General features: G+C 44.8%; 1 protein-coding gene across 7 annotated transcripts; it reads right to left on the bottom strand.

The window, feature by feature from the left end:
• Window positions 1–714: 714 nt before the first annotated feature.
• LOC111846736 (myocyte-specific enhancer factor 2A-like) lies at window positions 715–87,816 on the bottom strand. Of its 7 annotated transcripts, none has more exons than XM_023817248.2 (11): window positions 87,798–87,816; window positions 79,060–79,169; window positions 52,119–52,294; window positions 45,404–45,607; window positions 20,896–20,997; window positions 20,673–20,807; window positions 19,405–19,612; window positions 9,631–9,815; window positions 5,814–5,937; window positions 5,473–5,599; window positions 715–4,552 (listed from the first exon to the last, which is right to left on the bottom strand). In XM_023817248.2, exons 3-11 carry the CDS (start codon window positions 52,170–52,172, stop codon window positions 4,219–4,221), a joined length of 1,473 nt encoding a protein of 490 aa, XP_023673016.1. In that variant the 5' UTR covers window positions 52,173–52,294; window positions 79,060–79,169; window positions 87,798–87,816; the 3' UTR covers window positions 715–4,218. The 7 variants fall into 7 exon arrangements, with proteins under 7 accessions (XP_023673016.1, XP_023673012.1, XP_023673014.1 ...); XM_023817244.2 differs by having other exon boundaries at window positions 87,667–87,807; XM_023817246.2 differs by lacking the exon at window positions 87,798–87,816 and adding an exon at window positions 87,667–87,791 and having other exon boundaries at window positions 79,060–79,166.
• Between the last annotated feature and the right edge of the window lie 52,741 nt (window positions 87,817–140,557).

Here is a 140,557-nt window from a genome sequence, read left to right on the forward strand (position 1 = left end):
TGGCGGTTCCAGATTAATGGTTCGTCCTAGAAAGATTCTTTCCATGTCAATTGATCTATTGCTTGAAACAATATACTTCTCCTACGAGAGTATGAAAAGCCAACGTTCCATTTTTGTCTTAACCCTTAAAAGTTCAAAACTTTACATCAGAGTACTGTAATAGTGCTCTTCATTCAGCTAATTCTTCATACACTCATTCCGAGTGAAGAACATGGACCAAATAAGTGTCACAATCCCTTTAATGGTGTTATAAGGCTAAGTTACTCAAGACAGGAACGCAGAAAATGATGTCAGCTAACCACCAACTACAGAATGTGGGCGTGGTGACTAACTTGTGGTAAAACAAGCATTGCAGTTAGAAATGCATACTTCTGAAACCCAGCAGGTCTTAATTTGAGATGAGTCCAAAGATCAATTCATCCCTTTACAAAGCTACACACCAGCCTTGGTGTTTAGTAGTAGAATAGTCACTTCACTTTTCCTTATTCTATTTACACCACTGTTGTGTGAGCTGGATTGATGCTGCCAACGCACACAGCAGTGTAGAGTGACATAAGAAGATTCGTCACATGACAGAGACCCCTAGTGTTTGTATTGCTGCAAACGACACATAAGCCAGTGGCCATGTCGGGCATAAACCTGCATTTTTATAACTAAAACTCCATTATAGTGAAGCATGTGTGCATTTTCCACAGAATAAAGAAGACAGTCTAATTACACAGTAAAAGCCAATATCTTTACTTTAGTGAATGCAGGATACAAATTTGTACAACAATCTCTATTGTAATATTTTAGTCATTCAATAAAAAGTTCACTAGAATATTTATTGTATAATGAAGATAAAACAACACATTCAGGGAAATAAAATGCAAGATTAACTTAAAATTCTCTGTTGATCTCGAAACATTTTGTTTCATCCATGGCAACAAAGTCCAGCTTGTGCCGCCAAACGGTCTGAGTTTCCAAACCGCAAACAGCTTCTCAAGGGAACTATCAGCTACAAACAAACACGAGATGCGCACTTCTGTTTATAAAAGCCAAAGAGCAAAGCAGTGTACTGGCGCACAGCAAAAAGTGAAGCTGTCTTCTTCTCCCCCCCCGTCATTCACATTCCACGGTTAGTGCATCTTTCGGTTTCAAAAACAGCAAACAGACCCAAGGAGTGTGTATCAGCACATATGCTTTCTTTAAATTTACTATGTATTTCTTGTGTGCACACAACATAGGAATTAAAACACTGTGGAACAGCAGAGGAGCAGCCTGAGATCAACACCAGTACTTCTTGTCCATTATTGGCTCCCAGTCGGAGGGATATATCCACGATAGCACAAAGGGTTCAGAGATTTAAAAATTTTTTTTTTATGAAAACGACACTTGTTCTTTGGAACAAGGCTGCATTTCTAAATATATAAAACTAGATATAAGCTACCTGATTCTGAAAAGAGATCTATTAAATACTTCTTTGGGTGTTATTTATTTAGATGCTGCTTCTTATTATTCATTACTCAAACTACTGTTATAAATGTTTCAGTTATTGCTGCTTTTATAATAAATGAATAGCCTTTTGACTGCATAAAATTGTAAGATATTCTTATGTTCAGCTAAAATGCATGATGCAATATGAGTTTATCACGAGGACTTTTCATGTTCGGTATTAGGCGCTGGTGAATTCCACGTTCCAGGCAGCTGTGTCACCTGTGCACTGCACTGCCTGCACTCCCCCCCCCCACCCAATAATCAGCAGAACATATGTGTTGGTTGTGCAAGGATTCAGGCCATCGGGTTAAACATGCGGAGGTAGAGATTAGTGTTGGTTGGGTGTGCGGTGATGATGACAGCTGTCATTTCTCTGTCCTTTAATGACCTTGGAGATGTTTTAAGGGTGACAGGAAACAGTCGCATTCTGTGTGATTAGGAAACGGACTCAGTCATAAGGGTGAGTATGATGAGATACAAGACAAGGGTGCACTTAACTGAGTAATGTACAATAAGCTGAAAGTGGACACCAACTGGGATACAGAGTGCATAGATCATTTTGGGCGCTATGGTTTGATTGGGTGGTGAGTGAAGTTGCCTATGCATAGGGAACACACAAGGAAATAGACAGCAAATGCAAAGGAAGGATCCTTCCGTATAGTGAATTCACGCACGCATAGAGGGGCGATCGACCCAGTTGTGAGGTCCACACAGGGCCCACTGGCTTGCTGAATAGTCCTGCAAGTTTCCCGACTCGTCACCACGGGGAGTTAAACGGTGCGAGAAGCACACGTGATGGCCACAACCGGCACCAAGCAGAGACCCCCCTTCTGATCGATCCTGTGACCTCGTATACATGATAAACATACCTAATACCCATAAATACCCATAGCATCTGCAGAGTTACAGCACAGCCCCCTCCCACGACATGTGATTAGGCTTTGGATCACTGCGAAACCAACAATGAATGAAACCTGATGGATGGAGGAATGGACGGATGCAAGAAAAGATTAAAATTCATTGAGCCAAATCACAAGAACTTGACCCAAGATTATCCAAATGTCTACAATTCACATTTGTGTGCATTTCTAATCTGTTTTTAAAGATTACATTACCTAAAAAGTGTCACTCCATGAGTATCACTGCTACACGCAAGACATATTCATCAGAAAAGTGAGTTTTTTTTTGTTTTTGTTTTTTTAACCAAGAGAGGATACCTTATATGTTAAGTTCATGTTCTATGCTTCTGTGTTCCTTGGGGAGGCTTGACCCTGGGTGTTAGAAAAGTAAAATCAGGGAATTCAGCAGCTGGATACCAGTTTTTCGGACAGGGGTTGTTCAACCAAAAGCCCCAATGCACAATCCCCGTTACTCTGGGCACTACAATCACCCTTTACAGAAAAATGCAGAAAGCCAAACCCTATGGTACAGACAGATGTTCACCGCCATTAAAGGGAAAACGACCCAGAAACTACCCTCAGAAAAAATGCTTATTTACCATATTAATTCAATTTCGAAGAAAGTACAGCATATTTAACAAAATAGTAAATATTAACCAGTGAATATTCTACTGAGTAAGGATGTCGCCTTGTAAACTTGGCGGTAAACCCACAAAAATATACTTTCTTTTCTTAAATCTGGTGAAGGTACAATACATAAGTACTTACACCAAGGTGATATATATATATATATATATTAAAGTTGCTATATACACAACAAAAAGTAAAGTTTGGCTCAATTTTGAATTTACAAACAGAACAGCAAATATTCATGGCTTCGTTTGAGGTCTTGCTTACACATTACATTGTTGTTTGTAATAAAGCAAAAATGATAATAAACAATTTCAAATTAAACTAGTTTTAGGCAGAAAATATCAATCCAAAACTAAACAAAATAACTAACGTACAGCTTTGGCTTACATAAATAATTCATTCTGGCTCTGTTCCTACACAACTAACATTGTGACCAGGCAAAAGATTTCACTGACAAAATATCCAGGGTACAAACCATTTTTTTAAGTTTACAAACTTCGGGTAAACGAATATAAATAATTTCAGTCAAATTCCCAATTATAAATTAATATATTATTCTATGTGTGTTTTTTAAACATTAATTTGTGTGTGTTCCACAAGCTTAGCCAATTCTGGCACATAGACCAGGTACAACCATTGCAAGAACAGAGAAAACGTAAATTTGTACGGTAAGACCGGTCCCGTGCCAGATCCCCCACCTGCCACTCACCTGACCCACCGCCACCGCACACATCTCTGCCCGGTTCTTCCCATTTCTAACATTGCAGGTTTCATTACGTGACATCTAGTAAAAGCGATAGGTGAGGTAACCAAACTGGACATGCGAGCTCGGTACTGGGACCACAACGCGCAGATGCACCGGCGTGAGTGCACGGTGCCACCTGGCCCAGGACTGGCCCGGTCACTAAGAGTGCCTCTGCTGCCTCACGGCTTCTTCTCTAGACGCTGCACTGCTTAAGAACGTGAGCATCGGGTGCCTGATCACTTTTGTTCGAATGCATGAGTCCATTGTGTGTTTGTTTTTGGTTGTGAAACCTACTCGGATTGTACGTGTTTTCCAACACTTTGCGTTTCGTTTGCCTTTGTTCTACTTACAAAACAAAATAAAGTTAAATAACATGATAATAACAATAATATCATAAAAAGCAGAGCTGCCCCCCTGCCCCCCATACCCCCTTCAGAGGTGGACTAGCTGGTGCTTGGAGAGATTCTATGTAACCCAGGCATCCATCCGCATGCGCTTGACGGAGGGGCTGCCCCGCTCCTCCGCCCCCACTGGCGGCCGCCCCATGCCCAGCGGGGAGTGGAAATCAGCACGTGGCGGGTCCTCGCGGTCGCTGCCGTCGTACGAGCTGCAGGATGAGCTGAGGCTGTCGACGGGCGAGCGGCCCACATCCTGGCGTGCAGACACAGGTGCCGGTGGCTGGAATCCGCCTGAGGGGGCCAGGCGCTCGCGGGGGGGAGATATGGGCTCCGACTTGATGCTGACATTTTGATTGGTGTTGATGGAGAGGCTGGAACCCTGAGTTAGGTGGCTGCTCCCCCTGCGACGAAGTACACAGTCAGGTATGGGATTGTCCCTTAGTGTCACCCCAGCAAAGTACAGCTCAAGGCAGGTATGGGACTGTCCCTTAGTGTCACCCCAGCAAAGTACAGCTCAAGGCAGGTATGGGACTGTCCCTTAGTGTCACCCCAGCAAAGTACAGCTCAAGGCAGGTATGGGACTGTCCCTTAGTGTCACCCCAGCAAAGTACAGCTCAAGGCAGGTATGGGACTGTCCCTTAGTGTCACCCCAGCAAAGTACAGCTCAAGGCAGGTATGGGACTGTCCCTTAGTGTCACCCCAGCAAAGTACAGCTCAAGGCAGGTATGGGACTGTCCCTTAGTGTCACCCCAGCAAAGTACAGCTCAAGGCAGGTATGGGACTGTCCCTTAGTGTCACCCCAGCAAAGTACAGCTCAAGGCAGGTATGGGACTGTCCCTTAGTGTCACCCCAGCAAAGTACAGCTCAAGGCAGGTATGGGACTGTCCCTTAGTGTCACCCCAGCAAAGTACAGCTCAAGGCAGGTATGGGACTGTCCCTTAGTGTCACCCCAGCAAAGTACAGCTCAAGGCAGGTACTGTATGGGACTGTCCCTTAGTGTCACCCCAGCAAAGTACAGCTCAAGACCTTAAGCACTTTCACACCACAGGAACTTCTTTCAAGAGCCAGAACCTCCTTCCGGAAACAAGGATTTTTGTTGTGTTCACACCGCAGGAACTTGGCCCTAGTTCCTCAGAGGCAGTTCCAGAACCCTTTTTAGTACCTACTCCTATGAATTTCATTTTTGCTAGTCAGAGATATCAAAAACTCTATTCTTACTAGTAAAAACTGCACTTGAAGGTATCCAGAACTTAGACTCTCCTAGTCAAATATCTATGTAACATATCTTCAAATCTTTACCTGCTGCGTGAGGGATACTTACACCAGTGAACTGAGGGCAGCCTGGCCAAGCTGGTGCTGTTGCCATGCCGACACAGAGCCCAGAGAGAGGCCCCCAGGTGAGGTGAAGCCCTGCATGGAGGAGAGCTCAGCGCTGCTCAGGGAGTACTCTGAAATGCACAGGGAGGGCACACGCGGTCACCAACAACAAGCGCAGAGTCACTCGGGGGAATCTTGCAGAGTCAGGGATTCTGACACCATAACTCAGGTGTGGGGAATCGGTTCAATGGAGGGCCAGTGTGGGTGCGGGCCTCCATGGCACAGATTCCCCACCCCTGCCATAACTAGTCAGATACGTGGTCACTAACTGCACCACTGTCTTACCACTGTAGGCAGTTGGCATGGCAGAATAGACCAGGCTCTGCGGGGGCAGGCTGGGGGTGGTGACAGACACCACCGGGGTGGCGAGCGGCTGGGTGGCCTGGGAGCTGCTTATTCTCTGGGGGTTCTGCGAAAAGGCAAAGAGCAAGCGGTCAGCTGGCTGAGGGCTGAACAGAGAGGAGCAGTGGAGCCACTGGGCGCTGGCCATGTGCAACTAGGGATTTTATATTTGGTTTAAAAGTACAAGGAGCCTTTGCCTAGCACTGTAAAAAACATGCTAATCAAAGCTTAGCAGAAGAACAGTTATAACCACTAGTAAATCTATTTACATTAATATTTGACAGCTAAATAATATATAATGATTCTGGTATTTTTGTGTCAATTGTTAAGTATGAAGACAGCCATATGATACCTATGTAAAGCACAGGACAGTTTTTATAAGACTAGTACAAAAGATGCAATTCAAAATTCCACCACTGGTAGGCGCTATGGCTCCACTGAAAAATGTTTTTGATTATAGAACCTTTCAGTGGTTTCTTTAAAAGGACAATATGTGAATTACACACAAAAAAATACAAAAACTCGCTGGCATGTAGACAAACATTTTTTAAACTTTTTTTAGCATGGCTAATCTTTCCATTATGCATAAATTTGGACTAAAGAATAAAGACCGTGCCAGTACAATTGTTAAGCTTAGCTAGAGTGAGTAGTGGTAGACGGAGAAGCAGACAGATGTGTCATTAGCCTCTGTGTCCCATGTTCTTCACTAAGAGCCCAACTGTGTTCAGCACATCTGGAGAGTTTCAAAACCCAGAGCAACAGAGTGAAAACAGCATAATCAGAGCGTGCTGCTCAAGGTTTCGGATTCAAGGTTTCCAGAAAGACGAGCTATAATGTATCACTGCACCTCGCCTGTGTAAACGAGGCGACACAGGGTACCTGGAGTTTTAACCAGCTATAACCAAAGGAAGTCTCCGCAGGCTAGTGTGTGAGCGCATGTAAGCATGTGTGTTTGGGAGTTTGTGTGACTGCAAAAATATTACTGATAGGGGCAGAGCAGTCAGGAAGTCTACCTCAGTTTGCAAAAGTATCCCCAAATAATCAATACACTTGAATTCTCATCTGAGTCGATCAATAATTAGTAGCTAACGCAGTTATTTATAATCGCAATGCAACATGAATTGGTTTCAGCAGAAATTGGGCTGGTTGCTGGATCACAGCTTTGGTTCTGCCTCTTGCCATTTCTGCCAGAGTAGGGACTCTCCCAGTAACTGGGTCTTGCCTAACAAAAAGTCCCTCAAACACACTCACCTGTGATCATTCTCCTTTGTTTAAGTTCTCCGTTATACGAGTATCCGCCCTCTAACTTGCCCTTCCGCTTAGACCTGTACGTGTGCTGACAGAAGCACATTACTACTGCTACTATTGTGGAGTTTATTTTCAGACCAATAATGTCACAAAAATGTGTCCGTGAATAAAGTCTAGCACGAGTGTCTGAATACTGCTTTGTTTTAATGTTCATTTAAGAGACAGATGTGACTTCTTGTGTTTCACCCCACTTCCTTGTAAGAGCCACGTTCAAGCTTAGCTCCACTGTAGACTGTTAGAAACAGAGGGAATTAAGCCTGTTCACTTCCTTCCTTTTCCATGCAGACGTGTGACTGCATATTGCTGCTCTTTCCACCCAGATGAAATCACTCTGTTTAGACATTTGGTGGGTGACATCATCCCAGATGAGGTCACCCTGTTCATTTTAAGAAATTGATAAAAGAAAAACAAAAGGGGAAATAAAACTTTGTGGTTATTTCAGAGGAACCCTGTTGGTGGCAGAATCTCCAGGTTGGTCCTGAAATAAAACGGCCCGTCTAGTTTATAAAATCCCAGATATTGCAGGTGGAGGAGATGATGGTTCTGCAGTATTTCTGTTTGAGCCGAGCAAGTCAGTAGGCATCAGGCCGGCCTGAGAGAGGCTCCTGCACCTGCGCAGCTCCTGCTCTCTGATCCCTGAAGGAGGTCATTTGAACCCGACAGGAAAACAAGCCTGCTTGAGGAGCAGACAGAAGCAGTGCAGGGAACGTTTGGTTTAGTGCGGCTCAACCCAGCCAACCTCCTGGCCAGCCAGTGAGCACTTGTTCCACTTTTCTCAGGTGTTTGTAGGGCTTGCTATTTCAATGAAATAACATGGTCTAGGTATTAGTCACAGTCCAAAGGTGTACATTGATTCTGCTGTAAAAATAAACGGACAGATAAACATTGAGACAAATTCAGGGCAGTGCTGCAGTGACCGGGGGTGCAGTGACTGGCGGTGGGGGGGGGTCTTGGTGACATGTGAGTGCTGATCCTGTCCCATCCATCCACCCCCTCAAGTAGATCTACATGCATGTTGAGGCCACAGACACAGCCATCGCTCGTGACAACAATCATCTCAATCTCATCCCAACAGTCAAGCAGAGAAGCTCCTTCAGGCCTCAAGCTCCAGTCCGAGCTCTAAGTTTACAGCTTTATATTTTCTATTTGTTTCCTCCAAGTGAACTCAAACATTTGCAGCCATTTTCTTCACCAGGCATACTCATCAATTCCGTCTCCTCCTCCTCTGCTCTCATCACAGAATAAAGAGAGAACACAGGAGTGTCACCGAGGTCAGGGCGTCTCCTTTTCATTCACACAGATCTGGGGGCGCTGCAGTGCGCGGGTTTGCGGCCCCTGGGCTGTGGTGACTATACCAAAGCCTACAGCGACACAGCCATGAATGAGGTTACTCGCGTTACTCTGTCAGCACTTCTGTCAACATGCTTAACAGTCAATTCAATAACGTGATCAATCCTCCAAGGCTCCCACTCACTTATAAGTCTTACCATTTACTTTAATTGAAAATATAGCCAAAGCAGGCAGGGGGTGGGCTTGGGGCTTGGGGCTCATACGTGGGGTGTGTTAGCGGGGGGGCACGTCTGGTTTTATTGGGTGTCCTATGGGGCTGTGGCTGTCCTTACACATCTCCTCTGTGTGAGCTGGGTGTGGCCAGCAACAAGACTTCACCAGTCAGACCAGAAAGATTTTCACCTGTAAGATCAGGTTAATCCTTCATGACCTAATGAGATGCTGACTGACAGCACGTATTCTGTTACATAAAATATTTTAAGTTGGCAGGTACTTCAACGAGGAAACCTACCGTAATTTATACTCAATTAGCCAACATGCACAAACACTTCGGTGACATGCTAAGCTTTGTCTCAATGCTATCATCTACAAATGTTTCCTTTCCCTGCATCTCAAGTTTAATTTTTATGACAGGCATGAATCTAAATGACATCGGCATGGTAACAGGATATTTGTTTCTGGCTCTGGGCTAGAACAGCGGTACCCAGGAAACCCAGGAAATATTTACCAAACCAGCACGGCTCCTTGCGAAAGCTAATGCTAACTCAAGAAAGCAGACGGAGGCTAACAGGCTAACATTTTCTGGTGTACGGCATCAACTCATGAAGCCTCAGGTGCTCACTGCGGTCAGAAGCATTTTGGCTTTAATTACAGTAATTAAAGAAAAGTTTCAGTTTGAGTAACTGGCTGTAAAACACCTGGGTTCTTGGAGGTATTCCAATAGACAGCCATCTCAGGACCTGCCATGAAAATGCTGTATTAGCACCAGTCACCAGGGAAGCCTTGGAGCGCTTGTTTGTTGGGGGGGAACAGCAGAGTAAAATCTGTACAGCAAATTCTGAGAAGCACAGGAGGCCAGACGTGACCCCATTCAGGATCTGTTCTGTTGGACCACGACACGTACAGCACCGCGGCCGGACTGGCCCCCGTTGGTCACACTCACCAGAGGCGGCATCATGCCCTTGCTGGTGGGGGGGATGACTACCCGCAGTTCTGGCTTGCGGTTGCTCATGCCCAAGCTGCCCCCTGGTGGGGGGGGGGACTTCGTGGGCATGGTCTTGCCCAGGCCGTTGCCGCTGGGGCTGCCCAGGAGTCCAGGGGAGCCGCGCGGGTTGACGAAGCCGTTCCCTGAGTGAACATACGAGAAGGAAGGCATCTGTCAGCTGGCTGAGGGCAGAGCAGCGGAGAGTTGCAGGCAGCCAGTACGACACGCTACACACACACACACACACACCCAACCCTGCGCTCATCTGCCAGAAGAAACACAGAAGCACTCACTGCCATACAGCTGATGTCTAAATAATTCATCTTGAAAGTGGTATCAGAGAAATAATCTGCAAAATAGTAAATTCAAGTAAGAGATGTCAGTGAGTCCTGTTAGAAATAACCAATTTTAGATTGAGATAAGAACAGTCTGCACTGCGCTGTGACGATAAACTTCTGAGACCTTGAGGAGAATTAATATTTAGAATTTTTATTATTTAGACCCTTCAATGACATTTTTCAATGTTGGTATCTCACAACAAGCACCTGAGACTCTAAGCTGGGCCCCTTTTCCCCGACAGCCAGCCAACTGGCACCCTGCGGCACAGCTTTATAGAACAAACACACACGCAGGATGCCTTCTTCATCTGCAATTCTCAGCTTTCAGCTTGCATTGTGTTTTGTATGATTAAAACTTTGAAGTCATATGCAAGGGACTGCAGTTCAGATGAACTGTGAATATTTAAATTTTACTGTACTTTTAATAAAAGCAATTATTGAAGATGCATGAATGCATGGATGAAAAAAACTTGCTCGGTGTTACTGAGATCAGTGTACTGGGTCACTTTTCAGAGAGACTGAAGCCCCTATCATTCCTTAGTGATGTCATATCCTGACAGTGTATTAAATCTTCCCATGATTCAAAAGCAGGCAGCACAGGTGCCATCATAACATCTGCAACTTGACATTGTCTGAACTTCCTACAGCAGCTTGCTATGGTACAGCGGGCAACAATACAACAATAATTCAGAAAAAAATCTATATGTGGTTACAGACAAACACAGGAATTAGTCAGAGTTTCCTGAATATAAATCAGTATCAGGATAGAAAAGTTCCAGAAAATACCTTTTAATGTGTAATATATTTCACAAAAAGACTTTACAGTCTACCCTGGCAGCAGGATTAATTAGCATTTGTATACATCTAAATAAATATATGTGTGAGTGAACAGTATTTGACTGAAGTGTGCAGATACCTCTAGTCTCCCACAAAAATTACTGGCCCATTTCCACATTTATGAGCTGCAATTTATCATAAAAAACATCCAAAAAAGGCAAACAGGCATCCGAAGGCTGCACACATTCCTAAAGACGCCAGGCAGCTGTTCAAATGCACAGAGGGCAACAACTGCAGCTCTGAGTCTATACTAATAAAATTACTCTGTAATGATACTCAGTGATGCAAGTTAAAATGGGCATAAAACAGAGCATTTGGAGTTGTTTCAGTTCCACAGAGCATAACTCGCATCCGAAACAGTTTCAGAAAAGTTTCACAGGCTTCTAACTGTTAAAGAGTAAAATCGGATGGAGTGCAAATTCAAGTGTCATCAAAAATCAGATGGCTGAAAACAGTAACAGAAAAATCAATATTTGGGATTAAATTTCAAATGCCGCACACTGGAACTTGGTAATGAAAAGTATATAATGTGCTGGGAATCAGTTTTTAGGGGAAAGTGCAGTTGGAGGTTTGGAATACACAAATAGACTTTGGACAGTAAAGTGATAAGATTTAAAACACTGTTTAGGGTTGAGTGCACTCTTGTCATTTAGCTTTACATACAAATTCCTTAAGCATAACAATATATTGGGCAGGTTAATGATTCACGGTTTTCATGCATCTGTTGAGTATCTTTGAAGTAATTATCATCCTGTTGGTCTCAGAAGATGGGAAGAAGCATATTATTATCCATTTATAAAGCTGAGATTATTACAGTAGAAAGTCAAGGGCCATTTGTCAAGGATATGACTCTTCTGCCACAGGTAAAGTACATATTAAATGTTAAGAGGAGCTGTGTTTTACACATGAATAAAAACAGAGGAGCCCGACGCCATATGCAATCTGGTCAAAACGCCACACGGCATTCCTGAACGGCGATGCATCAAATTACGAGGGGCAGACCAATGGAAGCATTTCAGTCCAAACAAACATAACGTTATGGACTAAAGGCATCTCGGGTGTATGAGGAGATGTTACCCAGGCAGGTAAGCAGCCGGAGTGTGTAGTATGAGGAGATGTTACCCAGGCAGGTAAGCTGTCGGAGTGTGTAGTATGAGGAGATGTTACCCAGGCAGGCAAGCAGCCGGAGTGTGTAGTATGAGGAGATGTTACCCAGGCAGGCAAGCAGCCGGAGTGTGTAGTATGAGGAGATGTTACCCAGGCAGGTAAGCAGCCGGAGTGTGTAGTATGAGGAGATGTTACCCAGGCAGGTAAGCAGCCGGAGTGTGTAGTATGAGGAGATGTTACCCAGGCAGGTAAGCAGCCGGAGTGTGTAGTATGAGGAGATGTTACCCAGGCAGGCAAGCAGCCGGAGTGTGTAGTATGAGGAGATGTTACCCTGGCAGGTAAGCAGTCGGAGTGTGTAGTATGAGGAGATGTTACCCTGGCAGGTAAGCAGTCGGAGTGTGTAGTATGAGGAGATGTTACCCAGGCAGGTAAGCAGCCGGAGTGTGTAGTATGAGGAGATGTTACCCAGGCAGGTAAGCAGCCGGAGTGTGTAGTATGAGGAGATGTTACCCAGGCAGGCAAGCAGCCGGAGTGTGTAGTATGAGGAGATGTTACCCAGGCAGGTAAACAGCCGGAGTGTGTAGTATGAGGAGATGTTACCCAGGCAGGCAAGCAGCCGGAGTGTGTAGTATGAGGAGATGTTACCCAGGCAGGTAAGCAGCCGGAGTGTGTAGTATGAGGAGATGTTACCCAGGCAGGCAAGCAGCCGGAGTGTGTAGTATGAGGAGATGTTACCCAGGCAGGCAAGCAGCCGGAGTGTGTAGTATGAGGAGATGTTACCCAGGCAGGTAAGCAGTCGGAGTGTGTAGTATGAGGAGATGTTACCCTGGCAGGTAAGCAGTCGGAGTGTGTAGTATGAGGAGATGTTACCCAGGCAGGCAAGCAGCCGGAGTGTGTAGTATGAGGAGATGTTACCCAGGCAGGTAAGCAGTCGGAGTGTGTAGTATGAGGAGATGTTACCCAGGCAGGTAAGCAGTCGGAGTGTGTAGTATGAGGAGATGTTACCCTGGCAGGTAAGCAGTCGGAGTGTGTAGTATGAGGAGATGTTACCCAGGCAGGCAAGCAGCCGGAGTGTGTAGTATGAGGAGATGTTACCCAGGCAGGCAAGCAGCCGGAGTGTGTAGTATGAGGAGATGTTACCCAGGCAGGTAAGCAGTCGGAGTGTGTAGTATGAGGAGATGTTACCCAGGCAGGCAAGCAGCCGGAGTGTGTAGTATGAGGAGATGTTACCCAGGCAGGTAAGCAGAGCAGTGTGTACACGGCTCTCCAGACGGAAGGCAGGCAGCCGGCACCTGGCAGAGCATCACCTCTGTTCGGGCAGGAAGCGGGGGGCCTCTGCTGCTCACAAACTCCACACAGAAGCCGCATCACAGCTGAGCTTTACCATTCAGCCGCGCAGCTGAGCGGTGTGCTCATGCCGGCGGCCATCTTTGGAAGGTCCACACCTGTCCATAGAGCAGTAAGTGTATCTCAAAGCAGCCATTGGGGACCCCCATAAAGTCCATGTTTTTGCTCCAAGAACTGTCTGACTGTGTGACAGAGACCTAAACCATAGACTATTTGGGGGTCGCTAAGGACCGGGGTGGGAAACACTGCCATGGAGGGCAATGGGTGCTCACAAGGACGTCAGAGCCAAGCAGGGAGAGGGAGGTGACGGTGGGTGGGGCTTCCCAGGAACCAGCTCTGTCACCTCCCTACAGACGGCCTGTTTTAGGCCCACCCTGAATTTCTGTTATCAACCTGAAGTAAACCATCCTCACAAGACGGTAACACTTATTGATCTTTGCACATATGAATTACAGAGTAAGACTGTTGATCAGAGTATTTCTTCTTTTTTTTTTGGTTTCTGACTGAATCCAGACCAGAGGGCTCTATGAGGATGGGCCTTCCATTAAAACACTACATTTTTAAAACAGAGTTGTAAATAATTAAAAGCCCTTTTGAAAGAGTGTTACATAATAACATGGTTTAACAACACAGACATTTTGTTCTTGTAAAACAAAAACACTCCTTCTAATAAGAAAAAAAAAGGATTTTTGCTGGAATGCATCACATCTCATCTTGGAATGATAAAACTTGGATTAAAATTCCACTATTTGGATACAGAGGGAACGTGACATATGAAAATGCCCAAAGATTTCCTTCATTTATGAGTTTTAAATGCTTTCAAATGTTTATAGCTTTAATAGTTTGACTGCTCAAAGGGGAGCTTAAGTTTGGTTTCGGCTGGCAAAGCTCAGAAATAAATGTGAGAATTGGGCACAGACAAACTGCTCAGTAGCCCCTCCAGGACCTACATCCACATTTTACTCAGAGAGCCCCTTAAAGAAAATGGATTTAATTGACCGTGCTGCTGTTCCAGACGCCCCTCTACAGCTTGGGCACATGTACAGCTCAAAGCCTGTCGTCCCAGAGCGCCCAAAATGAGCTTATTTTGGTATATAAATAGCTTTTGTAATTGCTGTTCAAGAGCTTGCGACTCTTCAATATTAATGAGCAAATGTGCTCAGCTCCCAGGCTGCTTACATAAGAGAATGCGGGAGCTTGTGCTCAGACTCCACTGCCATTCATAATGTGCGGGCGGCGGCGGGCAGCGGCGGGCGCCAGCGTCTCTGTGACGTCCACAGCGGCCGGGAAGGCAGGAGGGCCGTGCCAGATTCAGATTGGAGAGAAAGCCTTCAGCTGAGCTACTGACTGATACGGCTGGGGTTTTAGGTTGAAATTAATACACAGTCATGTGACGCTTAACAACGGGGATACGGTCTGAGAAATGCAGTGTTAGGTGATTGCGTCCTTCTGCGAACATCATAGAGTGTGCTTACACAAACCTAGATGGTGTAGCCTACTACACACCTGGGCTATATGGTGTAGCCTACTACACACCTGGGCTATATGGTGTAGCCTACTACACACCTGAGCTATATGGTGTAGCCTACTACACACCTGGGCTATATGGTGTAGCCTACTACACACCTGGGCTATATGGTGTAGCCTACTACACACCTGGGCTATATGGTGTAGCCTACTACACACCTGAGCTATATGGTGTAGCCTACTACACACCTGGGCTATATGGTGTAGCCTACTACACACCTGAGCTATATGGTGTAGCCTACTACACACCTGAGCTATATGGTGTAGCCTACTACACACCTGAGCTATATGGTGTAGCCTACTACACACCTGGGCTATATGGTGTAGCCTAAATATCAATAAAAAGTACAGAAAATACATAAACCAGCAACATACTTGTTTATTATCGTTATCAAGTATTATGTACTGTAGGTAATTGTAGGCGCTATACTTTTATATGACTGGCAGTGCAGTAGGTTTGTTTACACCAAAATCCCCACAAACACGCGAGTAATATGCTGTACTGTGACATCACCAGGCGGCAGGAATTTTTCAGCTCCATTACAATGCAATACGACCTCCGTCGGATATGCAGTCCACCGTTTACCAAACCATCCTCATGCGCCGCATTACTGGACATGCAAATTATTTCCAAAACTAAAATTTCAACCAAATCTCACCAAGAATTTTATCACTATAAAACACTTTTCTTTTAAAGTTATTGTAAACATTGTGGCCTCACAGTATCAAGACTGACATTTAGTGGATGGATGGATGGATGGATGACCGCATGGCTAGAGGAAATCAAAGTGGAGCAGAAGGACAGAGAGACAAAATCGGCAGATGGGGGCTCTGTCACGGAGGGTGCAGAGAACAGGAGGCGGCCAACAGCAGCAGCTGGGGGCTCAGTGGCTAATGCTGGGGGGGGTGTGGGGGGGTTTCAAGTCCAGCCTCTGCAGTGTGTCTGGATCTTGCATGTTCTCCCTATGTGGTGTGGATTTCCTCTCAGTATTCTTGCAAGGCTAATTAGCATTTCTCAACTGCCCATGATTTTCTGTATGTGCCCTGTGATGGACGGGTATCCTGTCCAGGGTGTACCCTGTCAACTGAGGGAAGGAAATGTCCAGATGATAATGCGGGAGAGGGAAGAGAGAGACCACACTTATGAGGAAGAGCAGAGAGAGAGACCACACATATGAGGGAGAGCAGAGAGAGAGACCACACTTATGAGGGAGAGCAGAGAGAGAGACCACACTTAAAGAAACGCTCCATTTATTTACTATACAATGTGTAGCAAGACAAAACGTCTATAGAGATTTCCCAGTTAGGCCTTTAATGTCTAGTATAAATAAAATCTGAGATAAGAACCAATCACAATGTCTGGCATAACAGAATTCTGACCTCGAAGAACCAATTAAAACATGAGGCCAGAAATGTTTTCTTCTTCTAGCACAAACATGAGCCCAGAGCTGAATGAAAAGCAGATGAGAAACAAAGATTAAAAGTCACTTCCGAGCTTCTTGCTCACAGTTTCCACGTCATCTGCAGCACTGCAGAAGATGTCACATAATTGCAGCAGCGTCGCTCTTGACTAGCTGTTTAAATATGGCAACAAGCTTTTAGGACTATATCCAACAGTCATCTGAAAACTTTTCCCTGCTAACCTGAGGTATAAATCATCCCACAGGACTTTAGCCCGATGACCTGAAGGCTAACACATATGATGATGACGTCAGTTACCGATAAGGCGGACGCATAACCTTTGGGGTGGCCTTGTGTTCCTCTGTATGAACATGTAATGGAGACATCAACAGCTGCAGCATTTCCCCCCATTGTGATGATGTCAATGCACACAAGGGTGTACCCCACCCGCTCTAAAGAAACCAGCTTCATTTTTCCCTTCAATTAACCCCACCTCAGAACTCACTAATTCCAGAGATACTGGAGATAAATGAGGCCACCTTGCCAGTGATCTTCAAAACATACTGGAAGTTATGAACATACTGTAAATATTACTACTTTGCAGCCTTGCATCTCTGAGTTTCTTTCAACTTTATGTTTTGAACTTCATGCGATTTGCCTGCTTCTTTGCTGAGAATGAGCCTCTCATTAGTAATATTTATCTTGAGTTAGGATTCTGATGTCTGGGCTTTCAGAGGATGCCCTTCTGCGGACAGGCAGACCCAAGTGCCTCCCACGCGCCACCACCAGACAATCCCGCTAAGTGCAAGTCGCCGTGACAGTCACAGCGACCCGATTCGGGAAGACGGGCACGAAGCTGTGAGGCACAGAGGAGTCCCTCTCTCAGGGCTCTCCAGCATGGGGTCTTTCAAAGGCTCCTAATGAGAAGTGGGAGCAGCAGAGCTAGCTGCCTGCACCCAGGCTGTGGGTACGGCCCATCCGAGGGGCCACCTGACCCCAACTCAGGGGCACCTCAAGGCTTCTGGAGGTAAAATTAAAACAAGGGCCCAGAAAATGACTGCTACGAATAACAGAAATATAAAAGGCAGCCATTTATTAAATGATTTTCACATATGTCTTTTACTTCCAGCCATTTTAAAATCAGAATATGTAACGACGTAATTCAAATTTTCTGATGATATTTCTAGTTAAGTCGAAATATTCTGTCAGGTACTGCTGAAAAACTGGCACTGGAAGCAAATATTTTGTAGACAATAAACAGTTTCATTATCTACTTTCAGTGAAACAGACAGATGTGCAAAGTCTGTGTCTTTGGCTTCTGCTGTGGTTAGAGATGGTGAGCCGGGAAAACCAGCAGACTGTTTCGTAAAGAAGCAGAAAACTCTACGAGTTTCACTGAGAGCAAAATGAAGAGAGAGAAAGACACTTTCCACTCTCTCATGACATTTTCCACAAGCATGAAAAGGCACAAACAAGCTGCCATTACCACAGAAAGCCAAGGCGGTCACAGCCGTCAATTACGTGCTATAGTTTGCGGTAACATCTCAGTCTTTAAGACAGCATGAATCAGCATGTGAATGCACTCGAGTTTAAAGCTAAACTTTAACTTTGTTAAAAACTGTATCGTTGAAATGAGTTCACAGGATCCAGGTGTGATGGAGACTAGTAACCACCCCCATGTTTTGACTCTCATAAGGCGTTTGTTATCTCCATTCTAAAACAGCAGGATCAAAACTATTCTTTCGAGAGCTCACCTATGACCACTGAGTCTGTATCATGTGCGCTAGACTACAGCAAACTCACTTTATGAATGGTTTGGTGGGTAACATCGTGTTCACACTGCTATTTATCAAAAGATTTAGAGAGCCTTCAGGACTGACACCCTTCTGAGGGCGCGCTCTATCCCTGCACCCTGCTGAGTGTATGCTCTACACCGATGCCCTGCTGAGTGTCCTTCTTAGGGGGCACTTTACCCCGACGCCCTTCCGAGGGCACGCTTTACCCCGACGCCCTTATGAGGGCACGCTTTACCCCGACGCCCTTCCGAGGGCACGCTTTACCCCGACGCCCTTCCGAGGGCACACTTTATCCCGACGCCCTTCCGAGGGCACGCTTTACCCTGACGCCCTTCCGAGGGCAGGCTTTACCTCGACGCCCTTCCGAGGGCACGCTTTATCCCGACGCCCTTCCGAGGGCACGCTTTATCCCGACGCCCTTCCGAGGGCACGCTTTACCCTGATGCCCTTCCGAGGGCACGCTTTATCCCGACGCCCTTCCGAGGGCACGCTTTATCCCGACGCCCTTCCGAGGGCACGCTTTACCCCGACGCCCTTCCGAGTGCACGCTTTACCCCGACGCCCTTCCGAGTGCACGCTTTACCCCGACGCCCTTCCGAGTGCACGCTTTACCCCGACGCCCTTCCGAGGGCACGCTTTACCCCGACGCCCTTATGAGTGCACGCTTTACCCCGACGCCCTTCCGAGGGCACGCTTTACCCCGACGCCCTTCCGAGGGCACGCTTTACCCCGACGCCCTTCCGAGGGCACGATTTACCCCGACGCCCTTATGAGGGCACGCTTTACCCAGACGTCCTTATGAGGGCACGATTTACCCCGACGCCCTTATGAGGGCACGATTTACCCCGACGCCCTTATGAGGGCACGATTTACCCCGACGCCCTTATGAGGGCACGATTTACCCCGACGCCCTTATGAGTGAATGCTTTACCCCGACGCCCTGTCGAGTGCACGATTTACCCCGACGCCCTTATGAGGGCACGATTTACCCCGACGCCCTTATGAGGGCACGATTTACCCCGACGCCCTTATGAGGGCACGATTTACCCCGACGCCCTTATGAGGGCTCGATTTACCCCGACGCCCTTATGAGGGCACGCTTTACCCCAAGTGCACGCTGCCTGCGGAAGCCCACCATAGAAGCTAAGCGCGTCAGACCAGCCTTGTGCACCCGTACACCTGCTCCCCTCGCAGGCCACTTTGTGGTTTTGCTCGATTATCTTGCATCCGGTAGTGGGCAGGGACGCTCGCAAAGGTGTGAAGTGTAACACTCATCTCACAAACAAACACGGCATGCGTTTCTCTTCAGAGCAAAGCCGCTGCCCGTAACTTCCACTCTGAGCACACGCTGTCACAACAAGTGAGGAGCTGACACTGACCTGCACTGCCTGTGCTGGGGGGGCGCTGGGGGCCTCCGGGGGACCCCATGTTGCGGTGCATGGAGCCTGGGGGGGGTGAGAGCATGCTGGCGTCGCCGAGAGAGGCCGGGGCCCCCAGGGTGCTGCCGGGGCTGTAGGGCAGGCCGCTGGGGCTGCTCACTGGTACGGCCACGTGCATGGAGAAGCTCTGCTGGGGCAGGGCAGCCGGCTGGAGGGTGGGGGCAGGGTGGGAGGGGAGACACGGAGGGCATCAGTGAAGGCCGGTAGCAGCCACCCAATTGGCTCCCGCCAGTCACGTGGCCGCCACCGCAAGCGGACGGGAAAACCAGGAATCTGTCAGCAATCCGACATGAGAGGGCAGCCACAGAGACAAACAGAGGCTCCATGTGAAGACGGCGGGTTTGGGACCTTTCAGCAGCAGGGAGAGATACCCGGACCGCAGCGCCTCTCACTAAACGTTGGGGGTGGGGGGGGGGGGTGTTTGTGACCTTGGGAGAGCTTCACACCAAACAGCTGCTGGCTGAAGAACAGTAAGAGTGGCGAATCGGCGACCCCCCAGGCCTGCTCTCCTCTGCAGGCCGCTCCTGAGGAATAAGCCGCACCGCACGCATGCCATGCAGGCTGGCACTCTCTGGCAGTCAGCACCGGCTGGTGTCTTTTTAGGGCCCCCGACTCCCAGCATCCTACCACCACAGTGCTGACGACCAAAGCCTGCGCCAGTGGCTCCGGAGAGGTGCAGAGCAGCCAGTTAGTGCCTTCATTAGTGCATTAATAGGGGCTATGGGGGGCGTCTGGGCTGCGGAACAGCTCAGCTTAATGTGGGACCATCATGGCTGTCGACCACAATGAGATCACGGGCTGGTTAACGCACGAGGGGACTCAGCGGCACGCAGACAGCCACTAACATTTCTGCAAGTAGATGACCACCTCAAGGGAAGAGGCGGCCATCATTTGTCGGCCAGGAGGCTGATCTTCTACAGAGGGGCAGCTCGGTATGTAACCCGAGGAGGGATGGGGTCAGTGACCAGCCGGGAGGCCCAGTGAGGTCTGAAAGACAGGCCATTCCAGCAGCGTGATCTTACCAGGGGTGGAAAGAATGAAAAACTGGCAAAAGAATTAAAGAGTGACCCATTTTAAATTGACTGGGCCTTTTCCAGATAATAGGTGTGTGTGTGTGTGTATGGGGGCAGGGGGGGGGGATGTTAGAACGAAAAAAAGGTGAAATCCTTTTTTCCACAAAACCAAGCAGAAACGTGGCAATTACTTACGATTTTATGATTTCTCATCATATTATCAAACTCCTCATTAATTTTTTTATACTTTTCTTCAGTGTGGGGGGTGAGGACATAGGAGGCGTCTGGGTCCGGGCTATCGCAGCCTCTGTGCTCTTTCTTGTTTAGCGCCTGTGGTGGACATCAACATAGAAGAGCCAATCAACACAAAGCGGGCCCGAGGGGAGACAGTACTTACAGCACAGCGCGTGAACATTACATCACTGTCTTTGCCTGAACGGTCGTCCACGAAGGGGCTGTGCCCAAAACAGTCATCGGGTTCAGGGCTGGCACAGTCACTGTGGCCCTTGTTTCTTAATTTCTGCAATAAAATTGGAGATCTCACACATACGCACATAAAGCACAGCCCAGAACTGACAGACAGCATCAGCTCTGTACATTCTGGCTTGCTTGCACCTGAAAATAAAAACACAGCTTGACAAAAAAATCATAATCTTTGTAAACACAACCTTTGCGATTTTAAATAATGACAATTTAAATGTGTATTGCTGCTAACTCGTTTACAGCTGGCCATATTAATGCATCTCAATGCAGCAAAATGTTGGGTATGAAAAGCAGAGAATATTATCTGGTCTGACGCGCCTGGAGGTAAACATTACACACAGGAATGCATTTCATAAGCGATCAAGGATCTGAAGCTCTGTCAGCGTAAGTTACGGATGATGTCACACCACGGAGCTGCTTGGCAGCAGATTCCAGACGTTTCCTTGGCCATTTTGTCCCATCTCCCATGAATATGCAGCCTCACTGCCCTTCTCTGGATAGCTGGAGAACAAGTGAAGTCTGCCTTCTCTGTACCAATGAGCTCCACGGCTGGGAACGTGACTGTGAACGTGACTCCACACTTGCATGACTTGCAATTAGTACATAAACATTTAATGTACCAGTCCATCATAGAATAGGCACATGTGCGTGAACCCAACATAATATTAGCAAGCATCCCCATTTTCTGTAGAGATTTCAGCCTAATTTCCATTGGAGAATATCTCCCTGATGATAAATGTAAGCCCATGTGGACAGTATATTTTCAGATACATACCAGTGTGCTTTGCTGTGCATTTATTTCTTCTGCGAAAACACCTTTGTGGGCTATTTCCTGTGGGCTATTTCCTGTTTACTGAAAGCTTGTCTTCACTTCAGGTCCTAACAACCCCCTTGTTTACTGTGGAACTGTGCACGTCACCTGCCAAGGTTCAGCGAAGTGGGTTGCAACTACAAATTAGAGCTCCAACCTGCCCATTATCCAAGTTGTTTGAGCGGCCGGAAGGGGGGGGAGCAGGGCTGGTAAGGGGGGCTTTGCCAAAGGCAACCCCCCCAGGGGAGCCAAGCGGTCAGGATGGAGGAGAAGGGAAGAGAGTGAGAGTCGGCAGACAAGCTCACAGAAAACAGAAGCTACAAAAGCCAAACTCCTTTCAGCAATGCCACAACACAAAGGCCGCAAATGCATGTGCATGCCGTGTTAGGACAGTGTCATTATGGGGACAGTGTGTGGCTCCACAGGTCAGGACGCAGAGTCTGTGATCAGAAGGTCAGCACAGTGGTATCAACGTCAGGTTCCGGAGCCAGGCCCTTACGGCCTACGACTGCTCCAGGGACTGTCTGTATCAGCGTCAGGCTCCGGAGCCAGGCCCTTACGGCCTACGACTGCTCCAGGGACTGTCTGTATCAGCGTCAGGCTCCGGAGCCAGGCCCTTACGGCCTACGACTGCTCCAGGGACAGTCTGTATCAGCGTCAGGCTCCTGAGCCAGGCCCTTACGGCCTACGACTGCTCCAGGGACTGTCTGTATCAGCGTCAGGCTCCGGAGCCAGGCCCTTACGGCCTACGACTGCTCCAGGGACTGTCTGTATCAGCGTCAGGCTCCTGAGCCAGGCCCTTACGGCCTACGACTGCTCCAGGGACTGTCTGTATCAGCGTCAGGCTCTGGAGCCAGGCCCTTACGGCCTACGACTGCTCCAGGGACTGTCTGTATCAGCGTCAGGCTCCGGAGCCAGGCCCTTACGGCCTACGACTGCTCCAGGGACTGTCTGTATCAGCGTCAGGCTCCGGAGCCAGGCCCTTACGGCCTACGACTTCTCCAGGGACTGTCTGTATCAGCGTCAGGCTCCTGAGCCAGGCCCTTACGGCCTACGACTGCTCCAGGGACTGTCTGTATCAGCGTCAGGCTCCGGAGCCAGGCCCTTACGGCCTACGACTGCTCCAGGGACTGTCTGTATCAGCGTCAGGCTCCTGAGCCAGGCCCTTACGGCCTACGACTGCTCCAGGGACTGTCTGTATCAGCGTCAGGCTCTGGAGCCAGGCCCTTACGGCCTACGACTGCTCCAGGGACTGTCTGTATCAGCGTCAGGCTCCGGAGCCAGGCCCTTACGGCCTACGACTGCTCCGGGGACTGTCTGTATCAGCGTCAGGCTCCGGAGCCAGGCCCTTACGGCCTACGACTGCTCCAGGGACTGTCTGCCCCGACTTTCCCTCAAAAAAAAAGAAATCACTTTGCATAAAAAATTCATCTAGTAAGGAAATGAAAGGAACGCCGCTGCTTTCTAGCACATTCAGTTCTATTTCAGTGAGAATAAGTGCAGGTATAACACACGTCGACTTCACAGTTCAAACAAGCTGCCTGATGAAATGAAGCCACATAATCCGATGATGGCAATCAGAAGGAAATATTAACTGGACTGCGGTGTACAGGCCATAGCCCCGTTACTGAGAAATCCCCATGTGATATGAATCATATGTAATGAATTCCCCCTAAAAAGTGCTCCTTTGCATTTAAAGACTGAGGGTCAGGGAGCGAGTGGAGCTCTGCTCCTCCTAAGCGCCTTGGCGACTGTGAGGTCTCCCACAGACGCTGCCTGCGGCGCCCCCTAAACGGATCAGTAAATCAGCACATGGCAAAACAGGTGTCCTTCTCTGCAGCACCTGTCAGCCGCACGCTCGCCACGTTGGCCAATCGGGCAGCACTGCGCCTCCCCTCAGCCATACAAGGAGTTGTGCGCCAGAGCCTGAAGGTCAGTGGTCGTGACCCCACCCCACACTTGCTTCCTAACAGTGATATGTCAGCACTGCTGCAGCTGGCATATCTGACAGCTTGTGCGGCCATACAGTTCTACACTGCAATATTTAGGGTTACATCCAGCCTACTGCAAACATGCTGGTATTTCCTCTGCTTTTGTGTAGACTGCCGTACGGCTGCCCTTTTAGATCGAGAAATCAAACTTACAAAGCTCGGATTTCACATTTCCTAGCAGCACTGGCAGCTGTTTTCCTAAGGAATCAAACTGCAGTAGAGGAAAACGGCAAGCGTGACGAGCATGCCTGTCAAATGCTCCCACGATGTGAAAAAAACCTGTTATTTTGATGTTATGGGGATAACTTTTTCGGCTCCCGCAAGGGGAAACTCAATTTTGTAAAAATCTGTGACTGCAATCAAAAAACTATAAATGCCAAAAGTCTTGTATTTTATTTGGTTACTTATGGTTAAGGTTAGAGCTAGGTAGGTGTTAAGGTCATCATGTTGGGATTAGAGAATCCCCCCGGGAAATAAATGGAGAGTCCCAAAAAAGATAGAATTACAAACCTGTATGTGTGTGTGCCTGTGTACTGTGTGCGTGTTTGTTTGTCAGGGGGAATGAAGAGGGTGGGGAGTGGACCTGTGGGAGGAGTAACAAGCATAATTCCATAATCTGTTAACAAGCTAACAAAGCCCAGGGAGGGTAGTGGGAGAGGAGGCATTCTCCGTTATCGCTCAGACTTACATAGCACTACTGATAGGATTTGGCTCCAACATGAAAAAGGCAGAGGATTAATCATGATTAATTAGGGACACTGTACTGTACTGTGTCTGTGTGTCTATCAGAGAGAAATGGTCACGTGACACAAACATTATTCCAGCACCTTGGCTCTAATGTACACCAGGAAGACTTGTCAAGAGTTCATCCTCCTGCTTCTACAAAAATGGCATCCTCAATCAGTCATTCTCTCCCTTACTACAGCATTGGCATCCTCAATCCATCATCCTTTCCCTTACTACAACAATAACATTCTCAGTCAATCATCTTCTCCATTACACCATCTATGACATTCACAATCAGTCATCATCTCCCTTAATACAATGACATGCTCAGTCATCCTCTCCTTTACTACAACAATGACATTATCAAGCAGTCATCCTCTCCTTTACTACAACAATGACATTATCAAGCAGTCATCCTCTCCTTTCCTACAATAACATGCTCCATCAGTCATCCTCTTCCTTACAACAACAACAACATTTTCAGTCATCCTCTCCATTACTACAATGCCATCCTTAATCAGTCATCCTCTCCGTTACTACAACAATAACATCCTGCCATCGTCTAGGGTATAAGTGTATCAACAGATATCCCCACTCAATCATCCTCTCCCTTACTACAACAATGACATCCTAACAATGACTAGTTATCCTCTTCTTACTACGGCAACATTTTAATCAGTCATCATCCCCCTTGCTACAACTGCCCCATTCATCATTTATCAACACAGGTGGGCTTCATAAGCTCCCTTTATTAACTACCCCTTATCTAAGTAGAAACACATTTTAATTGCAGAGGTTATATCATCCAAAGCATCCAAACCAGTTCTGTAGCCATTTATAAAGATCGTTATTTTACTGCACTAATTCAGATAAGTACTGGAACACCAGGACTGCTACACTCCTGTTAGCCTTTGGGTAACATCCATTCCTCAACTGCAAAACTGCTGCTTTGTGTATAACTCAGCTATGAATTCCATGAGCACAACACTGGAACAAAAAATATATACACTGAGTGACAAAAAAAATAAATAAATAAATAAATCACCCAGAAGTAATGGTTTGATTTGGATGTAATTTAGTACACGTGCAGACCAGTGATGGGTATGTAAAAAAAATTTGATTTGCAAGGAGCTGGCACGTCTAGTCACCAGATACAGAGGATGCCTCATAGACACATTACACAGCATTATCAGCATTTGATGGACTTTGATATGGGTCACATAGTGGGTTTGTATGAGGTCGGGTGGTCATATCGAGCAATTGTTTGGCATGTGGGGCATGCAGATGTCAGTCGCCCGATTTTGGAACCAGTGGGCACATGAGGGCACATACACACGTTGTGAAGGTTCCGGTCACCCAAGACAGACCACACCAAGGGAGGATCGTTGTGTTGTATGCCAAGCATTACAGAACCCCATGACATATGCGCCTGCCTTCTGGATACAGGTATTGGCTTCTCTACAACACCTCGTGTCATCCTGCACTATGTCTCGACGGCTGGCATCAGCGGGACTATGTGTTCACCATTCCATGCATAGGCTGCCATTAACACCATTGCAGAGACGGCTGCGTTTGGAGTGGTGCTGCAACCGGGAGGCATGGACTGCTGACGAGTGGCGTCGTACCATGTTGAGTGATGAATCTCGGTTCTGCATTACCACGGATGACTGTTGTGTGTGCGTATGGCAGAACCGAGGGGAGAGGACCAATCCTGCCAATGTTGTGGAGAGACACCAGTGTTACTCCTGGCATCATGGTGTGGGGAGCCATAGGGCATGACTTCAGGTCATCTCAGGTAGTGATTCGGGGGACCCTGAATGTCAGTGACATCCTGCGTCCACATGTCTTACCCCTCCTGAGACAGCACCCTGGTACAGTCTTTCAACAAGACAACACTGTTCCACACATCGTCCTATGGACTGCCTGTGTCATGTTGAGGACCTCCTATGGCCAGCCAGGTCCCCCAATTTTTCTCAAAATCGACCATGTGTGGGATCAGCTCAGATGTCAACTCAGACCCAGTGCCAATCTACAGGATCTTGATTAATCATTGTTCATATATTGCCAACTCTGTTGTCCATTTGATCTGATATTATACTCATTGTGACACAGTCACATGACCTTTCACCACATTCAGATTAATTTAATTTCCACCACTCCATCTTAACTTTTTTGTCACTGAGTGTAATTACACATTCAAACAGCTAAAGAAGTCAAAATTTCTGAAGGACACCATTACATTTGCATACTGTAAATGCAGAAAACAAGCTTTTGTTGCCTTTTAAGCTGAATGCCAAACTGACACAGATTGTCCTAGATACGGCATTACAAGGTAAAAATAGTGTACGGTCAGCATTATTGCGTAAACTGCCCACAGAGCCGGGAGAAGCACTTTCAGCCAACTGGAAGCCCTGGAAACATTCTGTACGCTGAGGAGAAGCATCATACGTCACAACAAAAGCTTTTACCCGCATTATCTATGCATGCATTCACACAGGAAGTTCCAAAGTAGCTGGCAACGAGTGCCCTCTTGGTGGAAATAAAAGTAGATATATGCAGAAAGAAGCAGGACAAGGCGTGACTGCGAAGGCTAGGATGGAGCGTGGACCGTGCTCTGCGGGGAGCCCTGCTCCTCTGGAGGAGGCGAGCACTGGGGTAGGCCCAGTGCAGGCAGAACAGGAGGCAATGTCAGGCCAGCAGCGCGTCAGGAGATGACACGGCCCAGCGGGGCAGGGAAGCAGGCACGTTTGAAATGACACACACTGTGACACCAATCAAAAGATGGGAATAATGTGTGCTGTCTCTCAGCTGCTGCCTATTCTGGAAGAAATCATGCATCATACATCTACAAACTATGATGCATAATGTAACTATAATGTGATTTGAATACTAACTAGGGTAAAAATATTTCCATCTCAAATAATAAAAAAAAAAGGCAGACACAGTTTCCTTGATCTGTGGTTATTTCATGATGGATTGGCAACCTGAGCAAGTGCCATGTCGCCCCCTATGGGGCCGGGGCTGGGCTGCCAATTACATGCTGCAGTCTATTCAGGCCCAGTCATTTAACAGGCTTATCAAGGAGCTCCTGTGAGTGGAGACAAACACCTCAGGCCGGAAATGCCGTCTGCTCTGCAGCCTTTGAGACGACAACTCATTTAGTGCAAGAGCACTGGCTCCCTGCTGGGTCATGGGCTCATACACGCTAGAGCGCAGCCGCGCTCGAATGCTAGTCACATGGGTCCCCAGCCTTCTCGCTTACAGAGAACAGGACTGTAACCACTTGATGTTCCCACCATATTATTCATGAACAGAAATGTAGAGTTCATCAGCTGTGACTCATATAATCTCTGTGCCATTTTCTCTGAAAAATCCATGTTGCTGATACTGAGACACGTCACCCTGCATATTATTGCTGATGTTCTTTAATCATGAAACTTGAATATAATAAACTTAAAACAAGTGATGCTGAATCCCATGTTCCCCTGGTGATGGCCCAGGCAAGTGTTTTGAAATTATTGTACGAAGACGCAGAAACATATGCGACAGAATATTTCCTTATCAAGAAGCAGAAGACTCAAGGAAGTGTTAATTATCCGAGGAGTGCAGAAGACGAAGAAATCGCATCGCAGCCTGCTGGTATATCCGCCGTAAAGCCATTGGGAGACAGACGGGCTTTAAAGCCAAGCCAGCCGACAGAAGATGCCACAGAGAGCCCGTCCAAACCGGTCACCTGCCAACAGCTCCACGCTGCCTTCACGAAAGAGCCAGGCAGCTGGCAGGTCGCAGGCCAGCCATATTCAGACTGATATACTAAAGATAATTGCTAGTCAATGGTGGCCTAGATTGTCACTCTGATTAATATAGCCCTTCAGCCTGCCTACTGTGAATCCATCATGCCACGGTGTGTAGCGCCCTAACCCAGCAGCTGATAAAAATATGCTTTTCTAAATGACGAGCGTGACGAAGCTGTTAGCCGGACACACTTTCAATCAGGAGCTCTGGGTATTTTCAGACACCCGCAAGCTGGGAATTTGAGCGCACAGGTGGAGAAGCCGAAGTCACCTGAATGTCACATTTCCACATCGGCATTAATGGGAGTGACTGCGAGAGAAAGGGAGGCTTCCACATGCCCCTCCATACTGCCAATGTCAAAGCTGGGTGCTGCTTGTGCTCACCATATACTCCTCCCCATGTTATGCTTTACGTGTTACGTGATGTGAAATAAAAAAACCTTAGTACAGCCAAATTAAAAGTGTTACAGTGACTGCGTGGACACAGACATAGTGGTTAAGGGACTAGACTGGGAGACAGAAAAACAGAGAGTGGAAGCCCAGGAGCAGCTGCTGCAGCTGTGATTGTGAGCCTCAGAAACATCTGACTGAAGGTGCATTAGACCAGGTATAAGTTACAGAAGGAACACCATGAAAACACAGCGAGACTGTCACGGGAGGCCAGCGATCCCGAAACCGTACGCCCACGGCCTGTCCTCGTGTGGCGCTAAAATATGTATGAGGACAATTAAGGGTTCCGCCGAGGCCAGGGAGGGCTTGGTACATCGACACCATGCTCTCATCAGTTTGCGGGCAGCCAATGGCATGGGTGTCATGTGACGCCCCCTCTCAGCACCGCCGCGCCCATGTCTCATGTGCCAGTGGGCAGGCATGGCGTGACAGCAGTGTTCTGGCCGTGATCCGACCCCGGTTCAGCCTTGAGAAAGTGGCTTGCTGCCCCAGGATGTAGACTGAGGTGGACGAGTGACAAGGAGGGACTTAAGCACGGACCCTCTCCACAGATCGGCCATTACCAATGTGGACAAGCGCCTAAATTACCAGCAATACTGCGTCTCCCACCAACAAGACATCAAGAAAATGAGACTGAACATGAGGCGCAGACAAAAAGACAAGGTCACGGAGATCGCTCCGTGCGAAAGGCATCAATTCAAAATCAAACATCAAGAATAGAAGCTCTATATAGAATATAGTTCATACCGAAATAGGTCAGCTTATGATCCAATTTAGTTGGACAATTGAAACTGAAAAACAAGACCCTTAACTCTATTGGGCATAAAAGTACTGCTTACGAGTAACTTTCAACAAGTCGGAAAAAACGCAAACAACATTAACATAAAAAACAACATATAGCCTGTCAATAAATCTATGCCTGTACATAATTAAAAATACAATTTGACCAAAAACCAAAACCCATATAATATACATCAGTGTAAATTACACACAACATTAACACATTATTTATTTTACAGGGACGTGTTATAGGATCCATGCTTACCTGCCCTAAAACATGAATTTTATGCCTGTATCCAACCATTGTGCAAAGACGGCAGGCAGGAGACCCACTGAAAGTCTGAACATTTCATTTCTTCTTATTTTCTTCTTATTTTCGACCTCAATTTAGTCATTTCCAATTCAGCTCTAAGTCGTCCGCCCACAGAATCACCCACACATTTCAGCAGTTTTATTTCAGCATTCCACAGTGAAATAACCACCAGGCAGGATAAATTGGGGTGGAACCCTTGCTGAACTCCTGGTTCTGCACACCGAACGCGCCTTGGGGAGAACATCTGAACGCGGCCTTGGGTGAGGGAATGACTGTAGGTACCTCGATTCATGAGCCCCGACTGACAGGAACTGTAAGTTGTTTCCTCCCTCCATTTGTATCATGTGAATAAAGGCCCCTCTCAGCTACAGATGGAAAACATAACTCTTGTTTAATAAAAACTGTTGCTGATCATAGATTCGTCAGTAAATAAATATAACAGAAAATAGTAGCATGCAAATCTGAGGTTAAACATGCTTCAGTGCTAGTATTCAGTTCTGATACTTTTACAGCTAAATTAAATTACAGCTTCAAATAATTCCAAGGTGCTTTTTTTTCAAAAGCACATTAGCAGTGGACTTCATACGAAAATGTCTTCTGTGTAAAACAGTTACCCGGGTCACAAAAGAATGTTAATCCAATCTGTAACAAAGGCATTTACATTTCCATTTCAAGATGTTTTTTTCTCCAAATACACAAAAAAAGACAATTAAGGACAGATCCATCTATGTCAATGACAGTGTTTGTGGTTGTTATGATTGTATCATCCCAAAGTAATTCCAAGCAGAAACATGAGAATAAACTCTAGAACAATGGATTAGTTAGTGTTGGAGAAACTGCAAAGCTTGTAGATTATTTAAATCCTGTTGTTATTGATTCAGAGTAAATTATGTTTCTCAGTTGTCATGCTGGTTTCCTTCTGGGGCCCAAGAGAGACAAAAGTGTCCATCAGAGACAGACTGGAGTCAGAGGGACATGACTGCGACTAAAAACCAGCTAAGGCTGAAGTGAAAAGGCATCAAGGAAATGTACACAGTTACCAGGAGCGGACATCAGCACCAACTGAGGTCAAATTTCATAGAAATAACAGGTCCATATGACTGGATGATGATACTGCAATGCTTTGCTGATCTGATGAAGCGCATAAGATCATTAGCATCTAGGATTGCTTTTGGCTCTTTGCATGCAAACAGCGTTACATAGCATGTGCGTCCTGTAGAGCACCCATGTTGCCGTGTCTGAGCCCTAAAGCTGGATAAATGACAAAATATAAATATATTCTGATTCCTACTGGACAAACCGGAAAAAAAATGTAAACATTACAGGCTGTATGGGAGCTGCATGGGAGCTGCATGGGAGCTGCATGGGAGCTGCATGGGAGCTTCATGGGACCTGCATGGGACCTGCATGGGACCTGCATGGGACCTGCATGGGACCTGCATGGGACCTGCATGGGACCTGCATGGGACCTGCATGGGACTTAGGTTCAGAAGCTTGATTCTCTTTACCATTCTGCCATCTGATTTGCTACAGATGACACATTAAAATCAGAATTTTTTTTTTGCCATTGCTAACTTTTAAAAATCTTATTAAAGATTTATGTAGTTGTTTTATATCTGAATTATTACTGATGACAATATTGCATGTTTATACAGTATTTTGTTTTTGTATTACTGTCTTTCTATTATTTATCTCACTTTCTGTCTTCATCCCTTGTCCTCGAAAGGTTCTTTTGTCCTTTGCCAGGCCGTCAATGTAAATAAGAAATAGTTTTAGTGAATTGTCTGGAAATATAAAGGTTAAATTAAAAAAAAGATCTGGCACAGCTGGTAATACACCCCAGCAGGAGCTCTCCAAAGCACCGTACTGGGGGTCTGCTGCAATGTCACAGCTCAGCAGAGGGTCCCCAGGCAGACCACACACTCAGACAGCAGCAGACACACATGGAGCAGGCAGGAAACACGTCCCACCACCGGGGTTTACACCTTACGGCGAGAGGTGCTCCAAACAGCTCCATTTCTCTTTGGCAGCAGATCCCACGATAATTAAAAAAACAGCAAACTGAGCTTCATTAACTTTGCCTTGTTATTTTAATAATAAATGAAGCACTGCGAGCTCACTGGAAACCCGGGCATGAAAATTTCAAAACTAATGGACCACTGTCACTATAACACATTGAGGTGCAAAGGCATCAAAAAACATCTGAGCTTTTCTGAGGTGCTCGACATTCACCCCCCCCCCAGAACCTAGAGACCACGTCCCCGAAAAACCAGATTTACACCATAGCAAAGATGGCAGCAATGTGACAAGCTGAGAATGTACCAAAAACAGGCAGGCTCACATCGAGACAGAGCCAAACTTAGACTGTACTTCTTCTATAACCTCCAAGCACAGAAAAAGTTTCTTAGTGGAAAACAACCTTTTCACAGAAAAACATGACAGGAAAAAAGAAAGAAAAGAATAAGGAACATATTACACTAAAATAAAATTAGCTGTTCTGGTTAACAAACACATATTTGTAAAGCATCCCCTCCATTATGCCTTTTAATGAGAGCTCAGCTCGAACACATAACACCAGACTCTGCTACGAATAAGCACTCGAGACAAGAATATCTCCCTCATTAGTGTCATTGAGAAGTACTGTTTACCGGACGCAGGGAGGCTGGGATGCTGTGCCTATTCTACCCCATTGAAAGGGAGCAGCTTTTAAAACGAAGAACCCAAAGTTGTGGACAAAAAGAATTTACGTCAATGAAACATGAGGTAGCTAGGTAACCAGGGAGTTTGCCGGACCGCATCCCATACACACCAAAGAGGACGGAGTTCTCGACAAGCACAAGAAGATGCATTTATTCCCATCTAACTGAATCGGCAGAGACCCAAACAGCTGATTTTTACTGCACATCTCCGCAAACACTTGTACACTTTCCGGTCTGATTGTGAAATGGATTCTTTAAAATATACAACTAAAAATAAACTGAACAATAAAAGCATTATAACAACCTCACATTTGATATGGTTTGTCATCTAACAGTATCTGGGCCTTCAATGCAAAATAAGATTATAAGGAATCCTTTCTTGCCCTGTTGCTATTTTAAGCAATGTTTTCTTTGTACTGATTGTTTACTGGTGTAGGAAACACTTGTTTCCATAGAAACCATAATACAGTAATACTGTAGACGGAAGAAATGATCAATTTAAATGTATGATTTAAAAAAAAGAACAAAAGATGAAAATGAATAAGGATATGTGTGGATAAGTTGGGTTTTACTTTGGACAGTGGGGTCTCTGAAGCAAAGAGGTGCTTGATATAATGATACAACAACATCCCCCTAAAGTGCCCATTGAACTTCACGCACACATAAGGCAAATACAAGATTTTTGTATTTTATAATAGAAGTATAAAGCCATTAAAAAAACATCATCCACTTCCACAAAAATGGGAAACATCCTCTGTAAAAGTCCTCCAGTGATACAGGCTTATACTGCATAAAGAAACAGAAACACTATTTTAATGTGCGCGACTAAAACGGCAGGACCTGAATAAGTGAGCTGTGGCACACAGAACACCAACGTGAAATCAAATCACCTCCAAGTGAAAGAAGGTATTAAATTTTATATTCATATCTAATCTATGTCACCACCAGAGAGGGCAGAGCGGAGGGGCCGTTCACTAGCATCGCTGATGGAAGTGAAACTCTTATCTCTTCTCTCTACGTAGGTTTTCTGCGGCTTTCTGCTATATCTGCTCCTTGTGTGTTTTTGTGAGTTTCGCTGTGCCTGTTGCTCTCTGTAAAGATGCTGCTGCTTTGTAAAGCTGACAGCTGTGTCTCTTCTTTGCTCACGCGCTCCATGCCCATCATGTTACTGTGCTGCGTCCACATATCCTCTGCGCAGCACCGCCGGAGACGTGGGGAATGGGGAATTCTTGCAGCGGCGAGCCCCCCCGTCAGTTGTATGCCGTCAACCCCCGCTCAGAGCTCCCAGCCGGCCCAAGGACAGTCAGTGAAGAAATAACTTGTGCAATGGCAGGATCTGTACTAACGAGATAAATTAGAGAGACTGAACGTCTCCCATCTGCGAATGAGTCTGGATCTCTGGTGACTTCCCACATTGAGGAGCTGCCAACCTTGCTCCAAACACTAAAACTATAACCTCAAAACTATAATTAGGCATCACATATATCCTTAGTCAAAGGCAACTGTCAAAGTCTTCCTGGCTTTTCCCTTTTCCAAAGATGGATTTTCTTCGGTGTGCAAATGGCAAAAACCCAGAGCTTATCACTGCCTGCCAAGGGAAGGGAAGGGGCTATTAAAGAGTCTCCCTGCCCTAGAAAGATAGCATGACTGTATCTGTTGTCAATGTATACATTTGTAGTGCTTTATTTTTAGTAGAAGCTTACGACGATGTTTTCCTCCAAACATAGATAGCACACTTGCGGTTGGGTGTTTGTTTTGATCGTGTGGACCGATAGAGCGAGGTAATCCCAGAATTGACCTTTCCTGCAGTGAAGAGCTTCACTCTCCATACAGCTACGATACATGGCCTCCATCCAGACACGTAAAGGAGCAGCGCACACACACGCCTCAGTGCACTGAACACTGTTACGTATATGCTTGCAATGTCAGCGGACGTATTATAAATGATAATAAAAAAAATCTCTCTCAGCAGATAGACAGTCAAACTGTCACGATGACAATCCTGTGAGTGGAATTTTTCCTTCTTCTCTAGGAGCAAATCCAGCTACTTCTGCTTGCAAACTTACAAAAGGTAGGATACCGTAGCTAAAAGGAGGTCTCCCATGATGCCTTCCTTGGATATACGAATGAAAAATGCCTGAACTTATTGTCACAGCTCTTCTTGTAGATATGACACCCAGACCTAAATATAATAACAATAATAATAATAATAATAATAATAATTATTATTATTATTATTATTGTTATTGTTGTTGTTGTTGTTGTTGTTATTATTATTATTGCTATTATTATTGTTATTATTATTATCGTTGTTATTATTATTATTATTATTATTGTTGTTGTTATTATTATTGTTATTATTATTATTATTATTATAGACTTTATTGATCCCTGTGGGGAAATTCTCTCTGCGTCCCCCAAATTTGCTCTCAGTAAGTGACAGCAAGCTGGCTGTCAAGGGCAGCCACCCATAGCAGCACCCAGGGGGCTGGGGGCTGAGGACCTTGCCCAGGAACCCACACGTATGCCAAGGCCAGACTCACACCGGTGTCTTCCAATCACATTCACAGAGGCGTAGCCCACTGAGTCACATGCTGTATACACTACATTCCCTACAGAAACAGCACATACCATATATTCAGCAGACAAAAACCAACGCTAAAAAAATTAAAAAAGAGAATCCCAATCAGCCATCACCCTTACAAAAGAAGTGTTTCATAGAGATGACAAAACAGACCATCAACATTGAAATGACCTCAGATAAGAAAAAAGGCAAGTATATTTCTCAACAGATCTTCATCAGATCTGAGTGTCCTAATTACCCCACCAGCCCATATTTACTTTCCAAAATTAAAAATCCCCAAAAAAGTCAAGCAACTGTTATAAGCCAGACTGCATTCTCAGACACTCATGAAGCCAGCCGTGATTATTTTCGTCTAATGAGACAAAAGTGACACTTCTATTCTTACCTGGGTCAATAATACACGGTCACAGATGGTAAGGTAAGACCCATCCCAGAGCTGGGCTGGGCTGGAACCAGGACCGGCCAAAGTGTGTCACAGAACAAGCTGCTGCAAGCATTTCAGGAAGAACAGCCATGAGCAGCTCACCCGACATCCAAACGTGACCCCAATGAAGAGAATCACTACTCAGTAAAATATTTACAAATCATTTAAAAATGACCCTCTACTGTATGTGATTATCAACAGCATCATAAAATGTCTGCCGCCAAATTTGCTGCTACTACTTTCAAATCCCGGAAAACTCAGACTGCTGATGAGAGCAAACACTTTGAATTGTAACTTATTACAAAGTATTGTGAAACATAATCATACTGAACTTGAACTAAAATATTGTATGATTTTCACAGTTTAAGAGCTGGATCAGTTAAGTACATCACCCGGATCGAGATGGCATGTGTCTTATAATCTACACCACTGGTGGGCAAGTCCAGGCATCACAGACTAGTGGATACACTGAGCTCAAAATTAAGATGCTAATTCAGCTATTAACTTGATTAATTGATTCAAATCAGAAAATTAAGTTATATGTTAAATTTCTGTAAAATAAACTTTGAGAAACAACTGAGGAATACATGTCATGATATTAAACAAATAAAAGTCAAATCATTTAACTAAACTGCACACGTTTGTTTAGATTTCAATAAGAATCAACTAATAGGAAAATTATCATAACAAAACACTAAGAAGTTTTATTTTAGACTTTAACAGAAGACTGAAGAATAACATGAAACTAAGTATATTAGTTGAGGACTTAAATTACGCAAATTAATTTGATGAACAGCTATGAACAAGGATAATTACTTAACAGATCTCAAGGTATATAATTTCCCACCCTAGACTAATACCATAAATGACCTAATTTCTCTGTGTTTTGGATAATTCTGTCTTCTAAGCACCTGTCCTGGTCATGGTCTCTGATAAGCCTATCAGCACAGGGCATAAGGCTAGGATACACCTGGATGTGATACCAGACCATGGCAAGACGCACACACACAGACACCATCATACTCTGGGCAATTTAGACATAAATTACCCTAATTGCTCATCTTCAGACTACGGAAGTGAAGCGCAGCTCCTAGAGCAAACCTGGGAGACACAGGGGAGGCTGCACAAACACACACAGAGTGAAGGTGGGATTCGAACCCCACACACCACCAGTGAGAAGCAAAAGAGCATCCGGTGTCAATGAATCAAAACATTCAATGTGAGAAAATATACAAGTGAAATAGCAATAATACCAAAATAAATTTACTACCTGGTGGAATGTGTGTCTATGCTGACTAGCATAAGATAGCCCTTTAAACCTGCGCACACCAATGAATCACACCACTCAGCCTTTCCAAAGGATGAATGAGGATTTACTGGAACAGGAGGGGAAATGGGCCCCCTGTCAGCCTAAAATCAAGTAACCAGCGTAAGCCTCCTTCCAGTTTGAATCAGGCCTTCTCCTGTCGTCTGCTCACTTTAAATACAAGCGGTGCTGCCAGTCATCCTCTCGCTAGTTGATTTGTCAGCTGGTTCACAGCCAAGGTTGGAATAGCTAGATAGGAGAGAGCTAAGCACTGCCCTGCAGATGGGGGGGGCGCCGCTGTGCAGGCGAAAAGGTGCCGGCCTGAGGCCAGCTGTCCTACCGAAAACGCTACGCACATCATTGGATTGGCTGGTGTCGTTACTGAAGAGATTACGCACCACCAAGGAAAACATCAGACTGAAGAAAGGTAACAGGCGATCACAAGAATCTATGCGTGACCATCAATGTGGCAGTCAAGCTCATTAAGACCATTCAAATCAACATCACCCAAATCTGAAAGCTGATATGTCAGCTCTTACATTACGTGTTATTCGATATAGGTCAGCTTTGCTTACTTAACCAGTGAAGCCAACTGGGTTACATGAACAATATCACAATCAAGAGACTATTCTGCATGCATGAGAAAGAACAGCCTATCAAATTTTTACATCAGCTATTATAAACTCAGACAGACTGACGGACTGAGGCTAACGGTAGGGGGGGGGGGGCACATAGAAAAGCAATAATTTAATATGGACATGAGACTTACAGTAAGAAAATTACACAAAAACAGAACCAGGGTACTGAATAAATACGGTGTTAATTGTTAAGATTAAATATGGCGGTATAGTGAGCCCCAGCAGAAGATCGGCAGGCTTGGAGGTTCGCCTGATGCGTGCAGCTATTGTGCAAATCAAATATCAGCACTGCCACTTACATTAAAGGACAGGATAATCCACTTTAATGGCAAATTACCCACCTTTCATTTTCACCCAGGTGTTAGGCTTCCTAGAATCATGTCTATCAACACTTTTAGAATACCAATTATATTCTTGAAAATTAAATCAGTTATGTTCTTGCAAAAAAAATATTTAGGAACTCCATGTCTTCCACGTTGGACTGCTGAGGGAGAGGCCTTCAGCCTTGGTGATTTAACAGGAGTACAGGCTGCTGACGAGGACCGTGGAGCTCAGCGTTACTCTCACGTTGCTGTTCTTCTCATCATTCTGACAAGTATAATTGATCAATCACGCTAATTGGCCAGTCTGAGCGGCTCGCTCATGCCGGCAGATGTCTCTAATTTGCATTCATTAAGAGAGAGAATGTCCTGATTGGCTGCATTATTTCAGTTGACATTCAGAGCCTGCCCGCCCCCCGTTTTTTATAACGCATTTTCTTTTGTGAAGTGCTCTAAACTTCTAAACTTCACTGACAATACACTGGCACGAATCATGACATTTATGACCACAAGCTGCCAAAGCACTGGAAAAAGTGGCAGTGATGCCAATTTGTTTGCTAGGGGGCAAAGGGACAGAGGTCCTTAGACCTTGGGGGGCACCGAGTGTCAGGCTCTGGACGTCTGCTGGCCTTGTTCTTCCTTTTAATCTGAACGATGTGTAGCATTGAAACTGGGCAGCACTGCAAAGGTCTGTGTTAACTGGGCGCTCAGCATATACAGTACAATCACACAGACACAGAGACACACAGAGAGACAGAGACACACACACACATACACAGACAGAGACAGACAGAGACACACAGAGACACACAGACAGAAAGACAGAAAAATTGAATGGAATGATCACAGGAAATAAAGGCCAAGAAGAGGAATGTAGGGCAGCGTGCAGCCATCCTGTGGCATATATACATGCGATCAGGCAGCTCGCCCACTACCTGCAACATGTAGAAACCCACCAGGAAGATCCCTGCATCTGAATCTGCATCTGAATCTGCATCACACTGGCAGTTTTTGTGTTACCTGTTTATTTACGTGACACCTGATTTCAGGTAAATCTAGCATGTTGTGTTTGTAGGAAAATCCCTTTCCTTTTTCTGCCAGAATAACTGAAGAACAGAACCACGCCCTAGGATACAATGTCAGAGTCATTACTGCATCAAACCCTGCCCCTTCGCCTGCTGACAGGCCACTTTGTGAGAGCGCGACAGCGGGGACAGCGACGCCATCGACGCGTCTTTGAGTGGGCTACTCACCACAAAGTCAAGGCACCTGTTTCCCCACAATTTATCAGTAAAATCTCCCTCCCTAGCTAAGAGCCCCCCGCCCCGCTAACCTCAGCCCTTCGACAGCCTGTCTACTTTAAGGCTCGCATTACAAATCCCTTACTGTACATGGGTTATGTCGGCTCACGCGTGAACACGTGGCACAACCCCAGGGCACAAGCCGAAAGCTTCAGGGAGAGCTTCAACTGATAACCACAATGGAAAATACCAGCATCTATGAATTATAAAAGGAAATGCTCACTTCTTTAAATTGGGCTCCCAACAGCTATATCCTACAAACACTTATTCATACGTACTGGAGCTCAAACCGGTTATACCAGCGTTTTTATATTAAATGAAACATGCCCTGTAACACTAATTGACAAAAAAAAGATACATTTTGGAATATACAAACTTGCTCAACTATTATTTTACAATAAAAACATACCTTGTTGTCTGTTCTCATTTGGGTTTTCTTGGAGAAAAGTACAGACGTGGATCTTTAAATTTAAAATAGCTATGTACTTGTTTTGATAGTCTAGCCGAGAGTCTGTAAAATATGCTTGTATTTCAAAACCACACGAAACAAGGACAATGCCTTATGTCATCTTTACCTGTCATTATCAATAGCTTAATTTGCCTGCATCAGGCCCCTATTTGCTTGGGATACAGGAGAGGCCTGGCAGAACCCATTTTACATGAAAAGGCCTTTAAACCTAGAGGTTGCCTTGTTTACATACTGGTCATGCTATTTGCAACTTGTGGATATGCTATTTAAATAGCATTGCAGATACAGATTTGAATAAAGAAACACCTCTGTCTTCAGAGAAATAAAAAGAGTCATTCATTTATGCAAATTCACCTGCCTCAGCATTACGCTAATTAGATACGAGGACTTTGCACAGGTTAAATGTACATATCAAAATGCTGGCAAAGATGGCAGCCATAGCATAAGGATCTGTGACAAAAGCCCATGAAGACGCAAACAAACAGGGCATTTGTGCAACAGCACACTCGGGGGGGGGGGGGAAGTTTGGTGTGAACACAAGAATTATGCAGGAATAAGGGCGTACTCACACTAGGATCGGCTGCCTTGTGCCACGTCTGAGCATGATTTCCCCCCCCCCCCACTGGTCTGGGCTCGCATTGAACTTTAACGATCCTGGCCCAAACACGCTTTCATCATCATGCAACTTTTTTGTGCTGAAGTAAACATAGGAAAAGCGCTATCGCACAGCACAATGGATTTCAAGATTAATGTCCTTATTTTGTGGCTTATTTGGAGTTGTTCTGGGTGCAATGACACATGGTACTCTAATACATTTATTGTATATGCAATGCAGCGATTTCATTTAATCGTACTGCACATATAAGACAGTCCCATATTTTACCAAATTTCTCAGGTGCTTTTGTGTGTTGCATGCAGTTGTTCCTGGGTTCTGTCGTCAGTCCAAATTTCCAGCAAACACTGCACTTCTGCCATAGATGAAAGTGATCCCTTTGCTGCAGTGCTTGCTATATGTTTGTCGCTTCCCGATCTGTACAATCTACCTAATCGGTTCCTTCTGGTCACGTTGACATACTGTGTACGTTTGCACATGGATGTGCCAGTCGTATCACTGACGTCATGTCTGAGTTCTGTGCTCACTGGATGTGTACCGTACCCGAGTATTAACTATCCGGGCCTGGGCATGGTTAAGTGTACTGCGCCCCAGCACAGTATAGAGCGATCAACACTAGTCAAACAAGCTGCACTTTGGGGGTCAGACCTGCATGTGTTCAGTTCAGACTGGCTAATAATAATAGATACTTTATTGAAATTGTCTTTACACCTCCCTCAACTTGTTCTTTGGAGAGTAAGCGATGCTCAGGGAGATGAAGGGGTTAAGGGCCTTACTCAAGGATGTGCTGAGTACCCTAGTGTGGGTACGTACACCCTTAAGTTATGATTTCCCAGGTAGAATGAGATCACTATAAATACTGACAGGAGATTTTTTTTTTTTCCTTTTGCAGTTGACATAAAATTTATTTTGAAGCACAAATACTATAATCACTGAATGCATTTCAGTTTCCTTGCTAACAAACTGAAAGGTTCTGCTCCTTAGGTCCTGGCAAAGGATTATCTGGGCCTCGAAACATATGTGGGTCTCCAGACCCAGGAAGCGTGCCCACGACCAGAACCACGTTAAGCTCATCGCTTTGCGGAGCAGCACCAGCTGACAGCCACAAGAGACTCTCCGCAATTATGCAGACGTGCTGTCCGCCCTGCCTCCCATCCGAGGCTGATTTCCCTTTATCTTCTTTTTCATTTTTTGGGATAGACAGTTAAGGCCTCAGACCACTTTAACAAGCTGCCTAACCCTGGGTCGCTTTAGGAAAATCTCCAGCTGCATGAATGAGAAAAACTGTATGATTTTCTGACTCATCACAAATGTCACAGACATTTTTTTAAGAGACTAAACAGGAAGTTTAGAGAGGATCAGATGAGATCACTCTTCCTTTTTTCTCTCTGAGGCCTGAGGGAGAAAGCATGTTCCCTCAGAATTGCCCGTCCATGGGATTCGCTCGGTGTGAGCTGGGTGATGGAGCAGGCAGGTACCTGCTCATCTTTGGAGACCAGATGGTTCGCATCACTACTTTTCATGGAAAGGTTAGAACAGCAAGAGTTACTGGCAGAGGGCTGTGGGCCCACAGCATGGGGTAGGGGGTGCACTTCACCGCCACTTAAGCAGACAGCAAAATGCAGCATCCCAGAAGAATTGGGGGGGGCACCCACACTGGCACCCAGGAGCACTGTGCTGTTGGGGGCAGCACTGGAATCTCTGCGCCGGTATTCAAAGCAGGATTAGCGACACACCAGGCCGGGCGCGCTGCCACTTCTCCAGGTGACAGAAGGGTGCAGAATGGAAAGCAGTGGGCCAACTCTGTTGGTGCCCAACTCCTGCCAGCACCCGCCACTGGGATGGGTACCCCCCCCCCCCTCCGCCAAACCTGACTGCCATGCTGGGCTATTTCTGCAGATGGTCACGAGGTCAACCAGTTCTCGCCGTGAGCACCCGGTTTAGGCCAATTTCCTAATCCGAGCCTTTTATTTTTATTTGTTTAATTTAATTTCCATTTCCATCTCCGACACACACAGATACAAACAGCACTGTTGTTCACAATACATACATACGTACATAACGTTATGCAACTAGGTACTGCTAAGTAGCGCTGATACCTGGCAGAGACCAATTTGGTTTTTAAATAAAGGCGCTCATCCAAAAACAAATAAAGTGGGAGGGGCTACAGACTGTCTGCTTCCCCATGGTTTCGCCACCCATCACAACTTTTATAGTTGCATTTTGTAAAATGCCCCCATTTTTAAGCTCTTTTTTTCCTATTCTGGTGACAACAACACACACATCATGAAGTCTGTGACAATCTGTATTTTAGGAGCGAGATCTGTCTTTAAGTCCAATTTGTAGGTAAATTTGAAGAATAATAATAAAATCAATAATAATAATAATAACAACGATTATTATTATTATCGTTTTTATCATTATTATTATTACACAGTAATGATAACAGTAGCTACATATGTTACTGTACTGAACCTGGAGTCAATGAACCGCTGAAGCTGCCCAATGTTTTCATGAGTGTCACAAAGTAGTGAGAACACTTGTTACAACAAACTGCTGTATTCTGCTCAAATTTTTTATATAACAGGCTTTATGGAAGTCTTCGTAAGAATGAGTTGTCCGTAAGCCGGATGCTCTTAACGTGGGGACTGCCTGTAATCAGCCTAACTCTCCTTCCTGAAGGAGACCATCTAAAAGCCGCGCTTTTTATATTAAAAGAGGTGTGCGCTTTAACTAGGCATTTACTGATGATACCTGTAATGTTCAGTCACAAGAACACTGACTCTGGTATGTTGTATGGCATGTTGTATCCTTGAGTACGGTTTTTAAGTTGAATTCCCTCAGTGAACACATCCAAATGTAAAAATGAATAAAACTACCAACGACAGAACAAAGGCGGTACCACGATTCCATAAGTTATAAAGAGGAAAGAGCCTGGCCGTCTGTTTAATAGAATTAATTTGCAATCCAGGCCTTTTCCATACGAGGACGGCGGGGCCCAGCTCCTGGACGAAGGACGCACCGATCCAGCGAGGAAGCTTCAGAATAAGCACTGCTACGTTAGCGTTGTAGTGTTAGTTTAGTTTTGAAAACAGCTAAGCGACAGCTCGCTCTGGGAAAACATTCATGCGGCCTTGGGGGTGTGTCTGGACACCAAATTGTTGTCTCCTCAGATAAAATTAGATACTACAGGTAAATATGATTCAATACAAGGTGAAACTGCAGATTAGCTGTTCATGGGTCTGATGTATTAATAAAAATATTTAGGTTCAACTCAAAACACAGAGCCTTTGTTTAAATCTGAATATCAGCTTTAAAAGCAAATACAGCCATATATTGTTATTTCAGAATCAGCCAGAATGTGTTTGCTTTTCATTTTAGTCAGAGAAGAGAACGAATGCCTCAGAAATGTTTCAGGGAATGCACAGAATCTCCCACTGTGCCTTCATCTCTTAGTGGCTGAAGGGCCGAAGGCAACAGAGATCAAATTAGGCTTCAAGTCCAAGGACCAATTATCAGTCAATAAATTCAGTGGATCTTGATTCTTGGTTTGAAAAGTCATGCTAAAGATTTATCTCCAATCTGGAACACTGAAAATGAATCAGAGTGCATTATTATTGTGTACCAACAACAGACTCTAGTCTCAAATAATCACAAACAATTATGCTGACTATCTCCCCTGCCCACAGATGCAAGCACTAAATTCAAGCTAATGGCACTAATTGCTGAATAGCATGGATTTTTAGAGACAAAGCCAAACTAGGCATCTGCGCATGGAGTGTGTGTGCGCGTGTGGGGGACTGATGTGGAAATTTGTTGCAGATGGCTCTAAACAAAAAAAGCACACGAGAACATCCTAAGGTTTTCATCTGAGCGTGTACCAGTTCGAGTTACGAGGCAGTGGATGTTACAAAAGAGGGACTGGAGGAAGCTGGTTTCCATGGTTTCCAGCTTGCAAGCACTACTATTACAGGAGAGCCACTAAGCCGTAGATTTAGCATTTCATCAGTTCCTGGACTGAAGCCAGAATGAAGTTATCGGTCTCTGCAGACATCAGACATGCAGTGACTAGGTGGGATCAGCGACTTGTCCTTTAGCAATTGACTGTGCCAAAAGTGCCACGTCAGATAAACAGACCCTGCAGAAACACCAAGAGGGAGGGCTGTCATGGTGATTTGAGGTGGCTCAATTGCTGCGTGCGATATTTTTCTTTCAAATTATGTAATTTTTCTTTCAAATTACATATCCCAAACTTGACAAATGCCCCCTATTTAAAAATATTTAAAAAAAAATAGGACCTACCCAAAATAAAATATGTATTACTCTTGAACCACATACACTAAATTCATAAATAAGGGCTGGTTTAAATCCTGACAGTCACAAAATGTTAATAAGACACCTGATTTCTAAAAGTGTTACTTATATGGATAAAAAGAAATACTGTAACTGTAAAATTTTGGACCCTTACGGAGGTACGGACACCGATATTAACTGGTGCTTTGTTATTCATGTAAATAAAGTGCACATTTTGACTGCTGTCCACGATAAAGTACTTTAAATATATTTCATTTTAATGGTATTATAATCAGAAAATGTCGTAAGAATGATGGAAACATTTATATTTTTTTATTATGCAATCATTATCAGACTTATTATTTTTTAAAAAACAATGTTTTATGACTTTTTACATTTTTGACCAACTTCCGGGACTGCCGGTGATAGCCTGATCACAAAAAGACAAAAAACGTGAACGATGCAGTTGTGGTGGTTGCTTGCCCCCCCCCCCCCGGTGTTTGGCTTGTCAATATCGCGGTATTGCAGTATCGCGATATTGCTCTCATTGCGAGAGTCCTAATGGGGGGGGGACACTCAATGTTCCTGCATATTCCTCCAAAATGTCTGGTGAATAACATGAACTTCAGTAAGACGGACGAGAGCTTAACCCCAGGAGACGACTTTGACTTCAAAATGCTAAACGGGGATGTTGCTTCGGAGCAACGATTCTCAGCATTATTGACGTGTCAGATGAATGGGGAAAGTGAAAAGCTTTGGCAATATCTCTGCAAAGAGAGCTCTACCCTTCCTCTCCCAAGTGTTGGCCAAGAAAAGAAGAAAATCAAGGTCTTCCATAAGATCTACATGCAGTGTGATCTATACTTGTCTACTCAGATTTGAAAGGGCATCTGTGCTGCTTCCATGTCGGACTAAGCAGCAGCGGACTCACCTCCACGATGTCAGAGTTGGTCCTGCTCTCATGTGGCTCGTTGTACTCTGTGTACTTCAGCAGTACTTTGTCCATGTCGGTGCTGGCGTACTGAAACAGCTTGTTGGAGCTGTTGAAAATGATGAGTGCTATTTCACAGTCACAGAGCACGCTCAGCTCGTAGGCCTTCTTCATCAGCCCGAACTTCCTCTTCGTGAACGTTACCTGCAAGACACGCGGCAAGAATGGAGACAAGCAGCCTCAATAACGTGTGACAACGAATTGCCGCTTTCGCGCTTGAGCAGTCATTGCCATAGAATTCTATCGAATGTCACTGAACAGGCAAAAGTGACAGTTTATTTGGAAAACTGAACGATGATTTAAACTCTGCACGTGTCTATTTTCAGCACAGGCCCTAGGGATAAACCTAAGTAGATTAACTGAAGTTAAAACAAGCTGAAAAAGTGATTAAAATGTACTTTCAACACCAATTCTCACAGCTTTGGGCTAAAGCCGCCCGCGCATGTCGACTCTAGAAGTGTGGCATTTTCCTCACCTAAAGCAGCTCTTTCTCACCCTCTGTCACGGCTGTTCCAGGCCCACCCCCCCCCCCGCCAGCCTGTCTGTGTCAGTCGCTAGCAGGCAAGGGGTCGACCCTGGGACACGCCAGAAGCTGCTTGGTAAGCGTAGCGCGTGACTGTAGCTAAATGTGATCTGGGGAGCTGCTGGTCTTGTCACCGGGACCCAGCTGCCTCTCAGACGCTGGCAGGCTCGGCATGGTCGCAGCCAAATGCATGCTTAGCACCCCTCCCTCAGCATGTCAAACACACACGCTATTCCCCACCTTCACAATGTCAAATACGCACTTAGCAGCCTGCCTATAGCACGCCAAACAGATTTGCTCCACTGTGTCTTGAGCATCCTATCTCTAGAACGTCACATACATGCACAGCAGTGTGTCTTTAGGACATCAGGAGCACCATTAGAATCCTGTCCCTGTGCTGCGAAAACAAGGGCAGCCAGTTGGGAAGAAATGTAACTGAGCCCAGTCACCTTCAACCAGAGGGCTAAGCAGCCTTTATGGAGGATCGCTGTAGCAGGCTATCTGCTTAAAATGCATTCACAGTCATTCTCATTATTCTTCTCTAAAAGAAATCATGTTTAACTCAAATGAATTATTCATAAACTGTATACTTCTGATGATGTCAAGAAATGTATAGATGTGTCTACCATACACTCACTAATATCCACAGAATGGAATTACTTCCAGTAAATGTTGCATTTCAGGTCGTTGATAATTTAATGTGTCAATATTCCACAATGGCAATTCTACTAACCTAGTTAGATGATATGTGATTAGTCACAGCCAGCACTATTAGTAATAATCTTATTTGAACTCCATTGTGTTACCTGCTAAATAGTAGCTTGTACTATCATAAAATAACCAAATACTTCAATGATTTATTTTCCCATGTCCTATAAAAAATTTAACAAAAGAAAACCATCACATTTGCTGATCCAAGGCATATTAGCTCTTCAAATATCAGCAGCAAAACATTGAAAATTAACACAATTTGTGACCTGTGCTCAACTGGCTCTCTGTATTCAATTGCGTTTTTCTTAAACGTCCCAACACAGGAACAATAGAAAACCTTAATTTATAATTCCTGGAAAAATTTACAAGCATAACATACCAGGCAGACAGACAGCATGACCAGACAGACTGACCCAGGAAGACGGTGGGTGACCATTTGATCCATCTCTAGGCTCATATACCAGCCTCAGAAGTTCCTCCAAACTTCCAAAAGCCTCATTCTCATTTCTCTCTTAAGCCTTCTTCTTCTCTCCAGAAAACACCACTGGTCCATCAGGGCCCGTGCTTCAAGACTCAGAACAATTTCTTCCCAACAGTCATAAGCATGTTAAATACATCATCCATGTGGGTGCTACACAATGGGGGCGTTTCAGGTTGCTCCCCGTTGGCTCTGTAAAGCGCTTTGTGTGTTTGAAAAGTGCTATATAAATGAAACATTCATTCATTAATTCACTTTGTTGCCCTACTTGTGTGCTAATGTATATTGTTATATTGTTACTGAAAATGTCCTCAGATTTCCACTGAAGAAATTCTTTGATTTTTGTAAAGTCCCACAGGTTCTCCGTCTAATAAGCTGTGCATCTCAATTCGGTTTATGATGTTTTCCTTGAAAGCAACGGGTGTTTGCTCCAGGTCATTTCTTGGAATTACATAGTCACCATAATTTAAACATTCTTCTGTGGTGATACTGAGCAGGTCTATCATCAGAATCAATATGCCCCAACAACAGTGAGACAGCGCAAAAAATCTGGGAGCCTCGCGGGATGCCCCTCCCTGTCGGTAAGATAATCCAGCTAGGATCTCTAAACGTAACAAACCCATATGCATCTCTCTTTTACAGATTTATGTATCCTATATTTTCCAATCCAGCTTTAATATGAGTCATCTGCAATATCACAAGCAGCCGCCCACCCAATACCACAGCCTGCAGGACTCCATCATAACTGCCTTTCAAGAAACTTCTGTCTATAAGCAACTCCCTCAGTTTATCAGAGTTTGATTCAATGCTCGGCTATTACAGATGCATAAAATATGACCTTCAGAGAGCTGCTTCTGTCTCTTACTTCTACAGTCTGCATTGTACAAGCCACACACCTGCAGACGCCCTTCGGATCTAACAGGACTGTGCACCCCCACTTCCTGCCACCAGTCTGACCATCATCTGCATCAGTTTCATTTGTTTGTTTCTTGTTTTTTTTTTTTTGTTTAATTCTTACTAGCCGTGACTGTACGTCTTCCCGTCTTCCCGGCCTCCAGCATTCTGCTATCAACAGGGAGCTGAGCCCTCCCATCACCTCAGGTCAGCCAGTCACTACAGTGTGAAACGTGCATTCCAAACCCAGCTATAGCTGCTCAAACTCTGACATCCAGCTTTCAGAAGCGAATGAAAAAGTAACAAAACTACACTGAGTTACCCATACAGCTCTTACTGCAGCACAGGGGCTCTACAGCATGAGCACTGGCAGCTCTCCCAGTAACCCAGCGCCAGAGGCTGCTCGTGCATCCACCCCCTCGCGTCCTCTCCAAGAAACCTTGAGTACACCTCCCAGAATCCAATTATACCAACTCCACCCATGGAGACTAGCACAAAATAAATGGCTCTAGCTATTGTAGCTAATAGGGTGGCCACGCTGACGACGTCTCCAGCCGCGCTTCCCACGATTTCGAGAGAAACCGCTTATGCAACGTAGCCGCTTCCCAGGTCAGCCATGCAAAACACGCAGGGCCAGTGCACGCACTGCAATAATTAAGGCTAATTTCACTGGAGAATCATCTAAAAATATTCATGGCACAGAAAGTCCATGGCAGTTTTTGCCTAAATGAGACAGGTATACGTCATTGTTAATGACTGTAATTACAGGACCCAGTATCAGCGTGATCTTGTACAGAAGCAGAGAATGCCTTCTAGGGCAATGCTGTTGTCTGGTGCCATTTTCCCGTTGACACGGACACTGGTTAGCAATTAGCATGTCAGGCCGGGTGCTCAGTGAGCTCTGCAAGGCAGGGCGCCCTTCTCGCTGCTGTACATGAACACACAGTCCTTCCCACTTTATCGGAGATGGTTTCCATGCCCCCTCCATGCTTGAATTCAGACATACCCATACACCTGAATTCTGCATGGATATGATTGATATTGAATTAGTCCTTGCTCTTGCAGGATTATAAAGCAATTCCAGAGGCACCATCATTTTAAATCTGGAAGGGAAAAAATCTAGAGACCTTAGGAAAGGATTTTGAAGTAAAACTTAGGACAATATAAGGCTGAGGAACTTTAGGTTTTAGCAAATGTAACGATGTACGGAAACACAATCTCACATGTTGACAGTCATGTCTAAAAAAAATGTTCCACAAGCCTACTCTCGTACCAAAGCCGTCCCTTGCTGTAGCTGGGTGGAGAGGACAGGGATGGGGACAGGGATGTGGACAGAGACAGGGATGTGGATTGGGATGGGGATGTGGGCGGCCCTCTGACTGAGGGCACTATCACTGTTTGCTTGTTTCTCCCTCAGCTTCTCCAAAATGAGTATGGCAGAAGCGGAAGGGAAAACCAAGGGACTCTCTGGCTCTGAGGGATATGACGTTAGCCTGCAGAAAGTACACATTAAAATAATATTCATCTGAGGCTGTAGGCCGTTTACCAACCATGACCAGCGAGTGCACAAACCCTCACCAATAAGCCAGTTTTATGAAGGGAAAATTGTAAGCTGCCCCTACAGAGAAATGACTGTGGAAATTAAGCTTGCTGTAACAATCATTCACTCACCATTAGTCTGAAATAAAACCAACATGTCACATACGTAACAGGAGACTCTGCACAGTGGTGTCATACATTATTGCATTTTTTTTGGAAACTGTTCTACAATATATTTTTAACTCACCTTGTTATAAGACACATTTATTTTCTTTACAATGGTATAATGTGTTTAATTTAAGCACAGAAAAAATACTTTTTGTATGCATGCCTTCAACGTAAAAGAATGGAGAGGTACCCGCAGTCGGCCTTTCAAACACTGTTTACAAATTTCAAAGCTGTGCCCCAGTTCTCTCATGCATATTTGAAAAGGAAGGTCAACAGCTTCATCAAAGTAAAGCTGCAAGAAGGACGACATCCCAGCACAGAGCGCCGCGATGCCACAGTATTTAATTAGCCCACTTAAAGCGATCTTTCATTTAGCGCTGCCAGTACAAAACACCTGAGGCACTGGCGTGGAGATAAAGCTTCTAATTGTCGTTAGAACGGAGAGGATATGCTAATGCCTACTCCCCTGGGCCGCCGGCGCATCCCAGAGAGCTCGTCTTGAGCTGGTCATAGACAAGCGTACCACAGCTTCTCCTAGACCATCCGCCACACGAACATCAGGGCCGGCCTTTGTTTGAGAGGAGAGCACCTCTGACAGTTAATGACTGACACAGAGGCAGGCCAGACAGCAGAGAAAAACAAATATAAAATATCCCCTCAACAGGAAGCGTGCTTCTGCTCTGCTGGCTCCAAGTTGTGACTTTGATCAAGGTGAAGATCAGAAGACGAATGTGCATAGGCAGTACAGTAAGGTTCTGAGAATTCACCATGCATGCAGTGCTTAACTCTGCATCTGTGTTCGGTTGTACCTGCGCATGTGAGCGCGTGTGGGACAACACGTGCATGTAAAATTGAAATGGACTCTTTATAGCTTGTGATACTTTTAATCTCTTTCTGTAAGACCATATAATCTTGTAATTCACACCAAATTCCTGCGAGATGTGTACTATGCACTCTTGAGTGATGTCGTTTTTTTTTTCTTTTTTCCTTTAGACTAATCCGTCTCAGTTGTCAGCCGCCACCAGCAGTCAGTCTGCACTGATGTCAGAGGTCAGTGCAGAATTGAGTAAGCGGGTTTGGATTGCATGCATGGGGCTCTCACTCACTCAGCAGGCAACCAGTGCTACGCTACACTACACTGATAATTGGCCCAACGTGCAGATTGGTTTTCTCACTTGGGGGAAAGTGCCATCTACATGGCAACAGACAGCATGAGGAATGGTGTTGGGGAGATGGTTAAGAAGTGTGGGGCATCGTTACTAATGTCACTGCAGCCTGGGGAGTGAAGATGGCTTCAATTAGCCCACAAAGTGCTAATAATATTTTGAGAAGGTGTAACTCAGCATCCTCCTAATAGAACTTAGGGTTGGACTTGAAGTGAAACTGAGTACAAAGGGACGCCATTGAAGAGCTGAAATCTACAACAAAATCCGATAATACTAAACTGGCAGTCCTTGGGTTAAGAACGTCTGACTTATGGGCAACTCGTAATTACTAACGGACAGCCATGAAACCTAGTATATTAGAAATTCAAGAAATTAAAGACTACTTAGGGGACAGAGCTGGGGACAGACCTGGGGACCACTTGCAGATACACACACATGTATAAAATTAGTGGAGAAGGATTTACAGTCTCAAAGTTACTGGTTCGTACTCCAGGAGAGCTGTTGATCCCCTGGAACTTGTTCTAGTTTAATACCAGCTGTATAAATGGCTACTGCAATAGATATAAATCATTGGACATTTGATAAGAATGGCTAAAAAGTTTCACAGTGTTACAGCAGTGTTCCACCCATGAGCAGCGCCCACCCTGGGTATATTCCAGACTGGCGGGGGCTGCAGTGACAGGTGGACCTTGGGGGCCTATTGGGAAGCCCCCAGCTGGAAGGTCCCTCAGGCCAGATGCGCTCAGACACGCTCGGGAGACACCATGCAGTCCCCCGGCCTACCAGCAGCTACTCACTCATAGTGCTGAGATTAGGGCTGCAGGGGCCAGTTCAGGGGGTCTTACCCGCCCCCCAAGGCCATCACCGGAAGCAAACAGCTCTGCAGTGTCCCACCCCCTGCCGTGCCCATCCAATGGCCAGGAAGCGTTATTCGCCATGGTAACTGAAAATGACTTCTTCCATCTGAAGGTGTTGCAGTAATACACCTCAAATGTGGTTCTATTTCAAAATATAATTCCAGCATCATAAAACGCTGAATGTGCTCTGGCACACTGACTAGAGTCACTACATACTGACTACCAACTGTATACATATACATCCATAACAGATCATAAACTTCACTCACACATAAGTTTTGAATCCACATCATGATTGTGCAGGAAGGGCGATGCCTACCTGTCGGTTCCGTTCATCCATGATCCGCGTGATCTGGATCTTCTTCCGTCCCATCTTGCCGTTCCTGTGGTCTCTGACTTCCCAGAATAAATCAGGAAAACACCAGAGCTTGCCTTCTGTCTCCCCTCTAGCACATTGTCCACCCTGCTGTGCTGTCCCGCGTCTCCTGGCCTGACCTGGAAGACAGAGGGAGGGAGCACGGTGATGTGTGTGCAGGCCAGGGGGCTCAGCTTCTGCAGCTCTGCTCCTCCTCCTTCTCCTCCCTGCAGGATCATGCTAAAGGAGGCCGTTAACCCCCTACTTCTCCTTGCTCCTCATAACCCCCGCTGCTTCCCCACCCACTACTGCTGCCCCCCACCACTCCCCCCATGGTCCTCTTCTCCCTCAGTGTCCTTGTGTTTGGTGGCTTTGCTTTTGGGTACCATTCACCCAGCTCTAGGTACCCATCGCGCTCGGCTGACCCCGCATACAATTCCCACTTCCGTCAAAGGCAATAATGACATCATCCCACTTTTAAGTCATAAACGTCCTGGCACAGAGAGAGGAGCCATGCGCGATTCACGGCACTATTCATCCAACAAAGTTACAGCCTTTCCAGTAAAACAAAGTATTCAACCAAAGTTCAAGCACTGAGAACAAAGCACAGTAAATTTAGGATAAATCCCAAAAGAGCAAGAGATACATAAAAAAAAGCAGGGCTGTGAAACAGTAATATTTCTGACCTTAAAGTGACTAGGAAACTTTGTACTGTATATACTCTATAGAATACAATACTGCAGTACTGTCTGTATGCTCTACTACAGTGGTTTCTCTTATTCATACCTTCTGTGCTGCTGTACTGCATACCTCCAGGGCTGGGGGAAGCCCCTGGGTCAGGGTGTGCCATTTGTAAATTCTCCCCATCGTTGGAAGGGTCCTCCCGCAGTCCAGGAGTAAATTGTTAGGGAAACCATTGTGCCTAGATTGTTCGTAGTGTGAGAGTGTGGGTGTAACTGTCACTGACGGTTCATGCCCTTAAACACTCTCATAAGCAGTCGCCCAGAAATCTTCAGCACCCACCCCCTACTCCACCTTGACCATTCCAGTGGGTGGCAATAAAATCTTCCAGTGAATCAATAAAATCTCCCATCACCCATCAAGAGAGACAGGGAAGCAGAAGGCCTGCAGGAGTACTATGTAAAAAGGTGCTTCCCCAGTATTTTAAATAATCTATCCACATAAGACGAGCCGAAGAGGGAAGTTTCAGCAGAGATCGACCTGGATCCAAGCCCTTTACACCGGTGCAGGAGAAGGAAATGTGGCCTTCTAGCAGAGGTCGACCCGGATCCAAGCCCTTTACACCGGTGCAGGAGAAGGAAATTTGGCCTGCTAGCAGAGATCGACCTGGATCCAAGCCAATTCCACCAGGCAGGAGAAGGAAACGTGGCCTGCTAGCAGAGATTGACCTAGATCCAAGCCGTTTACAGCAGTGCAGGAGAAGGAAACATGGCCTGCTAGCAGAGATCGACCCGGATCCAAGCCCTTTACACCAGTGCAGGAGAAGGAAACGTGGCCTGCTAGCAGAGATCGACCCGGATCCAAGCCCTTTACACCAGTGCAGGAGAAGGAAACGTAGCCTGCTAGCAGAGATCGACCCGGATCCAAGCCCTTTACACCAGTGCAGGAGAAGGAAACATGGCCTGCTAGCAGAGATCGACCTGGATCCAAGCCCTTTACATCAGTGCAGGAGAAGAAAATGTAGCCTGCTAGCAGAGATCGACCTGCATCCAAGGCCTTTACATCAGTGCAGGAGAAGGAAATGTGGCCTGCTAGCACCTTGTTCATGGTCTCCAGCTTTCTGTACCCAAGAAAATGTTTCCTCTACAGCAGCCCTATTGCTGGAACCTTCGTATTGGGTGTTGAAAATATATGGGAAGAAGAAGCAACCAAAAAACAGGACAAAGACTTATATGCTCTAGTGCGGCTGCCCAAATTGGCATCATTAAATACTGTTAAATGTCTAGTGTTAGTGTAGCAGCTAAAACTTTTGAAGTTTATGCACCACAAACTGGATGCTGTAATGATATTTTCCACTCATCAGACTATTTCTTACAAATATTACTGAGATAGACTTGCTGCCAACCTACATGCATCTATCGGCGATAGGAAACTCCGACCACACAGAACCCAAGAAGAATTTCCTGAAAACCACATTAGAACAGAGCTATGAATATGATGCGAGCTTCTTCTTCTCTGCTCCTCATCTAAAACTGACACTTTCCACCCCTGCTTAGTGCAGTATTCATCACAGTACTTTTTCACGTTATTTATCCTGAGCTAATCATTTAGTGGTATTCAGAAGGCTGCATAAACCTTTAAATAACTTCCTTACGGAGTGCAATTTGAGTCATTAGACAAGTCATCAATCTGCAAGGCATGGTTTTGCACACTAGCTGGAAAGAACACAACTGATGCTGGCAAATTCAGAGAGATCTTAAAGACAGCAGCTGACTGCCCAAAATCTGTCTCTTTTCACCCCAAAGAGGTCATGGTGAACCATGTAAAGCCTATTTGTTCTGTTCGTAAAACAAGTCTAACTTTCAATTACTCTGGGGACTCTGAGGTGGTAAGAAATGTTTCAGGCTGCTTGTTATCATAACCAACAGTGGTATTAAATACCGCATCCAGTGTTAATTTTGTTGACAAAAATTATGATAAAAAATCTGTCAACAAAGATTTTTAAATGACAAAAAACAAGACAATAAAATAAAAGATAATTTATGATGCCAAAAACTATGAAGAAATGTACTGGCTTTCATCAATGAATAAAAATGAGATGCGTTTGTGTGTGTGTGTGTGTGTACACAGAAAATTAAGTGAAATTTTCAAATATGTGAAAATGATGTATTAGACTATGACTAAACCTGTTAGTTTCATTGACTGCATGTACTGTAGATTTGGTCAACCAAGTCAAAAGTTAAAACAGCTGACTCAATATCTTGTAATTTTTGCTGACTAAAATTAGATTACATTTAAAAAAAAAAATACGTGCATGGCGGCTCACTAAGATAGTCTGACTAACTGAAGCTCAGCCCGTTCTCACAAACAATGCCAGGCTGTGACGCTACTGCAAGAATGCCCATCAAAACTAATGGAAAATGGAATGGCCATATTTTTAACTGCAACCTGAGCTGTAGTGAACTGTGCTGGAAGTGGTCTCTCTGCCGACAAAGGCGTTCATAAGAGATGTAAGGCGAATGTTCTGTGGAAAGGCCTTCAGTATCGAGTCATTACGCCTAGACCCACTGTGCTTCAGACTGTGGGGACAGCCTGATTAAACCACGAGAGTCAGGCAAAAACGCAGCCCTGTGGTCTCCTATGTGCAAAGGAACCCAGGAAGCCGATCTCCAGGACAACGACAAAAGCAAACGCACCCCACTAAGCATCAACATTCATGCCAGAGCGGATAAACATCAGGAGAGGCAATCACAGAACAAGCACTACATGTATGCTCCATAATGACATATTCCTGCTGCTCTGGAGCATGTCACAATGCACTACTCATTAAATTCCAGAGAGAGCCGTGGAAAATGTGCTACTTTGCACATAATGTAAAAACGTCAGTCTTCGCAAATGAAACACACAGTAGGGGTCACCAGCTCTCCTGCATGGGATGTCGCAGCAGGTATAACCTCGGTCATTAACCACACTGGGCACCGTTCACCCGCCTGGCATTTGCAGTGCTCACGTGTGTGTGTGTGACGTCCAGTCTCATGGCTTCCTGTGACATCAAAATAAAGCTCGGCTCTGTATTTGTGTGAAAAATGGGCATGCAAGGCCGTGTTACGAGGAACGTTTTCCAAGCTTTGTCTGCACTGTGGAATGTATTCAGACTTCAGATGTCTATTTCCCGCCGTTTTGGCTCCGTCACTCACGTTACTCACAGACCCCCTGTGACACTGAGCAGGCAGTCCAACCCATTAACTGCTCATCAGACATTTGATTCACAGCCTTTAAGGCTGCAAACCGCCCGGCATAGTGCTGTAGACCGTAAGAGAAACCATATCTACCTGACAAAGAAATCAATAAAGTCCAAAGCCCGGCTGAACTCCCAGAGAGAGTGTAATGGAAACTGAGCTAAACCACACAGCAAGAATATGAACTACTTAAATAGCATGAATACAGCTGACCAATCGCTGCATGATGAGTTCATCATGTACTAGTAGACAACCACATATATCCATCACAGGACACTTAAACTGTCACCCCGGATGGGACATGCAAGAAAACAATCACTCACACTAGGGGTGTTCGATTACGGCAAAAATCATAATCACCTTTTTGGTCAATACTGAGAAAACGATTATTTAATACGATGACTCGCTGACTTTGGAAATATCATGCATTTCTTGAACTTTAACAAAATCTTGTCTTTTTAATAGTAGATTTTCTTGAACTCTAAATACATTCATACAAAATAAAAATAAATAGAGTCTGGAATGGGGAGCACGGGATGTGTAACACTCCCCACAGCCAGCACGGGGCTCACACCCACACTAAACACAGCAGAATGTGTGCACTCTCCACAGCCAGCACGGGGCTCACACCCACACTAAACACAGCAGAATGTGTGCACTCTCCACAGCCAGCACGGGGCTCACACCCACACTAAACACAGCAGAATGTGTGCACTCTCCACAGCCAGCACGGGGCTCACACCCACACTAAACACAGCAGAATGTGTGCACTCTCCACAGCCAGCACCGGGGCTCACACCCACACTAAACACAGCAGAATGTGTGCACTCCCCACAGCCAGCACAGCGGCTCACACCCACACTAAACACAGCAGAATGTGTGCACTCTCCACAGCCAGCACGGGGCTCACACCCACACTAAACACAGCAGAATGTGTGCACTCTCCACAGCCAGCACGGGGCTCACACCCACACTAAACACAGCAGAATGTGTGCACTCTCCACAGCCAGCACGGGGCTCACACCCACACTAAACACAGCAGAATGTGTGCACTCTCCACAGCCAGCACAGCGGCTCACACCCACACTAAACACAGCAGAATGTGTGCACTATCCACAGCCAGCACGGGGCTCACACCCACACTAAACACAGCAGAATGTGTGCACTCTCCACAGCCAGCACAGCGGCTCACACCCACACTAAACACAGCAGAATGTGTGCACTCTCCACAGCCAGCACAGCGGCTCACACCCACACTAAACACAGCAGAATGTGTGCACTCTCCACAGCCAGCACAGCGGCTCACACCCACACTAAACACAGCAGAATGTGTGCACTCTCCACAGCCAGCACAGCGGCTCACACCCACACTAAACACAGCAGAATGTGTGCACTATCCACAGCCAGCACGGGGCTCACACCCACAGCTCTGGAGTTGCTGTGCTACTAAGAAACTACAAAACAGCTTCTCAAAATACTCCCAACAGCTACGTTTTTACATTTGGGAGGAGGCAGGGCGGAGGCACCATCTTTCTCAGGGCATCAAAAACCATTTTAACTCACTTCTATTCTTTCCGCCTGTTCTCGTTTCCCAGAGTTAGTATGATCTGTTCTTATTTTGACAGTAACCCTGCCTTTCTTTTAATTCTCCCATCCTGTCCTAAAAGGGGAATTCCCGGTAAAACTCAGAGCCCGCGTCATATGGTTCCAGGTTTTCCCGAATATGCATTAAAAATATGAGCCGCAGGTTCAGGAGCAGCTGTGCGCAAGATGAATGGCTGAGAGACTAATGTCATCAGCAGACCACGAGGACTTCAGGTGCTCTTGGAAAGGAGTCAAAAAACACGGCTCCATGCCGCTGATGGCCCTCCCCCCCAAAGGAGGAGGAAGGGCCTGCAAGAAGCTGGATGGTGAGCTCACTGTGAACGCTGCGGTGAGCGAGTCCTGGTGACTAAGCACGCATGCGACTCACGGAGCCACACGCATCAAGAGCCTCACCCTCAGCACAGGAAGGCAGCACCAATCAGAGGCCATTCACATGGCGATACCTCAGTGGGGCTGCATTTCATCTGGCAGGGTCTCTCTCCCTCCTGCTCCCTCATACATCTTAAACTTGCTATGTTTAGGACACAAGTGTAGCAGCACAGAAACCAAAAGAGGCCAGATCTCAGAACAAATGCCGCACATCCCCTTGGCTCAGAAACTTCCTGCTCTGTCATCCGTCCACGGAGGCAGCCGCTCGCTCGCCGAATGACGTCAAGGCTTCTGTCCACAGCTGGCCAATTTCTTGTGTGTGACCCGCCGCGGCCTGTGGGAGGGGCCTGCTGCCTCCCTCCCCCACTTCCTGCTCCTGCACTTCCTGTTTTTCAGGCCTCATGTAATGACAGCAGAAATGGAGCCAACGCCGTGGGAATGACGGGGCAGGCCCGGGGGACGAGTATCTCCCTGCAGATCCTTCCCATGTCGATTTCCTGCCAGTGACTAAGACTAAACAGCAGCGCGGCACTGGATCCGCTGCGCTCCCTCTGTTTATTATGTTTGCAGAGGCTGGTCATTAAGAGGCTGGTCATTAAGAGGCTGGTCATGGCTGCAGCTATACCCTGATGTCCTTCAGATAGAAATCAAGCCTCTTGTTTTCACTGCTGAGCTGATGACAAGCTACAGGCGCATTCATATGTAGTTACTGTACATCCACAAAAAAAAATGTTTTGGGAAAAAACTGACAGCAAACAAATCACAATGAACCAAAACTGCAGACTATGCCGCCAACTGGAATTCACTAACTGCACACTGCTCCATAAGAGAGATACAAGAGCAGAGAGATGCTTTGCTCTGAAAGGACATGGTACAGTATGTACATATAGATCCAACAGCTAAATGACACTGTCTGGGTCATGGGGAATATTTAAACAATAATCCCTATTCTGCCTGGACCGATCGGTTTGCTGGAGGCGATATCTGAAACTGAGCAATTATCCCATTTCTAGTGGTCACAACCAAGAGTAGCCAACACTTTCTAGTTCCTTTCTACAAATCTCCCCAACCACAACCATTAGCACCCTGACAACCTACAGCTGAAGCTCAGGCACCCAGGATGATGGAGGCGAGCCAGCCTACCTCTGCGCAGCCTTGGCTAGTCGCCGAAACCTGCCTTCACTTACTCACCAACCCTCTGCACAGCCTTGGCTAGTCGCCGAAACCTGCCTTCACTTACTCACCAACCCTCTGCACAGCCTTGGCTAGTCGCCGAAACCTGCCTTCACTTACTCACCAACCCTCTGCGCAGCCTTGGCTAGTCGCCGAAACCTGCCTTCACTTACTCACCAACCCTCTGCGCAGCCTTGGCTAGTCGCCGAAACCTGCCTTCACTTACTCACCAACCCTCTGCACAGCCTTGGCTAGTCGCCGAAACCTGCCTTCACTTACTCACCAACCCTCTGCGCAGCCTTGGCTAGTCGCCGAAACCTGCCTTCACTTACTCACCAACCCTCTGCGCAGCCTTGGCTAGTCGCCGAAACCTGCCTTCACTTACTCACCAACCCTCTGCACAGCCTTGGCTAGTCGCCGAAACCTGCCTTCACTTACTCACCAACCCTCTGCGCAGCCTTGGCTAGTCGCCGAAACCTGCCTTCACTTACTCACCAACCCTCTGCGCAGCCTTGGCTAGTCGCCGAAACCTGCCTTCACTTACTCACCAACCCTCTGCACAGCCTTGGCTAGTCGCCGAAACCTGCCTTCACTTACTCACCAACCCTCTGCACAGCCTTGGCTAGTCGCCGAAACCTGCCTTCACTTACTCACCAACCCTCTGCGCAGCCTTGGCTAGTCGCCGAAACCTGCCTTCACTTACTCACCAACCCTCTGCACAGCCTTGCTTATCACCGAGCCCTGCCTCTGCGAGAGCTTGATTATCACGGAGCCTGGCCTCCGTGCTGTGCAGCACTTACCTCTGCGCAGCCCCGCTTAATCACGGAGCCTTGTCCCCACACTGTGCCTACCTCCACGCAACCTCGCTCACCACCGAGCTCTGCCTCTGCACGGCCTCGCTCACCACCGAGCTCTGCCTCTGCACGGCCTCGCTCACCACCGAGCTCTGCCTCTGCACGGCCTCGCTCACCACCGAGCTCTGCCTCTGCACGGCCTCGCTTATCGCCATGGCATGTCTCCGCATGGTCTTGCTTATCACCAAGACCTGTCTCTGTGGAGCTTCAGTTATTGCTGAGCCCTATCTCTATGAGGTGCGGTGCACCCCCACGCGGCCTTGTTAATCTCCGAGCCCTGCCTCCATGCTGCCTCGCTTAATCGCCAGGCCCTGCCTTCACGTTGTTTCATTTAATCGGCGAGCCCTGCCTCACATATCGCAAAGATCTGCCTCCGCACAGTGCAGCATGGCACCTACCTCCACACAGCCTTGCTGATTGCCAAGCCCAGCCTCCGCAGCTAGGATTCCAGTCCTGACAACACAGAGAAGTATTTATGTTTCCCAATGCTAATCTGACATGTGGTTGATCCCCCCAGGAGCGATTCTACCCCTTGCCCTGCCACTCTTCGTTTCCACAGCAACTAATGAGATATAATTAATAAAGTCTACTGAAGGGGGGGGGGGTGTGTCTGCATACAGTATGGTCGCATACGCACACGACTCACCAAAAGAGAGCCGCAAGGAAAAGGACTGAATTATTGAAAACGAGCGCAAGAGGAGAGCATCTTGCGACAGGCTGAGATACTCCATCACACAGGCCTGAGGTCATGCTGCCTTGACAGGCAGAAGGCCGGGGTCCTAGGAACTCCAGCGGCATAGCATGCCCCCATCATATCTGCCAGATCCGTCCCCCTGCCCTGCCTCGTGTGGAGCATCAGGTATCTGACATGTCAAGCTGTCAGAAGTTCCTCTAGCTCTAGGAACAGGCCAAGGTTGTGACAAATTTATCATAAAAAAACCTGAAAGATTGGTGATCACATTACCAATTATATTTTTTGCACTCGCCTATTTCATTTCCCACTGTATGTACAGCACCAGTGCATTTCAAGCTCTAGCATAAAAATCTGATAAATGTTAGTCTAATGAAGATTAAAAAAAACACTTTACATATATGATTTTTGTTCCAACTAAAAAGGCGGTTTGGTGGCTGAAATACAACAGTGTGGGGCAGGATCCCAGTTCAATCACAAATTAGTGTTTGAGAAGATCCCAGTGTTTTTAAATATCAGCGAGCCTGCACTTAAGCAAAGGACTTCTGGATCTAATAGATTATTGCCATATTCAGAAATAAAAAACATTTGGTATGTGGTGATTAGTCACCAAAACCAGCAATTCACATGAACTCAGCTCTGTCAATCTCAACCGTGACAGACATGTCTGCATTATCGATTGCATCTACTAGGAAGTCCACTAACCAAAAATTACACCCAAAACAATTTAGGTTGCAACCCATGCGATGTTAGCGAGTACTTTTAAAAATAACATGAATTGTGAACTTTGAGACATATTTTAGTGTGTGTGAGAGCCACATAGCCTAACAGCAGAAAGCACAGCATGGGCTTCAGACCTGCAGCAGACCACCATCTTAGCGAAATTAACAGGCTCTTTGCAGTAGGATTTAGGGCTGACTTTAGGCCGCCGATCCAAAGGAAGACCATCCACTTCCAGTGGGTAAGCCACTGCTACACTGAAACATTACACAACGGGCTATGTGAACAAAGATGCAGTTCTTCAGGGAAGGTGAATTATGCAAAAAAAGAAAAAAATAAGGGCGCAGCTCTTAATGAGGATAGGTGCAGAATCAATGACTCATTTCACAAATACTGTTTGCCACCCCCCACTTTCGCCCACTTCAACTTTCCATCCCTTCTTCTGGTTCTGCTTTTCCAAAGAGTTACCAAGTCAGGGTTGGCTGATCTTATCCAGAAAGGGCCGCTGTGTATGCAGCTTTTCGCTGCAACACCCTAATTAGATTACTAATTAGTGGCCTGATTGGCTGAGGAGTCCTCACACCTTCAATCTTGAATCACAATCTTGAAAAAATTAGCTAAATAATTCACGTTACTCCCACAGGATGACATGGAAAAGCACCCCCCCTCCAGCCCCCCTGGCCAGCATCTCCTGTGACCTGAAAGCGGTCTGATTTGGGTTCAGGCAATATTCCATCCCATGGCCACGCAACCCGAGCTGGTAGCAGAATGGAGGAAATGCACTTATCACTTACTAATGACATCACCACACTATACCACAGGGGCAGGCCCCATTCTTGCATACTGGGAGCTCTCAGCCTGGAGGAGGTTAGATTTAAGGGCAGAGAGAGATTTAATTTTTTTTCCTTGTCTATCCAAAATATCCCCTCTTTTAAAAGATGTTGCAACTGCTGAGCTGTTCCTTTCTTCTACTTGCATAACCATTCGACAAAGAAAGCATTTGAAGTCCCACCCCAAAGTACTGAAGTACCAAAAAAGTACCCCCACTGGTACTTTTGGTACTGAAACTTTTGGTATGGCTGTGTCGAATACCCTAACTGAATGACCAATTAAGCGTTTCCTTTCTGTTGTCAGAAGTTCATATGCCAGTCCTGGATCAATCATATGTTTGACACAGTCATATTTTGTTGTGTTTCCTTTTGCAGTTTGAGTGCAATAAGCCTATACATTTAAGAAAAAATGTTACAGAGAATCGTGATCTCAATTCTGAGCAAAATAATCGCGATTAATATTTTTTTCAGAATGGTGCAGCCCTGTATAGTACCGAAAATCTGGTGTCTATCATCTAAAAGCCCTACAATGACAAAGTATGTTGTTGTCAAAATAAAATTCACTTAAATGACACCGTTAGTTTGATTCTCTGGAGGAAAATTAATCGTTTAGATTAATCGAGCCATGGGTAAAATAACTGATAGATTAATCTGTAGAAAAATAGTCGTTAGCGGCAGCCCTTCACTTATCTAACTACAATTAACTAAAATTATAAATTAATATTTAATACTGATATTTAAAGATAAGACCGTTTTATCCAAAATGACTTAAACAGCAACCTTCAGACCCAGATGGAAATATTTTTCTTAAACTGCCCATGAAGAAGTCTCTGAAAGACCTAAACCAACAGTTAAACCAGGTGTGCACTGGAGCAATGATACGTTTCAAATCTAGATACAAAAAAATACATACAGGCAGTAAACGGGGAGTGAGTGTCTCTACTAAGGCCACTGAAGGTGAGCGGCATGTATGATTTGGCAAAGTTACAGGCTAAACAGGACAAGAGAAAAACACCAGAAAAGCAAATGTGAAGATGTGATGAATCTGTCATGTTTCCAGTATTGAGCCGAAGCAAGAACAAAGCCCAAAAAAGACACACCATTCAGAATCGTGCTGGATTTATCTGTATTCCAATTGTGTTTCTGGTAAGGTGCTGATGTTTTAATTATCAAACAATAATCAAACAATAATCAAAGAGCTTCACTAAAAAGTCTAGTTCTCATTCCCCAACTAGCAATACTACAGCAGTAGCCTAGCTAGCCCATTCCGTGGCCTAGCCTCAACAGAAAAAAAACGTTCACTGTTTACAAAATAAACAGCACCACTAACTACAGGACTGTACACTTTTCATTTTGGACTACCGACTTTGGGTTCCACTGGGTAACGAGAAGAATGATTCAGCTTGTATACTTCAATACTCTATGATTTCACTTTTACAATATTTGGCATACTGTGCAAAATATTTGCTTAAAAACAGCACAGTGCAAAATACAGACTGTCCTTGGCCCCACACACAACTGTCCTTGACTGTACAATTAAACAATTATATCAAGTCAATGGCCTGGTTGAATGAGGTCTCCTACTACGGATCAAGGCACAGATTGCCAAGCTTTATGATGGTAATGGAAGCAGCAATGTTTGTGCGGCCTGGTATGGCTTGCCAATGGAAAAACAGGTTCTGGTTTTTTTTAGACCCCCGTTCACTGACAACTGGTCACCAAACACATCAAACTTCCATCGCAGCCCTTCTGTAAATCTGAGATATTTGATACCATGCATCTACAGTCCACATTATTTGCAATATGCTGTGATGTAAAAATGTGATCTCACATGTACCCAGTTAGCCAATGTAGCCGGTTTTATGTGATTTAAAGGTAAATTAACGCATTTCTTGTTAGCACTCAGAAGCTATTAGCAGCCATACAGTACATGGATAAGAACCTAATGACAAGTGACACTCAAATCAATAAGAAAAGAGCAGCAAATGGAGAGAGGTGTGACACCCACAGCCCATGCCCATTTATAGGTAGCTATGGGTTTTCACACATGGAGAACTGGAGTGAGAAATCCATGAGATGGAGAAAAATGAACTAGAGCTCTTGGACTTGCAGTGACAGTTGTGTAACATAATTACTGCTGGGACTTGCCAATTCCCAGTGATCCCTTTGTGTCAGTCAGGCCTGAACATAACCGATGAAGAGATTCTTAGTTTTTCCAAGGATATTACAATGACCCGTTCCTCAACATTGTATCCGTTTCTCTTAAAGATGCTTTTCTAATGTTTGCTTTCTGCAGGTCAATGTTTACTGCGTGTTAAGGGAGGACAAAGGAAAGCGTGCGCACAGATTAGCATGTCTATGTGTGCCATGGGGAGCAAGAATAAATAATTCCTGCATGGAGTTTCTAGGACTGCAGAATCTTCTCAGTGCGTCACCTGCTAACTAAACATGGGCATAAAATGATCCCAGACTGAGCAAAAAACCCAAATTCCTCTGACAAAGACCAACTGCCCATGATAAATGTACGTGGTGCATCTCCGGGGATGAAAATACCGTGTCAAAGTTATCCTACCTGTCCAGCATCACATGAAATATTAGTTTACCAACATGAGGCCCAAATGCTACATAACTAGCACCATTAGTCTTTCAATTGACTACAGCCAGCTGGGACTTTATTCCAAACCCCTTCACATAGCTGTGGCAGATGCTGGGGAAGTCATGCAAGAATGAATCGCACACAGCTGTACTTAGCAAGCTCATAGGAAAGCTTTTCTCCCAGTAATAAGCAGGAGCAGTAGGTCGTTACTCCTGCCAATGGTGGAGGACACTTCATTTTCATTTTCACCTTTCCCTGAAGCTCTTCCCTCTATCCCCACTCACACTTCTATGATTTGCATGGCAGCATTTAATGTCCCAGATGTGGCAGTTGGACGTGGAACCGTAAACCCCAGACAAGCTCTTTGGCTCAGTCTGCTTTGCATTAACACGTCAGAGACGTCATTCGGCCAATGTGAGACTTTGCCGACTCCTAGGATAGGCTCCAGGCTAACTATTAGATAAACAAATAAAGAAGGATGGATGACAACTATCTACCTGAAAGTTACATTCATCCAGTTGATATTCCAGTGATCCACCGCCTATCATGGAAGTTACGTTCCAGACTCATCAGCGATAGGTGAAAACCCACGATATAGAAAAACTATATAAATAAACATTTTTTTTTATAGTTTAATCCTTAAAATACCTCTCATACATGCTTTAAACACATATAAACTTATTAAAACACTTTGTGAACACATATGATATGTGGATGTTGGGCTAAGGATACGAGTAACATAATAATAATAATAATAATAATAATAATAATAATAATAATAAGTAATGTATATGTATATATATATATATACACAGACACACACATATACATATACATATACATATACATATATATACATATATATACACAGACACACACACACACACACACCGCAGAGAACTGTGATGCGTCGAGGGAAAATCCGCGATATAGTGGGGACGCGATAGCTGAACCGCAATATAGCGGGGGATCACTGTATATATTTGTAAGTAAGCAATAGAAATAATTTTATAAACATTTTGCATATACACACTTCGACTTCTAGAACAAAGAACATACATAAAAGAGATGCAATAAATAATACATTTAAATAAATGCTTGTGTCAGCTCTAAGTAGTATTTGAAAGTCTGGAGCTCTGCTCATGACTCACACTGATGGCAATACACACAAATATAAGCCACATCTAGGGCTAAATGAAACTACCCTAAATATATATCAAATATGTGTTTAAAGTGAGTATCGCCTTCACCAGTACCTTTACAGATTTCCATAATAACAAACCGAGAACAAGCAATAGCAATGTTCTCAAGTGTACAATTACATTCCAAATCCTGCACAACTCTTCTGACAGTCTGCAAGGCCACTGTCCACACCCAGGAAAAACAAATTAAACAAATACAGGAAAATGGATGTTTAAATAATAAATACTAGTTTATGTGACAGGACTCTAAAATTGCAAATTTAATGAGAACAACACACTGCAGAAGCGACACAACAAAGCAATGTTTGCTACATCTCCTCCCTATCACACAGAAGGTCTTGTCATCATCACTCATCCACATGCAGACTCAGACACATGCGACCTAACAGGCAATGCAACAGTGACTCTAAACACAACCAACACTCTGCAATACAAACATGCAGGCACACAAGCTTCAGTTTATCGTATCTGTGGTACTTCATGCTATAAATGATTAAAAGAATGGAAGTTCAGTGATACAGATCCTTATAGACTCCTTTTACAAAAATATATTTAAAAATGCCAACTGCAAATATCAAATGTCATCCCTAGTGTTTCCCTTGCTCTGTGTGCGTGTGTGTGTGTGGAGGGGGGTGATGGGGTAGGTTGCATCAGTCATGAACATACATTAATAGGATATACATAAGTAATATGGGTACTGTACAAACATGCCAGTAACACAGACAGAAATTCAGAATAACACAGAGGGCTGTTACTTTAGAAAATGAAGAAATTCAGTTGTGGGGAGTTTAACACTCCAGAATAATTACAGCTATGACAGTTAACAAACTATGTACAAGTCATCCCATGTTGCTCCATGATATCAGACACCTGCTAAATTCATTATTAAACACAGCTGTGACGAGGAAAACCAGGACAATAGCTAGTTAACCTGGCCGCTGCAGTGCACCGCTCAATTGCTGACTTTTGTGTTGTACAGCAGAATTAGTTATTTCAGCCACCTCACTTCTGCTATATTAGGGATGGTACCAAAAACAAAAAAGCAGTACACAGCATATACTGCATACAATACTTTCATCCCCCTTCCAACTAGGGGCCCTGGATCCCATTCCAGGCAGCCCAGGCCAAAAGACTGGGGAATGCAACAGAAGGGGTGTACACAATATATTATATATAGCCGAGGAAAAAATTAAGAGACCACTCTATATTTTTCAACAAATTTGCATTTTTAAATCTTGGTTTAATCCGGGTTCTGCTGACAGAAGCTGCACTGAGCAGCAGGATGCTTCCAGGTTCAAAATTTGTAAGACAGCAGAACACAAGAATAAGGTGAAGCAGGAGACACTGGGAACGACAAAAAAACAGCCAGGTAAAGGGTGGAAGCGACTTTATAATGCCAGATATGACCGTTAACTTATCCGACAGTTTCTCATGAATCGTAGGATGACATCAAGTGAACTTCAAAGGGAATGGGAAACATTAAGTGCAGGTGTGAAGTGCACTGCAAGGACAGTTCGCATCAGGCTCCTAGAAGCAAGCTTAAAGCAAGGAAGAAGCCCTTCATTAATGAGAAGCAGAGAAGAATCAGGCTGCAGTTTGCAAATATATATATATTATTCACATACTCACACCCATAAACTGAGAAATGAGTGGAACAAAAATTTGTGCTGTGGTCTCTTTAAGTTCTGCACGGCTATATGCATACATATATACATATATACATAACACAGTAACACGTCAACACACACAGTATTTTGTTACCCAAATGGCAGAATAGAAAGAGCACAGATTTTAACAGAAAACCATAGTATTCCTTCCCGGTTGTAAACAACAGGATTCAAGCTGTGATGTTACGCATAATCCCAGAATTCAGAGTTAAAATCAAAGCATTAAGTTAGCGTCTCATGGGAAAGCTGATGCTACCCAGATTGTTTTGTTTTTAAGAATTACTGATGGAGGCACACATATGATAAACATATTGTAATCTGCAATCTTTGTTTGATTTGACTGACGGCTTATACCTTAAAATGTTAAGATCGTTCATGTCAGAAAGTGTACCTTCAGTAGTTGTCAGACTTCTCCGTTGAGAGCCACTTGCAAATAGATTTAATATTTTAGATCAATCACACGGTGGGGATTAAATAGTGATCTCGACCCTCCTGTTTAATATATGAGGTTATATGTACAGGTGGTATATGCCATTAATCACCATGGTGTGTGATTAAAAATGAAGAATACATGCAGTTTAACATTGCTGCTTATACAGTAATTCAGTACCCTGTGTTTTCTTATTGCTGTCTCTTCATTGAGCCTTTGTGAAAACATTGAAATTCTGCTTGTACTTGCTTGCAGGTAGTATTTTTGTTGGAAATGAATAATCTTTAGATCGAAAGTTTAACTGAAACCACAAAACAAATATTAAAATAAAAGTCATTCTCACAAACCTGAGAATTTGTTTTTTTTTTTTTTAAAGTTATGGTGAAAAATATTGTTTTTTGTGTACAGCAATTGACACTGCCTTAACTTTTTAGGTTTGTTAAAATTCCCATTTGTTGCTCTTTTTGATGATCTTTTAACAACCTTCTGAAAACAGTTAAGCCAAAATAATTAACACAAAAATACATTTCAACTTTATTGCATGTAATCCACAATAAACAATATATACTCGGTTAGTTTTATCAATTTTTTTCTCATCTCAGTAACTCTTGGCCTGGATATGATTTTTTCGCTTATCACTGAAATAAAAGGTAACATAACAAAACAAATTAACTACAACAGAGGCAAAATTGACAGGTTAGACAATGAAATTGTATAATTTGAGTCCATCCTCAAACTAAAAAAAAATAAATAAGAAAATTAATGTTATGGTAATGAGTTTTTGAAAATGACCTATGTACTCCCCATTGAGTTAACCTACATTACCTAACATAAGCTACATTCAACAATAATTTGAGGATTCAGCACATAAATATTTATAAGTTTTAATATTAAAACACAATTAATCAAGATTAATCACAGAAAACTGAGCAAATAGGTTTTTATCTAAATATAAAATGCAATAATTTTTGTGTCTTTATAAAATAATTGATTGTGTTTCTATTATTATTACTAGAACCAAAGAAGAGAGAAAATACTACACTGCATGTATTGTTAACTATATCACTCTACTATTCCAGTATGAGTAATACCAAACTTATGGTAGAAACAGGGAAGAAAAGCAAAATGATAAAAATTGGGCTTTTATGAAAGAAATGGAAAGAAAACCAAGCAAATTTATGGGCTTGACCTCCTGGTTTGTTCTCCTGGCCTAGATTATACTTCAAATTGTGCATCATGCAGAAACTTCATAATGACACAACTGCAGTCCAAGCCACAATCCTCCTCCAACAGAAAACTCTAAATGCAATAACAGAGCCTGCAATTTCTAGAAATGACAGAGAAGCCCCAGTCAATCTGGCAGAGTGTAACCTCTCATTTAAATTCATTATGGAGTTCAGAACTCAGAGTTTAAATAATCAATTCTGCATTTATGGGTTTCAACCCTTTGTTGAGTTTTTGGTTGGCAAAACCACAACCGAATGCTTTGTTTTCAATGGACGGGTGCCTCATAAAGAAGGCAGCTGAAGAAATAGGGATTCCACATGAGTAACCACTGCTGAAATGCAACTGTTAAGCTCAAAGGGCTGCATTCTCACATTCTTTCATCTAGAATCACAGATACACCCCAACATACACTCGCACACATGCACATTTAAGAATAAATGAATGTTGAGTTAACTAGGAGTGCAACGGATCACAAAAGTCACGATTCAGATAGTATCATGGTTTATGAGTCATGGATTTGATCATTTTTTGGATCAAAACCAGGAAGACAAATGTAACTCATAACTTTATTACTTAACTTTCAAAGCGAGGAACTTAACATGCACCATTCACTGGAACACACAAGTACATTATCTGTATCTTCTCACTGCAACCCTGCATCATGCAGAAGTACATAGAGGACATCCATCAATATCTTTGTCTGTCTTGTTATGTTATTATTACGGCTTATTTTTCTCATGATCTCAAAGTGGTCAAAGTTGTTTTCTCGGGAAAACAAAATAAAAATTGTTACCTTGGGAATACAGAAGTAAAAAATTAGACACACAAACAGTGTTTGTGAAAAGAAAGGGGGAAGCGGATTCCATAAAAAATGCTATGGCTAATGCTACTGAAACTACACAGTTTTGTTATTGCCAAAAATCTATATTGCCCCTCTATAAGCTACACATAAGGGGTGAATTCTCCCCCATTGTGAGAAATGAGTCTCAAGCGCCGAATGCATGTCCTCTATGGACTTCTGTAGCATCGAGCTTTAGGGAGTTATTACTTTGAAAAGTAACAGCGGCAGTAAAACTGCATTTCACACTATTATGGTAAAATTTGCAAGAATCATGGATCAGCCGATACACCACTATTGTTAACCAAACACCATAAAGTGACAGACATTCCAAACAGCCAAAAGAAGCTGAGGGTACTTTGGAAGGACAATTAATTTGGGGAATGAATCAATTAATGACTTGCACAGTAAGCAATTAAAGGAAAATAACTGAAAGAGTTGTCGTCTGAACAGAAAAAGGCAGAGAAGCTGGTTAACAGGGACCTACAACACGTGCAGCCACTTGTCATTTTATCCAACACAGCTTCAGTGGTAGAGGCGTTAAAATCCACAACTGCTTGGCTAACAGACCCTTGACCTTTCATCTGTGACTCACCAAATGCTATATGTTACCGATTTGGAGTCACAGGGGCATTATTGGGATTCCCATATTATTAAGGACGGATTAAAAAAAGAACTGTGAAGTGGCAGGGGATATACCATCAGCACAAAGGTGCTTCACCCAGAGTGGGGGGGGGGGGGGGGGGGGGCGAGGGCCCGTCATGGCACTGCTTCTACGCTGACCTCTGGGAGCTCCCCAGGCATGCTATCCTCGGCTGAATCATCTCTGCTAGCTTGGCAATGCATCCACGGTACTCACTGTTGATTTTGTAATTGTTCCAAAACTGGATGGTTCCTTCCTTAAGCTGCAAGCTATAGGCCAATCTAACAGGCCGATTACCGATCAGGCCGATCAGGCTGAAAATCGGCCCGTTCTGATCGTTGGCCGATCGATCGGTGCATCCCTAACCTGCACACCCTAAAACACTAATCTAATCTAATCTAATCTTGATCATGTGCACATGTAGGTACGTGTATGTAAGTGTTTACGTGCCACACCAGCAGCAGGAGGAATTCCTTGCTCACCGATCTCCAATGTGCTTGGTGAATAAAAATTGATTCTGAAAACAATAGAGATTCACATGTGGTACAGGAAGAACTGTGCACATCTGAACACTTACTGATGAGTCTGCCACCTGCTGGAAGGAAGTGGGTGTGGTTTGTGACATCACCGAGGAACCCGTAGGTGTCACGGTGGGAGTGAAATTTTCATAGCGGCGTGGTGGAAGCGCAGGCTGATAAGGCCGTAACGCTGACTGGCAGGCGGGGCGGTTGGCGGCTATGGGGCCGTCACGCTTTCGACTTAGAAGGTGGGCGCTTATCGTCTCCAGGTGCAAGTGTAGGCACTCAACAGCTGGGGTGCGTGCAAAGTCTCCCAGACAGTGCAGTGGGTATTTTTCAGGTAAATTACAGAATGACCTGGAAAATTTCCATTATGAAAGATGGGTTAAGAGAATAAGCACATCTCATTAAAATTCTTCATAAATTTACATGCGGCAAAAAAAAAAAGATTTCATTTAATGATGTTCTGAGAAGAAAAAATATTGTATTTATTGTAGCTGATGCATGCTTCCCTTCAGAGACACATTTTTAACATCTCTCTGAATTGTTGAGGCAAGGAATGCCTGCCTGCGATTGTAGGGGCGGAGGAGAGGGGGGGACGCTCAGGCAGAGTCGTGCGACGGGCGTGTCGGCAGCACGCAGCACCACTATCCTCTGGACCCACCAATAGGTTGATGGGTCAAGTCCCAGTGGCGGTCTGCAGTCAGACCTCAAGTGTCCAAAATACCATCAGCGAAAGTATCGGTTAGAAACACAAGCCTAAAACTTCAAGGTCTTTCCAGAGTGAAGCCATGCGACAAATTAACATTGAGAGAAAGAAGATTCCACAGAACATACTGCTAAATGTCAAACTGTTAAAATATTAGCTCATATGAAAGAGAACAAATATACTTCTTCACTTTGAAGTCGAGGTGACCTTCAGTAATTGCCTAACAGTGTGTTTAAACGTTTCCGCGGGTTCCTCCGGCCTACTAGACGGATACAACAAGACAAACGAGCAGAGCAGAGCAGGCTGAAGCCGAGTGCCCCCCTGACAGCCTCATCGCACCACTGACGGAGAGCTGCACCCGTCCCAGCCCGTATCTGCAGTCCTACAGGTTCTCGGCGCGCCACTGAAGTCAGGCGACCCTGCGCTCATGCAATATGAGCACGCCACATTTCTCCTCGCATTTTTATGAGACCACTTTAATACTTTCCCTTTCTCAAAAGCTTGACGAGCTGCTCATACTGAGTTGGGGGGGGGGGGGGGGATAGGGGGGGATAGGGGGGTGAGACCACCCCAGTTTAAATGTGATATTCTTCTGGTCACAGTCCTCGTGAGTTTCAGATAGCCGCATATCGGCTGTCCACGTCAAGCTGAGCCCTCCTCCAATACCCCCACCCCATGAATACACACAGCTCTCATTCCTCCTGATCACAGGTCCACTATTGTCTTTCTATATATCAATATACTGCCCCAGTAGACCCACACAGTGCTGTACAGCTATGTCTCCCGGCACCAGCAGAAACCACAGGAGAGAAAATAAGCCGCTATGCCCGTTTTTAGACTCTCCATGCTAGACCAAGAGGGCTGGACTCAATTCCTGTAGGGTCATGTGTCTGCTTGTTTTCATTACAACCTATTCCCCTGGCTTAATTGGTCTAATTAGTAGTTAATTGTCTGTACTATTTATACCGATGATATTCCCTGAAAATACAACACGATGTTTCCTAATTCATAAGAATACACATTGAAGGAGCAGTGGAGTTCAAACACAGTGTCTAAAGTTAGAAAGTTAGAGGTGACTAGCTAAGGTCAAAGGTCAGGAGGAAAACATGCAGGGGTGTGTTCAGTGTTCCCCAGTAGGGCCAGAGTACGAGGACCCTGGAGAGAGAGGCGGGTCCCCTACGACGGCTCACACAGCGCGGACAGCACAATCCACACCCAGCTGTTATTCTGGAAACACAGCAGTTCCGCATTAGAGTGAGAAAAAGAATTAAATGGAAAAATTAAACCCTGCGTTAAAGTAAGTGCCACCACTGGCAAACGTCCCACATAACAAGAAGCGAATACACAAAGCTTTCTGCTCAGCAGAGAGATACACTCATCACAGAGACACACTGCACAGAGACACACTGCACAGTGGGCTCCTCTCAACAGAGACGTACTTGGTACAAAGAAGTCTGCTCGGCACAGAGACAGGCTCGGCACAGAGGGGTCCACTGGGCCCAGAGACACACTTGGCACACTTGGTACTCAGAGACGTGCATGGCACAAGGCGGTCCACTCGGCACAGAGACGCACTCAGAACAGAGGGGTCCATTCTGCAGAGTCGTGCTCAGCACAGAAGGATTACCCTCAGCAGAGACATGCTCAGCTCTGCAGAGTCTGCACAGCACAGACAAATGCTTAACACAGACGTATTCGACCCAGAGGGGTCTGCTAGGCGCAGACACGCGCTCATTGCTGCTGTTCTCTCCAGATGGCCATCACACGCATCTCACAGCGTGACGCGGCCATGGGCACTCAGAAGACCCCAGACAATCAGAGGCCTACTTTCCCAATTCATGTTTCTCACATAAAACTAGGCTGAAATGAATCCAGGCAGATTAAACCTGTGTAAATGGATGCAGGAAGCAGCGCTTAACTGGCTCTGCGAACGACATCGCGTGTGACTTCCCCTCTCAGAGTGACAGCCCACCCCCCACTCAAGTACTCACCACCTCCTGGTTCTGCTATGGCATTCGGGGGGGTTTATTTACTTATCAGATACTTCTATGCCATACATGTTTTAAGAAAGTAGAATCAGACAGTCTCTGGACCAACTGGGGGTTAGGGTCTGGCTCAAAAGCCCAGCAGGGAAACCAGACTGCAGACCACTGGGTTTGAAGCGACGACCTTCCGCTCATAAGCACAGCGCCCTGACCCGCACAGCCAAGCACTGTCATCACCTATGTAACTAAATGTGAAGCTCGTTACCCTTCACAGCATCAGCAGTCTGGGCCCCGAAAGGAAGATGGCGGCAGTTCAGCCACCCTCCTCCCATCAGCCCTCCCTGAGAGGTGCTCCTGTGAGCTTCCGGCAAGTTCTGCTGTCTGGCTGCAAGTTATGCTGCGCACAGGTGCAGGGGTGGGGACCCCTCCCCCAAGCCACTCCACGGCAAGACCACACTAATGTTTGAGCCGACCTCAGGAGCCACACGCACAGAGAACAGCAGACATTCTCAGGGTGGTGGCAGTGGGGGGCGGGGGTGGGACTATCTGCTTTCATCATTAGTCACTCAAAAAGGCCCCACGTTTGGCCCCCTCTCTGTCCTGAGGTGACCACCTGTTTGATTGAACAATAACATCTTCTTTACATACTAAAAGCCATACATTTTTCAAATTAAGCGGCTACTAGATTGGAAGCCCCCCTCCCTGACAGAGATGTGTCTAACCACGTGTGAACTTCTGGTCCTGTTTCACCACACCAGCAAGCACAGGTGCAACAAACACTACCGCTCTGGTTAAAGGCATCTGCTGCGTAATTAATGCATGACTGCAGCACACTGCAGGCAGTGCACCCTACCCTGGACATCCACACGCTAGCCTAAGCTGTAGAGGTCATGCTCCCAAGCAACAGGGAGCTAGCTAACTATGCACAGTGCACTGTCAAAGACTCGCTTCCTGAAAAGCTGCAGGCTATGAGCAGACGGAGCATCAGGCAGACCGGCCCATTGACGGCAGCATCGCTGGCTCAACGCGCTCATGTTATACAGAACACAATTTCAAAGGGTCCCTCCTCACCCATCTGTTCTCTCTGAAGAGCCTCACAAAGCATCACAGCCATCATACACAGGAATGTCTGCATTCACCCGCTTATTTCTACGTCTTCTTTGTACTTCTGATATACCTGTATCTGTCTGTCACTCTGAAAGAATGAACGAATCAAGAAGCAGCGGTGGAATATTAGTGTCCTACTAACCCAGCAATAGAGCTTATCTAGGTAGTGGCTCTCAGGGCTAACAGGCTAAGCAGGTAGGCTAGATAGTGCAGGAAACATGGCTAGAAAAAGCTTAGTGACTGGACATGGGAAGGCCACATGTTAGCTCGTAGGATGTGGCTGCTTCCCCCACAAACCACTGAGAGTCTCTGTAAGTCACCCATGAGAGCCAGTATAGGCAATCTCTCTCTTTATAATTATAATCACAAACAGAATAATGATCATACTTATTGATAAACTGGAAGGCATACCAGTCCATGGTACGCTGGAAAGGGTGCGGCGCTGCAGATGAGGATCACCGTGCCTGCAATCGGAAGGCCGCCAGCTTGACTGCCATGGTCAGAGCGATGCCACTGCTGTGCCCTTCAGGAAAACCTTTAATGGCAATGGCTCCAGCAACTGGCACTGCACATCTCTTTGGATAAATGCACCTGCTAAATAAGTAACTGCAGGAGAATTCTGAACGACTGTAGATGCATGTGCCCGGTACAGTTAAGAAATACTTCTTGTATCAGACAAAGGTGACCAAGAGACATTGACCCAGACACCAACGACCCCGGAGAGGAACAGGAGCGGATTGGCCAATGGAGGAGGATTAGGAAGAGATCTGCATGGCTGCGAGGATGAGTCGGGTCTGAAGGGGAAACACCCCCCCAGAGAGGAACAGGAGCGGACTTGCCCACGGAGGAGGATTAGGAAGAGATCTGCATGGTTGCGGCGATGAGCCGGGTCTGAAGAGGAAAAACACCCCAGAGAGGAACAGGAGCGGACTTGCCCACGGAGGAGAATCAGAAAAAGACCTGAATGGGTACGGGAATGAGCCAGGTTTGAAGGGGAAACACCCTCCCGGAGAGGAACAGGAGCGGACTGGCCCATGGAGGAGGATCAGGAAGAGACCTGCATGGCTGCGGGAATGAGCCGGGTCTGAAGGGGAAACCCCCTGGAGAGGAAATGGATACCTGGAAGGCTTAGCTCTCCTTACACCTTTATCACTTTCCTTCACACAGATCAAAGCACGGATCATTCAATTAAGGCAAGGATTTTAATCCTCATTCCGTCCAAATAAGAACAGGGCAGGAAAGTGGTTGAGTACACGTTCTGGAAATTACATCACTGAGCAAAGGTTTTGATCAATACCGTTTCAGTGAGTAGCCAAGTATTGAAACTCTCACCTGGATAAGTGGATGAGGAAGGTCAGGAAAGGCATAAAGACACGAGTCTCTCGGCTCTGAAATCAACTAAAAACATCTTGCTTGGCACTGGATTCAGAAAGTACCTAGACTTTATGCAGAGAAGGGGTCAAAAAGCATGGAGAAGGGCATATAGTAAGAACCCCCTCAGCCAGAGATCAAACAAAGGAAACAAGACAGAAGGACGTGATCCCACAGGCCGTGTCCCGCCTCCTCACACATCCCAGAAAGCACGCTGGTCCAGCACAAAACAGGCCAAGAGGAGCATTCAGCCAGCAACACTACGTGCGCGTTGAGATTTCTCTGAGCGAACCCTGTGAATCATTTTTCCTTCTCCTGCTAAATGCCGTGCATGGCTAATCGCTGACAGAAAAAGCCTCTTGTTCTAGTGCTTTGCGTGTGTTACTGAAATTGTACAGTCCTGCCCTGAAGCCTATATCTGCACAGTTTCTACAAAAACACTACAAAATTAGGAACGGCCATGAAATCCAAATCGAGGCAGGTTTGCAGATACTGAGATACCCGCGTATGCCTTCTTAAAGCAGATGACAGTATCCAAATAAGACAGATGGTCACTCATCAGCAATAAGCAGAAGATTTTCCTAGCAATGAAGAAGAACAAAAATAAATTCAGCTGTCTTGTGTTTGGCATGATAATGTCTAAGACATTCACATTTACCTAAAATATCGCGTGTCATATGCTATTTAACCAGCATTATTTTCATCACACACCCATTTAACGACGGTGCAAAAATACGTATATAAAGATGTGGTTTATTAAGCATTGCTGCGGTAACTTTTCCCAAAACCAAAAACAAAAAACGTTGTGCTAAATATTTATAAGACGACGCGTGGTTCAGTCACTGGAGCCAAGACTGGGCCTAGATCCACACCTCTCTGGTTTGGAAGCCATGGCAGCAATCTAACAGCGTGTTTTATAAAGTTAATCTGTGCAGCTTCAAACTTCACAGACGGTTTTGTTTGGCAAGCTTGAGAGAAACCTATTTACGGCCGACACAGGCTGTTCTGTGTGGCTACAGGAAAGCAGGATGAGGAGCTAATATTTAGAAACACGTTTTTATTTGATTTCTCTATTTATCTTGTGTGTTTCTCGAATCCCGGGGAACCTATTTAGCATCAAAGGTGCGGCCGCGCACGCCCAGTGGTACCAGTGGAGGCAGCCAGGGGTTTCTGGTTTTAAATCCATCCCGGAGCTGGCTGCTGGACAGCCCCACAGGGACCCTAGACATTCCCTTCTGGGGGGCTGTTCCAAAAGCCAAACGTAAAGGAAGCAAAGCTGATTAATGCGACGACTGTGTGCACGCAGTTCCTACTTTCCCCGCCATCAATTTCAGTACAGCTTTGTTTTTACATAGTGCCCATCCCAACATGGCCGCTCGGCAAGCGCTTAGCCAACACTTTTTTTTCCCAGCACATCTGATACAAACATATGAAAAGCAGCATTGCAGACCCATGTAACGGTAATTTTCAAATTAAAAAAATCAAGTCTGAGTGAAAACTGCATGACAAACCCCCCCCGGAAATACTGATTCCTGGCGCATTTAAAACTGAGTCGGGCACCAGCTTGTGGTCAGCCTGTCCGACGGGCAGAGTCACAGGCATCCGTGGAGAGGACCAGAGGGTGTCACATTCTACATACCGCCGCCACCGCTGTTGCCGCTGGGGGGCGGCTGACTGGACACCACCGGGAGAGTACGCCACTTACCGAGTTGTGCGTGTGTGTTCTTCAGAGCAGGCCTCAGATATCTGGAGCTGTACTGTTATGTGCGTCTCACACTGCACCCGCACGCCAGCCTACAGTGTCCCTAATGAACATCAATCTCAAGCCGCAGGGAGAACTTAGCAAGAAAACAAAAAAAGAAACCTTTTAAAATACTGTGCCGGTTCGGTGCCCAAACCCAAGCTCCTATTTCCAGGACCCGGGTTAATTTTATTCCCGTGTCTCCCACCAACCAAAATAGCAGGCGTATTTCCATGGATATGATGCAGACACTGCCTGTCCGCTAAACGAAGCCTTCGCAGTGAACCTTTGCCACAGAAACCTTCTGGAAGACGCACATTAAAAACTTCATAAGCATTAATGACTGCACTGCGCTCTCAGCTATTTCAAATCCCTTATTACAAGACGTGTAGCACGGGGCTGACAAAACAAGCTGCGATGAGACCACGGTGCACCGCACACTGTGGCAATCCAATTTGCCTAATAGATTCCCATTTCCCATTCCATTTCAGGGAAGAGAAGAGTAGAGAAAGAGAGGATAAAAGAGGAACATGAGCTTTTCATCAGAAGCACTTTCTCAACTCCAGTCAACAACATGGCCCAAAAGACAAAATGTGTTTTCACACTGAATTAAGAGCAAGGAGAGCATCAAACAGCACAAAACAGTGGCTATCCATGACCCCAAGGAACTTCGGTGTCACTACTGAGGCTTTCAGAAGGACGAACTCACCCAGCAATCAGAGCAGCGATCCCCTCTTTGCTGGAGAAGCTCTATCCAGCCCTTCCTACTGTCCTTCGGTCTTCAGAAGCTCCTTCTTGTCTTTGGCTTCCTGTTTCCTGCTAATGTTGGAGAGAGAAACAGAGAGGGAGGGAGAAGGAGAGAGAGAGAGGGAGAGAGGGGGAAGCTTCAGAGTCAGTGATTCAATGGCACAGCGTAAACAGCAGCTCTCTGCGCTGACAGCCCGTGTTAGCGGCCGCTCAGCCTCGCCCACACAGCCCCCACCGCCGCCCACCCCACGGGCTGCAATCAGGCAGCACTATTCCTGAGCGTAGTGCAAGATAACCCCCTGTAACGCCCCCAAGCCAAGACCTCCCGAGCTATATCTGATGCAGTTAATTAGTGATAAACTAGTTCCCATCTTAATTAAGATGACTAAGATTACTGTTGTGTAAAGATATTAAGGATAATATACATACGAACACCTGGACCATAAATTTTCAGAACCAAGCAAACGACTGTCAATGAGTGAGGCAATACAGTTTTTAGTAGATAAATGCAATCATTCTTTGCCATAGAGTAAAGCCAAAATGCGGGACGACATCTGCTCAAAGCAGCCAGATCGCCCTACGGCTCCTCAGTGGACCCAGAAACGCACGATGGCTTCCTGTATCCTGTACATGAGAGTCAAACAGATCCCAGGCCTTTGGTGCCAAGCAACGAAGTCCATCACACTGTACGAGCAGCGTGCGACTTGATGAATGTCGAGCGGAAGCACTCTGCTCAGCTGCGCTAGCAGTTAGCATCAGCCTGCGGGACTGTAATGTGATGCAATTGAGTAGAAAAATTCACTTGGTGGAGACCAGAAATAGACCGTCAATTGAAACACACACAGGGCTGCCTGTTTGCCCGCAAGCTGCAGCCCAGAAGAGGAGAGGAGAAAGAGGCTCAGAAAAACACCTCACATTGGTAAACGCTCATTCAATCTGCACCTCCTTCCTTGCTGCGCTGGTTCCCAGATTGGCGTCGCTCCACGGACACTAAGCCCTGAACACCTTTGCCCTTTGAATCACTCTCAAAACACAACTGTAACTCAGCACAATCATGGGCATTAGCTGAGAAAACCATGCTATGCTGTTTCAGTGACAGTGTGGGAACAGTTAAAACAGGTTTACAGTAAGTGTTAAAAGAGGACAAAAAAATGGGTTGAAGCAAGATACAGCAAGAGCAGCATTGAGGCAGAGTGAGGCTGTGCCAAAAAAATACTGTTTGGTTACGCAATGAAATTATCAACAGGCCTGTCTGATTTCTCCCCTTAACATTTGAGATCTCCTCTCGTCTCGTGCACTTTTCCAGTTCTGAGTCATAACATTTGGGCTGAATGATGCACCTCCCTGTCATTTCCAGCGGGGCTTGCTCCACAGGCAATGTAAGCAGGTCTTAGCTTATGGTCGCTAACGCTACCAGGCCTGGAGGGCGAACAGGTTGTCACATAAAGGGTGCTGATGCCCCCTGAGAAGAAGTAAAACCATTAAGCAAAGAAAGCAAGACATTTTGTGCCCTTATTCTCACGCACCATTACATTTCCAGAGAACAAATCATGAACCACAGAGATTCTGTTTTGCTACAAATCACCTTAGAGACAGTGCTGGGAACTCCTTTCATTATAAATATGCTGTTCTGTTTAAGAAATATATCGAGGAAAGCAGAAGCATTTCAGCTAATGATCCTTTGTTTACGTGATCCTTCTCTCAGTGAGTTAATTCAGACAATAAAGCCAAGTACCCCATTCATATCCCCACAAGATTCTCTGAGCCCATCATTGCAAGCCCACAACCTACAAAATTCCTTCCCTGCATCCATGTGATCCCACAGAAACATGCCGGGACAGAGGATGAGCCAGCAGGAAGGTAAATAGGCCAGCAAGACACTTTCAGACTTTCAAGCATGATGTCTCTTCATTAACAAACCTGGGAATTTAATTTATAATTGCTAGAGGACTGGTTGTTAAAGTGTAGAAAGACGCATGTGCCTATGAACCAGCACACACTGGAAGCCTAATGGCAATACGAGCTAACGTATACACATAAAGTCTCCATTTTTTTGAAGACTCCATTCCATCACTGATGTGTTTTTGATGCTCAGGGTGATGATTTGTGGTTCTGCTAACCAGTGTCTAGACCATCCATTAGTCACCTTCTTTATCAGATGTAATTTAACTTTCATTTGTCAATTTCTGCCAATATCTTACTTATTTATATTTACAAACTGCAGGTCAATTGCTCAAGAAATGGGAGAAGAAAAACAACAAATTCTTTTTCACAGCAGGATTATAATTGTCTTTGCAAAAGTGTGATTGAGCACATTCCTCTACTGAAATCGAGACCATTTTATAACTGATATTTACAAATATTTTAATTCTTAATTATGCCCATAATTCTAAGTTTCAATTATAAGTTCAAAGGAGAGACTACTTTTACATAAATTTTTCCCAGAGGGAATCCAAAAACTTTGCTAAAAACAAACAGGAAAAAAAAAACTAAAAATGAATCGCTGGTGCATGTTGAGCGACATTCAATCCATGGCACTAAGCTTAAACGATTTTTTCTGAGGATTTATTATTTTACACGTCAAAATGTCTGGATGCAGCCACACAGCTATAGTAGATAGTTTACAATTGATAAATGCTCACAATGTTGGACAAGCACTTCTCTCATGCTGTGCCCTGTTCAAGGCAGCGGTGCAACGGGGCCCAAATCCTACGGTGAAGCACATGAGAAATGTTGGTACAGTAGTAGAGTGCAGCATCAAGCTTTCTTGATTTATGCAGAAAGAACATAAAGTACTAACCAAAGAGATCGGAGTATTTCCAAACCAAAAGTGAAACAATCATACAAAGGAAAACAAGTTCTGGTCCCATCATCCTACATTGTGATTATGGATTAATCACAAGTGCCGATAAATATTACTGATATCTGTAGAAAGAGAGGGTGGGGGTAGACGTGACCTCACTGTTGATTCTCTTGAGACCTGCTTTTCCGTAAATGATCAAAAACACTCTGCTGTCTAGTAACAAGAACTTTCATTTTTAATGGGAGTCTACTGGGGAAAACATCAGTCATACTGCACAGGTGTCACCAGTTGTCTTTCAGTTGTTTTTTTCCTTTTTCTTTAATTACATGCACACCACCTACAAGCAGGAAAATTCTCATTTGGCTGGTGGGAGACTTTTAGGCCCAGTCTGGTCGCTAATGCATCCTGACACCTCTGTGAAAACAACGGCACGCTAACAGACTGGCTCGGCACGTGTCCGCTTGCTATCCCCATGGATGCAGGGTGGTAAACAAGCACCAGCCATCAGCGCATCAAAATTACCAGAAGCCACTGTGCACTTTCAGCTCCTAACCTTCAGTCAGCTGTAGTGATGATACGCACCTCATCACTGACTGGAAGTGTGGATAAACCTACACTAACGGCAATCACCTGCAACGCCTTCCATTACATGTAAATATAACATTTCATACTATGACTGTAACAAGATTTCTTGTGGTGAATTTTTCTTCATTTTTACAGATGTGAATTTCTCTTTGCTAATATAATGATAAAACACACGTACTCCATATTCATTCTTAACTTTAAAAAACCCCGTCAAACCACCCACGATGCAATCAGAGCAGAGTGCATCCAAAGCTCTGTCAGGTGAGTCCGATGGCTGTCTTCCTCTCCCCCTTCATGCTGTATGGCCCTGTCTACTGGGTGCCATGGCTGAGGGGGGGGATGGGGGGCTGTGTGTGTGGCATTTTACTCAGTTTTATGGAAGAATCAATGACTTGACTGTCTGTCATGTAGGACACAGATATATGAGTGTATATTGGGGGTTGCACATATTTAATGAAACACCATTATAATGTACTAAAATCTAACTACATTGTTTAAAATGTACGCAAAAAGCAATTAGATAAAGGGATAGTTCTGCACTGTCTGATTGTGTTCGTCATGCCCACACGGCCCATTTAGTACCACGCACACCTGGCACACGATACTTCGGGCACATTACACAGCCAGGGTGTGCTAAAAGGGCTCAGAAGATGGAATTAATTATTTAAACAGAATAAGAAACAGCTATGGAATGGTATCGTTTTATATAAAACCTAAATAGCAGACATGGTTGCGAGCTTCAGTCACACTCAAATGCATGAACGCTTATTACTAAATCAGAAGCAAATGGCAGAGGCAGAGCGCGGCCGGCACAGGCAGAGCGCGGCCGGCACAGGCAGAGCGCGGCCGGCACAGGCAGAGCGCGGCCGGCACAGGCAGAGCGCGGCCGGCACAGGCAGCGCAGCCTGCCATATAATACACTCAAAAGAGCACATTCACATGAAAATTATACGCTTAAAAGGTGTGCGTCACACAGCAGTATGGGATCTAAACAAACATTCATTTCCGACAATGTTTTTCTTTATTTTTACATCATTTCATAAGGCTTTTGGACTTTCGGGCTGGGAACTAAGGTTTGACAACTGGCAACCATTAAAAAATCTTCCTAAAATCAGGCAAAAAAACCCACCAATAATATTTAAAACACAGCATAATAAGATAAAACTTTGTACCTTAAATAAAGAACTCAATTACCCAATAAACATCTACACTATTTCAGTAAACACATTTTCAAGGAGTATATCATTTACCTACAAACTCCTATTAAAAGTTATTACCTAATACTTTAATTTTCATCAGGAGTTTGTTTTTGTAATGAAAGAGAATTTCCCCACAGGGATTAATAAAGTGATTTTGATTCTGATTCTAATACACAGAAGTGAGCCAAGAGTTATACACAAAACAACAAAGTGACTTTGTATCTAAAAAATGTTAGATTTATTTGGGGCATAAAATCAGTTTTAACAAAGACAGAATGACCAATTATACATTTCAAGGATTTCACATGAAACTGAAGACAATGGCTGCTAGTTCTAATGGACATCAGTGACAAGTTTCAGTTTTCCATAATAAGGGTGAAGGCTAAGCCTTTCTCCTGTGGTCTTTATGACGACTCAGTGCAGTGTGCCTTGTCACCAGCAAGACCGCTAAGTAAACATAACAGGACACAACCAGCGGAAGGCTAAGCCCGTGCCCTGTGAGTACAGCGAACTGTATTACAAGATGACTACAAAGATCAGTGCTTCAGACTTTCTGCAACGCTTACGCTTATCACAATAAATTTTCACCGCAGACAATCTTTCTCTACGGGAAAATAATACTTTAGTTCAAACAAGTCTGTAGAGATTTCGACACCTAAACATCTCATCAGTATAGCAACTATGTTATCAGATTATATCATGTGGCAAAAGCCATTAACAATATCACACTAATCACTGTTTCAACTGTATTTTTCAGAATCATTTTTGCACTTTTAATTTTTAATCTATTCACATGCTTTTATTATATTACACAGTTATAAAATAAATATAAGAATTAATCAGAATCAGAAAAAACCTTATTCATCCTGGACAGAAATTACTTTGATTACTGACAGACCAAGATACCAGTGAAATGATGAACGCTAGATGACAAAATGAAAAAAGTAACATATCAAACAAAAATGAAGTATATAAAATTAAATATGAAATATAGAATCGATGTCAAATAAACTACAATATAAACTTTGAGAAAAAATACGCGATCTGTTTTCTATAAAATAGTATATATACACCTATGTTACTAGTCTGCAATGTAACTAGTTCACTGTGAAAGATAAATTAGCTAAAATGCTTTACAGCGAAAGTGCTTAATAAGGAGCATTTTCTACTCACAGCAGTCGCTCACAGGGCCAGTATTTTATGTGATATTTTATGTATGTATTTCACATTCAAAATTAAATTAAACCAATCACGATGTAGTGTGTATAAAGCATGTATTAATAATGCCTACATGTTTTTATCATGTGTTACATTTGTAAACATCTTAAGCGTTTTCATAGAAATGTATTCAATGTATTTTATTGGTGAAAAAGTGTTTCAAAAACAGGCAAAAACAAAAAACAAAGCTACAGTGTGACTGAATGGAGAGGATGCATTCTTTACAAATAGACAGTGGAGAGCTACTTCATTCAGTACAGTGAGGTGGTGCCAGAATCACATTCTTAACAGGTTCAACTAATCTACAAAACTTCAAAACCACGGGTTTTAAAATAAAGTGTCTCAAAAATCAGGGATTTTAAGAGGACTTTTTAAAAATCTTCTTGAAAAACCACAGCAAATTACATCGAGCAGAAATGGATCTGAACTGAACTAAAACCAGACACAGCTGTCCTTATTGTGCCTTCCAGTTATACGTTTATGTCTATTCCTTGTGCAAGCCTGAAAGAGCATCCGGGAAAAATAGTCTTATTACTACTGCCTGGGAATGAAACTTTCACCATGTTTACTTCCAAAGGGGTAAAAAAGCAAAACAGCCATTAGAATCACAGGCCATCCATTAACAACAGTGTCCACAAACAGTCTCCTTATAAATCCATGAAGACCTTTTCCTTCATTTCCAAACACAGTACAGTCGTTTACACTCGAGCCTTTACAATCCATGTCTGAGACCTGAGTCGATTCAAGCTGATCCATTATACTAAACTCGGGAGAACAGGGTAACTCAAAATAATTTTGGCAAGAGGCTACATTAATTTCGCCCGATTCGCAGGCACACCAAGGTCAGGCGGAGACAGAGAACACACAGAACAAGGTGCCCAGACAAGGGGTCTACACCTTTAATGGAGAGACATTATAAATATATTCATGCCATCAGTTAAAAAAAAAAAAAAAAACAGTGGAGAGTGAGAATTCCGCGAAGGACCCCGCGGCAGCCAGCGCTGTTTCAGCACGTGCCACCCTGGCAGCCTCGGGGGCTCGGGGGGAACCCAGAGCGGCAGTGCGGTTAAGGCACAGCGATGAGCAGCGTCCATTACGAAGCGGGCAGGACTCCCCTGCTAGTGGGTGACGAACATTTATCCAGATCCTCTCTACATTGCAGCTGTTTTTATACATTTGTTAAAACTAATGCATATCTGAAGTGGATTTAAAACTATTCAAAAAGCAGATCAGGACTAAACATTGGCTTATATAAACAAAAACGAGCACTAAAAATGGCGACGTTTCATAAGTGTTCGGGAAATACAGGTGCCCAGTATTATCCTACAATCCAGTGATAATCTCCTAAACTGACTTAAGTCAATTCAGAACCGAATAGACATCCTTAAGAACGACGGTACGCAGATGCAACTTTTGCATGAAACAAAACAAAATAACCAGTAAATAAAGACTTTACTGGGGAAATCGGACACAACTCTTTTCCAAAGAAATTAAAACAGCAGAGATCGGAAAACAGAGTCCGTGTATAACTTTGCAAAGCGCCTAAGGATGACAGTACGATGGATACGCTGGCGTCAATCCGCCGGTACAGTACAGGCAGCAGCCTAACACTACATTAAGCACGAATGCAGTTTGGAGGTAAGATCCGAGAAAACAGTTATCCTTATAAACTTGTGATGTGCCGCTTTTGGGTTTTTAGGTTTATACATATATGTCCATAAATAGGGAATCACACTAATGCAGTCGTTCAAACCTAACGGTGATTAACGTCAGATGTTACAACGACATTTAAAACATAAATGCAAGTTATTCTGAACAATCAATAAGTGGATGATCACAATTCATAAGAGATTAGAAAAAGGGCATTGACGTCGTAGAACAGGGGCCGCGGCGGCGCGAGATGGCGCATCAGAAAGGAGCACTTATTTCCGACACCGCGGCATATAAAGTCAGCGGCCAGCCGCACCCTGGCCACCCCTGAGCTCTCCACCGTGATGACAGACAATCACTGCACATCTGCTCTCTACCGCCTGGACTTTGTGTCCAGTTGGACTGAACTTAGAGCAAGGCGCTCTTCCGGAACTACACGGACTACAAATCATACAGCTAAGTTGAGGCGTCTTGTCAAGCAACGAAAATGTTGTACAAATTGGAAGTTATCCGAAAATACACTTAAAATCACCAATACAGCCATATCACTTGTACCCTGCTTATGTGTAACGTAAGAATAAGTTACAGCAATTAATGTCGTACATCTTGAACGGGGCGCTGTCAAACAGCACTACCCCTTCCCTCGCTGCCTCACCATAATCATATAATATCCGTCAGATTTTACCATTTTTTTTCCGAAGCCCTAACTGCGTATCTTGCCTGTGCCGAAGCATTTGCTCGGTCATAATACTTTAGCGAATCATTTAAACAAAAAAAACAATCGGTACGTACGAGCGGCGCTACAAACAAGTGTAGGAAAACTCCCAGATCAAACAGTTACAGCAAGTAAACAGAAAAAAGCATGCTCCGCCAGATGACATTTTTACATGGCTGCTGAGAGCAGACGATTCGTACAGTATGGCAGAGTTTAAATACTTGCTCCAAGCACGAAGATACATTATCCGGCACATTAATGTATCCCCCTAATTAATGTAATATGCCAGATTTTTGCTCAGTCTTCACGATCTCTCGCGCTTTTACTTCGCGTGCCTCTCTCTCCCCCTCATACTCAATGAGGTCTCTGTGTAACGCTCGTACTATTTTAACTACTCACCCCTTTCTCCCCAGTGCCTCGCTGGATATAGATACTCTGTATCAATGACTCCTATGGATACAGTGTGACATGAGCACACACTTACTCCTGCCGATACCGCGCGTCTATTTTTAGGGAGCTGACAAACTCACAAGAGCAAACCTGTCCTCGCGCCAGACTCCACCCCCTTGTTGGACGTCGTGGCCTTAGGTCCCGCCCCCATTAGACGTGGTTAGACACGCTCCGTCTCCTCGTTAGACGTTAGGCGCAGTCATGGAGGCTCCACCCCTTCGTCGAACAGATAAGTTCGGCCTCACCCCGGCCTCGCTAAGAGATCCGAAACTTAGGGCGCAACTTCAAAGCTAGCTGTCAGCTTGCATTCCTGACATGTGTTTCAAAGATGCGTTTGCCCGCTGTCTTGGCGAAAGCTTTAAGTACCCCCCCACACACACTCCTTCTCAAATAAGAAATATTAAGGAACTTTCTAGTTAAACAGCTTGTGCAGTGCTGTGTGACGCCAGTGATATTAAATAAGAGTCTGCAGGGAAAGAGGCGTTTGCAACAAGCAACACAAATGATGAAATGTGACTATTAAAATACTCTTCCCCAGCGTTCAAATCCGTATTCACTATGTGGAAGGAAACGATCTTTTATTAATAAAACGATTCGCGCATTCAAATGTGTTACTTTTAGTTTAATATATGATTTTGTTGTTGTTATTGTTGTTCACGCTTACTCCATAGAAACCATGGACGTCATTCACTGGGACTACAGCATCAATAGGGCCGTCGGTTTTAGAGAAACGTTTGGCAGAACCAATGAAAATGCTCCGAGGGTTGATTCTGACCAATGGGTTTATGAAAGGCGGTCCGCCCAGCAACGCGCATGGGGTGTTGTCACGTGTAGTTGCAGGATCCGGCGGAGAGGTGTGGTACTTAGGGAGGATTGTTTGGCCCGGACTTAAAGACGCCTCATGTTTAATAAAAAAAACTTAAAAAAAATTTGTTTCGCGATACCGCACCGATGTATCACCTGCTCAAATGTACATGAACGAATAGCGTGCTGTATAATATAACTGTGCACATAACCCCGAAAGTGCTATAGTTTTACTGAAAGTTGTTTACGTTTTAGGAATTGATTATTTTCTGTTTTCACAGTCATGTGAAGTTCATTTGGAATCACCGAAACAGTCCATCTTAACATGAGAAATTGTCTTATAGACGTTTCAGGTATTAGATGTAACTTTGTCAATTGACTAATTTTATTTCCGTACCATTGTACAACTCTTAAATGAAAAAAGTTATATCTTGTTTATAATTGTCTAATGATTTACAAACTGACCCAGAATAAGACAAGTGGGTACAGAATATGGATGGATGATTTACAGAGTGTTACAATCTAATTAATAACCTGATTATAAACCATTAATAAACAATTTATAAGGGTCGTCTTATTGTAAAGGGGTACCTTTACTACAGTTCAGTAACGTGCACGCAATAGGGGGTATGTGCATGACGTCACAGCAGGTGCAAGTCACTGCGATCACACCTACTGTGGGACAGAAAGACCGAGTGGCAGCACCAGGAATCATCTTGGGTGCTGCGAAACCACATTTAAAATGGGAATGACCTGTTGTGCGATTGATTATACAAATGGATTTAACAAGAAATAGGAACTCTCTTTTTACAGACTGCCAAAAACGAAAGAATAATCTGGCTGACGGTTGCAACGAAAGACAGAGGCTCACTTAAAGGGGAAAAACAAAACCCCTATATTAAGCCCTTAAAAGGACTAACACAGGCATTACAGTCGTGGCCAAGCGTTTTGAGAATGACACAAGTACTGGTTTTCACAAAGTTTGCTGCTTCAGTCTTTGTAGATCTTTTTAAAAATCTTTTTAACGTATATTGAAGTATAATTACAAGCATTTCATAAGTGTCAAAGGCTTTTATTGACAATTACATTAAGTTTATGCAAAGAGTCAATATTTGTAGTGTTGCCCTTTTCTTTTCAAGACCTCTGCAGTTCACCCTGGCTTACTGTCAATCAACTTCTGGGCCAAATCCTGACTTATGGCAGCCCATTCTTGCATAATCAATGCTTGGAGTTTATCAAAATTTGTGGCCTTTTGTTTGTCCACCCGCCCATTGACCATTGACCACAAAGTTCTCAATGGGATTAAAGTCTGGGAGTTTCCTGGCCATGGACACAGAATGTCGATGTGTTCCCTCAGCCATTTAGTTATCACTTTTGCCTTACGGCACGTTGCTCCATTGTTCATCACCAAACTGTTTTATGGTTGGAAGAAGTTGCTCTCGGGGGATGTTTTGGTACCGTTCTTTATTGATGGCTGTGTTCTTAGGTAAAATTGTGAGTACACCCACTGCCTACACATGAATGCTGTCAGGATGCTTTTCTGATGGCATGACACAGGACAGATGGTGGAGCTCACCTTTTCTTCTCTAGACAATCTTTCTTCTGGATGCTCCAAACAATCAGAAAGGGGATTCATCAGAGAAAATGACTTTACCCCTATTCTCAGCAGTCCAATCCCTGTACCTTTTACAGAGTATCTGTTCCTGATGTTTTTCTTGGAGAGAAGTGGCTTCTTTGCTGCCCTTCTTGACACCAAGACATCCTCCAAAAGTCTTCACCTCACGGTGCATGCAGATGCACTCACACCTGCCTGCAGCCATTCCTGAGCAAGCTCTGCATTTATGGTGCCCTGATCCCACAGCTGAATCAACTTTAGGAGACAGTCCTGCCACTTGCTGGACATTCTTAGGCACCCTGAAGTCTTATTCACAATGATTGAACCTCTCTCCTTGAAGTTCTTGAAGATCTGATAAATGCTTTATTTAGGTGCACTCTTCCTAGCAGCAATATCCTTGCCTGTGAACCCCTTTTTGTGCAAAGCAATGATTACTGCACGCGTTTTCTTGCAGGCAACCATGGTTAACAGAGGAAGAACAATGATTACAAGCACCACCTTCCTTTTAAAGCATCCAGTCTGCTATTCTAACTCAATCAGCATGACGGAGTGATCTCCAGCCTTGTCCTGGTCAACACTGTCACCTGTGTTAACAAGAGAATCACTGAAATGATGTCAGCAGGTCTTTTTGTGGCAGGGCTGAAATACAACAAGTATTAACAGTAATGCATACGGAAGCTATTGACAATTTTCCAGCGTGCTCCTGCGCTAAACTGCCCCCCTCCCAGAGGTCGACCATCCCAGCGACCACTGCCAGTCCTCCGCCATATCCTCCAGCAGGTCTCAAAAGACTGGTGGTAGCTGCTGGTGCTCCATCTCTGGGGACAGCTTATGCGCGGAGCAGCTGGGAACAGCTGGCGGAGCTGGGCTGCTAGTGGGCCCTGGGCAGCTAGCAGATCCCCCTGGGCCCTGGCCATTCTTCCTGTACAGCTTGGTGGGGAACTGTTGCTGACCTCCCGGCTGTTTCCACTGCTGGTTCCCCTGCTCCACAACTCCGGTTGCCTCACGCAGCCGCTACAGTTGCTTCCTCTTCCACTCCGCCAGCTGTTCTGCAGCCTCTCCAGGCTGCCCCATTTCTGCTCCAGAGACTTGTGCAGCTGCCGTTGGTCCTGCTCACCCTCCTCCTGTTTTTCTGCCTGCTGTATGTGTTCCTGGGCCAACCGGGCCTCCAAATCGTGACACGCCTTTTTGCGGCCAAGCACCACCACCACCTAGCAGCCGAGTAACACTGCCTCCGCTGCCTCGGCTTGAATCTTCTGACGGTCACACTCACACTCCCCGCCAGCCAGTTCTTTGTGCAACCACTCCCGATCCTGCTGGCTCTGCCATCGCTGCTCACTGGGCTCGCGGCACTCCGGAGCCAGCCGAGCATCAAGCATGCCGAATGCCTCCTCATGAAAGGTGAGCTGAGGGATTTCACTGGCTGGTGAGCAGGCGGAGCCTCCAGAAGCTCCGGCCATCCCCGGTGGCCGACCTCAGCTCGGACAGGGAGCCAAGGGGATAGCAGGAGTGGCTTGAGGGTGCACTGCAGTAGGACAGGGTTCCAGCAGGCTGGCAGGGGCAGCTCCAGGGCACACTGCATGGGTCCAGGGCTTTTAGGAAGGATGGGGTGGCACCCTCCTCTCTCCCTTGTCCCCTGCTCATCTGCCTGGTGCCCTTTCTTTCTACAGCACCAGCACATGAGCTCCTTGTCTCGAGCCACAATCCCCTGAGAATCACCACTGTTTCTCCAGGTCCGCAAAGCTGGAGTGGGCTGTTAGAAGGATGTTAGTGGGACCACTTTTGTCATCCCACTTCACTACACCAGTGTAGCATCTGGCAGACCTAGGCATCACGGTCATGGCAGAAATCAGAGGCTCACTTAAAGGGGGAAAACAATACCCTTTTATTAAGCCTTTAAAAAAACTATAACACAGGCATTAAACTACCACTGTACAACAAATAATGTGGAAACACAGGGTGGTCTGAAGCCGTACAGCAAAGCACACCCACAGTGGGTAGTTTACAGAATAACTAGAGGGATGTGAAGAGTGTACCGGGTTCACGAAAGATAAAGGCCAGGGCACACTCGACAATCGGGATCACAACAAGTATTAACAATAACACACACAGGGGCTATTTACAATTTCCCAGCATGCTCCAGCACTGCATATTGTATTGACTCATCAACTAAATATCTAGCATCATTTATACTGTGTAGCTGTAGCTTTTTTCAGCATTTAAAAACATCCTTGATGATGAGCTTTGTGTTTAACAAACAAAGTGGGGATGGCTAGATAGTGTTAGCTAGCCAAGATAAATCCAGTTTTCCTTATATGGGGCTACTCCACAAAGCAAGTTTAGACAGTTAACCAGACAACTGTATTAAAAGTTTCCAAAAACTATGTAGCCCGGAAACCTGATTTCCGGCCACATATCAATGCCTATGGTCCACTGGTAACTTGTACGGACCCCTGTCAAGTCCAACTGCCTTTAATTGAAACAGATAAGTGTTTGTTTCGCAGTTTCCCAAACTAAAATGAGCCACATTGCAGTATGTTTTGCCACTCAGTCTGTCTGAGGGGGCATGTTCCAGAGGGAAAATGATACTGATGCATATCTTCCATTGTCAATAACTTTTTAATTAAATCAGTATACTAAATTGATTTTTTTCTTGAACATTAAAAGTCACTTCTTTTGGGCATATTTTTCATATTTGTCTGTAGTTCTGTGTTGTATTGCTCTAGTCTCCATAGGTCTTTTGAGAGTATAACAATCAGTTGTAAGACTGACGTTATGTGGAAACCACTATGTGGTTTTCAAACCAGTTCCACTTGCATTGTCCAGCTATGATTTGTCTTCAGTACACAACAAAAAGCAGCTGAAGTCATTTTACTTAAGTGACATACAGCAATATTGGTTGCGATGTGTCCTGGGTAATAAGTCTTATGTCCATACAATTAGAGGCTCGTGGGACCAACCAATCAAATATCTTAGTCTCCACTTCTCTAGCTGCTTGGACCCACCTCCTCTACAATTTGATAATTACCACGAACTGATTGGGGACCAGGGTGGTTTGTGTTGTACTTTGCAATCCATCGTTGTTGCATCACTCAAAGATTTACAGCCTCTTAAAAGGGTAAACAACCGATAATGCCTGGTGGTTATTTTTTAAACAATACCTAAAGTCGTATATTTCACATACCTATAAATGCAAATTGTACTTAACGGTCTGCTGAACAAAAACATTAACATGCAGAGGATATTACTGGTGGCCTTTATCTGTGGCCCAGGTTTTAGAGTGAAGCATGCAGCAGCTGTTGCCCCCTTGGTGGCCACTACTGTACCTACCCATGTCTTTTAAAGTACCAGCTCCCAGGCCCTGAGCAAGCCTTAGGCATACCCCAGTGGCTCGGGGTGTCTCCCCTTCCTTTAACATCCTACAACAGCTGTGCCTGAGATCACTCATATTTATAGAAGCGCAGCAGAATGTGTCCGCGTGCATGGAAACAGCAAAGGTGTCTTTGGCCAACCATGCCTGTGGCACGATACTTTTCAGTATTGCTATGGATTAATGTCAATCGAGTTCTCATATTAAGTTTCCAAAGGAGAACGTGAGACACACACACGGGTGTAAGTGGCCTAGCTGCATATTCAAACGATGTTGAAAATCATCATGTATGAATCATTATGGGAAAAAATATAAATTTTATGATTAATCGCGATCCCAGTTTTGAGGATTCGATATTGATTCACAAAATCCCAAGAATGATCTAGTTAATTTATTGACCTAGTTAATTTATCCTGTTTCCCCTTGAGTTTGAAAATAAGTTTTGCTTATTGAGTTTTGCTGAATTTTACCCGTATCGGTCCTCTTATTATATACGTGGCGCTACTTTCTCCCTCGCTTATAGGAGGGTCGCAGCAGTACTGTGCAATCGCCTCATGTCGCCATCTTGGTGCATTGTAAGGCATGGCAATGGAATTCTCTGAGCAGGTGGATGCAAGCATGTCAAGTCAAGTAGGGTTTTATTCTCACTCCACTCATTTCCATTACACTGCTTACATTATGTAAAAGCAAAATAAACTAAACAAAAGCAAATGATGTAAATAGGAAAATGATATTATTGGATATGACCCGCTGTCAGTTATGAGAATATTGCTAATTACTGTTATTTCAACATTGTGGTAAACACAATGCAAATGAAGCCAACTAAATGTCTACAGGTACAATTTATTTCTGGCTGGGTGCAAGAAGTGCAGAGGGAAAAATGTGGATGAAATATATCAGTGGATTCATAAGTACAAGAATAAATGACATTGCTTTGCAACGTTAATGTTACAGTGCTGCGCCTGTTGTTGCTTTCACAACAGATCTGGTTTGACTGCACATTTGTTAATGTGTCTTAAATATAGACTGAATATTGAAATCGAAGGCATTCGGGCACTTATGAATCGAATTGTGAGGTCAGGGCTGATTCCCAGCCCTAAACAATACCTGTATGTTCCTCAGATAAAAAGATTTGTAATTTATGTTTTGGAATATATCTTTAACTTAAAGTCCTTCTGAAACATGTCCTGTGAGAGAAGTAATTTTTTGTGCTTTGAAAGTGACAGATTGGTTTTGTTTTTAAGGAACTATAACCAAATGTTCATCAAATAAAAATATTTTGGTGTGCAAGCCTTTGGCCTTTTGTGATTTTCACAATTTGTTTCCAGTGCATTTGTAAATTTGTGTTGCATTTAGAGCTTTTTTAAACATCTCTCTAAATGGAAAACTGCTATATAGTATTTTATATCTCATTCCTATGGGATCGATATCGGATCAGACTGAGTCAAATCGTTAGCTTGTGAATCCAGTTTGAAACTAATCAAATTGGGGCCAATATGCAGCCCTAGTGAACATATATGTGCTGCACATAACAGAGAGAACATTACAGCCGTTTCGGATATTTGTCTCCCAGTACACACATTAAAGTCAATAAGGTTAATACCGATACTGATGCTGAGGATTACACAATTTATGTCATTGCAGATAGGGGGCTGTAGGATTTGGGATGATTAATGTCTTACTCCTTTAGTTACACGTCCAAATCTTTATGAAGAATATATCTAACTTGCTTACCAGGTATGCTAATGACTTTTATACAATGTGATGTTCAGTGTTACTAGATGTTGCACCGGGGCCATGGGGAAATGTTGTCTCATCACACTTTGTACATGTATAAAGCGGTTGATGACAATAAAGTAACCATAACCTTATCCTTAAATAAAATGTTTGTTAAAGTGTTCAAAATTATAATATATTGACTCAATAGCAGACTGGAAGTATATATATTTCCCATAATAAATGCAGTCTCTTCAAGTGGTGATGCTCTCTCAATCTACGTAATATACTCAGTAGAGCAACTCCTATTGACATTCATAGTTCAAGAGCATTAATTGCGCATAATCATCTAGCCATCTAGTGCTAGTGATTAAAGGCCATAGAGGTGTTTCTTTTTTTGTTTTTCTTGCCTTTTCAAACTCTGTTACTGAAACTGACTCTCGTTCTGATTTCAGCCAAGACACCATTGTGCCGTTCTGCCTTTTTGCAATGTCCCCTTTAAATAATTATGGCAGCGTAAAAATAACCCATCATTTACATATACCACCAACAAGCCATATATCTCTTTAAATTTCATGATATAATAATGAAAATGCAACGAAAGTAAAGTTTCATTTGGCCAGCGATGGTGGATCCAGTTTGTGCGGTTATATAATGCGTTCTTTCGCCCAACAAAGTCTTAGATCTGGCACCAAACTGCATGAGGGAAGTTCAGACCAATGGTGTGTGTTATAATAGCGATAACCACGTCACACTCGCACATTTCCACTCGCTAGACATCAGCATTTCCATTGTCATAAAGCTTGATAAATGATGGATGCCCGTACAAACTCTACTTGTTTACTAGCTTGCCCAGACTCTCATCTGATCTCTTCAGGTTTATTTCTCCTCTTCTTTGTCTCCCTTTCTCTCACCACAAAGCCACCCCACCCCCAGTAAAGAAAGCGTGTAGCCAGGACTGGGCACGCACAGCTCACTGCAGCCACCCACTGGCTCCGGACCCTGCAAAACACATCAAATAGCGAGCCATCTGGAGTCCAGAGATTAGCGGGAAGTGAACACACTTCCTTCTGTTCATTTCAGCGCTACACCGTTTGCAGGCTTGTCTCATTACACTGACATTTCTGCCACAGCCTCTTTCTCTGCTCCTCCAAACTTTCCTCACGTCGTGTGCTGCATTCGCTGGCATTTCCCTTGTACCTTTACGCGGAAAGTGAGAAAACGGCTTATCTGCCTTTGGGATTCTCTTATAATTTGCCTGCACAGCAACTTTCACATTTTAATTCATGCTGATTTCAAACACATGTCACATGCACGTCATGAAATGCTACAGCTAGTTAGAAAGTCTGTAAATTGTCTGATTTTCCATTCAAATATTTACAACATTTTCACATTTAATGCCTTTCTCTCTACACTCTGGAATATTTCTTTGTTTACTTCCTTAGAATATTCATCCCTTATTTAAAAGATGTGACAATGTGTTTTTGCTTTTGTTAAAAAAAAAAATACCATTGGCATTGAACACACACCTGCATTACTGGTAATATCACAAGATGGTTTCTTTCTCTAAAATAAATTCGAAGCTGCAAAAAAGCAATATATACCTGTCTCACACCTAACTGCTGCGAAGCATATTGCCTTTCATAATCATTAACCAGTAGCTGCAGTACACTGGGAGGCACTGGTTTTGCTAATGGGAAGCCGACAGAAGCAGGAAGCCGAGTGACACTGCTGATGAAGATGATAATGTGCACGTGACGCGGCGCATGCTGTAACACCCCCACCACGGGCTTTTAAAGTGCCCTGCAGTCGCCCACAGCATCTCCCTCCGTGGTTCTTCACTGTCTGCTGGCTCACGCCCCTCGCTCGGTTTCCAGGCACCCCCCACACCTTTGTTTCCACACCACTTCTGGCACGGGGGCAAGTACACATTCACAGTCTCACCCTGCCCCCTCCCTCGGTGCCCCCCCCACTCACACACTGTGTTGAGTTTCTCACCTGTTTCTCTGGTCGTCAGATGCCTTCACAGAACCTGCTGTTGACTGCATACATGTAGGTGTTTCTTTCTCTTTCTCTCTCCCGCCCCCATGATCCCCCCCCCATTCCTCAAAGCCAAACCAGCTGCCTTTAATTGGTATCCCTCTCGGCTCTCGGAGGCCTGATTCGCACCCTCTACCTGCTCTCGCCCCCCCTGCAGTTCTACCAGGAGGGCACAAGCCATTGCCTGTTTCAAGGAGGGGGTCTCGAACAAGCTTGGACACCCCCCCCCCCCCCAGCTGCACCTGTCAATCAGTGGATAGGGCTTTCATTTATTCTTTTCTTTTATCATTATTGAGAGGCTATAAGAATGGGCAGGTGGGTTGGCAAAGATCTACTTGCCCAGGAAGACACACAAACATTAATAGCTCTCTATTTCACACCCAGGCCAGAATAGGGTTTCATGGCACACAGTGAGTCAGTTGCTAAGTTGGACAGTAACATTTGGGTTCCCCCAAACTAATCTGACGACTGCTTTTATTCAAGGCTGGTGTCTGTCTTACAGTACAGAAGCTATGTTGGGCAGACTACAGTTTAATTTTACTTGAGCACTGACAAAACTGCTCAAAGTAATGTATCCAACAAACTGCAAGTTTAAATAACTGTAAAGCTATGGAAATAGGACTTGGATTGAAGTATAAACAGCCCTCTTGTGTCCACCATGTCTCTAAAGGGATGTATTGAAACTGAAAGTATAAGACTGCTGCTATTGAGAATGATTTGACATTTATTTACAGATAAAATGATGACACAAATAAGATGTTCTTGATCTTTTTTTCTATGTGTGTATGTATGAAATGGGAAATATAAAATGGCTCAAACTGTCTGTTATGTGAACAGCTTTCTTTAAAGTAAGCCGCTTGGCCCTCAACTCAGGCGTTCTGAAAGATGTCGTAGCCACAGCGACAGCATGCAGTACCGTGTGTGCCAGAGCGAAAAAGGAAGCTTCAGTCTACGGAGTGAACATGTAGAAAACAGTAAAAATAAATAAATAAATAAATAATGTGCATTGGAGTTCACCTATGACAGGAGGGGCTCGTTCTGGAGAAGCCAGACAGGAACAATGGCTATCAGCGTGACAGGCTGTGATAGGGACAGCTGGCATTTTCAACATTGCATTAGACCAGAAATAGCCGCAGATACTTTGCCGTCCAATTAAACAATGAGCTGAAAAGATGCTTAGGACTTTTACGAAAGCCCAGGCAAGTTAGATCCATTGTATAGTCATAACACGTGGTATTTTAATTCTGTTGACTTCATAAAATAATAAAGCAAGGATGCAGAAATGTTTGAGTGCTTTTTATCAGCCGTAAAGAGAGACCTCAAGCTGATCGGAACGTTACCCTGGGATAACTTGCCTTTATCCAAGTCTCATTTACGTTCCTCTTCCTACCATGACTGTCAAGATGGTGAACTAATAGACTCTGCTTGTCTGGATTTTTTTTATATATATTTGCACCCCTAGTAACTGACAGATTCATGGACAGCACCATATCCTATGTAGGCAGTAGAGGAGGAGCAGAGGCTTTTGTTGTGAAGGCTGTTATTTCAATGCCATTCCTAACACCTAACAAACCCTGAGAATCAGACTTTCCTGGTATAGGCTTATTAGAGCATTATTCGGCCTGCACTATCTTGCCGTTGACATATCCATCCAAAACTTCAGTCCCACTGAAGTTATTTATCCATTGGGAACCTTTATCTTTCGTATTGTTATCTGTCTCTGTGGAAAGCCTGCAAAAGTCTATCTGCAGCAAAATCTGTGTTTCTAAGAATGATCTACCTGTTATTTTATGTATGGTCTGTCTTCTAGTTAATTGCCTGTCAGTTGACATATGCATGGCAGTGATGTGTAAAAGCACAAAGCATTTCATTTCCACGTGACTTTTATATAACAATCCAAGCTATGATTAAGAGAGAGTAAAGAAAATACAGAGTCTCCTCTCTGCAAACTTCAGCGCAGTGTTAGGCGTACAGGATCTAAATATATCCACGCTGTCTCACAGGCCGGATCAGCTCTCTCCTTATTGACTGTAATTAACACCAGCCCTGCCCTGCCAGTTACAAGTGGCACAGGAGAGCATGTAAGTCTTTTTAAAACTTAAAGTTATAAAGAAACAGTGCACACAACAAGCTTTAAAATCTCCATTCAGAACCTTCTTTCATGATACAGTTGTTTCCACGTTTGCTGAAATGTGATTGGGGGGGGGGAGGGGGGACATTTCTCAGTACCTGTTTATTTAGCATTTTTTGGTCCATTTTCTCCCCCATGTATCTGTAGCCAAATCAGTCCTGGCTGAGCTAGTCTGTGTCCCTGCCAGAAAAGCAAGGGCGGCTGGTGTGTTTCCTCAGGGTCATGTCCTGGACTGCCACACCTTTACTGTACTCTGGGAAAGCTGACCATCGAATGGCAGATCAGCATCCAGCAGCTCACAAGTATCTAGCAGAAAAATGAAGCTGAAAAAAACCTATGCAATTCTCCTTTCCTCTCTCGAAGCAATGCTGGTTTGATGCCACAGCGTGGAATTGAGCAGTCGCCTGGTCATTTTTGTCTTTATGTGCCAGTGATGATCAGCGTTCTGGTTCATCCTTACTAAGGATGAACCAGAACACACACAAACACACAGCTCACCTCTCCCATACTAGATCAATGCAGGAAACCAAAGTCAAACCTAGAAGAACAAGTAGAGCTGCTAAAGGATTAGGATTAGTCCTAAAGCTTCAGACTTTCCTGAAGTCACATTTTACCTTATATAAACTGACTCTCCAAAATAAAAGGAAGTCCTACAGCTTCAGACTGTCAAAGTGTCTCAGTTTAGCCTCTTTAACTTGCTTCTCCAAAATAATAGTCCTAAAACTTCAGACATTACTAACATGTCACAGTTTACCTTGCTTCACTTGCTTCTCCAAAAGAGTAGGACAGCTTCAGAATTTACTGAAGTGCCACAGTTTACCTTGTTTCACTTGTTTCTCTAAAAGAGCAGGAAGTCCTACAGCTTCAGAATTTACTGAAGTGCCACAGTTTACCTTGTTTCACGAAAGAATAGACAGTCCTATGTCTTCAGGCTTTATTGGAGTTTCATGATTGAACAGGAAGTCCTCCCTGACTGTTCAGCTTTTCACAGTATGCTGCAGTGAATTCTCAGAAGGCTTATAGCAGACAAATAGGGGGTGAAGTACCTAAACACACAGTGGACCATTTGTTTTGGAGCAGCTTGTTTTCAATGGAGCAAACAGCTCCCAGAAACAATCTGACCCAATTAATTACCCCTATTATTCTGAGAAGCTATGGCTTCCCTTTTAAAATGGGCCAACCACACTGCAGTCACTGTGGCAAGCTCATTAAAAATTTAACAAGGTCAGAAATGATACTCTTTTCTTCATTATTCATAATGCCCTTAATTTCAGGTATCATTTCATTAATCTTATGTAAATTACCTGTTTAATAATTTACCTTGACATTTTGTATCAGGTAGCATTATCTTGTATTTCTGTGGCTTGATGCCAATTAAAATGACTTAAAACTGAATAGACACTCAGATAGGGTATACAATTTAAGGCAATCTCTGGGAAATATTTCATCAGCTTAGGGTTCATGCTATGTGTTCACATTTTTCCTTTATTCAGCACAATTAAGCGTTACAAAGAGATACAGTACATACAACTGGACTAAACCCTACTGAAGTAAAATTGGTAATGTGCTTCATGTGACTATTTTCCTAACATACCAATTATCTCTGTAACTTGTATATGCTGAGCTTAGGTGGAATGAACATGTATTTCTGATGCAGATTCCGGGATATGTGTGTTTTTTTTTTAACAGCCCAACAGTGAGCGACAGTTTAATGTTATCAAATTGGCTTTTAGAAAGCCCATTGAATGTCCAGTGCAACATTAAAGCAGGGCTTGTTAAACAATCGATATTTCCTTGGTTTACCTTGCCTGTGCTTCTTCCATTGCCCCTCTTAAGAGCCTAAAAGTTCATTTATATTTTACACAGAGCTTATGCCATGGCCTATGCAACTGACCCACACAGTTGTGAGCATTTTTAGTTGCGTGTTGGTGTGTCTGTGTTGCTCTGCAATTACACCGCCAAAACACCAGGTGGCCGGGCATGGGGATTTAAGTTTGCCTTAAACATTTTTACTATGTCATAGGAAACAAAACTTAGCAAGCTTTGCATTTTTAATGATTGTTCCTTTTCAATATTTCCTAGTAGATTCAGGATTCAAGAGGTTTATACACATTTAAAAATCAGTTTAATGTTTATCACAATATTTATTGCAAAAAAAAATCATATTACAATATCAGAATCTTTTCAATATCATAACCCAAATCAGATTGCTGACTATACACGAGTACTACGCTGTTGTCTTGATCTGTAGGCATCAATATACAGCAGGTTATTCTTGTGTTTCTTGTCTAAACTGAATGGCATTTTATGCTGAGATTACAGATTACAAAGCAAACCTGTGGGAGTTGGCACTTTTCCACACCAAGAACCAATAGGTACCCAAGCTGTACCGCGAAGAGACAGTTCCAGCTTCTGCAGTTCCAGCTCGCTTCGGGTTTCCACTGCAGAAGGGCCAGATCGGCCAAGTTTGGAGAGCGACAGTGACTTAAAACCAAAGAGACGCTTACTGTTCACACAGTATACATCATGATTTACTATGTGCTAATTTCCACTAGCATGTCTGTGGAAATCGCTGTGTTATGTTAGCGTCTAATGCTAGCAGAATTAGCATTTGTTTGCATAAATTTGCATTACAAATCCATTCCGTTCAGACATGCTCTAGTACTTTTTTATGTAAGAGGTTGTAAATTTTCAAGTTCCGAGGTATCGGCAATGCATCAATACTACTAATCTACTAAACTACTAATATGGAATAACATATAGAATATGCCCCTTTTCCTTCAGATAATCTATGCCTATTAAGACAGATCACTGATATCTCCATGCATTTCGACCCATCAGATGGTGGTGATGCAACCAGCTCAGTTTAGTCAGCCTTTCAGCCCTGATAGTAAGTAGGGCCATGTTAGCACGAGTATGGCTCAGTTCTTGGTGCCAGTGGAAAACTATGGAGATGTACCAAAGCCAATTGCATGTCTAGATATTGAATTTCATCAACACTGGAATCCTGATTCTCTGAGAATTGAGTCTTGAGGGATTTCCAGACCAAAGGCTGCCCTTATATGTATCTTGTTGCTTGTATCTCCAGTCTACCACAAGGGTTTTTATACTTTATATTTAAATACACCCCAAGCTGGCAGAATTGCCCAGAAAAGGCTGAAAGCTCAAAGGGTTGAACCATGAATCACACTAAAAGCGGGTCAGTCATAAATTGCTACCTTTCTTAGGACAGTGGGAATATTTGCATGAATATATTTGCAGTGTTATTTCACCATCATCCTCCAAATGAGGAGCAAGTGCACATGTTGAGGTTACACAATGAAAATAATAACATATCTTGTAATATGTCCACCTGGACTAGCCACTCTAAAGTCATCATCACGGGTCTGCATCAAAACTAGATCAAATTACTTGACTGTCAACAATTATAAAATGTCTCTGTTGCTGTCATTGAAGCAATTCCATGAACCAGAGTCATAATGACTGTATAAGATAATATGATAAATGTAATTATAAGCCAAAGCTATATTGTGCTCTCTGTCATTTTTATAGTTTAAATTTCATGCAATATACTCCCTGTCTGCCCACACAGATCAACCTAGTGTCAAGCTAATTTATTAATAGCCAGCTAGTCCACAGAAGATGACTGGAATTGGTAGGAGGCAAAACATTATGTTTTAACTGCTCTCTGACATTCATGTAGTTCAGCTGAAAGTATTACAAATTTTGAGATATCTTTATTTTGAAATATCAGTATTGAAGTATATGCAGTATGCATAAAATAAAAAAGTCCTAATGGCAAAATGTTTTTGAAAGGTTTTGAAAAGGTTTGTGGCCCCTTTTTAATCAGTTTGGTTGTGTCTGTTGGCCATCCCAGAGGGTGGCAGGAAAGATCCCCCCAGTTGTTTTCCAGGCCCAGATGCTGGGCCTTGAGACTATTGATGGAGACTGTGTGTGTTGAGGCTTCAAGTTGAAAGAACCGCTTCTTAATTTTAGCAGCTTTTCTATTTGTGTGGGAAACATGAAGGACAGTGGTCACAAAAACATTATCTAGCTCAAACACTCCTTCATTTTTACTCCAGCTAAATGTAACATTTTATAATTTGTTTTATAGATTGTTATATAACCAATCAACACTCATAATGTATAAACCTATTTTTTTAAGGCTGCACCCAGAATAAATGTGGTTTCATCTGTTTCTCTAAGCCTTAGGCTTGGAAAGCCTAGGTTAGTTGGTTAGTTTTTTGGTTAGGAGGTTAGTTTTTGCCAAACACATACAATAATAATATGCTGTAGCTTTATTATTCTAAGGTCACATAAATGCGGAAAAAACAGGAAGGATGCTAAAAAAAGACAGTCAGCACGTTTACATGCAATCTAAGAAAATCAAATTATTCTGTTAGTTTGACTAAAACCGGACCTTTCAAGTACATGAAAACATGTTAGTACGACTGAAATCGTACCAAATTGAATTTCTCGAAGCTAATGCGATTTGGAGTCGATTGACTTCTGCATGTATACGCTGAATCGGACTCAAACTGGACTAGGCGTTCTGCGTATTCTCCATAGCCCCGCCTCCGCCAGGCTTTAACCTGGAAGTAACAGAAGAAGCCGGTACACAAAAGAAGCTTGGGGTATAACTGAGGTTGTCTGCCTCCGTGTAACACCGTACCAAAAGTACAGTACTTCAAGTTATTGGTTTTCCACTGGCGTAAAAACTGGTACCAGCACCAAATGACATCACAACGTAAGGCGGGGTATTTTGCACTGAATTCGAAAAATGGCTGTAGTAGGACTGGACCACGTGGAGTATTAATACCAAAATCGCATGTTATGCACATCCAATTCTTACATCACTAGTCAGCTAGATTAAGATCAGGCTATTTCTTACTGTCAGTTTGGTATGGATATTATAGCGCAGGGAGTTTAAGTCTCGCTAAAACTCTGTCTTAGGGGAAAAAAACCTAGCAAGTTCTGCAATTTTAATGATTATTCATTTTCAAGGTTATCTAGTATGTTTCAAAATCAGTTACTTTTGCTGCTTTTGCATGAGCACTGCATGCCTTCTCCCAGACAATCATAATCATTTTCTTTTTTTTCCACTCCTAGATGGGTTTGTGGGAAATTTATTAAACTCCTTTTTTTGTTTCATAAATACAAATTTATTACAGCAAAATCTCCAATACCATGCTGTCATAGTATATTATATTAAATACTTTCTTGTTATGCTACCCTGATCGTGTTGTATCTGTTCTTCCTGCCAGATCGCAATTAAAGCTTGTGTCACTTCATGTGTCCACTACGGAAGAGCATTAGGGCCACCATGAAAATATTATTTGAATTATGACTTTTTTTCTCAAAATTCTGACTTTTTTTTATAAACTTAGAATTCTCAGATTAAAGTCAGAATTCTGAGAAAAAAAAGTCAGAATTCTGACATTAAAGTCAGAATTCAAATAATCCTCTTCCGTAGTCCACACATCCATTATTATTCATTTTATTATTTTTCTATGTGTATGATGTAATAGGTCAACTGGAAAAAGCCCAATACTAACAAGCCGAAAGAAGCCATATTGCCAACTATTGTAGCGGAGTCGGACATATTTCCATCAATAAATCGATTCCCCTCCCATGCATGTATACTGGGACAGTAGTCCGATTAAATGGTGTAGTCAAGCTGTAACCATAGCTTCACTTAGCTATGCATGTAAATGTACTGAGTGACACATCATTTTTACTAAAGATTCTGATCAGGGCAGTGAAGCAGAGTGACATCAGAGGAGGGATGGGAGTCAGCAAGATATCCAGCCTTCATCCCTTGGTCGCAGTTACATTTCCCCAGCTTCTGGTAAACACGTTTCTCCCCTGTCTGCTTTATTGTTGGTTTATAGATGAATTGCAGTATGTTTGATACCGGAAGGAAGTGGGTCAAGATCAACTCCCACTGAGTTTGAATTATGTGAAATTTTAACTGAAATGAAAATAATGGTAGTGTGGTTTTGGTATTATATATACGTTGGCTCAGTATGATTTCACAGTATAAAAGAACACCTTTCACAGATTTGTCTTCTAGGGTCTAATGCATTTTCTTATAACACTTAGTAATTAAGTAAGTAAACTTTATTTTGTAAGCACCTTTCGCTTGTTTTTGGTAAAAAAAATGTTTTTGGTAAACTGTTCTACCAAAAACATTTTACCACTTTCGCATCTTTTCAGTTGTGCAGCTTTTCTAAATGTGGATGATTGAAACTTTAGACTTACCAGTAAGCAGGCACAGTGACAAGTATGCTAGTTATCACTCTAGTTAGCAAATGACTTGAATTAAACCAAACAACCAGTTACCTACAGTGAATTTATTAAATGAAAATTATTTTACACAATTTTATACCATTGGTTACAGAGTAGACTGTTCCCCCATTAATCTGCAACTACAATTAAAAACAGCATTATTCCTTAAACCCACTCCAGAAAATAATGAGGTAAAGTGATTTTATTAGGAAATGCACCACACGATTATTCTGAGCTGCATTTACAGCCAGCAGAAATTGCTGAGTCTGCCAGAGTTGTGGGCTTTATCGGAGATGGCTCTTGAGGGCACACTAGTTGCCTGGGAAACTCAACAACTTAAAAACTTGACATTAAATTTCCAGCGGTGTGAACACATCCTGAGAGTTCAGTCTGAGATTCAGCCCCTTTCCTAATTGTGATAAAATTGTCAATTTAAACCTTCATAATCTAACATTAGAGTGTTGATACTATAATCAGCCTCGTTGCCATGTGTAGGACTTTCTCGAAGCAGGACAGAAAACTGAGCCCCCTGACATGAGGTAGGACAGAATAGACACTTTATTCTGGGGTGGAAGTGGGCAGAGGTTTAACTAAAGGGGCAATAAAAAAAACAGGCATATCAGGCCAAAGGGGGCGACTGAAATACACAAGAACTGAAAGTGGTGTCAAGTCATAGAAGGGCTACAAGTGATAGCTTGGTCTGCCGTCAGGGTCTGAGAGCGATTGGGGAGAGAAAAGGAAACTGGAGCTTATATAAGGGTTAGGAAAAAGAGCGGGTGCAGAGAGTGAGTGGACTTGTCACCTATCACAGCCCCACCATCTCGCAGTCTCTCTGCCAATGCAATATGCTCTACTGCCCCCAAAAAGGAAAACTTTTTTGGACATCTTGTACCTTCTGTGGAAAGATTGCATCTGCCACAATTTCTCCCCAACTCCCCTTTCATTCTCTGCTTTTTTTGATTCAGATTTATTTTATTTCGCCTCTTTCACACAGGTAAACAAAACATGGCCACTAGGGAATTCAGGAAACATCTGCTTGCCTGATCCAGGTGAAGAATTTGCATGTGAGTCAAGCCCATGGTGTATTAGAGCTGCTTTGTTTGCAGATGATTTATGAGGCCCCAGGCATCTGAGAGCTGGGTTGGCAGGGCCTGACCGGGCGGCGTGGCCCCAACTTTGCTGCTGGATGGGGCTGGCAGACCTCTATTGCTTGCTCTGCAGTTAGACTGACACATATGGGCTCCGAGGGCACCCTCTCCGACACGCACCCCCGCTATTAATCACGGAGCGGGTGGAGCAGTGCTGAGAGGGGAGCACGCAGCATTTGTCTCACACCCCATCTCCCTGCAAGCCGACCCGGCGGGGCAGCAGAAAGCCAGGCATAGAACATGGCCCCCGTGTTCGTCATGGAGGCACTCGAGCGTCCTCATCTCCCCTCGCCTGCTGGCCTGGCCAGGACGGCGAAGTGTACCGGAGCATGTGAAGCTGAAGCAGCACCCCACAGTGCTGCAGTGGGCACACAGAGGGCTGCAGTGGGCACACAGAGGGCTGCAGTGGGCACACAGAGGGCTGCAGCGCCAGTAGCCTAGTTCTCTGTTTGTATGAAGAAGAAGCAGATTTTCCAGCCTCAGCAAAGGCGGCGCCTACGGTACTTGCTGAGTTATATCTGATTTTTTCAATAAATTTCTCATGCTAAATGAATCTGCGGTGATGTAATAATGTAAATGTAGTGCAATTCATTCAGATTACACATTCCAGATAAGTAGAAGGCTTGCTAATTGCTTAGTATAGAGATAAAATGATCTGAATTTTATTCTGAAATGATTTTTACAAAGACACCCCATTCCTCTAATTCTTCTTAAAACATGCCACACGCTCTTGCCTTTGGGGGCGGGACTTATCCGTAATACCAAAGGATGCAGCTGAATTTGCATAAGCGGGGGCAATGCAGACTGCCGTGAAGCCGGCTGGTACCCCAGCAGTCCCAGGGTTAACTGGGAAATGGTCCCCAGATCTTGGCATGCCATTTTATCGGAGGTAGAGAGACTGTCCTTGGAGTTGACATTGAACACACTTCGAATGGAGGCAGCCACTATTTGACTTTGATAAGGGCTCAGCTTTCATACGATAAACAGTGCTTGCTTTTAACTGCTTCACTGCCACACCTACGTTCTCCCAAAATGGGACGTGTTCTTGGGCCGCATTTTCCTGCAGTGGAGTAGCAGTCTGGCATGTTCTCAGGGTCTCTGTGGTCTCTGTCTCTAATTGTCTCATACGTTTCCTTCCTGTGCGCCTCTTCCTCAGCATAAAGGCTCGTGCTATTGAAGCGCAACAAGATGAAAGAAAATAAAAATCCAGTGCTGAACACAAAGGGCATGAGGTGAGCTGTTTGCTTTGTTTCTTTGCCAAAAGGCAATGACAGGTTTAGCTGCGCTGAGGCTGCAGACATAGGAAGTCAGGCACCCTCTGACCCGCAGTGTCCCTCTCCTCGCCTGGTGGGCTCACTGCACCCTGGCTCTGGCCTTCAGGGGTCCACAGCTGCCAGGGCTCTATCTGTGTACTATCAGAGCAATGCCAGGAATGTCCCAGGACTGCACAGCTTGATCGCAGGCCGCTGGAAGTGCTAACATCCTCGTCTGTGTGTAAATCACCGTGCCATGTTTGCGTTGTATCATTACGCATCATGCGCATTGGGGTAGAGTGCCAGTGGGGGAAACACAGTGAAATGACACAGCTCTAATTGCATAGTTGACTCTTGCAATAACAGATTTACTTTTTTACTATGCATATTTTACTTGACCATATCAGTTAATCACCTTGTTTCAGGGTATTGCACTAAGACTCATTGAATTGACAGCCTTCCTTAATCAATACGACTCCTGCTGTCTGTAAAAGATAATGAGGCTAGTGAGAATGTCATACTTTGACTTGTTTGAAAAACAGGGACTTCTCGGTGACCCTCTGCCATGAACTTTAACTGGAAATAGTCTGATTTGAAGCGATAGCCATCTTGCCAGGCAGCTCAGTCTCTCTACATCTCCAGAGTCAGCTCACCAAGTGCTTTTTGAGCCGTTTATGAAAGGAAGCTTTTGCTCCATAAACATGACCATGTTGCGCTCAGATGTGTCTATGGATGAGAGGTGATACCCCTCCCTACTCATGAGCTATGACCTTGCAGTTGAAGCCCCTTGATGTTATTCTGCTCCTCTGCACTCCTTTCCTTTTGCTGTGATGAAGTGGAACTTACGTCTCCATTGAAGGTCTTGTGGTATTGTGCTTTCCCCAGAGACAGGCTCCGGCCTGTTTCCCACTGCCTCCGTGTGCCCGGGCCGGCCCAGCTGCCGCACCGTGACCACGCAAAGCAGGAGTTTTACATAACGGCAGGAGCCCAATAGCCAATCAGCACCCATTTCCTTCTCTACACAATCGTGGTCTGTCTGACAGGTACATACCCCCCTCCCATGGCTTAGAACAGCAGCATAATCTTAATTCATACAATATATTTATTCCTTTAGCCTCAAGATGCTGGCTCAAAATGAGAAGATGTTTTTCATACCAGAGGAATACCAAATACCAATACCAAACATCATCATGTTGTAATTCATTATTTGTATTCTTTTCCAGAGTGACTTGCATGGCTGTTGCGGGAAAAAACAGCAAGCGTGGATATACAAAAAAAGTGTATGTGTCAGTAGCACCTAAAGTGATTGGCAGCAGGGGTCACGTTTCACAGCTTGAGATGCTTCTCCAGCCCCTGCTGGAGGGATTATGCCATGTGGCATATCCAAGTAGATGAGCTCTGGGCAGCTGGGGGCAGCAATCACATAGAATCAGGAGGCAGCAGATCTGTGATACAGCCCTATGCTAAACATCTTCATCTGATTCAGCTCTACGTTGAAAGTCATAATCAGATACAGCTCTACATTGCCAGATACCACACTACATTGAAATTATAATCAGATGATTCAGCTCTACATTGACAATCAGATGCAGCTCTACGTTGAAAGTCATAATCAGATACAGCTCTGCATTGAAAAATCATAATCAGATACAGCTCTACATTGCCAGATACCACACTAAATTGAAACCATAATCAGATGATTCAGCTCTACATTGACAATCAGATGCAGCTCTACACTGAAAATCATAATCAGATATAGATCTGCATTGCTTTAGCTCTACAAGATCGTTTCCAAATACAGATCAACATTCTTCACCAGATACAGCTCTGAATTAAAGATCATCAGCAGATACAGCTCTGAATTAAAGCACTTTACTAGATTCAACTGTAAATTTAATATTTTACCACACACAAGCACTCCACCCTGGAGCTTCCCCAGCTGAAGCTCTCTGTCTTGCCTGACTTGTGGGTTGCTGTCAGTGTTTTATGGATAACATATGTTGGCTGTTTTTCTCATGCATTAATTTTGGCTTTTTTATCCAGAAGCTGACCTTCTGTTTCACATATATATGTACATGAGTATTCCATTGAAAAGCATTCAATTTGGCAATTTAGAAACACCAATTAACCTCAGTGTGTGATTGTGCATGTGAGGTTGCGTGTGAGAGCCCTGATGGACTGGCATCCCATTCAGGGTGTTACCCGCCTTTGCCCTTTGCTCCATGGGATAGGCTACACCAGGGGTGGGCAATCTTATCCGTAAAGGGCCGGTGTGTATGCAAGTTTTTGGGATAACCTGTAGGTCAGCTGTTCAAACCCAGGCGTGAGGACTCTTCAGCCAATCAGTCCTCTAATTAGTAATCTAATTAGGGAGCTACAGCAAAAACCCACATACCCACCGGTCCTTTGCGGATAAGATTGCCCACCCCTGGGCTACACGCTCATTGTGACTCTGTACTGTATGAATAGTTTGAGAAGCAGCTGAATGGATGGATGAATGGATGAATGGATGGATGGATATTCAAAAGCAGTATGTCACACTCTCTCTTTCTTTGCTGAGAAAGTGACCTCATGCATGCCTTTTCTCACACACTGCACTGCTGATTGACATTTCCTCTTTGCATGGACTTGTATGCAATCCCCATTGTGTCATGAGAGAGCCAGCAAAGCGAGACCTTCCCTGTAACCTCATGGGCTTGTGTGTCCCACGTTACTGGTTCTCTTCCAATCAGCTGATCTCCACTGGAATAAACCTCGCCAGCAGGAGTTATGACTGTGAACTTTTTCCCTTCTTTGGAAACACTCGCATTGTTTCAGTAACAATACACAATAGTAGCAGTATAGACTGAAATATGGAGAATGAGAAATGCCGATGGAATGAATGCACTTTGTTCCTCAATGCTGGAGGGAAATACAAAGATAGTGAACATTAAGCTCAAAGCCAAAAGCTTGGAATTTTGGGATGACTGTTGCTAAAATCTGATGCTGGAAAAGCTGCTGATGTAATTATTCAGGGACAAGAAGCTATGAGCTGGCATCTCCTCAGAAGATGCAGGATGATTGAAGGTAACAGTGAACACATGAGGTTTGACACATGAGATAAACCTGGCAATCATCACCAGCAACATTGTTCTGAAATATATAATTAGTACAGTATAATTGTTACACTACTTTATAAATTTCTGTATGAAGTGAAACTCATTAAAGACCACCTTGCATTTTTTTGCATGGTAGTGACCGATACCTTTGACTCTGGGAGAAAATACAAACAAGGGGAGAGATGAACAAAGTCGGTGCAAATCTGATCTGGGGTCAGATTTAACTGGCAGATGTGCTGTATCACCATCCTTAGTCTTTATGTTCTCACAGAGACTGTGCATCACTCATTCCATCACAGCAGAGCTCTCGGTGACAGGCCGTTTGTATGGTAATTACTAAACCTGATTATTTATCTATATTTGCATTCATGCACAAATAAATGTCACATGCTGTGAGTCAGTTAGACAAGCATGTCACCTCACTAAATCTCGAAGCAGTCCTGCAAAGCAGATGAATATCGTGTAACAATACTGCCCCCCATATGATGACCTAATAAATTATATGATCTTTCTGCTATAACTTAGATGTCCTACCCAGGAGAGAAAAGGGGTTGTGTGTGTGTGAAGGGTGTCTGCGTGAATGTGTGTGTGTGTATCTGTGTCCCAGTGTCTGTGTGAATGTGTGTGTGTGTATGTGTGTGAGATATGTGTGTGGTGGATGTAAAACATGGTGCGTCAGGTCATTACATACAGTCCTCCATTTCTCCTTTGCCTCACGCAATCCACAGATTCTAGGTGTGCATCTCTCTGAGCAAATATTTATGGACCGACAGAAAGTGGACAGTCTAATGAAGGAATCAAAGCACTGCATACAGGGTGGTTATGTGCAAAAGCCAACATGGGGAGGCCCGACTGCCCACCCCAGCGCTGCTGAGAGCATTTCCCAACACCGGGGAATAATGAGCTTTACACAGGGAGCAGGTTACTTGCCTAGGAGACGTGTCAGTTTGTAATTCCTATCTTAGCTATTTAAAAATCCTCCGAAAAATAACAGTTTTGCAGGAGTGTGAACCTATGAAGTGGATGGGAGATAATGCAGGATCATAAAGGCAGCTGGGAATATTACAGCCTTACAGGCTGAGCGCAGGAAGACCCACTTCCCCGACTCTAAGGAGCGGAGTCACGGATCCTGAACAATACAGGCAGGACTGGCTGGGGACATGCTACAGATGAGCACAATGACCTGGGGATCCATGGGATGTCATGCCTTAACGTGATTCAGCTTTACAATGTAACAGCATTTACCTTGAGTAGGATCCTAAATTATACTTAATGCTGAAGCAAGCGTGAAATACCCAGACGACACCATCGAATAAAGCCCAGCATGATCTCCACATTACAAAGAGCCACCAATTCTTCACACAGAACAAAAGAGGGATCCATGGCTATTTTGCATACATGACAGTATTTAACACTAGGGTGATACAAATTGAACCATTAACTTGCATCAGCTTGCATCAAATAACATGGTCTGCTGCAGTGTTCCTCAACCCAGTCTTCAGGGGCCCCTAGATGCTCCACATTTACAGTATGCTGTCTCCTAACAGCTGGAAGGGAGTAAAATCATGGACTGACTGGGGGTCCCCATGGACCAAGTTCAAAAATACTAGCCTCTCCAGCCTCGCCCCCCTCCCCAGGCTGGCTTTGGGCCTTGCCTCTCCAGCCTCGCCCCCCTCCCCAGGCTGGCTTTGGGTCTTGCCTCTCCAGCCTCGCCCCCCTCCCCAGGCTGGCTTTGGGCCTTTCCTCTCCAGCCTCGCCCCTCTGCCCGGGCTGACTTCGGGCCTTGCCTCTCCAGCCTCGCCCCTCTGCCCGGGCTGGCTTCGGGCCTTGCCTCTCCAGCCTCGCCCCCCTCCCCAGGCTGGCTTTGGGTCTTGCCTCTCCAGCCTCGCCCCCCTCCCCAGGCTGGCTTTGGGCCTTGCCTCTCCAGCCTCGCCCCTCTGCCCGGGCTGACTTTGGGCCTTTCCTCTCCAGCCTCACCCCCCTCCCCAGGCTGGCTTTGGGCCTTTCCTCTCCAGCCTCGCCCCCCTCCCCAGGCTGGCTTTGGGCCTTGCCTCTCCAGCCTCGCCCCTCTGCCCGGGCTGGCTTTGGGCTGTACGTTGCCATCTTGAAATGCAGCCTCCTCCTAGAGTGCATCTAGCTCAATGACAGCATTATACAGTATACAGCCTGTGAATTTCATACATTTCTGTACAGAGGGTAGGGGCAGGTTTGGAGGGTATGGGGGGCCAATAAGGGTTACGGTTTAATAAGAAATTACCTCAAATAATCGGGAGAGCTTCCAGTTAGCACCATAGTGAAACAGGTGGTGGTCACGGTACACAGTCTGCAGGATGGCCAGGCCTGTGTGCAGGCGCTGGCAGTGAGGCCTGGGGCTCAGGAGCAGCTGGGACAGGCACCGGAGGTGCCGCATAGAAGCCGAGGGAATGCAAGCAGGCCTCTCCATGGCAGCCAGATCCGCCCAATCTGGGGCCCAGTTTCTGAGCTCGGCCGCCGTCCTCAAAGTGGGTTGAGGACTTGCGCGCCCGGTAACTCCGCTGCCTCCCGCGCAGATGAAAAGCGAGGCAGTTTTTTGTCTAACGCGCACGAATGATTACAGACTCAGCACGGCGGTGTGCTAAGAGAAGAACCTAATCACTCAGGAGGCTCTGCCGCCTGGGAAATGGGCCCAGAGGGATCTCGCATTTGAGAGGGGAACACACTCTAAAATATACAAATATATTCAGCAGAAAAGCTGGTGTGGGCACAGAGATGTGTGACCTGATTGTGCGGTTGTGAGCTTTAAAGTTCTTAGGCTCACAGAAGTCAAGGTCGACTTAAGTTGACAAATATTTAGTTTGGGCCGGACGTGGGGGAACCCCTGAACACGCTCTTGCTAAAAAGTGGCCATCCCCTTTTTTGTTAACCTGTTAACTTTGCTCTGGGGTAATTCCATATGCAGAAACATGTCAATTATCTATTTAGAACTGATCTGTTGTGTGAAATATTCCATTGCTGATACTATCATCTTTATCAACAATGTTCTGTGTGTTTATCGGAAGAGTTTCTCCTGAATGACAGAAACAGCTAACAGGAAATGCACATTTCCCACGAGTTCCCATAACGTGAGTTTTGGCTGCTTGTATATAAATTCCCAATGGCCCGAATCATGGGGCTACATGCAGTCGATCGCCGCCTCTTCCAATCATGAGGGCACACCGGCTTGGGTTTTCTCTCTACTGTTTTGATCCAGAGAACTCCAGAATAGCACCGTGAGCCTCATCTTGTCACCATGGCACCACGTGCCTCTGTAGTGGGTCTGCAACAGCACCAGAGGTGGGGTGGGGAAAGAATAAGACAGTTCTCATGAAGTGTCAGAATGACAGAGACGGGGATACATCTCAGTCAGTGCAACAGTCACAGTAACGTTCACTGATCGTCCACAACAGGCTTTCTTTCTGTACTTCCTCATCTTTTTATGTTAGTCAGGCTTTGACTGATTAGGGCAACAATTTTAAACAGGCTTTTCAAAGTCTATATTGTCTTTGTGAAGAACTAAAATATACAGTTTAGGTCAATAAAACACATAGATTTAAATTTCTTAATCTCTGAATGGGATCTCTTGAGTGTGTGTGTGGGCGCATGTATTATTATATGTACATTATTTCTTGCAATTTGTCATTAGTTTCCTGGTTCACTTGGGCGGCACCTGCATAAAAGATCCACCCCCTTACAGTTTGGCTTTGAGAAACCCAATAATATAAACAATAAAAGTCCTTAAGGAGGTACAGGAGTAAAAGAGATGTGATGCATGCTGTGGAACCACATCTGAACCAGTCTGAACGGGTCCAGAGGTCCAGAACAGCAGCCTGGTGTAGCCTGATGGCAGCCATTCCGAGGGGGGGGGGGCGGTGTGACTCCTTTCCAAAGGGGGGCTGTTTGAATCCATTCCTGGGGGGGGGGGGGGGGGCAGTGTGAATCCATTTCCATGGGGGTAGTGTGACTCCATTCTGGTGGGGTCTCTATTCAATGGGGGGGTGTTACTCCATTGCAAGGGGAGGCGGTGTGACTCCATTGTGGGGGGGAGCAGCATGACTCCATTGCGAGGGGGGAGAAAGTGACTCCACTGCGAGGGGGGGCAGCATGACTCCATTGCGAGGGGGGGCAGCATGACTCCATTGCGAGGGGGGGCAGAGTGACTCCACTGCGAGGGGGGAGAAAGTGACTCCACTGCGAGGGGGGGCAGAGTGACTCCACTGCGAGGGGGGGCAGCATGACTCCATTGCGAGGGGGGGCAGAGTGACTCCATTGCGAGGGGGGGCAGAGTGACTCCATTGCGAGGGGGGGCAGAGTGACTCCATTGAGAGGGGGGGCAGAGTGGCTCCATTGAGAGGGGGGGCAGAGTGACTCCATTGCGAGGGGGGGCAGAGTGACTCCATTGAGAGGGGGGGCAGCATGACTCCATTGCGAGGGGGGGCAGAGTGACTCCATTGAGAGGGGGGGCAGAGTGACTCCATTGCGAGGGGGGGCAGAGTGACTCCATTGCGAGGGGGGGCAGAGTGACTCCATTGAGAGGGGGGGCAGAGTGGCTCCATTGAGAGGGGGGGCAGAGTGGCTCCATTGAGAGGGGGGGCAGCATGACTCCATTGCGAGGGGGGGCAGAGTGACTCCATTGAGAGGGGGGGCAGAGTGACTCCATTGAGAGGGGGGGCAGAGTGACTCCATTGCGAGGGGGGGCAGAGTGACTCCATTGCGAGGGGGGGCAGAGTGACTCCATTCCAGATCGGCTGCTTTCAGACTCCGGCTGCAGGGCCATGCAGACACTCTGTATGGGAGACACTGTTCTGCTATTACTGGTGCAACATTGGGCTTCTGTAATTGGGACAGTGTTCTGGTGTAGCAGGGACAGTGTACTAGTGAAACTGGGACAAATCTTTGGTTTAACTGGGCCAGTGTTCTGGTGGAACTGATATGGTGTACTGGTAAAACTGGGACAGTGTTCTGGTGCAGCTGATACAGTGTACTGGTGAAAGTGGGTAAATGTTCTGGTGTGGCTGATACAGTGTACTGGTGAAAATGGGACAGTGCTCTGGTGCAGTTGATACAGTGTACAGCAGTGGTTCTCCACCTTTTTTGCACCGCGACCCAATTTTTACCACAGCAGCTCAGTCGCGACCCGATATCAATTATATGTTTAAATTAACGCTATGATCAAGCATGCAGTGCACTCTGCAGTTTATGCCAATCAATGGCTTTCGCACAAATCTGACTGAATGTGCCAGTGAATTTTAAATGAAGCATCTGTGGTTTGGCTTCTTGGATTGCTTCAGTGCTCACTAGTTTTGTGCTGAGCAATTGCAGACCAAAGACCCGTTTATATAGGTCAGTGGTCGGCAACCTGTGGCTCGAGAGCCACGTGCGGCTCTTTGAGCACGAGGCTGCGGCTCTTCTCAGAACGATAGACGCATCCCCATTCTCATGTCTTAACATATGATAATACTTTCGTAAATATAAATAATTTATATATGGGTTAATATTTTTTTTTTCATTTAGATATTTCTTTAGCTATATGTGAATGAGACGGGCCATCGCACGCTTCTGTTACGTCTTAACTGCATAATTTGCATCTTCCTCAAAGTCATTCCCTATGATGAGAGTACGTCACTGGTCAAATGGTACACTTTCCAGAGTTTTCTTCAGTGTCCGGGATTGGATGTAGGCTTCAAAGTTTCTTCCTAATTCTTTCATATACGTTCCGTAGTAAATCATCACCACACATTGCCGAGTATTCGTAAAGTTGTTATGTTTTCTCCGATTCACATATTATTGCCCGCTGAGTTCCGAGTGGTGAGTACATTTTGCACTGCTCAGTCAGCACAGTTACAGTGGTGAAGCGGAGAGTGAAGGGCAGACAAATGCAGAGCCAAACGAACTTTACTCAGAAAGAAGGGGTGAGGGTAAAGACTATCGCTTACAGATCTGAACAATATTATGATATTAGTCACCTTTGTGCTGTTACATGTCCGAGTGATTTAAAACTGAAAGCCCCCCTCTGCGCCCCAAAATTGTTTTTCTTTATTTATGTAAGTACTTGAAGTTTTGTTTTTGTATTAAATGCATGTATACCTATATCACATTAAAAAATCGTATCTCAAACCGTCCTTTCTATCTATTGCTGCTCTTTGTAAATCTTGTGTCAGACATTTAGGATAAAATGGCTTTTTGCTTTAAAAAGGTTTCCGACCTCTGATATAGGTTAATTGTAGGAGGACTGGTGCTGGGAAATCTGATCTTGGATCAGCATAGGACCTTGTTGGTGCATCTCCAACTTTGCTTCATGACCCAAATCTGCCAGAATTTGTCCCATGGGTTGTCAAACGCTGGTGTACACACACACACACACACTAGATGGACAAAAATATTGGGACACCCATTGCCATAGGTGCATCTGGCCTTGTGGTCCTGAAGAGCTCAGTGAAATCAGGCATGGTGCTGTCATAGGATGCCACCTTTCTGATTCTGAAGTCACTCTGTGAAATTTCTTTCCTGTTATATAATCCGCGGGCAACTGTAAGTGCTATTATTGCAAAGTAGAAGCATCTAGAAACAACAGAAACTCAGCCACAAAGTGGCTGACCACATAAAGTATCAGAGTGGGGTCACTGAGTGCTGAGGCACAGAGTGCGTAAAAGTTGCCAACGTTCTGTTGACTGAGTTACTGCAGAGTTCCAAACTTCCTCTGGCATTAACTCCTGCACAAAAACTGTGCACTGGAAGCTTCATGGAATGGGCTTCCATGGCTGAGCAGCTGCATGCAAGCCTCACATCACCAAGCACAATGCCAAGCGTCAGATGGAGTGGCGTAAAGCACAGGACTCTGGAGCAGTGGACACATGTTCTGTAGAGTGACAAATCAGTCTTCTCTGTTTGGCAGACTGATGGATGAGTCTGGGTTTGGCAGATGCCAGGAGAACTTTATCTGCCTGACTGCATTATGCCAGCTGTAATGTTTGGTGGAGGAGTGATAATGGTATGGGGTTGTTTTTCAGTGGTTGGGTTAGGCCCCTTAGATCCAGGGAAGGCACATCTTAATGTTTCAGCATACCAAGACATGCTTCCAAATTTGTGGAAACACTGAGGAAAGCACCTTCCTGTTCAAACATGACTGTGCCCAAAGCAAGATCCATAAAGACATGGTTGGGTCAGTTTGGTGTGGAAGGACTTAACTGGCCTGAACAGAACCCTGATCTCAACCCCATCAAACACATTTGGGATGAGCTAGAATGGAGATTGTGAACAGGCCTTCACATCCAACATCAGTACCTGACCTCACAAATGCTCTTCTGGATGAATCAGCAAAAATTCCCACAGACACACTCTTCTCAGAAGAGTGGCAGCTGTTATAGCTGCAAAGGGGGACCAGCTCCATATTGATGCCTGAGGATTTAGAATGGGATGTCATACAAGTTCCTGTGGGTGTGATGGCCAGGTGTCCCAATACTTTTGTCCATACAGTGTGTGTGTGTATACAGAATCAAAAACATATTTAAAAATCAGATTTATTGGCTCAGTATGTTAACCAACACAAGGAATTTGGTTCCAGTCAATGGTGTCTCAAGCTGTACAGACAATATACAGACAATGAACAATTTTCAAGCAATATAAAGACAAATAATATACCTAAAGTGCAAACAACAATAATGAGCATGACATATGTTGTGTATGAGCATTGTATGATATACGTAGTATTTGTAGATGTGAGGCAAGGTGTAAAAATTATCTGAAAATCTTTTGTCCAAAGTGACATGTCGTACAGAGCAACACACCTAAAGTATAAACACAATCACAGGAAAAGCAGAGCATACAATCACAATGACAAGCACCTTCTCCACGTTATAAAGTGCATTCCAGCATCACCACAACCGTTTTCTCCAGTTCTGTGATTGTCTTGCCCTGTGAGATCATTCCCACTATGTATCTTCATACAACCTTCGTGTAACCAGTAGAACTCTGCTGCCCTCTATTAAAGAGTCACGACATGTCGTGACATCTTTGCCACCTCCCTGTTATTGTTCCCCGCAAGGAAGGATGAGAATGGAATGTGAATCGTACCCACAAGATCAACCAAGCTGGATTTTACACATCTCCTTCTAGGATCAGGTGGCAGCTGTATGGAGTGTTCCAGAGCAGTTATTCAATACGCTTAGAGAAAGGACACAGATAGCACAGCATCCAAAGAGGTGGGCTTGTGGCCAGGATGTAGTCCTGGGATGGATCAGCTTTTGCACATTTCACCTTGAGAACAATGCTGGGCTTGCTTTAGTAAAAGATATACAACTGAATAAAATGGACAAATCATAAGCGAAATGGCTTGATTTGAATAAAGGCTTCTGTTTTTTCCTCACAATTAATTAACAATTTTGTATAGCTATGTATGGCAAAGAAAATGATAGGTGATGTTTGTTATTTCATCCAGTCATTTAAAGCTTCTGCCCACTTGAGTCTACAAAAGCATGATTTCAAAAGGAAAAATAATTGCCAGCATTTATTTGATCTGTTTTGATTTATCGATGTACCACTGTGTTAGACCATCCACATGTCCGGGCTTCATGCTCGGTAATGAAAGAATATAATAGCGACTTTAAAAAGACTAGGTTTCATAATTTGTTATAATTTCAGAAAGGTAATTTCGAGGTTAAAATTAAGTGACTGAAGATGAAGGCCGCAGATTTGTGTATGGATGGTAGGGACACGTACAGGGATGGTGGGGACACGTACAGGGATGGTAGGGACACGTACAGGGATGGTGGAGACACGTACAGGGATGGTGGGGACACGTACAGGGATGGTGGAGACATGTACAGGGATGGTAGGGACACGTACAGGGATGGTGGAGACACGTACAGGGATGGTGGGGACACGTACAGGGATGGTAGGGACACGTACAGGGATGGTAGGGACACGTACAGGGATGGTAGGGACACATACAGGGATGGTAGGGATACATACAGGTATGGTAGGGACACATACAGGGATGGTGGGGACACGTACAGGGATGGTGGGGACACGTACAGGGATGGTGGGGACACGTACAGGGATGGTAGGGACACGTACAGGGATGGTGGGGACACGTACAGGGATGGTGGGGACATGTACATGGATGGTAGGGACACGTACAGGGATGGTGGGGACATGTACAGGGATGGTAGGGACACGTACAGGGATGGTAGGGACACGTACAGGGATGGTGGGGACACGTACAGGGATGGTGGGGACACGTACAGGGATGGTGGGGACACGTACAGGGATGGTAGGGACACGTACAGGGATGGTGGGGACACGTACAGGGATGGTGGGGACATGTACATGGATGGTAGGGACACGTACAGGGATGGTGGAGACATGTACAGGGATGGTAGGGACACGTACAGGGATGGTGGAGACACGTACAGGGATGGTGGGGACACGTACAGGGATGGTAGGGACACATACAGGGATGGTAGGGACACGTACAGGGATGGTAGGGACACATACAGGGATGGTAGGGACACGTACAGGGATGGTGGGGACATGTACAGATACCCACTGTAACATGAGTAACGTGTTTATGGCAGCGGCATTTGGGGCTGATCTGCTCCCTACCAACTGTGAAACCAAACCTTCACCCTTGCTAAAGATATATATAAATATAAGCTCTAAAAACTGGATGTCACAGTATATTTAAGAAGTGATTGAATTCATTTCATGCTGCTGTGGCACATCTGTGCTATCATGTAAATCCATCTGAACAAAAATGTTTTTTGCAAATCCCAGAATTTAAACAATAGAGATTATTCTGACACAAACCCAGCGTGCCGGATTTGCAGATGACGATTAGGATGAGGAATGCTCCACGGCGTGTCGCTGACAGATACCCGGCTTTGTCTCCTGTCCTCGCTGGCTGTTGATTTCTGCCAAAGAGGTGGCTCAGAGCTGCTCTCTGCTTAGTGGGATTCCCCATATTCCATCTCCAGGTGAGAGAAACGGCACAAAGGGCCGAAACAGCCAGCAATCAGCTCTGCCAGGTGACTGTCTTCACGTCTGTGTGGGGGGGGGGGGAAGGGAGTGCTGACAAGTGACTGACCTTGACTTGTGCTTTATACAGAGATGGCCGTCTGCCGCTGGCAGCTTCGGCAGCCAGGCCAGGCGCCCGTGTGGATAAATTTACAGACAGTTTGGTCTTGGGGACAGAATCCTGTACTTTTGTAATATTTCGGCTGGGTAAGTGAGTGCCCCCCGTGTGTCTCGCCGCAGGTGCTGAGTCCCCTCACGGCCGTGTTCTCCAGCAGCACCGGGGGGTCCCGGTGCCGCTGTCCCTCCGCGTTAGCTGATAAGCTGCCCGGCGTGTCAGGCACAGCCAGCGCAGGTGAGGAGCCCACCTGAGCAGCTCCTCTGGAGATGTTGAGCCAGACGCCCTGCAGGGGGACTATCAGGGACAGGGTCAGGAGCGGCCTGCCTGGCAGGCAGAGGCTCCCCCTCCCTCCTCCCGGCTGGGGGTCGCCCGACCCTGTCGGCAGGTTGCCCGGGTGACAGGGGTGTGGAAACGGCGAGGATGCACGCAGCGTGATAGCAGCAGACAGCAAGTCCTCCCCGGCAGAGCCGCGCTGCCAGAGCTGCCACCCCTTTCAATTAGCTCCCCTCGCCGTCAATCCTGAGCCCGGGCGCCATGCTGACGGCGGGGGTGCAAAGGCGCAGGGGGGCCCGGGTAGCTGGACTGGGATTGTGATATCTACCGCTGCTTTGCAATATGTCTGATTCTCTGAGCTCTGCAACACCATGTCACAGTCAAGACAGCACAGCCGAGAGGGGCATGCTGTGCTAGTGGACCCTCCCCCCCTTAATGAACAAGACAGCAGACTGGGGGCTATGGGCTATTACCAAAGCCTCAAATACCCCACCAGCAATGAAAACATCTTATGGTCTCATGGACTTGAAGACAGTGCAAGTTAGCCAGCACTGGGTCATTAGCATGGGGGAAATTACAGGAAGGAAAGAGGAAACACATGACTCATTGGCAGTGAGCTCATCTGAAGGAGGTATAAAGGTGCAGAGTGCAGAAGCTGGATGTGGGCGGAGGCCCAGGGGGCAGAATGGGAGGCAGAATGAGGCCCTGGGGTGCATGGGTGTGAGTGTGCATGGGAGGGGGGTGTTTACACTGGGCTCACATCAGCCTCCAGGTGGAATTGGCTCCTGCCCACACCCCTGGTGTCATCCCTCTTTGGGGCTCCTCTCCTAGACTCTGTGGGGGCCCCAGAGGAGAGAAACACACCTGGCTTAAAAACACCAGTCATGCCCTGCTGGGGGAGGGGTGCGGCAGAGCAGCGGCGCAGCAGAGCAGCGGCGCAGCGGAGCAGCAGAGCAGCGGTCACTGGGATAGATGTCCATCCTGCATCACTTTACAGCTTGTGGTGCGTCATTTAGCTGCATCTAACAAAGTTGAGATGCATGAGCTCTGACTCGCTGTAATCTGTGAGCTTAATTCCTGGCACCTGCACCCCAAAAACTTGGTAATAGTCACCTTGGAAGAGCTTTAGTAACAGTTTTGAAATGTCCTGGCCAAATTCAGAGAGAGAGACAGAGGCCAAAGTTAGTCTTCTTGTCTGCACACGGCAGGTACTGTCAAGGATGTCTCGCACTTAAAATATGACAATGTATCCAGTATTTTCAGCAGCACCACAGACATACCTGCTGTGCTGCAGCCACCTGCCTCAAACCAGTTCTCCCACCAGTAACACAGAGGTGTCCCACTGGCACCCCTCTGCCAGACTTTCTGAATCCACACTCTGGCTGCATGTGACTGAAGCGTCGCTGGCTCTCATTAAGATGCTGCTTTTCCAACTAGCAAATTGAACCTTTTATAGTTAATGAATAGCAAGAGCACTGTAAGGATGGAGGAAGAGGATCCTTTGGAGATAGCTGGCTGATCTCTGCATTGTGCTGTGAGGAGCGGTGGAACTGGTAGGTATGTGCCAGAAGGGTGCACACCGATCCCAGTGGCTCCCACATCAGGATGAATCTGTGGAAAGGTGGGTCTGCATTCCGCTTCCAAAAGACAACCTGCCAGACCATCGACCTCCTGCATGGCCTGATTCCAGCCATATGTCTTGTGCAAAAGCATCCCCAGTCAAACCTAGTGTGGCAGGCAGCCTTTCTCTGTTCTCCTGCCATTACCTTGCAGAACTCACTTTTAGAGCACAGCATGATTCCCATTTTAATTTTGGGCAAAAAAGGCAAAAAGGAGCAACTTCCCAGAAATAACTCAAGCTGCAGTCTTTTGGTGAGAGTCACTGACACCTATCTCCAGCAGCGCGTCCCAGTGCCGGGATGCCAAGTCTTTGTCTTACAGGGGCCAAATCCTGCAGGTTTTAAGTTACATACTTTAATCAGCACCTGTTTCACATCTGAAATACCAGATGAGATGCTTTTATTTCCAAATAATAACTTCAATAGAACAATAAAGCAATGAGGTTTAGTAAACAGGTAGCTCTGGAGTATCGAGGGTAGGTACTTTTGTTCAGAAGGAATCTGATTACATTTGAATATAATTGGGGTTACTGTTCAAAGTAAAAAATAATAATATGGCATCAATGAACTATAGTGTTTCTGCACATCTGGGTAGCAGGTGAGGCTTTGCTTCTTGAAAGAGCAGAGAATGGGTGCCAGAACTGTATACATGGAGAACCTTGAAGTGCCACGTGTGGCTTGTTGGGGTTTCACATGGTCTTATCTGTTACACAGTGAACAGAAATTCAAGATTTTTTGTGGCTGCCTCGCAATCAATAATCCCCACAAACTGGCAAATTGTAACTCACGGAACCACTGGCTGACAGTGAACGAGAAGAGAAATGCTTATTTACGGCCCCAAGTAAAAACTTCTGTGTGATACTGGCTTAAACTGGCATATGTTTACGTAAAGGTCTCCTGTCCAGGTAGTAGCCCAGCCTTGTGCCCTATGCTGCCTGGGAAATGCTCCAGGCCTTCAGTGACCCTGACTGGGATAAGCAGTTGGAAGATTGACAGATGGATGCATGCAAGCCCAATCAGGAAGTAGTCATTTTGGATTCGGATCATATTCACATACGTAGGACAAGACCAGACCCACTGCATCACTGATTCTGCTCAGACAGTCATCGGCTGTGACCTGCCCTACTTCCAAGTCCATTACAGCTCCAGGTCCAAGACACAAGTGAGCAGGATTGTTGTCGAGCCCTCTCATCCTTCCCAATGCAACGTCCAGACTCTACACTCTGGGTTGTTGTTCTCTAAAAACTAATGGCACTTTGCCACCAAGCCTTACCCAAGCCATACCTCAAAGAGAGACTAATTACATCATGGTTCCAGATTGCTTCAGTTTCCCACTGCAAAAGGGTTGTCTTGGTAAAGGCGTTGCCAAGTCTGGAGAGTGACAGTGACGTAAAACCAAAGAGACACTTATTTACTTTTCACGCATCGTACATCATGATTTACTATGTACTAATTTCCACCAGCATGACTGTTAGAAACATGTGTAATGTTACCATCAAACGCTATTGGAATTAGCATTCACTTGTCTAAACTTGTGTGAATCCATTCTGTTCAGCCATTCTCTAGTACTTTTTTAAGTAAGAGGTTGGAAATTTTTAAGTTCCGAGTTATCAGGAATGCACCAATACATCACAATGTGCAATACTACTAATAATGAATAACATATAGAATGTGCCCTTAATCCTTCAGGCATTCCATGCATATTGACGCAGATCAATGGTATCTCTATGCATTTCAACCAGTCAGATGGTGGTTATGTAACTAGCCCGGGTTGGTCATGTTTTTGGCCCTGCTAGTAAGCGCAGCCATGTCAATGTGGGTATGGCTCGGGTACAACTTGCATAATATTACAATGAAAAACTGTCGGTTAGCAGTATGGCTCAGTTCTTGGTGGCAGTGGAAAAGACACAAAAATAACTTCTTTTGATGGGTGGTCAGTGCACACCTGCCAATACAAACGAACAAAATTACTATAACTGGTATCCACCAATGCTCATTTATTTAACATATTTACTCTTTAAAGTGGGTTGGAAACTGCCTGCTGACTGTGAGATCACTGTTCTCTGTTCGCAGGATGTCATATGTCACCACAGGCACTATGCCAAGACAAATTCCTTGTGACATGGCCAGTAAGTCTCATTTTGAAACTCTTGCAACAAATAAATGCCTAAACTGCTGCAAAAAAGGTGTTTTTTAGGGCCCATTGGAAATACAATTACTGTGTAAAGAAATTTCAAGTATATTTCTGAATGTAGCCTGGTTCAGTTTTTATAAGGATTAACACAAGCTTGTGATTGTGGTTGGTATTTGGAGACCTGGACATGTGAATGGCTGTTTAGGAGCTCAGAGGTAGTGAAGACCTTGAAATAGTGGCTAATGGATTGTTGATGGGTGCTCAAAGATTGGATAAAGGAGTGCTGAGAGACAGGATCTTGTGATTGGTTGATGGAGGGCTCAGAGTGCATCAGTGTAACCCAAGGGACCTCCAGGTTATGGAAGACTTTCAACCCCATCAGGGGAGTGCCAACTTTTTGGTTGTGTCAAAATACCAGTAAATTATTAGAAAGCAGCTGGAGATAAATTACATGAAAGCTTTTGAGCTCCCAAAGAAACAGAAGTGATTACAGAAACAGACAGGGTTATACGGCAATTTAGTTTGAAGTTTATGTCCATGTCAGAATTTGTTCTGTATTTATTAAGTATTGTAGTTCAGCTTACTGCAGAAAGAATATGAAATATTAATCAGAATTTGAATTTGTATAAGAAAACTGGTAGCTTTATTGTTTACCGCAGATTCACCCATTGCTTCAAGTCTGTGCCTATTGCCTGGAGAACTTGAGACCAATGCAGGTAACATCTGGGCAGTTCAGGTCGAATGGGAGGCCCTATCGAGAGAACAATGCTGCTGGCTGAGATGGTGCAGTAGCGAGGTGTAACGACAAAAAGCACGATGGATAAAATCATTTCACTTGTTCCAGGTCACGGCTCAAGCTACATGCACCTTCAGGCCCCACCTCCCCTGTGTCACTGTAACACACTGTACGCAAAGATGTCAATTTGAAACTAAAACCGCAGCCAAAAGCCAAGGGTCTTCTCTCATTGTCTGTGCTTTAAAAAATCTGTTATTACTGTAAAAAAGAATTAGCCAGAACTTCAATATCCATCAAATTTGTTTTCCACAATAGCGTCTAACCCTTGCACTAGATTCCACAGGGCAAATAGCAGGGAAGAGTGGAGAGATTTTTCAGTAAGTCTCTGTCTTCGTGAGGAGTCCTGCTTGGGTGGCACAGGGCCCCAATTTGCCCTTGAATAAACTTGAGCGGATGGTATCCTGGGGCAGAGACAGTAGGAGTGCACTGAGAACGGCAGGAAGGGGGAGAGCAGAGACACTCGAGCCTCTTCATTAGCACATTAGCATCCTGGGATCATTATCCTCCAGAAAGGCCCCCCCCCCCTCAAGCCAGCCAACCACCTTCCTTCCCTGGAGAGTCTGTGTAAGTGCACAATAGCAGCTAACGGGAAGGGGGTTTGTGGCTGTGTGAAATGGCCACCCACCCACATGCCTGATAGCACGTCCACACGTGAAATGGTTACGCTCCACAGTCAATTAGCCCAGCCTGGGGTTTATCTCGGGACCTGATAGCTGTACGCTCCACCTGGCAGGGAAGAGGCCGGGTGCAAACACCAAGCAATCTGTCCGCCGGCGATGGGAATGAGGTGCTCGACTGCAGCTGGAAATGACTGCTATTATATTACATCCCTGGATGAAAGAGGTAGCTGTGAGAAGGAAAGAGGCATTAAAGCAGCAAGCCCAGCACCAGCCTGCTGTTGTGGACACGTCCAGCTGAGCTGGACAATGCAAGTACAGGGTGCAGCGTTTCTGGATACTGCCAAGCTGTTGGATTTTGGTTTGCCCTTGTACATCCCATAGGTTTTCTTGGCCTTCTGTTAGACTTCCCGTAGAACAAGCTCACATAGCTGGCTGCTGCTAGGCCGAGGTAAATGTGCTGAAATTGTGGTGGGAAAACAGGTAAAGCTACGGCAGCACACAGCATTGCTCCTCAAAGTCCCCTCCAACTCTCCTTTGGTCAAACCACCCTACTGATCCTATAAAAGAGCCACATTGTGACAATGAGTCTAACTAGAACCAGATGGCTTTCATTACCTGGGTGACTGGTAAGCAAGGGCCTGCTGATCAGGTGCAGTGATATTGTATGTGAAGCTGTTGCCATGATTCTAAGCTAGTCTCCAAGTTATTATCCTGGTCTTTGGGTCTTGTACAGCAGGAAAACTCCTACAGCACTGGACTTCAAACAGTGTGTGTTTACAGTATCTTTTAACATCAAGGGGGAGGTGAGTGGCTCAGAGGGCTCTGTATCTCTGAACAGAACATCGCCTGTTTGAGCCCCCAGCTGCATGGGTGCTGCGTGTTGGCTGCTCCTGTGCTGTGACTCCCAAGCTATGGAGAGCAAGATGGGATAGGCGAAGAGAAGAATACCAGTGTGTCTGTACTCATACTCGTGCAAATGGCAAATAAATTACTTATTCTTTATCTGGTCACCGTCCACCCCAGCAAGCTAAATTCTTGAGGAAAACAGGAACATTCCAAAGAATAGTGAGGGACATGCTAATGATTTGCTCTGTTTCAGATGAAGAGAGGCCAGGGTGGCAGCCACTGCCATTCAAAACAGCCTCATCGCATCTGGGCAAGTCAACTTCTGCCGCAGATGGAAGCTTTCCATCTGTGAAAGACTAACAGCCAGCTCCAGAAGGGCCTTGTTCCATGTGACTCCTATCAAGCCAACTTCTGCCGCAGATGGAAGCTTTCCATCTGTGAAAGACTAACAGCCAGCCCCAGAAGGGCCTTGTTCCATGTGACTCCTATCAAGCCAACTTCTGCCGCAGATGGAAGCTTTCCATCTGTGAAAGACAAACAGCCAGCTCCAGAAGGGCCTTGTTCCATGTGACTCCTATCAAGCCAAATTCTGCCACAGATGGAAGCTGTCCATCTGTGAAAGACTAGCAGCCGGCCCCAGAGGGCCTTGTTGCATGTGGCTCCTTTCAAGCTGACTTCAACTGCAGACTGAAGCTGTCCATCTGTGAAAGATTCACAGCCAGCCTCCAGAGGGCTTTGTTGCATGTGGCTCCATTCAGGCCGACTTCTCCTGCAGAAGGAAGCTGTCCATCTGTGAAAGACTAACAGCCGGCCCCAGAGGGCCTTGTTGCATGTGGCTCCTTTCAAGCCAACTTCAACTGCAGACTGAAGCTGTCCATCTGTGAAAGACTAACAGCCAACCCTCAGAGGGCCTTGTTCCACGTGGCTCCTTTCAAGCCGACTTCTCCTGCAGAAAGAAGCTGTCCATCTGTGAAAGGATAACAGCTGGCCCCATAGGGCCTTGTTCCACGTGGCTCCTTTCAAGCCGACTTCTCCTGCAGAAGGAAGCTCCCCATCTGTGAAAGGCTAACAGCTGGCCCCATAGGGCCTTGTTCCACGTGGCTCCTTTCAAGAAGCACAGCCCTTGTCTGAAATATTTCCCTCCCCCTTCCCCGCCCCAATCTCCTAAGATCAAAGCCCGGCTCTGGGTGATGACCAAAGCAAGTCGCCCAAGTGAAGGCCAGCTCACCTCCCTGGATCTTGCTGCTAGCATATGCCATGCACATGGCTGGCACTGAACAAAACACTCACTGTGCTTTGCACCGCTGTCGTTTGAAGCCGGTTCAAACACAGCCAGCGCAGATTCTGTGAGCAATGTGGAAGCAACCCATTAATGTCGCCCTTTTTCAAAGAAAAAATAAAAAAAGATGGAAAACGATGTTGGTGCTGGCCAATTCTGCAACTCCCAGAAGGGTTATTTGCATTTGCATTTCGCTGCCGCTAACCTTTCGAACCAGAACACTTTCTTTATGCAGAGCTGAGATTAACTGTGGCTTTTGTATCTTGGAAACATGGTGTGTAAATCAAGCACATGTTTTCTCTTTCTTTGACCACTATTCATTCGGGATGACGCTCATTGGGAAAACCAAAAATCCCACTTAATATAATAAGGAAAACAGGATTCCAAGGCAATTGATCAATTGAAGGAGAACAAGAACAAACATGTTAGTCTTTCAATAATATGAATAACACAAGCCCACGAAAAAACCAAAATCATTTCTGGCCATTAGTCACACTAGGCAATTAATTAATTTTGAACCTATTTCTCTTTAATTCTGTGTCCATAGTAGAAAGGAAAAAGACATGTGAGAAATGATGCATACCAAGTCCAGCATGTTTTTCATTTTTCTAATTGTGAATGTTAGTTCTGAAATGTACAGTCCTGGAGTCTTAATGATACTCAATATGCAGATCAGTATTTCTGTTTTTCTTTACCATTGGTTTAGTAAAATTAGCAGAGCTCACCTTTTACCTAACAGGCTTTTTACAGAAACTTCAACATTGTAGGGACCCAAAAAGTGGTAGGAACAGCACAGGAGATTTCCCAATAACAAACATAAGCAAAAAAATGTTCGGGAAGAATAACAAAACCAAGGATACAGGGGTCAGACTTACAAATGTTTATTTGGCATGATTTATGTCAAATGTGCTACATTGTGCTGGAGTTTTGTTTGCCCTGAAAGTACAGATGAAAATATCACCCAGGTCTGGCAGCCAGAGAAGCAAAGTAGTCTCTGGACTCACGTTTCGCGAGGTGATGGGTGACCCGCTGCTGTCAGCTCGCTGGAAGGTTGGTCGATCATTGATGTCCCATTGCTCTGCTCTGCACGGCTCTCCCTCCAGAGTAGCCCCCCCACCACACACACATAACAGACACAGATAATCGCCTGGGGACCTATGCATGCATCTTTTCCACATACTCTCCAAAAGTCCTACGCATTCTGCTCGTTGCGTTGAAGGAACTCAGCATGCCTACACATCCCACACGCCACACCTTACATTCACTTCAGACACACTAGCAGTGGCTTTCTGAGGCGGATGTGTGTCAGGGGCAGAATGTTCTTTACCCCTAATGAAAACCCCCCTATGCTATGAAAAGAGATGTAGTAACACAGAGGGAAAGTGAAATTAAATGGCTGTGATAAGGACAAAGACAGTCACTTGAGAGGCAATGGGGGGCACATCTCTGATCTGAGATCAGTAGGAGAAGCTTCTGTGCAATGCCGCCCGTCTGTGCTGTGCCTTATCAAAGGTAACGAAGAATACTGCCACCAGCGATATCCTGGATCAGAAAGCCCACAGCACTAGCCAGCTAAAATTCAGCATATGTCCTCTGTTGACGCTCCCTACAACCCTAGAGAAAGACAGCAAACCTGCCCTTTTTTTTTACTATTTTCAAATCCTTCACACGATTGTTAGCGGCTCTTCAAACAAACCCGGGAATGGTGAGATGGTTTAAACACGCCTGGGTAACTGAAGCCAACGTGACGCCTCCTGTTTAAACAAAAGCCCGCTAAGAGTGACAGGCTGCTACGTTCAGCACAGGAAGTCACAGTCAGCAGCCAGCGGGGCTGTCCAGTAACTGATCCGAAATGCCGCTCTTCTCAAAAGCATTCACAGCACGCTAACTGATTTCATTAAGTCACAAATATTAATTAAGGGCAGAGGGGTGTTACTGTTATTTCTTGCCACATGTAGGAGCTTTCAGACAAAAGAGATGTGTACCCACAACAGGCCAGACCAGTTAATCACAGACAGGGACATATGTCCCCCGCCTCTCTGGCTGCTTGGCAGACAGCAGCTGATGTTCTCTTGGCCGCTGGAGGCTGCAGGTCCCCGTGTGCTGACTGACGGATGGCGGAAGAAGGATGTGTTATGAGGAAGCCCCTTGGAGGCTGGAGTGCAGAAGGACAGGGGTCACATGAAGGTGGCTGCAGGAGGTGCCACCTGAGTAGGCAGGCTCAGGATCTGCCGCAGGGCACTGGGGCCAGCTGTGCTCATGCCAGTGTGTCCGGGGTTCATCAATCTCCCCATGTCCATCGAGATCAACCCCCCCTCCAAACTGACTGTACGAGAAAACCTGGTGGGGGCACACACACCCGTCCTCTTCATTACTGGTACTGAAACAGCCTGCAGGGCTGTTCGCTCTGAAACTGCCCTCTGTGAGATTCAAAGGCACACCGCGGCTGTGTCCCGCAATAGCGACACCCCCCCCCCCACACACACACACACCCGCCACAGCCCCAGCTACATGAGTGGAGGGTCTCGCATATTCTGAGCCTCCTAAGCAGTGCTGTGCAGCACAATGTGCTGCAAAAAGAGCGAGAGCGAAGGGATGAAGCCCGACCTGAGCAGCAAACAAACTTCGTAAAATGTGCAACAATGTAAAAGCCATTGTTACAACAATTCTCATATGGTACACAAACAAAGCATACTTATCGCTTTATTGCTCCCCTTTGTCTGCGCAACTATAAACAATTTCAGCTGGGAAGCTTTCGCTAAGCTCAGATCTGAGCACGTAAGAGGTCCCAGCTGGATGCCTGCCGCCGGTTTTAGCGCTGAATAGATGAGATATTTTCTTTCCTACGAACTTGTTGTTTTTTGGACTCAGTATCCAAACCAGCTTTGGAAAAGCAGAAACGGACCGTAATTTGAATTTAAAAACTCAGGTGAAGCCAAAATATTATGACTCCTCACGTGCGCAGCATTTATCTGTTAATGTTAAATGGTCTTTTTTATTTGGATGCAAAAGCCTTTGGATGCAACATTTATTTTTTTCTCTCAGCAGTTGTATTAGGTGCACAAATACCTTCATTAAAGCACCAGAAAACGATGCACACTCAACACATGAATAGCTGCCTTTATCTAAAGTATGGCAGTGGCTGAGATATTTGCATCCCAGTTACGAGTCACAGAGGGATGCATTTGAGGTATTACAGTAAGAATCCTGTTTTGTGCAGTTCAACAGACAAGCCATTCGGTTTCAGCTCAGTATGAATAATCATAAGAATATAACTGTAACAAGGGGAATTACGGATAAAATAAAGGCATTGCTGCATCTGAAAGATTTCGGTGTATTTCCTTACAGCCCATCCTGCTTTTTGTAAATTTTCTTTTTACTCTTAAGCCATTCTTTGCCTTCGGGGGAAAACATCAACTGTAACAGTTGAACTTGATTGTGGAGTTCTGCATAAGAAACATTAGTTAAAAATGGGTAAACCGATATCTCTGGCCATTCTCTTAAGTGAAAGCAGATGTGTTATAATACTGTCATAGAGTGCAGCTGTAAAAATGGCACAGACACAGTTTCTGAGCCTCTGGGTGAGGGTGACCTGAGCTGTGAGCTGGCACAGATGAACTGATTTTATCAAACAAGGTTTTTGTCATTACACCTAAAAGCTGCATCAACTTTCAGCTTGTGGCATCTGACAGACCCTTCCAGAGACCACAGCTGCGTGATTGTTACCTACACTCTGGTACACTGTTTACGTATTTCCCCTTACAAGATGAAGAGTGACAGAAAGCTCTGGGATCATAAGCTTTTTCATGGAATTCATTTATGACACTCAGATGTTGGCATTTTAATCTGAAGCTTACAGAAAGAACAAAATCTTTAAATTAAAAAAAATAATAATAAAAGATGTATCTTTTGCAACTGTGCAACATGCAATTAAACAAGCCTCTGTACACATAACTCTTTAAAGTAGGCTATAACTTCTTAATAACTCATTTAAACTTTTGAAAAATGATTGTTACACGTGTGTAATACAATAATGAGGCTTTCTGGGGGGTGCAGGAGGGGAAAAGGTAAACATTTGCGGACAAAGTCACACAGGAAATGTATACAAGTGTTGCAGCAAAACAAGTGCTATACCACGATACGGAAACCACGCTGAGGTCCTGCACATCAGAGATGCTTGTTTGCCTCATTTGTTGGAGGGCGGTGAGAGGTGTTAGGGGTAGCAGGTTTATGGAGAGTGGACTGCTTTGCAAAATGAGGATGTTTGGCATGTAAAACTGTCACATTCTTCAATAGAACTGGGAGTATAAGGTAAAGATGGGGGCCAGCTGACATGAGAGGGGGGAGGGAGGGAATTTCATTGTCTAGGGTGGATCTCCAGATTGCATTTATTGTGTGACATGGTGTTTTGTTGTAGAACATTTTGTCATTCTTGGACATTGGACAAGATGTAGGAAGGACTTCGGTATTCAAGCACGGCAATAAATGAGAGAAAACCCCCTTAGTTGCAAAATCAGTAATTTTTTGTTAACGTCCTTCCTGTCCCTGCCATGACTGCTGTAATGATGCAGGTTCTCCCCCCTCAAGTTAGTAATTTGAAAAAATAAAATATGTGAATAATAAAAATATACATTGAATGAAAAACTTCTTGCACTTAAAAATATATTTAAATGAAAATAAATTCAAATGTCACATGCTTAAATATATATATAAGGAATTATAAAATGACACATACTTAAAATATATATATATTAAAACAAATTAAAAATGTCATATGCTTAAAAAACATAAAAGAAAATGAATAAAATATGTCAGAGCTAAAGCTAAAGCTGTTTTTCCTGGTTTCTAGCAGGCTGCAGCCGGAGCTCACACAGCACTGCATGTTTCTAACAAAGACACGCATGAACGGTACAGATGGATACGGTGGCTGCTTCTCTTGGGTCTAGAGTGCAGGTGGTAGCACATGGTCCCAGCCTGTGTCTGCTCGTGTGGCCCGGAAGCCGGCAGGCACACACCGCCACTCTCTTTGGCCCTGTGTCCCGACATCGCAGACGTGTCCTTTTGCGAGGCCATGCAGTCGGACGTGCTCCCTAAAACGCTGACAGGCGCCTACCCAAAAGGATGAGGAAGGCCGTGGGAGGTGCTGACTGCAGCGACGAGGAGCTCCCCCTGTCTCGTCCTGCTCATAGATACATTCACAGCTCACTAGTCTATTGCCTTCCATCTCCTCGGCTGTTTAACTGAATTTTTATTACATCAAATGCACAAAACCTTTGAGAGTATGTGTCACTGAACAGACAGACAAATAAATAAAACAGCATCTAGTATCTCTGGAAAAGCCTTCTGTCTCAATAAAATAATGTCTAAGGTGGTGAGTGTGTGCAGATTGATTTCCTGTGGTCCCCTTCATACTGACCCAGTAATGGCTGAATGATTCCCCTATCATAAAGAGCTGCAATGATTTTCATTCAGTCACATTAACAACAGCCAAAAAAGACCAGGACAAAAGCTTCACACTCAGTCCACAAGTAACTGAAAAATCACAGACGTGTAAATGACACTTTTTTTTCGTTGCAAAATAACACAGGTCTTATAACCCAACATAATTATTTTGGGCAGATTGTGTGAAAAATAAGCCACTATTCACACATAATGTATCTGTATCAGCAGTTAAAGGAAAAAGATTTATTCAGTAATTAGTATACAAATGACTAGATGCTGTAATGATTTCTATTTTGTCTTAATTAGTAAAAGATTTGTACTTACACTTTTGGAAAAAAATGTCTTTGATATTTGAAATTGGAGCACATACAATACAAACTTGGTGCTTTCTGAAGTGTGTCAACAGTTCTGCAAGTTGTGTTAACTAAAGAACATTTCAAGAAATGTGACCAAGCAATCGAGGAAAAACCACAACAGTTGCGTTGTCATTTTGGAGCAGCTGAAATCAGCATCGCCAACTTACAGGAACATTTGCCTCGAGTTCCACCCATCATCCACAAATATTCATCCAACAGCATGAGCCTGGAGCTAATCCCAGGCTGCCCTTGAGAGTATTCCAGGCAATTTACAGACATCAATGCACATTTAAATCATTACTGGAGACCCAAAAAAACTTGAAGAACTTGTAGACAGAGGAATGAAATCCACAAGCCCAGAGGTGTGAGGCCACAATGCTGACCCACTGACCTACTTTGCCACCCTGCTTTAAACTCTTAAAAGAACAGAAAATACTGCTTCCTAAAGCCAGCTCCTCATTGAGGTGTAGCTTCTCCCCACAGAAACTTGCACTTCCCCTCATGTATAAGGTTGGGTGTTTTATTAGAACAGTTCAGCCTAAGTAAAAGTACAACAGCATCAACCCATTCTGGGACTAAAACCAGCTGCTGTCATGCTATAACTTAAAACTACTTCACCAGCTGGTGTCCAGTCTCATAATAAAACATCATGAACGTAATGTTAGAACTGTTCTAGGATGTGGGGTCCAGGTTGCTAAAGTAAGGAGCATTCATAAAACACTTGCGCTCACAAACAAATGACATACACAAACAAATGTTATACACGAACAAATGACATACACAAACAAATGTTATACACTTAGATAGCCTGCATGAGTGTCTGCATGTGTGAAATTATAATCATTAATCTGCAAAGCAAACATTTCATAGTTCTATTATTGAATGGTTTAACCCTAAACTGGAGTCCTCTTAGCAGTCAAAGACCATGTGACACAGAGGACTTCAAACAGCTGTTGTGTTTACATTTGAGCAACTGCATAGTAATGGTCCAAAAACTCTCAAGCCTAAGTAAAAGGTTTTGAGAAAAACTAAATAAAATGTGGCACTCAAGCTTGCACTCAAAGTGTAAATTATTCACTGCTGATTAAAACATTAAGTTTAGCCTTTCATAATGCTTAGCAGCACTACCAGTCGATTAGTAAAAATTCTGCCTCAGCTAGGTGGGGTATTCACTTTCAGCTCTAGAAATGAATATCTAGGTAAAAAGCTTTCTACACATATGATACATCTGTACAGGGGTATATTGTCATTTTATGATCATCTTGTTAAAAATGAGCTCCGTATTTGAGCACATGGGGTGGGTCCTTAGCATCAGGCATAAAAAAAACATATTCTCCATGTAGGCTATGGCAGGAGCCAGCCCTCCTCCTCACTAAGCTCCTCTCTTTCTCTTTGGGCCGCTGTTCGCCAGCCATGTCTCAACCATGCAAACTCACAGGGGGCCTATTTTATGTGTCACTGAGATCTGACTGTGAGCTGAGCCTTTAAGCAATTAGAACAGACACAGATGCAGTGCTGACTCCTCAGTAGCTGCTTCCTGTTGTTATCTAGTGATTTAACTGCATTTAGTAATAGTCGAGCCAATCAATTATTATACCTTCAGGTAAGCCATGTATTTCGTTTAAATTGTGCTTTACATTTGAGTTTTCTGGGAAAGCAATGAGAAAACACTTGTGTAAAAAACTGGCACCTCAAACTTGCCCATTGAGTGTGATTGTGTGCTTTGCGTTACAGTGGCACACCATCCAGGCTGTTTGCCTGACTTGTATGATTCAGCCCCCTGCACTGGTAAATGCAGGGGTGTATGGTAAGATCCATACAGCCTGGATGTATATACAGTCGTCCGTCGCCATTTCGCGCTTCGACTTTTGCGGTTTCACTCTATCGCGTTTTTTTCAAATACATTTATTCATTAAAAAGTTGATAGACAGTGAAAATGATACAGCGCGCGCTCGGTTGTCTGAGTCAATTATACACCTCTGTATTACAATTAAGATTAAAATTACTGTACGTATGGACTGTAGGCCTATGTGTTCGAGCACCCCCGCAAATCCTTCAACGCCAGGTGCAGCCGAATAATAAAGAAATAAAGAATCCTACTTCGCGTAAATTCATTTAACGCGGTAGAGTCTGGAACGGATTAACCGCGATAAACGAGGGACGACTGTATTTGATATGTAATTCTCCCATCTCTCACTAACACGTTAATGACTTTTATAATAAAAAGATGCTTAAGTACAGCGTAGTCCTTAACTAAGTGGCATTTGCTAACCGCTGTGTATTTCTGGCACTTCAGAGAATATCTCCAATGACCAGGCCGGTCCTGCCATCACACAAGTGTCAGCTGATGGACCCTGATTTGTCGCTGGGGGGGCTGGGGGACTCTGCCTTTAGACCCTCTAGCTGTGTGTTGCCAACTGGGGCAGAACCTCAAGACCCCCTCAGACCTCGAGACAACCCTTGCTGTGCACCTCAGACTTAACACACTGCCTGGGGTCTGGCTTGCCCTGAGGTCCTCTGTCAGGCAGTCTGGTTTTAACCCTGCGGCAGGGGAGACTAATGAAATCGAGTGACTGGAGCAAGCTGGAGGGGAGATGGGCTGCGGGTGGGGGTGAGGGGGGGGGCGAGGCCGCCGTCTCCCTGGCCACCAGCCGCGAAAACAACGTGGGCCTTGCTGGATGCCTGCCCTGCGTTCCAGGGCCAGTTGGGTAGAGCATATTTTTACTTGCCGTTACTAAATTAGGAAACCAGAAGCCCAGAGTAGGTGCTGCCAGAGGAGGACTTTGGGTCTGGCAGGGGGTGCTGCTGGAGATTCGTTTGCAGAGGGCTGGTGCCAGCCCAGCCAGGGTCATTAAGAGCCACTCAGGCCCGAAAATAGAAGCAAGACAGGGACGGGGGCCAAGCTGGGCCCTGGACTCCCAGCTAAAGGCCCAAGGGACAAACATGCAAACAAACAGCTTTTTATGGGCTGCCAGGGTCAATAGGAAGCTGCTATAATAAGCTACTTTAGACTGCTTTGGCAAACAAGGTGTATGCAGTGTGGGACTTATAGCATCTCCTGTCTACCTGCTTTAAATAGACCTCCATGGGCCCTCCATTGAGCTGGCCCTTTGTGCGCTCATGCCAAGGATGGCACCGCCGTTTGCTGTTTGTTTGCTGCGCGGCTCATGCACTAACAGAGTCTGCACGCGGATCAATGGGGAGAACACAGCTGCCCCTTTGATGGGCCCGCCCGTGCTGCTGGGGGCTCGACTGCCGGGGGAACTGGGTTCGAGGGCATGCTGGGATAGACACAATGAAGGCCTTGCTAGGCTGAGGACCTGGGTGGAAGGAATCCTAGCTGACCTTTGGGAAACCACTGGCAAGGGCGGTGCCTTCACCTACCAATCCCTCCAGGGTGGCTCCTGTGTGGACTGAGCAGCCTCTGCTCAACAGAATGCTGACAACCGCAGACAGAACTGACTTACAAAAGTTCAGTAGAACCATCTATTCTTTGCTTTTGTGGGAAGGTGTAAATGAAGGTGCAACATTTACTTGTGGTTAAGGTGTGAGTAATGAGCAGTGCCTCTCTCTTCTGCCTTGGATGGTTTTTGTCAGCTACCTCCCACGGCAGGGGGACAGATTTCATGCTAACGGGCCCCAGTGCTTGGAGCGCAAGATAATAAGATAAATTTGCAGTGGAGTTTTTGTTCGGCCATCACCTGTAACATCCCCTTTCACATAGTCTCACAGACAAGAACATCTGTGTAGATTGTTGGATTACGTGGGATCGAAGCTACAAACATTAGTATACCAAAAAAATAGAGAAAAACAGAAGTAGGAATTGCTCTGGTTATAGATGGGGAAACATAATAAAAAGATTTGTGCTGTGGTTATGATCTGCAAATTTCATTTGAAATATTACAGTATCATGTCCAGACGTAAGACTGAGTTATAAGAGTTATATAACTCACTTATGATACATAGTTTGTCTTTTTTGCTGTTTTATTCCCAAAGAAAGAAATATTCCAACAATGAATGATGTTTCTGTCGCCATTAGCTGGGATATCGGTCACTTATAACTCAAATATGACTAACCCTTTAGTTTAACCCAGAGAGAGACAGAGTAGCATTATTTTAATGTTAGTCTGATGCTAGCTTGCTATCAAATGGATGGAGTGGTATATTGGTTTAGTCCTACTGTCTCTGGTGAATGCTGTCTAAGGAAAAACAGAAAAAAGTCCATCAGATCGCTACAGCAATTAATTGTTTCTTGGTGCTTCTAACTATGCCCACAATCTGTAAAAATCTACTTCAAACACTTCCTCAATGGCTAGGTGCACTGCTTCAAGACATTTGAACATAAAACTGGAGGTTGATACTAGTTAAATAACTTTCTAGAGAAGGTGTTATAGATAATTCCTTAGTGACATCTGCTGGACAAAATAGTAAAGTACTCTACCCAAATAGGAGCCAGTTATGTAACCAACGGAAAGTGGGTTAACCCTGATTTGCAGTGCACAATAATCCCACCCACATCTTTTCTCCTATTACTAGCCTTTGGGTTACAAGCAAGTGTTCTTACCCAGAGTGTTACCTGTTCCTCGATTTAGATACGGTTGGAGAGTAATGAATGCACTTTATCCATCCTTCCATCCATTTTCCAACTGTTTATCCAGTACAGGATCATGGTGGGTCTGGAGCCTATTCCAGCAGCACAGAGCAGAAGTCTGGGGGCATCCTGGATGGAAGTGGAAGTTCACAACAAGGCACACACATGAAGGGTATTTTAATCTACCTAGGCCACATCTTTGGACTGTGGCAGGAAACTCAAAACACATCAGGGAGAATATACTAACTCCACACACACTGGTAAGGAGCCCAGAACTCTGCAGAGGTGACGTGATTGTGCTAACCACTGAACAGTAAATATAGTCAGAGGTGTATGCAATTAGAAAAATAAACAGAGTACCAATGATCCATTCATCCATCAAAGGTTAGGGTCATAAGGACTGTCAGTGATAGAAATGCCAATAAATGACTCCTTCCACTTCATAGGCAAAAAGGTTTCATTAAACATTTCAGATGGAAATCCGCTGCTCCTGCTTAGGACAAAAATATAGTAGTTTACATATCTTCTGTTTGTTACCCAAAAGACTATGGCCTAAGACATCTAAGCTACACAGAAACTTCAATGAAGTCATAGACAGAGTTATATCTTGCTGAGTGTCTAACACCCTTAGCAGACAAAATTTTGTACAGGAGATTTTTCATGTGCCGTTCAATTTTCTAAAAGCACTGGGTGATTTCATTCATAATTAAAGCAGAAATCATGAAGGTAGATCTTATCCTTTGAAGTGTTCCACCTGGACTCGCAGAGCAAAAGTTCTAGCGTTAGGTATCACACAGGAACATGTGATGCATGCAAAGTGGAATAAATTATTATCAGCTACTCATATGCCAATGCGGAGTCATTCCAAGGGATCCTAGTTCACATCAAGGGAGCGTCTCAGTCTATAGTTAACAGAAAGACATCAAATTGCCTGACAGCCACAGGATAACAGATGGGAACCCATGAAAGCCTGTAAAGAACAGGTCCAGCACACTCTACAGATAGAACCAATGGTGGGAGTCAAACCTCAGCACTGAAGATGGGAGGCTGCCAAGCCAAGGTGACACCATACCACTTCCATCTCACCGAACGAATGATTTCATTATTCACAGCCATTCACACTTAACTAGTCAGTTTCATTCTAATACCGTGCACTGCATGGAGTTTGTGGTGCTGGAAATTTGTTTTAAAAAAAATCAGTTATTTCTCTGGGAGCGACTCATCTAAACCCTAATTGTCTTAAGAGTGAACATTTTCGCAGTATGAGAATAAAC

The sequence above is a fragment of the Paramormyrops kingsleyae genome, chromosome 13, assembly GCF_048594095.1.
Source record: "Paramormyrops kingsleyae isolate MSU_618 chromosome 13, PKINGS_0.4, whole genome shotgun sequence".
Classification (NCBI taxonomy): domain Eukaryota; kingdom Metazoa; phylum Chordata; class Actinopteri; order Osteoglossiformes; family Mormyridae; genus Paramormyrops; species Paramormyrops kingsleyae.

What these genes read in the sequence shown, in the direction of transcription:
- LOC111846736 (XM_023817248.2), bottom strand. Translation starts at nt 52,172, where the DNA reads ATGGGACGGAAGAAGATCCAGATCACGCGGATCATGGATGAACGGAAC. An exon ending in CCAACTCTGACATCGTGGAG is followed by an intron (nt 20,998 to 45,403) that starts GTGAGTCCGCTG and finishes ATTTTATTGCAG; the next exon opens with AAATTAAGAAACAAGGGCCA. An exon ending in GTTCAGGCAAAGACAGTGAT is followed by an intron (nt 20,808 to 20,895) that starts GTAATGTTCACG and finishes TGTCCACCACAG; the next exon opens with GCGCTAAACAAGAAAGAGCA.